The sequence below is a fragment of the Lates calcarifer genome, linkage group LG10 (genome assembly GCF_001640805.2).
Source record: "Lates calcarifer isolate ASB-BC8 linkage group LG10, TLL_Latcal_v3, whole genome shotgun sequence".
Taxonomy (NCBI): Eukaryota; Metazoa; Chordata; class Actinopteri; family Centropomidae; genus Lates; species Lates calcarifer.
Window position 1 is genome coordinate 25,357,368 of NC_066842.1, and position 142,795 is coordinate 25,500,162.

Here is a 142,795-nt window from a genome sequence, read left to right on the forward strand (position 1 = left end):
CGTTTCAGACAAACTAAGAAACATCAGTTGAACCAGTGTGTTACAGTGAATAATGGAACCATCACACACTGTTACAGAGGCTGTGTCTATTGTTTAAAAGCAGAGCACTGTTTTCTTTTTTTACACCTTACTGTGGCTGTTTCAGACTCATTCCACATTGGTGCCTGAGGGCAAAGTCAGCTTCCCACCCCCATTCTTCCCCCGCTCCTCTCTCTCCATCCAGGCTTTTACCAATGACCACAGAACTTTGGATTTGGCTGCAGAGAGCAGAGGGACAGGATATGAGTCTGGCCCATACAGGAACCAGGTGTATCCTTTTTCAGTGTTGTATTCTTTTTCTCTGAATAAATCTCATGATCAAGTCTGTCTCCCTTCTAGTTCATTCACCAAGGCCCCGGGGACAACTGTGTATCATCACTGAAACATGCAGTTGTTAGACATGCTGTTAGAGAAAACCAATCCACAGCCTCTTTAATTCACATGTCCCAAGACAATTTTCCAACCCAGTCCCTAAAAGTGTTAGAAATGAAATCATATCAGCTACTGAGCCAACACATCGATCTCCATGACAACTGCGAAACAACGTCATCCTCTGATAAAAACCATACAACATAAATTCACTTTGCATTTAATTCACTGAGTGATCAGAAGCCAACTCCTCCTCACACAATGTAGAACCTGCAGGTGTAAAGTATCATGGACCTGTTACACCACCATCTGCTGTCAGACACTCATGCACACGCCTTATGACCTGACACACAGACACCAACATGTCCCTCCCCTTCATCCTCCACCTGCTCTGATGGAGGGTGTGAGTAAAACACAGGGGGTCTTCAGTTACAATACACTGGGTTTGATTGGATTGAAATCTGGTACACTTACGTTTACATGCTGTGTCTGATGGCTGTATATGTTTATGTACTGCAAATGACTAATACCTGAAATCAGTTAGTTACTCAATCATTAGGTAGTGAGTATAGTTATGAGTATGTCTTACTCCAACACTTTCCAGAGAGAAATACTTTATATACAACTGATGATCTGATGACTGCAGCTTCTTTGTAAGTATAGTTTTACAGGCAGGATTTACATTGAGCTGACATTCCTGTGTCAGCCTCAAATAAATGTTTTACAAAACATTTCTTAAGAGGTAGTGGCAGCAAAAGTATTTATAGCATGTTCATAGGTCAAAATAGAGCCACTATACTGTTTACAAGTAACAGTCCTGTATTAGAGTTGTTGCTTCAGTAAAAGTACATAAGTATCAGCAAAATGCACTCAAGTAAACGCCATCTATTCATGTAATTAGCATTTATTTAACATTTACAATTTAAACCATTTGCTAACAATAGGTGTCAAATAAATTTAGTGAAGTAAAACTAAAATATATCCCTCTAAAAAAGTAAAAAGGGAAAATGCCTTCCAGTAAATTTATTTAGTTACAGTACACTCTAACCAGCAGTATGAAGTTATGAGTTGTTACATGCTGTGTATTAAACTGTAATGTCTTGAGCTTTCAAACAGAAATATGTTGTTAGTTGTTATTTCAAAGTTTTACATTGGTAACTTTTTGAATTCAGGATTTTATGACAGAGTATAACAACCGCCCAATGTTACACTGATTTATTAGAAACTAAAATGTCATATGGTTAAAAAAAAATCATGTATATCAATACATATAAAATTTTCATTTTTGTCATTGAAAATTAATTGACTCAGTAAAATATAATTAAAGCATTAGAAATAACATACAGTAACTGTTAAACCAGCTGGAATATATAATCTGAACTATTCAGAGAAACCTCACAGAGCTGAATCTTTTTATAGAGAATGTCTGTTTTTACAAGGCAGCACTGCCAGAAAAGACGAACCAAAGTGACAAACACACCTCAGCCATGCATCCAGGTCCTGCCCCTTGGGCACTTGGATTGCTCACAGCTGAGAATGAGTAAGGCAGGGAGCTCGAAGACTTAGACTTAGACAGACTTTATTGATCCCTTTGGGATGACTCCCTCGGGGAAATTACGTAAAGAGCGAACACCGCCTGAAGTCACTTCCATGTGCACAGAAATATGTGGTGGCACCCCTAGGCCTCCTTGCTCAAAGATTTGCCTGGTGAATATGTACCAGAGTTTTATGCAGTGCTAGAAATCACAATTCTTTCGATCTGTTTGGCATCATCACTTCCATTACTCTTAAGAACATGCTCAGGTGTAGTGGAGACAACAGGGGGGAAATCAAATAACATTATGGTGGAGTCACTTGATGGAAAAACTAAAACAGCACTTTCCACTCTGCTAGAATGTAACAACCTGCCAGATGACAGATCAGAGAGCTCACTCCTGAGATTGCACAATATTTCCCACACCTCAGGCGAGTGGCTGACAAGATTCATCTTCTTGACGCCAGTGCAAGAGGATGGACAACGGGCCCCACAACTTACCATATCCCCAGCACCTTGACTAGGCTGGGTCATTGTTGGTGAGATATGTCTGGTCAGTCAGATGATGTTAATGTCTACAGAACCCATGGTCCTCAGAATGGATGTACCTCCCTTTTAAAGCCATGCAAGGAGAGGTTAAGTGGCTCACCCCAGCTTTACTCCTCCAGGAGCACTACTTTGGATTCATGCAAAAGGTAATCAACAACCACCAGCAGAGCTGGCTCCTGAACTACAGCCAAGGCAAGAGTGCTGGTATTTGCCCATTTTTAGGACCCCTTCCTTCCTCCAGAGTTGGTTTGCTTAGAATGGAAGGTTGCATCCAAGAGGAGAACAAGAGAAACATCCACTGATCTTACCAGCTAGACATCACATTTCCTCTCTCCTAGTCCGGCACTATCATGATCAAGTAGCCCACCAAGGTCATCACTTCACAGAGGGTGCATTGCGTACCGCTGGTCTATATCCATGGCTACTCTGAGTGACCTATCTTTTGCACATGTAGGACTGAATGTATTTGGTCCATGGGCTGTGGTAACCCGCTGTACACAAGGAGGTGTGGCTGAGAGCAAAAGACCTCAAGTTTCATTAACGCCTTGAGGCGCTTTCTGACCATATGTTTTCCCATCAAAGACCTCAGGTCAGACAGAGGCACAAACTTCATTGGAGCTTGCCCCACCCATATGGGTGAAGAATGATCGGTGTGGCTTGACGAGTCCTTGATGCATTGCTGATGAAAAATGGAGAAATATGTGCCTGTGATTTAGTGCGCATAGGTGTGATTAAGCCCATGGCATCAAAATGTTACTCCAGCCAGGTACCCAAAGTTATGAGAACATCTGTATATATACAGTCTATGGTCATACCATGACCTCCACACAATGTAATTCCAGCAGTGTGTCATTAGTTTACAAATGATATGCAGACGACCATTTGTTCACTTGTGGAAAAATAGACCAGGAATGATTTGTTGATAGTCATATTGAAATCATACCACTAACATTAGGCTACATAAAACTGACACCTTTCAAAGATGGTTTACTCTCTCCCTGTCCGTGTATGTTCCTCTCTGTAGTCTAGGTGTAGAAAGCTCCGCCCTCCAGCGTTTCTTCCCCCTCCCCTCCAGCCCCACCTCTCCACCTTGAAAGAAGGACACAGAATTGAAACCAAAAACCAGTGACATCGAAAAAATATTGTAAAATCATCGTTTTTAAAAAAAAAAAAAAAACTGTCACTGAAAGCTGACAGATCGTCACTGAAAAACACTTAATAATACAAAAGATATTATAATATTATAAAGTAAGACAACATTATTGTGAGGTTGTAATTTTTTGATGTCTGTGTTTTATTTTTCAGTAAAACTTTTTTCATCAATGCCAATACTTGTTTCAATGTAAATACAACCATTAAAGATTTCAATGCAAATGTTTCCTTTTCAGTTCGGGGTTTTGTTTTCAATGCCAAATCTTATTGTCACTCTTCTAGCTCCATATCTGTCTCCATACTGGGTTGATATGTAACTTCAAATGAATAATTTTTTTTATTACTGTAACCAGCCTTTCATTTATTAATGCAGCCCAGCTGTAGGAGTATTATGTGTTGAGGAGAGGAGGACTGTGTTCAGGTGTCCAGACCAGTCTCTGTAAACTCAGCTGTGACTCAGCAGATGTAACAGAGACCCTCAGAGTCCTGTGACCTCCTCCTGTCCCGCCTGCTCCTCTACACCCCACCCTACCCCTCTTATCTCAGACCCTCAGCCCCTCTTCGGCCCGGCCCGGCCCACAGCCCCTGAGCCCCGCACCGCTGCTGGCCACGTCTCAACACTCCGCTCTGTTCACAGTGGAGTAACCGAGCAGCTGCAGAGGACGCAGCGGGGGGGGGGGGGGAGACAGGAGAGGACCGCGGGGTTCTGAGACACAGACCACCGTCTCCAGGCAGCACGACCCACAACAAAACGGAAGGTAAGATATTTCTGCTTAATATTGGTAGATGGAAAATGAACAAAGAGCTTATTATTATTATTCTCCTCTCCTCTTCAACCAGCACCGTTTTGTCTCTTCACCTTGGTGATCCGTGCCGCTAGTTTCCGCGGACGAACTGTTCATGAAAACGCATCAGTAAATTCGTCTCTTTCGTCCTCAAAGTAGCTGTTTATCTCGAGACTAAACGCAGAGGAAAGTTGTGTTTATTTAACAGTTTCGTGCCAACACGTCTCCCCCGTTAAATAAAGACACAGTGTCCTCTCTGTAACATCCCATCGGTCCCAGTTAGTCCAGGCGCTTTTAGGATTTCATCCGTGGGCTCTCACGGTAACAATATTTCATGGAGGTGTTTATGAAAAGAGCTGGCATAACAGGACTTCTCTGGATCTCGTCCTGGGGTGTCCCAGTTTGAGGCTCGGAGACTTGTAATAGTCCTTGAAAAGGAGAACACGGTCACTGAAATGTGAGGCGCTCACGTGGCTCAGCAGTGTGGTTGGATTAATAAAATAAAAGACCATTTAAAGGATTACTTATATTATATGTTTTATATTATGTGTATTAAACAGAAACTCAAATCGTTTGCGACAGGTTACAGTTCTGCCGGGTCACAGAGGCTGAGATAGAAACTTCTCATTATCAAAAACTTTAACATGATGGATGGAAGATACATATTGGTCCCCCTTTGGCATCAGGGCTTTCTTACAATTATTACCCGTGGTTCATTAGTCAGTGTTAGTTTCCTGAGTTAGCAGGTGTAAAGCAGCAGAGTCCATCTAGGAGAGACCACCAACGAATCTGCCTATTTTACCAACAGGCTGTTAGAAGCTATCCCTAATGCAGACCTTCACTAAACATTAGCATACATTCATAAAAAAAAAAAAAAAATCTATAAATATGTTTTCACTTTGTCATTATGTGTTACTGAGGATTAAAATGTTCTACAATTAAATCTATGACACATTAAAGTGTGTGAAAAGTGAGAGGGGTCTGAATACTTTCTGAAGCCTGCCTGTCATGGCTCATCTGCAACATGTACTCTACAGCATATTATTTCAAATGAGTCATCGAGGACATGTTTACTTGCCCCGTCAGGTGGTTTTGCATGTCAGTTGATTCCAGTCATTCTAAGGCTTTTACACACAGCATGTACTGATGTATGAGACACCTCACAACAATGGACAGGAGGACACACAGTTTCCTATTTTTGGCAGCTGGAGGTAATGTAACAGCATGTCATTAGTGAGGATGGGAGCTCTTTGTTGGAGGCTCACATTGTGTTTGGAGCTGGTTCAGCAGTGAAGTTCAGCAGCTCTGTGTCGTACAGCATTAATCCTGGGTTTTATGTGGTTTGTTGTTAACTTGCTCCTGTTCAGCAGACTGTTGAGCAATCCAAACCGGTCTAGATTTCAGGAAATAAAATGTTATTTAAAACTTTGCATTACATGGCTACAGTCCTGCTGAATCACAACCGCACCCACTTAAATCAATTCTCAGATGTCTCCTTGGAATGTACTGGGTTTATATGAGAGTTTAAATCCTCATTAACATCAGTAATAAAAAAGACCAGTGTCAGAATGAATTACTCTAAGAAGTGTATTGAAGTTGTTGTAATTCTGGCTGCGACTAATGCTTACATTTATTATGAATTAAAATGCCAACTAATTTCTTGATTAATTGATAATTGTTCAATCTATGAAATGAATGAAAATAGTTTAATTTCCTCTTATAATTTCCTAAAGTTCAAGGTGACAAAAATGTCAACAGTACAAAATCATAAGCTATTCAGTTTATAATGTTAACCTTTTGCACTTAAAAATTAAGATTAATTTCAAATCTATTAAAAGTTTCAGCTTTAGATGTACTCATTAAACTTGAAAGGCAGTGATTGAATTAAATAAACCACTGTGTTTCCAGGGATGTTATCGACAGGATTCACGATTCATGGAAAAGAAGAATAAAATGTAAAACAGAGGCGGATCGCTTTTTCCTGTGTGCTCCAGTAGAGTTGTTACTGTGTAACCAGTTTAGAGATGAGAGGCATGATAAGATGACAGCTTTATGATGAGCTGTAAAGGGTTTTATTCACAGACTCAAAATGAAACCTTGATAGTGATCATTGGTGTGAAAAACAGCAGCTGTAGAGAAGAACTGAGGCTGAATGATAAAGAGAGAGAAGAGTGAGGACGTCTGGTGTTTACCTTTGTATCCTGAGGGTTTGAGGGAGAGGAGTTCGTGTCAGGGCTTGTTCAATGAACACAACAGATTATGGTACGCTTGCATGGATCACCTCAGTCAGCAGTGATCCTGGTCGCCCACTGGAAACTTTGAAGGACAGTTTCTCATGACACTGTGTCTGTGTTCTCTTCTTCTCTTTTTGTTGGTGAATTCATGTAAAGGCAGGAACAGACCACTGAGTAGGTGTGGTGGGTGTCCCTGCCTATAATCTAACGCTAAAAGAATTTCTCTGTCACTGTAGAGCTTTATCCTCCCATGATGCTTGAGAGCCTTTTCTACTCTGAAACTGTAAAGCTCATGACCTGTTTGCCAGAAACTTTAACAAAAAAAAAAACCAAATCATTTAAAGCAATCACTCATCACTGAATATAGATTAATTATAGATTATTAACATTAAGGCATGAGAACATCAGAATTTGATTATTACAGTAAATTTACATACTTCCCTCCTCTCACACTTGTACTCAGCTGCATCTACACACATGCGCACACACACACACACACACACACACACTGCTTGCACATGTGGCATATGTGGTTTTAGAGACTGGTTCACTTGAGTACTTTATGTTCCCTCCAGTCTTCCAGCTTGTTCTCTCCAGCTCACATGCATGTGTTTGTTACCAGACGATTGAGTTTAAAACATTCATACGAACTGCAGGTGTACATGTTGGGTTATTTAACCATGACAGCATCAAAGGCTTTAAACAACAGAGGAGAGAGCAGAGTTCAAGTTCACACAACACAGTTTTATACTAATACACAAAATTATACAAAGAAATTTGTCTCAATAATCAAATACCTGGAATTTAAGCGTTTTTCCACAAAAAACCAATGATGAGCTCATGAGTTACCTAACCTGTACAATCTAAAGGTTTTTACTTCGCATTTTCAAAGATACCACAGCTTCATGATGACATTTCTGATTCAGTGAGGTTGTTTTTGAAAATCGCAAAAAAAGAAGAAAAAAAACTGAGACTAATCATGCAGATATTTAAAGTCTGATATGTCGTCTAAGAGTTGACTAATTAAAATTGTCATATATTAAAATAATTGTTTTCTTAATGTGATTGTTTCTTAGTTGAAGTGCAGGGTATTTGATCTTATCTAACTAAAAATCTCTGCAAGAGGAAGTCTGTCTGTCTTTTAGACAGTATTTCAATTTGACAACCACTCGTCCAATCAACTTCAAATCTGAAGAGTACGAGGAGGACCCAAGGAAGTACAATGTTGAATCTGAAATTTTTTGGTTGAGCAGTTCTCAAGAAAGTTTCAAACATTGCTTTTCTATATACTTTCTGACCCTGTACCTCCAGGGTATGTTTCTGGAACAGGTAATTTTTCATACCCAACAGACACATTTTGAACAGGCACTCCACTAATGCACTACATTTAAAATACATGCCTCAAAGTACAACAAATACAAAGTAACTCGTGGACACGACAGCTTTCTGAGATGGCCTGGATTGTTTCTAATGCAACATGGCTCCATGTGGTAAAGAGCTGCCTGAACAACCAGATTGTAAAACTTTATAAACAATGGAGTTGAAACATTCCTGCATCAGTCATAAGGAAAGACAGGAAGAGCCATGCTTGCAATAACAGGAGGAGCAGTGGCCATCCAGGGCTCTAGACTAACCTTTTCCACTAGTAACACTGGTGCTCTCACTTAAATCAACATACAACGCAATACAATCAGATTTTTCCCTTCTTAACTGTATTACTAATAAATGCTTTGGTTATAATTAGACAATTTACAGAAATAATAATGTGGTGTTGTGTTTTAAAGCATTATTAAAATCTACAATATGGGGCAAAATGTAGTAGTCTAATCGGACACAGTTTTCCCTCTGCTGCTGCTGCGATTCACTGCCTGCAGGTACTGCCTGTAAAGTTTACAATAATCTGTCAGATTTTAAGATTTTTGTCTGTCTCTGCTGGATGTCTGTGTGTCTGTCAGTCTCCTGTCATTCCCCCTCAAAGTATCAGCATTTGAAAAGCAGTATGACCGATGTAAAGTTATTGCAAAGAAGGCAAGAGAACGTCGTGCTGCTGTTTGTTCCGTGTGATTTATTCTGTGGTTCATTACATGTACGTTCTATACCACTTATTGTTGGAATAAATACATTTTGGATCTGTATATTTTCATTCTCATCCTTGAATTAGTACATAGAGCAGTTAATATTTCAATGATATCTTAAATGGTAATGCTCCATCACATGTTTTACATGTATATAGTGAATCCTGGACTGAAGCTTGACTTTCAAAAATTATATTTCAAATCACAATTGCAATATCTGTCCGAAAAATCACATTTTTTTCCCAAAATCATTCGACCCTATTTATGGCAAACCAAGATAAACCCTAGATACAAAGTACATACAGACAGCTATCCCTTGACACTCTTCGTACCATTTTGATATCAGCTTGACCAGCGTGCTGTGGTTGTGTAGAACATGTCAGGAGACTGCAGACAAAACATTTGAAAATATCACTTTTTTAAATGCTTGTTGAACAGGTGGTTTGATTAAGTTCTCTGTTTTTTTGCTTTCTGTTGGACTTACAGCAACAAGTGTAGTTGTCATCAACTCAAATTATCTTAACTTCACCTGGGTCACTGTGTCCACTGCAGCTGATCATTTTGTGTGAGCAGCTCAGCCCAGGCAGACAGGACAGAAAAGCAGCACGACAGCAAACAATGAAATAGAAAATCAATATGTGGTGGTCCGTGTTGATATTGAGGCAGGCAGCCATAAATAAATCAGTGTATGGCAAACACTGGACCCTGGTGCCAGGATCATCTGTGGAAAGTAGTGACTGATCAGACAGTGCAAAGGACATTGTATGAAGTCAACCTCTAAAGACTGCATCCAAGAGGAAAACCATTGTTCACAAAACAGCACAAAACTGCAAAAGTAAACTTTGCCAAAGAACATGAAAAGTGGATTGTGGATGATGATGTACACTGTTGTAGTGGACACAAATTCTTGCATCGGTTGCAGGCGATTTAGGAGTAATGGGACATATGTAATGGACATACAGAGACTGCATTAAATAGGTTAAAATAAAGACACTCAAAATTATGACCAGAACACAAGCTGAACAGGAAACAGAGACACCAGGAGTCTTCTCTATCTCCAGACCAGCGATTAGCACATCAAGGAGGTGTATGATCAGCTCAAAGGTCAGATTAACTTAACTGGGAACTGGCATCTCCCTATTTTTGCTTATGCCCAAAATCATATGAAATGATTGTCCAGCCATTCTGTAACCCAAATCATATTCAGCAGATATTTTGTGAAATATTTGGTGAAAATCTGAGATCTCCAAGACATTCCAATGCTAAGATATTCATTGTAATATTCAAGCCAATATTTACCATGGAACTATGTCTAATTCAACATCTTCCACGCAATGCAGTGTCATGCCTGAGTTCATTTTGATTATTATTCTTCATTTGTTAATGAAACAGCTGTTATGTACCACCATTCATTCATTAATAGTGTTAGAAACTATTTATGTTTGTTCAGTTTTGTCTTATTAATCACCTTTATTATGTTTATTATGTTTAGGCTTTGTGATTGATGTGATCCACTTTATAGTGTTTCTTTCTCATCAGTAACAGTGCTGTTCGTATGATGTCTAATGTTTTAAATGGTCATGATGAAAAGCAAATATGTGATTTGTGCACAGGAACTCTAAATCAAATAATTTAGAGTCTAATAATCAATAATAATAATAATATGTTTGATTTTATTTATATATGTATATATATTTACAAGGATCCCTTGAATGGAAAGTTACAGCTTCAGATATTAGACTGAGTGGATTTACTTTTACTGTCTTAAATTATTTTCCTGAAATGGAAAGTAGTGCCCTGAAATGACACTGCACTTCCTTAAGTAAAGAATATATTAGAATGAATTAAAACCTGTCAAGTCATGCAGTCAGGTCTAGAGTATTTCAGCACTGATTGTACAGTGAGATAAAATCACCCTTTATTAGTCCCAAAGTGGGGAAAGTGACAGTGACATCACATGGCAGAAGTGCAATCACATACATATTGTAAACGATTGTGAAAAGCTTTTCAGTGGTAGTGTTTTCTGTCTCTCAGCCAGATTGGATGACGGTCAACACAGAAGATGCTTAGTCACTTGACTCCTTCCTTCCCACACCTTCTTTCCCTCTCTTATCTATTTAGTGTTTCCTGTAAAAAGAACCCACACTGACCTGAACTGGATTTCTGAGTAGTTCCTTTTCTGCTATGATTTTGTGCGTGGCTTTGTGAATGTGTTTAGGAACGTATAACCTCTATAGGTACATAAAGGTTATAGGTTGATACATTAATGACCTCCACTGGTCAAAGAATTTAGACTTGTGTTTATCTTGTCATTGATACTGGGTTGTAGCCACAGATTGGATATAAATGTCCATGGTCTATGCTCTGTAGTTCTGAAGAATTTCCCTTATCTCTGTATCTGTCCATTCATGGCCTCCATCCATCAGATAAAGGCAGCATTGTTCTAAGTGGGAATGTGGTTCTTGCTTTGTTTGTTGCAGGTCACATACAATCTGAAGGACATTTGCATGATATTGAGCCCTTCTCAACTTTCCCCTGCTATGTCGCTGGGTGCTTTTGGAGTCTCTGTATGAATGGCAGCCTGTTGCTGTCTCAGCTGTTGAGCCTGTATGTGTGAATGGTGAACAGAAATTTTAATTTTCTGGCACCACTTCCTGTAGACATGAGACTCACCTTGATGTTGTCGGCTGTCTTAGTTTGTTAGTTGTTCTTTTGCTCTGTTTTCATCAGCTTGGCAAAGCTTGCTGTCTGCAGGTACTACATAATAAACTTAACTTACTAAAAGTGCCTCTGAAACTGTCAAGAGTTGCTGTTTCTTTTAGCTCAACAACCTTTAGTCACTGCATACATCAAAAACCGGTTTTATTATTTCTTATTTTAGTAATACTGTGTTAGGATGAAGGTGATTTGCAAGGAAAATTATATTGTGGGTAAATGCATGTTCAACATCTATTTCCATATCCATTTCCACCTTACTCCCTCACCCCTCTCTCTCTCTCTTTGGCTCTCTCTCCTTCTATTCAGGTCTTGCATCCACCCTCAGTCCTGCAGAGGCAACACACACCTCCACAGGAGACGAAAAAAGGAAAGACCCATATCAGGGATCAGACACTGACAGTGATCCGCAGCCACCATGTTCCGCTGCAGGGTGAACCTCAGCACCATGATTTTCCTGGTGATTCTGCAGGGTGCAGCGGTGGTGCTGTTCTGCGGCTGGTACGTCCAGCTCAGTCCCTGCAGCACTGCCCCCTCCAACGACAAAGTTCACGTTCTGCTGCTGTCGTCATGGCGATCAGGCTCGTCCTTCCTTGGTCAGGTGTTCAGTCAGCACCCATCTGTCTTCTACCTTATGGAGCCTGCTTGGCACGTGTGGACCAAACTGCAGAAATCTGGAGCACGGGTGCTCCGAATGGCTGTGAGGGATCTATTACGGAGTGTTTTCCAGTGCGACATCTCAGTGATGGAGGCCTACCTTCCGGAGCACCACAATGTTTCCTCCTTGTTTATGTGGAGTCACAGTCGAGCACTGTGCTCACCGCCAGCCTGTCCTCTCACACCACGCAACCACTTCAGCAACCAGACTCGCTGTTTGCAAACATGTGATGCTATGGGCCTGCAGGGGGTGCAGGAGGCCTGCAGCACTTACAGTCACGTGGTGTTAAAAGAAGTGCGTTTTTTTGAGCTGGAATCCCTCTATCCACTTTTGCAGGACCCAAACCTAGATCTCCGCATCATCCACTTGGTCAGAGACCCACGGGCTGTGGTGCGGTCTAGAGAGGAGTCAGCCAGAGCCTTTGAGAGCGACAACGCCCTTGTCTTGGAGCACAGAAACATACCAGCAGGGGAGGTGCAGTATCAAGTCATGCAGGAGATCTGTCGTAGCCATGTGCGCATAAATGAGAGGGCCGTCCTGAAGCCCCCTCCGTTTTTAAAAGGCCGCTACAAAATGGTCCGCTATGAGGATGTGGCACGCAACCCACTCGAGGAAATAACCGCCATGTATGACTTTGTAGGTCTGGAGATGACCAAACAGTTGGAGGAGTGGATCTACAGGGTGACCCATGGAAAAGGCAAAGGCTCCAGGAAAGAGGCCTTTAAAATCACCTCACGAAATGCAGCCGATGTCTCCCAGGCTTGGCGTACCATGCTGCCGCACAACAAGGTCAGACGAATCCAGGAAGTGTGTAAAGGGGCCATGTCAGCTGCTCGGGTACAGGACTGTTAACAGTGAAAAAGAACAAAAGAGGCTTGACATAGATCTGCTGGTGCCACGGGAACCGTATCAGTTCAGCTGGTTGCCAGCTAAAACAGAGCACCCAAGTAAAACTTAAAACTTGAATGACATTATCACCAAGAGGCCACAGAGAACTGGTATTACTGGCTGCATAAGTCTTTGGTGAGTGCTGTCAAAGAGTGAGTCATCAACTGAGACAACAGCGGTATGATGTTCATTGATAAAGGATTGATTTGTGATTAATGCACAACTCTCACTGTTAGTGGATAAGAGGATTCAAATGTGATTTGACAGCACAGCAGGATTGTATGATGTTGCTGTTTGTTAGATTTCGTAACGCAGTATAAACGGGCTGATGTAAGAGCTGGAAAATACTTTATCTCTGGAAAAACTGGAAAACAAGGTACCCGATTCTCTGAGATTTACTGACATGTTGTTGTTTCCTGAAGTAAGAAACAAGACTCATTTTTCAGCAGTTACTCACATTGTCTTTTAGTCCTCCCAAGTCTTCCCTAAAGATTTTACAATGGGGATGAGTTTGTGCTGCAAAGATTTGTATAATTCAATGCTCAATAATTCAGTGGGACAGATAACAGATACATTCATGGTCAGGCGCAAAGAGATTTTATTTTTAAAAAGCAGCACTGATAAATAACTTTCCACCTTCATGGTTTGTAACTAGTGAGCTCATTTTGGCCACAGAATGCACTCTTCCCTGCACAAAGTGAATCTGGTTCAGTGCAAACATTCAGTCACAACATGTTCAGCAGTGCTGTGTTGTCAGTCTGTGAAGTCTTTTGGAGAGTTGTGATATTTTGTGGACCTGCTGCCAAGCAGTCAGTGTGGACCAGAGAACTAAGGTAAATTCAGTCCATTTGAATCCACATTGTTTTCAGCTGGGCATCATGCCAGTGTGGCCTGAAGGCCTGATCTGTCCCAACAGGAGAGTGTGAACCAGTGATGACGCTCCCACAGAGGAGGAGAGGCCAGTCTGAGGCCAGTGACGTCATTTAGACTGGACATTTGTTTTTATATCTGGGAAGGTAAGGAAGCACATTTACACTGTTAGCCAGAAAACTGCAGAGGTTCGCTTATAGCTTGGTGAGCTGAATTTGAATCAGCAGAGTCATTAAAGCTGCATCAGCTGACTGAGTGGAGCTGAATTAGTAAAGTAGTAAAACATGATTGTTGACAGTGTTCAGTAGTTTAGCTGCACCCAGATGTTTACTTCACCTGGCTAACTGTAGATCTGCTTCCTGGATTTGACCATCTCTTTATTTATGTTATCTTTTACTGATTGATTAATAACTAATTACACTGACACACCAAATGGGTAGAGTTTTTGAGTAGAGTTTGTTTGATAATGATTAAAGATCAAATCATTTAGTCAGTAGTAGAACTTTAAATCATGTTGATTTTCAGCCTCTGAGCCGACTTCAACACTAACTACTGTTAGTAGTTATTATCTAGATTCTCTGAGTGTGTTTCCTGTTGATTTATCACAGCTCAAGGAATCAAAGTACAGTAGTTTCCCTAATACACCAACTGTAGTATTAATTTTTATTTCTCATGTGCATCATGTGTACCCCCCCCCCCCCCCCCCCCCCCCCCCCCGCCCCCCCCCCCCACACACACACACACACATTTTGGCAAACCTGAGATGTTCCAGTTGCACAATACTATACTAATGCTATATGGGACATTTTTGCAGTTAGTCCACAAGACATCAACACTGACTCTCTGTGAATGCTCAACAAATGTTTCAGAATGTTTAGAAAGTTAAAGTCTGCAGTAATTAATACCACATTACTTTAAATAGTGCCTTAGGCCTTTATTTAGCTCAGCTGCAGAAGTTAACAGGCCTGTATTAGAGGCAGAGCTTCACTGTGAAACATTTGCAGACATACCACATGTAATGATAGCTGGACGGGATTAAAGAATCAGATCCCACCATTGTGCCAGTTTGAACCCTGTAAAACATACCAGGTACATTTATTTAAGATACTCTCTTAAAGCAAATTGCACAACAGTAGGAGGTACCAGGAGTTTATCCACCTTTATTTGTTTGTGTTTACCACACCCTTGGCTATTATCAGAGTTTATTTGGGGAAAGTATTTTCATATTAACACTAGAACAAATGACTGTCTGGAATGTGAAATGGTTGGGTGAAATTAGACAGTTCTCCTCCGTCACAGGGCGTTTTAGCCCAGCCCACAACTATTGCGTTTTGTTTCAGTTTCACTGTCCTCATCAACCTCATTCTCAGCAACAGCTGGTTTTAGCAGAAATACTCTGATAAACCCATCGTACACGACATACCTGGCATCAAATGACGACAGTAAAAGTTAGTTACTGGCCAGTGAGTGAGTATTGGATGCTAATGTTGCTCCATATTTGTTGTATGTAGAGGCAGTTTGCTAAAGTTTGATAATATAGCAATGTTGTGTTTCGAACTGTCACAGCTGTCACCCTCAAGTGGCCAAAAATCAGTTAGTACAACAAACAAAAAGCCAAAGAGAAAGCCTAATGTTTTTCCAAGGATTTAATGCTCAGTGTTTGAACCGTCTCCATGTCGTCCTGTGTTTATTTATTCTGGTTGTGAGTAGCTCTTCTGTTTCCTTAGTGAATTAAAACACATTCTAAAACAAACTCATTTGGCACAAGTTTTCTTTATATCAAATTTATTAGTGTGAAATTTTATTTTCATAGAGATCATATGGGGTATGGAACTGGGACACAGGGCTGGTTTAGCCTCACACACCAGAGCGTATGATGCATTTGAATTACTGGTGCAGAGAACTGGAAAGAGGTTCTCTGACAGACAGAGCCACTGCCAGAGCATAAAGAAACAGGACCTCAACAGAGGCAACATCCACAATGTGACTGCATTTTTTCAAGGAACAAGAGGTGAACATTTAAAGGAAAATTCCACCATAAATCAGCAGATCCAGCGCATTAGGCCAGGGTGATTTTTTTTTTTTTTTTTTTTACAAGTAATGTTGAGATTTTGAAGTTTGTTGTGTGGCTTCATGCTCACTGTGATGACAGGTACCTGCTAATGTTACATTACAGACGAACATGTAACATAACACAGGACATTAACTGTGTTGAAAGGGTCAGTGAGAGGTAATATGGCTTAAGAGGAGGATCTGTGCTGCTTTCCTGAGATATGCAGCATGTGGAACAGAGTGTTTAGTACATTGTGTTCTGTCAGTGAGTGAGGTGGAGAGTGTGTGTGTGTGTTTTGGCGCACCATGTCTTTCTTTTTTTTTTTTTTTTTTTGCATTAATCAGTATCTTCTCAGCACCACAGTGTTGAAAACAGAGAGTTGAAGTGAACTCTCTGCTCACAGTGTTTAAACAGCAGAGAGAGTTTTCCCTTCTCCTTCCTCCATGTTCACATCATCACTAATAAATCAATTACTAATGAATCAATGTTCCAAATCTGCACTGACATCCACTGTCATTTATTGATTAGCTGATCAGTTTTTATTGACTATGGCGGAGATGATCAGTTAAAAACACTGGAGCTTCTATTAGGATAAAAAATAGATTTCACTGCTTTTAGGTTCATCCTGGTGTTTTTTAATCTCATTTAACACAAATCTCATATTTTATCAATGGAATTGTGAATTTGGTTCAGTTCTGTTGTTGATGTTATAGTGATAAACAAGGAGAGACATGAAGAATATTTTAAGTGAACTGATATCAGTTCCAAAACGTGCTTCAAAATTCACCATTAAATTGGTTTACATGGAGAGTGAGAGCTACAGAAGCTGCTAACTGTTTACTGAACAAAAAAAAAAACATTTTTTTTCCTTGGGACTGATCTGCAAAACCAATTTATTTGTCTAATTTAGATCATTTCAAGTAAATGTAACTCAGAACTTTGATTTAAATTCATCAGGGCAGTGGAGCAGAAACAGGTGATATAATTACAGATACATTTTACAGAATCCTGCAGAAATCATATTCTGTAAACTTTCATGAGGTAGAGCAAAGATTTAAAGAGAAATGATACATTTGAGATGGAGGGAATGTGGTTATGGTTAATTAAAAGTTGTCTTTAAAATAATAAGAGATAAAGCTAATAAATATAATGAAAATATATTAGGATGTTAAAAAAAAAAACGTGTAATTACAAATTCATCAGTCCACACATTTTGGGACTGTAAATTCATTATTTAATTTAATATAGAACATTAGTTATCAGCGGTATCAGAGATGAAACTGAACTTTAATCCATCAATCTGTATATTTTAAGATGTGTAACAGAAGACAGTGGGTTATTCTTCATTCATCAAATATTCAAGTAAGTGCTGGAAATCCACCTTCACTCCTCCACTGTCTCCCTACACCACTATAAAAACAGTGCTGAACATGAACATGGAAAAGAAAACAAGAGCAAATGACCTCAGTCTGAATTTATATGAGGAGAAGTTTTACAAGCACAGAGTTCATCCAAAAAGAGGCTTTTATACTTAAACCTGGTTTTGTTTTGTTGTTGTTGATGGACAGTAATGCCACCTAGCACATAACAGTTGAAGTTTCAGTTGGTGAAGGATAAAAGATGGAAGTACTTGATTATTATAAATGATGTTAGTGTATATGTTAGTGTATATTTATGTTGATATTTACTGTTTGTTTGAGTTTGTTTGTGTGGAATAAAGGCGTTTGTTGTTAAGATTGTGAGTCTCTGTTTTGTTTTGTTGATATGAGAAGTGTTTATTACACATGTTGAGAAATCTAAATAAAATCATATTTAAAAAATGATTCTGTATTTTTAAGGTAGTAAATGTTTCCCATGTATCTCAGTGTCAGAGATCATCATGTCTGTTTTTATTGTTCTGTTATATGAAGGACAGTCACTGCAGCTCTTTCACTGTTTCAGCTGCATCATCATGCAACAAGTCTGATGCTGAACTGAACTGAATGGGAAACAGTGGCCACAGTGTGTAAAATCACATCAAAACAAACAAACAAACAAACAGATTAAATGTACAATAAAATCCATGATTTGCAGTAAAGTGGTCTCAAGGTTTCAGGACTGCTCTAAGGTCACATGATGGAACGGGGAAAAAAGAAAAATAAGTTCTGCAACAAAATGTGTATTTTTGTGTTTGTTCTTTTGAAAAAGGCTGAAGTGTTACCCTTTGTTTCAGACAGAAAATCACTGTTTGGTGAAACTGTTCACAACTCATAGATATGCACCAGGCTGCAAACAAACACTGAGTCAGTTTACTCACTGATTCTGGATCTGCTGTGTGATGACATAAATACCACTGAAGGTTTGTTTGATGCTTCAGACAGGAGATAAACTGACTCTATTTTTGACGCCGTACGCTGAGAGAATTAGAGAAGGTCAAGAGAACGTGTCGCCACTGATTTCATAAAGTGTCTTAACAGTTAACATGTGGCTCTGAAACGCGTCACTATGTTTAACTATGTCTTGTCCTGTTGAGTATCGTGCCTTTCAGAGGGTTTAACTGTCAGACCTGTTGGTTTGTTCCGAATGACTGTGATGAATATTTACATGGAACCTTTCACTTTTGCTCTGCTCCTGTTAACTGAAGGCTGGTTCGAAACCCTGCTGTTTGAGAGAACACGACAAGCAGCACATAATTTAGACTTGAGCACCATCTGCTGGCTGAGGAAAGTGTCTGTACCTCTACTGACTATTCACTGTGTACTTACTCTGAATAGAAGGAGCCATCAGATTTCATTGTAACCACAAAATGTTTCTTTCCTTTACCATCATCCTGCAACAGTACTGACATGTGATTAATATTAGTCAGTGTATGGTCTTCCATGTATTGTTCTGAAAGCTGAAATGATCTCACACTGCATATGTGTTGGTGCATCATCAATAATAATCAGTGTGACAGAATAAGTGATAGAGATTGGATGCAGGAGTTTTATTTGAAGTAACTGTGATATCCCAGTTAGGTATGTTTAAAGTTAACGATCAGAATGGCCACTCTATGTGAGTATTTATCATATTACATACTGACCATGAAGTGCAGCCTCTCGGTCTTGAATCCAGCAGGGGACGTTTCCTGTCATCTTTTCACTAACAATAAATAATAAAGGTATAAAAATGCAGTAATTGGAAAAAAAAATAACAATATTTGATTCACAAACCACAGTGTAACACTGTAGTTCTGTGATAAGAATTATTATGGAGGAGGAGAAACACTGAGCCTGCAGATGTTATTGTAGAAGAGATGTGGAAAAAAGTACTGGAGGATATGAACAGACAGTATTATGAAACATGACTCCATATACACTTCTTCATTTCAAGATTTATTTGTGTTATTTGTATTTCTCAGTATAATGAAAAAAATCAACATTGTCATCTTGTCTGACCTCCTGTGTCCTCATACAGGAACATTACATTTTGGGTTTGCTGCAGCTTCTACTTCATTTTACTACACTCCCTCCTTCATTTTACTGAAAGACTTCTTGTCCTTGTTACACCTTTTTGTGCAGTCTAGTGTTAACAAAATCACAATGCACACACTAAATGTAAAAACAAGATGGAAAAAACAAAGCAAAAAACAGTTTGGTTACACTTTCATCAGTGTCGATTTAAGTTATGTTTCAGAACTTTTTAAATGCGTAAAACAAACAAAAACATTCACATGGTTGGAAAATGATCCTGCTTCCTCTTTTCTCATGAAGATGTGTCTCAGTGCAGCTGGTGAATCTGCTGCTGATGAAAACTTTGTTCTGATTGCCTTAAAAGACACCAGAGGTTTTGACAGAGCGGTGGTTTGTTTCTTTATAAATGTGGTAATACAGACACAGGTCAGGTTCACTGCTCTGATGGAAGCTGCAGACAAAAGATGCTGCAACAGGATAACACAAGAAGCCAGAGTACAACAGGAAACCAGATGAATTTACCTTCAAAATAAAAGCTATCTTTGATGATTGGTCAGTGAAGGATTAGAGACTCTTCAGTGATGTGAAACATCCTCTACTTCGTCTCCTAGACCTCTGTGGGAAGTTGGCAGTTGCACAAAGCTGATGATGAACTGACTGCAGTTCATTTTGAATATTACCACGTGATAGAATATTAATCCAGTATTTATCTGGCAAAAAATATTTCATATTAATCTTTACTTACTGTTATTTTTACTGTTTGTTTGTTGTTTTTTGCTAAAAGCCTTGTAGCTGTAGCTATTTGTATTCTACGAGCTCATGCTGGTGCTATAACTGGCTCATTGTGTAAATTTAATGCATGTACAGAAAATGCCTCTGCTGAATGCAGATGCTGAACATCTGTGACTCCTGATGAACAAGCCTCCCACTGGTTCTGTTTAACAGACAACACTGATCTAACACCTCCACCTGGGTGGAGTTGCAGTGAGACAAGAAAGTGCAGGGATCCACTATAGCTAATTGTCTGAGACAGCAGTCGATTAACATAAATAAATAAATGATTAAAAAGGTAGTATTTTGATTTGATTTTACGCCGCTGCTCAGTCGTGGCGGTTGCTGCTCAGTGAGTTCTAATTTTATGATTCCAGATTCCTCCTTAAATGACAAAACCACTCACTACAAATCACGAACTTTATATTATTACCAACTGTTTCCCAAAGCATATACCATAAACCTCCTGGAGCTGGTTGCAGTTCACTCTGGAGCACAGTGAAAAACAAATAATCCATCACAGTTTGTCCACAGTTTGTCAGCTCACAATGCAGTTTGGTCTTGAGATCACTGTGGTTGTGCATTCAAGGAAACTCCAACATCCAGGACTAGCTTGTTTGCTGCTGAAAAGCTTTGCCTTCAGGGAAACTAAACGCTGCCATTTGAGTAGGAAATCAATTTTAAAACATTTGTAATATAATAAAGCATCAAGATACCACAGGATTTGGTACAATAATGCAATGCTTATTAGATATTTGGTGTCCTAAAATATCAATAATGGAGATGAAATGAATTGAACACACAACCCAATGCCAGTGTTGTCATAATTCATTATGCAGAGGATCACCAGAAATGTATGTGGAAACATGACCTAAAAAAGTGCATACATGTGGTAATTATATCACCCAAATTATAACTTAACAAACCAATAATATATATATAGTTTGTATGTGTTGGTTAGGAGGTCTGGTGACAAATCATATCAGGTGTTTGACCTGTGTTTATAGATTCAATTAGTGAAATTAGGCTTGTTCGGGAATTACGGCTTTATTTTGAAAGGTAAATTCGGAAGTATCACTTTATTCTTTACATTATTGAAACGAGCTGAGCAAAGTGGGATACCTAAATTAACACTCATCTCCCACTTTCTATGTTCCTTTAAATCTGCAGTAGTATTTCAGTTGGATTATCAGAGGTGGTTCATGAAACTGGATCTTCCCTCCACTGTGGACCGGCAGGCGGGAGCATGATGGCAGAGCCGGGCCAGGAGGACGGTTAGCCGCTGATTGATGTTTTCCCGCAGATCCTGTCGTCTCTCTCATCTGCTGACATGGCAACAAGCATAGTCAAAGTGAACGAATTGATATAACCATGATCGGAAGTGAAGTGGATTCACTTTCAAAATAAAAGCACGTAAGGGCGATGATAACGTTAAAGAAATGCAACAGTAATAGACTTAAACAAACGTCTGCACCTCCGTAGTTTTTGATGGGGGGGGCATGGGGCATTCACAAGCTGCTTCACATACTAAGACAGTCATTCTGTGTGTGTGTGTGTGTGTGTGTGTGTGTGTGTGTGGATGGATGGGGGTGGGGGTCTTCAGAAATACACATTTGTTTTACACGTTGATGCTTCACATAGCCCTAAGGAGTTGCAACGTGTAGCTTTTTATTTTTTAAAACTCGGACCGGAAGTTCTGCGTTTACTGTGGCTAGCTTGACAGTGTTGTGATAACGAGGTGCAGCTGCGGTAGTTGAGGAGCAGTTGACGTTAAGACGCGGAGAGGCAGGAGGCATGATAGCATAAATGGCCCCGGTGCCTACAGAGTGAAGAATGGGCTCCACGGCGTCGCAGCTATGGCCAGATCCACCAACAGAAACGCCAAGGACGGGGACTCACGGGTAACCGCCCCCACGGACCGCACAGAGACGCGGGACTTGGCCGAGCCCCGGGAACTGTCTCTGGAGGAGGTGCTGAAGTCCTACGAGCAGCCCATCAACGAGGAGCAGGCATGGGCGGTGTGCTACCAGTGCTGCAGCGGGCTGAGGGTGCCCCGCCCGCCGACCGGGAGAGTGAGCCGGGTGAAGGACCCATCATCCATCCTACTGCACAGAGACGGAACCGTGTCGTTACAGCAGGAACCCCAACACAACGGTAGGATGGCTGTCCGATATTTCCCCAACTCCCCTCTGCCCTGTCATCTGTTGGTTTGTTTGTAATGGCTCTAACACAAAACTCAAGTTTGAAAAAGTAAATTCTAACAATGTGTCCATGCTGTGCAGAGTAGGTCAGCGCCTACAGTTTGACTTAACATTGTGTGTAAAATGTCAGGAGCCACTTTTCAATTCGGCGTAAAGTAATATTGACGAATCCAAACTTTCCTCTGGTAAAATCCCGAGTTTTTCAACTGGTCCGCGTCATTCCCACTATCTCCTCCTAGTAACGTACTCCGCGGTATTCGGCAGTGAGCATGGTGAACCAGTGTTTATGTTAAAAAAAATGTACTAAATTGTATCGTGCTTGGTTGACCATATCATTGCGGAATTTAAGAATACATACCAATGTTCCGTGAGAAATTTTGAATTGCGTTTTATCAAGCAGGAAACTTGAGTGAAAAACAATTGCACTTTAATTTATCCGAATTTCATACGGAGTTTGGTCCACTGGAACGTCCTGTTCATAGGGCAGAAACAGACGCATCGGTGCCATCCCGTCCCAAACAACACTACATTCCTGCTTCATCGACCTTCAAATAGATGATTTAACAGTTTTATAGAACCTTTATCTGCCCTCACACAGACAGCGAGTGTATTCTGAGCCGGACATCTGTGTCGGTATTTTATTGCACTCCCGATGCCAACAAGGATGACTTGTATTATGCCGGTAAACGTTTAATTATTCATTAAGCACAGCTTCGCCCGAGCATCCCCTATTGCAAAGACTGTTTTGGAGACTTCAAAGGGTGGCTGCAAGCCGTAGATTATTTTACGCAGTCTTCTGGTTGTTTCTATCACTGGATTTAGCCTGTACCCGCACAACATCCTGCTTAATATCCCACTGTGCGTGAAGTGTTTATGTCCATGCACTGAGGGCTGGGCCCACGAAACCTGAACTAGGAATCAGATCCAGTGCAGAGACAACTTCAGCCTTTACAGCTGAGCATAAATCCAATACACCACCACCAACTCAGCCAGGACCTCCCAGTTCATGTCATGGATTTATTTGAAAAAATGAAGGTGAAAACTTTTATTAAGTTCATGGGACGCTGTAAATCCTATTGATCTGCTCTAAATATATATTTTTATGTATAATATTTGATTTTAGAGCTAAATTCAATCATTTTTGTGATTCTTTCTCAACAACCACTCTGAGGATAATTTGAAACATGTATTCATCTAAATAGTTGCTGAATGTTTTACAGTAATCAAATAAATGTTTTTAGTCAAGCAAATTTAGTTTTCACTTAGTTTTAACTGTCTTGCGGACAAATTGATGTAATGTTAATGTTTAATGTAGTTCTGTTACATTTTATTTGGTCCTGTATAAAAAACAGAGTGCCACAGATCTTTAAAAAAGCCCACTGTTTAAGATATTTGGACTAATGTTTTATTAAAGTCTTGCTTGTAGCGTATTGCACCAAATATGCTGTAAGTCACAGACAGCCTGTCAGAGGTCGTGTTCCGTGCTACTACTGTTGTTCCTTTGCTCTAAAGCAACGTACAGACTGAGCAGCTGAATTTCTTTGTGCTCAGTCTCTGCCAAGAGGCCAGAGAAGGACAAATACGTGTTAGGAAACATTAGTGAGAAATGTGGAAAAGAGCAGGTGTGTGTCATCAAATCTCTGGAATGAAAAAGAGATGAACAAACACCTCTGTGCTGCTGTTCAGCTGTGTCTGACCTTTTTAGAAATCTTACAAGGGAAAAAATCACAGTTCACATCTCCAGGTGCAGGCAGTCATAATATTCATACTTTGCTGAACTTAAGGTTTAGACTTAAACTTTAAAATGATGCCCAGGGACCTACAGTTTTAATTCTCTGTCATATACAGTCCACATAGTTAGTAGTGAGAGATATTAATTGCCTCTGTATTCTCCTCAGTCATACAGTTATACTGACTTTCAATTGTTGCTCAGTTTGCTCAGGATCCACTGGTCCCCCCTCATGGACCACAGGGGGTACACTGGCACTTATTAAGATCCTGGTGCACTATGAAGTTCACAGCTGCAAACACTTAACTGTGATCACTAACCCTCAGCTCTCAGTGGGGACCTGTTCAGTCCTCATTAACACAGTGGTTTATACCAGCAGCCTGTGTTGGTTTATGCTCTGTTGATCCACATGTAAACACTGTGCATATCAAAGCAGTGGTGCAAATCCCTTAACCAGCATGAAGTGAGTCTGTCTCATTATTAATGCAAACTATAGTCAGCTACAGGGCCATTTCAGTTTCTCCAAATTCATCCAGAAACAACATGCTGGTTTTAGACAACTGGGCTGTAGAGGAAACCGCTTTTTCATTGATGCAGACCATTTTAATTTATTTGTTTTTATTGGTATGTACTACCTACAAATACTAATGTACAGTAGTGTCACTAAAATCTACCACTGGGCCAAATGTCACACAGATAAAACCTGAAAATGTTATCACAATAAATTATCACAATAAATGTCAAAGAATTATTTCTTTCTCTCTCCACAAGGAGACAATTGTGGTTTTAAATAGACAGGAACATTTCACCCACACAGAGCATTCAAAACAATTATAGTGAATAAATTCAGCCTAACTAATCTAAAACCTAACCTGCTGTAGTCCTGCTCACTTTTTTCTTGGTTATGATTATTATTTATCTTTATGCCTCAGTGATGTTTTCAGGTCGTCCATCTCATTCTCACGAACATGATATGTAGTTGAAATATTTGATGTGGGGCAAGTCAGAACAGGAGGAATAGTACTTCTTTACATCCTGGTGGATTTGTCATGTTCCTGTGTGTTATTGTGTGCACATGAATTTTTTTTTTTGACAATTAAAGGCTCAGTTAGTTTCATTCATAAAGATCACTGAATGGAACTACTCATCTCTAAAATAAGTCTTACTGAGTGTGTTCATGCTACTCCATCCTGGGAATGTGAATATACAGAATACTGTAACATTAGTATGCACATCAGGTAGTCTGGACAGCCTGAAATAAATTTCCTGGAAATCTAAACCTCATCAAGTTGTCTAAGAGTCTCCAGAGGAGGAGGTTAATGTGAATCTGAATATGAGCCTGGATTGAAGCTGCACTACACAGCATTTTAATGTGTGCTAGCTTATCTTATCTTGTATGTAAACACACACCTGATTTATCATCCTGAGTCTCTGAAACAGATTCACTCTGCTTACCTGATTTAATTTGGATGAAGAGTTAAAGCCTACAGTAGAGATGGCTGGACTCACCAACACTCCTGCTTACAAGTCTTCTTCTCTGGTATGAAACATGTGAGGTGGCCCTGTAAACAGGAGAGCATGTGTGCAGTCTGCAGTGACTGTCAGGCCCACTCTTCATCAGAGAGTAGAAATCTGACCACAAACTGAATCATGGTACTGGAATAAACTCATGCAAGCTAGAAAATATTATTTCCCCTCTATATAAATGGCAGAATCCAACTGCCATTTGGCACGCATTACTTCCTCAGTTAATACTGAATAATGCACAGTGTCGTGTGTAGTTTCCTGTGTTGGGGACAAATCTTGTGTGTGGCGAAATCTGTTTTTGCTGACTGCACATAAAACAAGCAAAAACCATACCTGACTCAAAGGGCATATTGAAATAGTTTGATACTGGCAAATTGTATGACATTAAATGTATGAGAAACAATCTGATCAAAGAGTAGGTGAAGGAAATGTATCTGTTGAGCCATCCATTGTTGTACAGAGACATTTCAGTCCTTGCTAAAGAAAAGTATTCATACCCAACCCACTGATGTTTTGAACTTAGACATGTTTGTTCCCATCTCGAGTGCAGATCTGTTCTTGTGTGAGTCAGGATAATTTTAATAGAACAGCACCTTCAGCCTCATTAATGGATTTAAGATGAAGTAGGTCTGATAGAAGTCATACTATGCCTCGTAAAAACTGATTGTGCTCACTGCAGCTGCAATGACTGTGTTGGCGTGAGCGGCTGAAAATCTCCTGATTTGTCATCTAATTAACTTTGGATATCTTCCTCCTGCACACGCTGTGAACAGTAAATAGAGGGGATCAGAACTGGAGGAACATCAGATCTCCAGTGATTCCTCAGTTTGAAATGAAGCAGGACAAGGCTGAAGGGCGAGATGATTCACTGGGTGTTTATTTAAAGCTGGATGTCAAAGTCCAGAGGCTTACAGCACCCAAATGTTTTTTTTTTCAGGAGCAGTTTTTAGCTCACTGATTGTGCATTGTTGAAACATGAGATTCCTGTCAATTTAATTTGCAAGGTTTTCCCAGTACACCAGCTCTCCGCCTCTCAAGAGATCATACAATATCTCTCACATAGAGACAGGCTTTGCTGCATGACAGTCAGTCCATATAACATGCAACTCTAGATCTGAATGGATATCTATACACAACATTAAAATGACCTGCCTCATATTGTGGAGGTCCCTCTCAAACTAGCTGTGACCCAACAGGGCATGGACCAGGACCTCTGTGGTGTCTGGCACCAGGGCATTGGCAGCAGATCCTTTAGGTCCTGTGGGTTGTGGAATGGGGGGCCTCTGTGGATCTGGCTTGTTCCAGATCATCCTACAGATGCTGGATCAGATTGGGATCTGGGGATTTTGGATGCCAGGTCAACTCTGTGGGCTGTTGAACCGAGAAAAACTGGGGTGCAGATCAGCTATGAGACTAAATCAGTGAATTGGCTATCCTTTGGTGGTGAGATGAGTTTAATGCAAATTAAATCCTGTATATTACTTAATGTCATTATTAATTACTTCTGACAGACAAAATTGATAAGCTGCTGCATGTACAAAATGTCCTTCACCAGTAAAACAATACATTTAACATCACGGAGTTATGTCTTGTGAGACATTGAGGTGTCAATAAATAAATGAAAAAGATAATAAATAAGGTCAAATGATTCTTAATTACAAAAGTTCTGGTCAGTCAGGAATATGTGTGGTTTTAAATATTAATAGCTGTTTACGGACTGTGTGGGTTGAAATAGACCAGAAGCCTTATCTCCTTCCTCTGGTAATTCACTACGTGTTTACAGTCGGGAGGAAAACTCATTTAAATAACCAATAATTTGGATCAGTGTATATAATGGAGTAGGGGGATTAGAATATGCCATTACATTTGGGCTTTAACAGCTAAAATCTTTCTCTGGGTGGCGTGCCCCCCCCCCCCCCCCAATTCAGTTGACTGTGTTTTCCCCCTGGCTGGCTGCTCCATATCCTTGTGGAAAGAGAGTTACAGTCTCCTCTGGTAACTGCCCTTGTTATCTTGGATACTGTCCATGAGTTAACAAAGTGGGTCATAGTACGCAGTGCTATTTCATGAAGAATTTTAAAATGAGACATAGGTCCATGTACTTCTCTAAACTTTCCATACTGGATAAATGATATCTCTCAACTATATGACAGTGTTGATATTGGAGTACTTTAACTGTTTGTTTATAGAGTGCATCTATTGTCTTTAATAGTGGAAAGTGCAATTGGGGAGCAGCTATTGAGGCAGTAGCTCAGGTGTGAGAGCAGTTTGCTGTGTCAGTAGAGTGATTAGTCCTGAACCCAAATTCTAAAAGATGTCTCACAGTGTAGTTTTAGGTCATCCACACCCCTCTGAGTGCAGAGCAGAGTTTGATTTAGCAGTGTGGGTCAGAACCCAGTCCTCCCCCAGTCCTGAAGTGTTTCTGTAACTCAGCAAGCTGATGAAATGAAACACATACTGCACAGGATGTTATAGATATTGTATAATATATATATATATATAGCTGTAGTGATATTGCTTAGATAAAACACAGGGAGAGCCATTAGGTTGGAGGAGGCATCAGGAAATCCCTCTTGTTTATTGCTCTTCTGCAATAAATACAAAGGTCAACTTTGACTTGACATCTAGGTGAAGGTGTAAGTGCTACACTCTACCTGTTGTATAATGAGTTAAAGGTCATTTCAGTTGGCAGCTGTAAATAGAAATGTTCTGTCCTGCCTTTACATTTTTCTTGTTTCTTTCCCCTCCTTTTTTATTCATTCATAACTCTTTCAATTCAGCTTCTTTGAATTACATCTCTCAGACCTTATTACCATGGCAACAGATGGCTGATAGTGTGAGTGCATGTCTGTGTATGTGTCTCCTTGTCCTTGTTTTTAGGCATGTTAGCCATGGGGGCATTGCTTAAAACGATGGCAGTTTCAGTCAGACTGAAATGTCTGCTGCTATAAGATGAATTGTAATGAAATGTAGTTAGATTATAATCATATACATTATATTATAAAGTTTTATATGGATGCTGGCCATTGTCCGCCTCACCAAGACAATGGGAGGGAAACACTGGAATTGCAGAGCTAGCTTACATAGAGTAAGAACAGGTGTTAACAAGTCAGTATGCCATTAACTAATTTTAAAGATGTTATTTCAAAGAAAACCTAGTGACATATAATGTTGCTTTAACTATAAACACAGTTCATTGAGAACTTGTAAGCAAAACTTTTTGTTGGAATTATTGAGGGCAATGTAGAGCAAATTCAATTCAATTTCAATTCAATTTTATTTATATAGCGCCGTATCACAACAACAGTCATCTCAAGGCACTTTTCATATAGAGCAGTTCTAGACCATACTCTTTAAAATAGGTATTTACAGAGAGAGACCCAACAAATCCCACCAAGAGCAAGCACTAGGCGACAGTGGCAAGGAAAAACTTCCTTTTAAGAGGCAGAAACCTCGAGCAGAACCGGACTCAGGGTGGGCGGCCATCTGCCTCGACCGGTTGGGTTAAGAAGGAGAGGGGGGGGGGGGGGGGAGAGGGGGTAGAGAATAGCGAAAGAAGAACATAGCATAACACAGGTTCCATATCAGATGTAAGATGAGGCCAGTAATACAGCAGTAGTAGTGCAAACGCTGCATGTTGAGAATTCAGTCATTCAAATATGAGAAATGGATTAAGTAAATATAGTGGACTACAGAGTTTATTTAGTGCAAATTAGCTGATGTTAGCCTGCTAACATGCTAAACTAAGAGAGTGATAGGGAACATAACACTGAGGAACAAGACATTGTGCTCCACCTTTGCTTAAACAAAGTTAAAGTCAGAAAAAATGTCAACCCAGTTTAAACATTTCACCTGCTATATATAATCATATTTGCATTTTAACTGTGTCATTACTCACATTAGCACTTAACTTAAATTCCTAACACTGTATTCATGCAGTGTCAGCAGAATGGGGAAAACAGGGAAACTTCCTGACTCTGGAGTCTTCATGCATTATTCCAAGATGGTTGATAACCTTGTACTCACATAAATTAGATATTTTTGTGCATTAAAGGTATTTTGAATGGTTCATTAACAAGTGAAACAAGTTACAGTATAGCTGCTTTTAAATTAACTAAATCCAGTGTGGTAGTGTCAATAATGGATTTAATTTAAATTAATTTTTATCTTCTGTAATTCTTTTGTGAAAGATAACATGGCTGCAGCATATAGGTACAGCCTCATGGAGATGGTAGCGTGGCTGAAAACTCTTTTTTATAGTTAGTTCACCACAGCTGCTTAAGATTTTTTATCCACTTTGGTTGTCTTCGCAATGAGCATTACAGCTTCACAGAGCAGCTAACATGGATGCAGACTTTGTCTTGCTCTCTCCTGTTGTAATATCAGACTAGCATTCTCAGAGCTCTTCTTTAAGCTGCTGAAAATTAAAGCAATTTGCTTTTATAGAGAAGAGAAAAAAATTACTACAGCACAACAGAGGAAAACTGTAACATTTCAGGAGCCCAAACATCCAGTCCATATATCCATATGGCTAACTGCTTTGTTATGTTCTGACTTTGAGGACTGTTGGAAGTGTTTTCTGTGCAGATTCCTGTCTTCTTCTGTGTTTACCGACCCATAACTGTGAGAAACTGCTGGAAGTATCATTGGTTACACTACGTGACCCTGGCCCTGCATTATTTGAACCTGTCTGACAGGTTTGGTTTCATGTTATCACTTGTGGCGAGGACATTATAATAGAGAGTTTCTTCACCCTCCTTCAGTGTCAGTTGCTACCTTTTGTTGCAGATTGAAGCAGCATCTGTGTTCACACAGTGATGCTCTGTTCGTCTGACGTTCATGTCCTGCTCTCAGCACTTTGTTGTTGACAGGAGAGGCTGCTGTGGTAGGCTGACCTCCCCCCCATCACCACATCCAGACACATGCCCCCTGCTCCTCTTATTTTTCTGCTGATCTCTCTCATCTCTCCTTTTACCTCTTACTCCGTTCTCTCTCTTCTCCCTGGTCTTTACACCGGTTCTCTCTCTCTGCCTTTGTCTCTGTCTCCTGCTTGTCTCATCTGTCCACTCTCCTGTTTCTCCGCAGTGAGAGCTGCTGATCGAGGAGTTTCGGGCCTCTCGGGTGTCATTACTGACATCTGAGCTGGGAGAAAGAGCTTTTTTGCCGTTTCTCAGACACACACACACACACACACAGACACACACACACAATCACACACACACAATCACATAGGCACGCAAACCTGGCTGCGACATTATAATACATGGCCCAGTTACCACTGTGGGACATATGGAGCAACACATTAGTTTTTATGAGTAGAAGACTGAAGACAGACAGACAGTTTTTATTATTGATATAAAGTTCACAGCCATCATGGTTAGTGGCACAAATATCAAACAACCTGTTTGAAGATTTTTGTTTAAAGCCGCCTCAGGCAGCAATTATAATTAGTATGTACAGACTTATCTACATTTATGTAGAAATTTGTCTTAAAATTAGGTGAGATCTTCATGTAAGTTACAATCATGAAAAAAAAAATTGACTAAAAACGCACAAATCACTGAATTGCTCTTGTGTTGAATACAACATCACAGCGTAGCGTGGAAAAAGTGAACCCATCGGCCAGTGACATCAGTAACAGATGTAAACAAACCTGGAGTCCAGTCAATGAAACCAGAACAGTTTGTTAGAGCTTCTTGTGACTGGTTGTTTGTCTATATGTGTTGGCCCTGATCTGTACAGGGTGTAGCCCGCCTCGCGCCCAATGACAGCTGGGATAGGCTCCAGCCCCCTGTGACCCTTCACGGATAAGCGGTATAGATAATGGATGGGTGGATGCACTGTATAAATGTTGGTAAATTGAAGAATAGGTTACAGCCTTGTTGGACTGAATAAGTGCCAGAAAACAGTGTATATTTTTGTTGCATGTCTTTGTGCCCTGACCTGATAGGCTGGTTTGAACTGAAAAGGCGAACCATTATGTTACATATTTGGGTAAGATGGAGAGTTTTTGGGCTTCCTTTTGTGAAGAGCAGCACTAGAGCGCAAAGCGGTTTTCCCCATTATGCCTTTGTTTTATGCATTATCATGGAAGGCTACAAATAAAAGCCTATTTTTCCCCGCACAACTGCTTGCATGCCTGATGTTTTCTCCCTCACCTCACCTGACGACAGTCTGATCCATAGCTCCACACTTGTTTAAGCTTATTGCTGCCAAATGAGGTTCAACCAGTTCTTAAATCCAAGGATTCACTTACTGTTTCCACCATCACTGTGAATGTTTAATGGGTGTGTTTGTCTGTTATCAGCGTAAGCACATTGTGTTTGTAGTTATGACTCAGATGAAGATCAAATCACATTTTATGACCAATTAATGCAGAAAACCAGGTCATTTCAAATGGTTCACATGCTTTCTTTTGCTACTGTAAATGTATAACTGCAAGTGCAGGAACAGACAAATCAAATTTTATATGAGGTTTTCTTAACAGAACAGCAGAGAGTACCAGCTGTTGGTTGAAAGCTTCGTTTTGGAGAGAGCATTATGAAAATCAGAGCAGAAATCAGAAGTAGCACCTGTTTTGTCTCTGTCGCTGTGACCTTCCAGAATATACACAGTCATGTCGATCTAAAAAGAATCACTGCTTGAAGAAATTAAAAGTTAAAACTGCATTGGCAGAAAAACATTGGGAGTATATTACACTGTAAGATTCAAATTCTTTAAACCAAACCCTCTGTTGAAAATATGGATTGAAGTTGTGAAAATGTTGTGTTCCATGGTTCACAGAAACTTTCTAAACCTTAGATGCAGAATTAAATTAGGATGATTTCGCCATCACAAGTAAAAATGAAAAAGAACATCTGGTAAGATTCACATCATTACTCTGCCTTAATAGAATAAGAAAATCATTTTTTCCTGAAAAAAGATGACACCTGTCAGATGAAACCAGCTCAAAATCCCAAAACATAATCTCTAAACAAATTACCTGATTTATTTTGGTCAATGATAAAAACAAGTTCTGTCACTTCATAAACTTCAGTTTTGGTTAAATAATATGAAAAATCATGCTGGTAACTGCTTGTCGTCTTTTTATATTTGATCTTTATTTTTATAATGTGTAATACAGAGATTTTCTTTACTGCTTTCAAGTTAGGATTAGGATTATTTCAGTTATCACTAATTTATATTCTGTGTATCATATATCACTTTGTTTTTATGATGAGCTATTATTGACTTTCCTTTTTGTTTGTTTGTTTAGTTTATTTCTGTGTTGTCAGGCACTGGATAAAAGTGAATTAACTCTGGAGTTTGAGCAGAAATATGACTGAGAATCTGTCATAATAAACATTTGGATGGAAAAGTAAAAAGTCAACTGAAGAACTGTCCTTTAAAGTCTCAGGTCCTGATTGTTTGTGTGTCTCCTCATTTGCAGATGAAACTGACGGACCTCCACTTCCCCCAACTGCAGAGCGTCAGGTGAGAAAACAAGAGGAGACACAAAGTGTTGAACTGTTTAAATGTATTTCACTGTAGAATTTAGTTAAAGTATCAGCAGTTTTTTCCTCAGTGACATGAACTTTATTTCAAAAATTCTGAATTTCTGTTCCACCATACAGAACTGAGCTTTTCTAAAGATGTCTCTGCATCAGCATATTGTAAATTTCATGTTAATGGTAATTGAATAGTTTTTGTCTCCATTATCTCTCATTTGATGCTGAGAGGTGATGACTGAGATCTACTGTCAGCCATACTTTATATACACAGTCCCACTGAAGTTTGATCCACATCACTTAAATTCCTTCACCACACTCTGACACATGACCTGCCCTATTTTATATGAAACTCATTTTAATGTTTTATCTCAGTGGAGTAGTTTGCTTGTTTTGCCGGATATCAACAAATCTAAAAATGTCATTGTTAAAGGACAACCTGCTGTCTTGTTGTATTTCTCCTCGTCCAGGTGGTCCAGTCTCTGGGTGTGGCCATCTACCGAGCGCTGGACTGGGGGCTGGATGACAGTGAGGAGCGGGAGCTCAGCCCGCAGCTGGAGCGCCTCATCGAGCGCATGGCTGGGGGGGAACAGAGCGGAGAGGGCGACAGCTGTGCCGGTAACGGCACAACAGATGAAGGGTACAGCGGGCAGGAAGAGGAGGAGGAGGAAGAAGAGGAGGAGCAGGGGGGGGTGATAAGGCCGGTGTGTATGTTCCGCCAGGTGATGGCGCTGTGTGCGTCTCGACTCGCCAACCCAAACCTGGCTCCAGACCATTACCAGGCTGTCTGCAGGGCTCTGTTTGTAGAGACTCTGGAGCTGCAGACCTTCCTCATCAAGATCAGAGATGCTAAGGAGGTATGTGAGATTGTCTAGTCAGTATTAACATAACCCTTGCTCATAACAATTGCCCACTTCACTTTGTAGCAGTGTAACCAAGAATAGGGGGGATAAACACAGGTGAGTGCCTCCTGCACCTCGCTGTGTGGACACTCTCTGAATCTGAAATGCTGACAGTCCTACAGCACTAATACTCATGTTTCCATGCTACAGAGCAGACAACGCATCACTGCAGTGACTCACCCTTGTTGAACTGTTGATGTACGTGAGGCAGAAAAACTGATAGTAGATGCTCTCATGTTATTTCCAGATGTGATCAGAGAATCATATGTAATTCAGTCATTGGGATCAAGCTGACTTTTAAAGATTATTCCTCTTAAATACAAATAGGGTCTTATTGTTATAGTTTTTGTCATTGCTTTTATCAGTAGTAATTCAAGATTCAAGATTCATTTTATTGGAAATTTGACACCACAAATAAAACATTCCACATACTTAAAAGACAAAGTAGGACAGCTACAGGGAACAAGAAACATGTCAAAAAACATAACAATCAACATATTAAGCAACACATACATTAAAGACAAATAAAAACTGAAATTGTTGTTAAATGAATAAAACCTCCACTGCCAGAAAGGCACTATGACTCGTATTTTATGTTCAACATGTTACCAAGTTTTTATTCAGCGTTTGAATACATCCTCTTCCTTATTAAATACTTGCAAAACCAATTATTTGACTTTTTCTACTTTACATCTCTTTTGGCTTAGAAGAAATCCAGTGGAGATTAGACAGATGATTAACGAACCCCTAGTTTAGTTTAACTGAAAGTGAAAATAAAAGTAAATGTGAAATTAGGACACAGTTCTGTTCTGTAAATATCCATCACAGTTTGCAGCCTGATCTCTAGACTCGACTTTGACCTACAGAACTTTTAGAAGTTGTGTGCACTCATGGCTTGTCTGTGGGATTATTCGTGACTCAGTTTTGATTGTATCTGTAAATTAAGTTGCATCTAATATTTAAACCTGTTGGCTTGTACAGAAACTGCCAACATTTAAAGAATATTCCAGGCCTGCCCTTTAAAAGTCCATGAGTCAATGCATCCGTTGAGAAGACCCCTGGAGCTGAATCACAAAATGTCAGTCGACTCTTTTTTTTATCTGCCTCAGAGTTCACACACACAACATTGCAGGAGTAACAGTGTGTCAGGCTGTAAACTTTACAGCCGAGTCTTGTCTTAAAATGACCGAACCACAGAACTAAAAGTGAAGGAGGTAGAGACGGTGATGGAAACGAAGGGCAGACAAAAAAATGATGATTGTAAAAAAAAAAAAAAAAAAAAAAAAAAGCGTCTTTCTCTCCTTTTGGGTACACAGATGCTGAAGAAGATCACAACAGAGGAAGCTCTGGAGGACAACTCTACAGCTGAACTGGACGCACTGAAGCACAGGGACTGGGTGAGAGGAAACGAGAGAGGGCACAGTGTGACTGGGAGGACAATACAACAGTGTTGTTTGACTGAAGAAGCCAGTGTTGTCCTGTTGACACATGCAGATGTGTGTGTTGTTGCTGTTTCCATCCCAGGCACGTCTGTGGGTGCAGCTGATGAAGGAGCTCAGGCAGGGAGTGAAGCTGAAGAAGGTGCAGGAGCAGCCGTTCAACCCGCTGCCCACCGAGTTCAGCCTCACACCCTTTGAGATGCTGATGCAGGACATACGAGCGCGCAAGTTCCAGCTACGTAAAGTCATGGTGAGAGACAGCCATTAGATACGATGTAAGATCTGTAGACTTTAGTTTGATTCTTGCATGCACACAGTCTTGAGGTGAGTAACGTAGAGCCATTCACTGAGGAGTCGAAAGGAAAGCAGAAAGTTTCCAGGAGCTTTTTAACATTTCTGAACATGTCAAAGCAGTTGAACTATAAACAGCAATTTAAAGCAATTTAAATTTCATTGTGTGCACTGTAAAATCAGTAACAGTAAAAGTCAGTTAAAGTGTCAGTCGACTTGTAGATGCTCAGAGTTGTTGAAATGTCATTAGCATCACAAATCTTGAGGAGGAAGTATCTTTCTTTCTCCTGGAAATCTTAACCCTGCTGGACATGTTTTCATCAGATGGAGGGTGTGGACAGGAAAGAGACTGTGACTTAGGTTTGTCATTAAAAGGCAGTCCACTGCTCCGTGTACTGTATAGGCTTTGATACAGTGGTATGTAGCAGGCATACATGTGGCAGAGTCACCTTGAGGCTTTGTCCACAGGCAAATACATAATTCAGACTCAGAACACAAATATTAATGAAGCCTTCTTTCTGCCTTCTGTTGCTCTGGCAGCTGTTGCTGTTAAGCACAATTTCATACAGTCAGATGCAACATTTCTAATGCTCTGTAACAGACAGGATTTCATTTTATCATGTATTATCATTAGGTTTTATTGCATATTTTATCTTATTTAAAGCTGCACTAATCAATATTTTTACATTCACAATCACCTGACTCTGCAGCGCCCCCCTCAGCTCTTTCAGCTCTTTGTTTTTGGTTCAGTCTCACAGCTCTTATCAACACTGTCTCATATCAGAGAGCTGATAAAGCACAGTCCACCACCTGCGCAGCATCAAACAGAACACAGACAGAGTTAGCAACTAGCTGGTGAACACAGTGGAGCATTTAGTAGCTGAGGAGCCAGATATTGTTTCAACAGATGGTGAAGACCAAAACTAAAGAAGCTAAAAGGGAGAGTGAATATAGGACTGGCACTGTTCAGGTGATCAGAAACATGGTCTGACTCACTGGATGTAGACTGTGAGGATAAACCTGCCATCGGCTCTGTGTCTCATGTTGCATTCTCCACTCCTTTCACTTCCTGCCTGTTGACATTTTCAAAGTCTCCTTTGCTACGATAAACAACAGCCTCTACATTAGCAACAGACTGTTTGTACCACTTCCTTCTGGAAGACGGTACAGAAACATAAAAACACGCACCACCAGACTGAAAGACAGCTTCTTCCCCAGAGCGGGGAGATCCATCTCCCCCTCTGCAGACACACACACACACACACACACACACACACATAGACCACCTGGACCCCTGCAGGCACACTCACACTCATTCACTGTGCCTTAAGACTGGAACTTGCACTGTGCTGCACTTTTCTACATTCCTCTGCTGCTAAGATCCATTGCACGTTTCATTTTATCCATTGCACATTTTATTCTGTTTATTTTATCTTATTCTATTCTTATCTTACTTTCTTTTTTAATGTACATATGTATAGTGTGTCTATAGCTGTTTTTTTCTGCCTGTATATTTTAAAGTATGGTGTCTTTGTCTTTTGCTTATGCCGAAAGCTACCAAACAAAATTTCGCTATGTGGTGCATAATGACAATAAAGAACTCTTGATTCTTGATACACACTACAAATGGCACGTTTTGACGAAGATTAAAATCTTTTTGACAATTCGACATATGTCTGTTACTTTTGCCTCCCCACGTGCTAATGTAACACCAGAACAGCTTCTCCCAGGCATTATTTTACAGTGGCGCCGTTGCTGGATTCTGGGATTAGCACTGTCCAAGATGATTATGATTGTTTTAAAGAAATACAAAGAAGCCAGAGTGTTTTTTTCCCCTATAGCAGAATGATAATATTTGCAGCCAGACTGCTGAGTCAGCACAGGCAGAGGGAGCCAGTTCTGCTCCTGGATGTGTAGATGATAAATAGACGTGTTTGCTGTATCATCTGCATCAGGTGATAAAATGTCAGTGTTGTGCTTTGTGCCAGAGAAGCAGCTTTAATATTCTGAGTGTAGTTAACTCATGACTCATGTGTGTTTTCACTCTAAAACGTTTCAAAAGCAATGAGTGTCGTCCAGTTCATCAGAGCCAGACTGAAGGCCTTCACTGCAGCCGTACTGTGATTAACAGACAGAGTGCTACAGCTGCTGTTGTGTTTTTTGTTTTTTGTCTTAACCAGGTGGATGGTGACATCCCCACCAGAGTGAAGAGAAACGCTCATGAACTGATTCTGGATTTCATCAGATCAAGACCTCCACTTAAACCAGTGAGTGGGTTTAACAGAAATTCACCACAGAAGTGTGTATTTACCCTGAAAACCACTCAGCGTGTATCATACCAGAGCAGGAGAGAATGGTGTATAATAGCCAGGCATAAATAAGTGGCTCACCTATTTCAGCCTACACCATGTCACTGCTAAGTCCTCACTACAGCAGCCTGGATTTGGATACATACAGTAACTTGTCCTTTTTTTTTTTTTTTCCTTTGTCATCTCTTTTAGGTTTCCCAGAAGTGTGAATATGTTCTAATTATTTCTCCTCATTAGGTTACAGAGCGCAGCCTCCCCCCTCCTCCCCCCCAGCAGCAGTCCCTCCATGACCGGGTCCTGGCTGAGATCAAGCAGGAGAGAAAGCTCAGGCCTGTGGTCCTGCCCAGCTCCAGACGTAAGAGGACCATCACTCACCTATTAAAGAACTAAATACAAAACATCATGAAATTGCTGATTTTAATAATGTTCCTAAAAAGATCCACAACAGGAAGTGCTTATATCTGTCTTTATTAAAGACAAAGTTTTATCTGATTAGGATAAAATACATGTTCACTGCTTTTCAGAATCATAATCAGACCTTGTTTTGTTTCCAGCAGACACACACAAGAGTACTTTTAGTAAAATGATCCAGTTTTATATTTGTCAACCCAAAAACCAGTTGGATTTACAGTGATGTTAAATGATGTAAAAGGTAAGGTGTGGTGGCTGTTGTTGACATCATACTGTGTGTTTGTATTTGTCTCTAAACTGCCTCTGCAGGACTTTCAGTGTGACCCTTGTTGTGTTCTTGCTGTGATATCCAGAGAGCAAATGTTGCAACGAAGGAGACTGGGCCACACACACACACACACACACACACACACACACACACACACACACACACTGCTAAATAATGACCTCAGGGCTGACGCTCTAGTTTGTACACTCTGTACAGTAGCCTGTGAGGGTCAATACAGTCATGCGCTGCATACGACTTTGTAAGCTGCAGTGTCTAACAGCTACAGCACATGTGGAGGTGGTATCACATTTCATAAATATTGACTTATTTACAGATGAAGGTCAGTGTAATTCAGTGTGTAGGCCGCTGATAAAGGAGGAGGGAAATCTCTTTAACAAATTGCTCTGTTTAAAGCTGCTGTCGGTAATTTATGAAAACAAGAGATCAGATCTCTGACAGTGATTATTAACAAGCAGTGTTATCATTGCAACATGTATAGCAGAGTGATTTAATGGTCAGAGCAACCGTCTCTCAACAAAAAGTACCTGAATTCAACCCAGCATTTTATACCTGCTGACACTGAATCCTCAACAGCTGGTGTGTACTCTGTGTGGTTAAAAGACATCAAAATCCTGTGGCTTACTGTCTCTGCTCACCAGGTCTTGGCGTCTTTGGCTTACTGAAGTAGATCAACTTGAATAAGGAGGTTTGTTTGTTTTGTTTTACCCATCAGTTTTTACTTATTCCACCATCTGTCATTGCTGTTTTTTGCCACTTGGGGGCAGCAGAACAAGCTGGAAAAAAAACACCAAACCAAAACAATCAGCTGAAAGATGCTAAAAAAAATCTCTTTTTTATTATGAGCAGTCTGTTTGACTTTCACATAATGATTTACTTCATTGTTATTATCGAAACATAATTAGTACAGTTTTAAGTTGTGTTTGTTCTCAAAGCACTGATTTAAGCTGTAAATCAACAGTAAATTCTGCACCTAACATGATTCAGTGACAATAACAATAAATCCAGTGGGTGTAATGTTATTTTTGGTGTTGCTGGTTTACAGTAATTACACCCATGTCTAAAAATGAGTGTAGCAGTGAATTATTGATGCGAAAACGCTGCACCCAGAACATCCTACATGTTGGATCACTGCCCTCTGATCTCAGTGCTTCTTACTTATTTGTTCTCTGACAGTGTTTTGGTTTCTCTCCCTTCAGCATTTGGCTCTTTGCCCTGCCTGGCTCAGACTTGTCCTTGTAACGTCAAATCTACTTCGTGCATCGACCTGTCCATGTCAGAGCCCGGGCCCCGGCCGCCGTCCCGCCCTCGCATCCTGCTCAAAGCCCCGACTCTGGCAGAGATGGAGGAGATGAACATATCTGAGGTGAGGCTGGGCCGGAGCTGGAAAACTGAAATCTTGGAGGGGAAAAGAAAAGGAATCATTGAATGATTGTTTGTGTCTCTGAGGGCTGACTGGTGTTTTTCACAGGAGCATGTGTTGTTGCCTGAGAGGGTAAGACTGCACAAAGGGTTGAGAGTGAAACAGTGATTGGGAATAAATTCTCAGCTGGGGAAATCATCTGCTCTGCACTTTGTCAAACATCAGAACCTGACAATGTTTTTCCCCCCTTATACTTCAGCATTTTAAAAAGTGTTGTGGAGGAGGTACAGACTGAGAGGAAAGCATGTTTACTGTTTCATTTTCACCTCAGGTTCACATTTTTATATACAGAGTCTCTCACAGGTGTTGAAGCCTCCTCTGTGGTCACCAGCAGCTTTTCACATCCAGCAGTGGTCTGTTGACCAGTCTGAAGCCACTGTCCAGCAACAGAGAAAACGAACCAGGTTAAATCAGATGAGAGTTTTAAGTTTGCGAACATTTCTGTTCTCTTTCAACTGAACAGAAAAACGAATAAAGCCTGAATGAATAAATACTGTAAGTCTGACTGAAGTTAACCATGGAACCACTACAGACCAGTTTCACTTCACGCTGAAACAACTGTTTTCCAGCTGGTTCCTCTTCACTGTGAATATAGACCAATTTTCTGTACATGTTGACATGATCACAGTTTAATATAGTCTGCTTTTATACTTCAGATCCTCTTCAGTCTGAAGTATCTGTTCAGTGTCTCTCTGAATGACTCATTCAGGCTTTGATACTTGAAGTTTATTTAATGTCATTTTGTATCTTGTTCATTGATTTCCAGATGGAGAAAAAAATCACATTATTCAAATTGAAAACTGAACCCAGTGTTTTGATGACAGCAGAGTAAAGCAACAGAGCGAGCTGAGAGAGGAGTTCAGTTCCTGGTTCATCTTTATTTGACATCAGAGTCTGAGCTCAGTGCTGGTCCACAACATGCTGCCAAAACCTCTGTTTTGTTTTTCAGTGCTAGTAGTTTTTTGTGTTTTATTATTTTATTCCTCATATGTTTAAAATGTGCTGCTCTCTGGCTGCAAACATCACAGTTTACTCGTCACATGTGAAGTGATATGGACTGTGTTGATGTCTCAGGTCATGAAAAAAAACACATCAGCTCTAATTTGGCTCCATAAAACTGGTTCACATCCCGTACATGTCCTAGATGAGATGTCTTCATGTACACATTATTATCTTGTGTTTGCCGTCTGTCCGTCGCCTCATCTTTTCTTTATTTTCTTCCTTCACCTCCAACCCCTCTTCATGTTGCCCCTTCATCCCCCTCTTCCTCTTCCTCCTCCACCTTTCCTCCCCCTCTTCACCCTCCATCCTCACCGCAGGAGGAGGAATCCCCAGAGGGCGGGGAGCTGAAGAGGACAGAGAGCTCCCCGACGCCTCTGAAAAGAGATCGCTCCTTCTCAGAACACGACCTGGCTTTGCTCCGCGGAGAGATGCTTCCTTCGCTCTCTGAGTCGGCCCAGCTGGACGGGGCGGTCAGGCTGAGGGGGGAGAGGGCACGGTCCCGGACCCTGACCAGCGGCGGGCCACCTCCTTATTACAGAGGTCAGTATGTGAATGTAGGTTTTAGATAAGCTCTGATCATAGGAGTCCTTAAACACCACAGGAAACAGCAGTTTGTTTTTTCATTTGGTTTACACTAAGCGTAGCCAAACAGTTGAGTAAGAATGAATATATTTACATTGCTTCATTGACATTCATTTATTCTATAGTTTAATGAATTCACCCCATTTATCCCAGCAGAACTCTGGTGCGGATCATTTCATTGGCCGAGTCGCCTGTTTGGCTCAAAGAAGCATCATTAATGACATCAGCTGTTGTTGTGTTAGTAATGAAAACCTGCTGACTCCTCTGTGGCGGATGATTCACACTGGCTGCACTTTTAATTGTCTTCCCACAGAGGGAGACACAGTGCCAGTTATACTACAGTACAGCCAATCTGTATATTTATCCTCATTTAAACTGAAGATTTTCATAATTGAACATATAATTGATATCAAGTGAAGGGAGAACACTTAAATAATCGATGCGTTGGCTTCCAGAAGTCTAAATACTGTCTTACAGTTTCCAGTTCTTCTGCCTTGAGGCCTGGAAGGAAAGCAGCAGTGTAGAAACCAGAAGGTCAAAACCCAACAACCACTCACATCTCCTGCTAAAAATGAAACACAAGCTCTTTCCATTTTAATTATAGAATTTCTGTTCAGTTGAAGGTAAAATGTTTTTACAGGTTTTATCTCAACCTTCAAAGCTTCAGGGCCATAAACCGATTCAGTGGTTAAGGAGACGTTGTGTCCCCACTGATTCCAGTCTATCCTCAGTTATACCTTAAGCAGAAACCTCATTCAATTACTGTTACCTCCCTGAAATAGGAACTGAATAACGTGTCAGTCCGCCGTGGTGAAATCCTCACAGCCCGTGCTGACGGGGAGTTGACAAGGATCACATCTGCTGTGAAGCTCCTGGGAAAGTTGTGATGGATTCTAATCAAATATAAAGATGTGCTGATAAAGTCAAACTGAGGGAAGGAGGGTAGGAGCTAATGGGTTTGAATTGTGCACTGCATGTGAGCCACAGGGAGGATGTTATCTGTTTGATGGCCATGATTCATGCATTAGCAGCCTCGTCATCCATATCCAGAGGTAATTGTTTGAAAAACGATCCTGACTTCAATCCACTCTGAGCCACGAGACGGCTGCAGGCCGATCCACGCTGCTGCAGCTGCAGCACGCCACAGCCCCTGGACAAACCAGAGTAATAGCTAAATGGAGATTTATTATATAGTGCAGGACTGCCAGCAGGTGACTGTGCAGCCCTAATTGTGTGAGTGTGAGGATGCGAGCCTGTAAGCCTCAGCTGTCATCGGCAGCTGATCCAAATTACATGTACCAGTGATGTTTGCCGGCCTGTTCCAGCCTTCCTCTCAGCCTGTTTACTTTCCATTAGAGCCAAATTGACACCTTCCTTTTGCAGGATCAGAGAGGCTCCCAGTTTCAGCTCTGTGTGGTCTGTCTCTAACCCCCTCCCACTGTCAGTTAACCGAGCCTTTTCTTTTCTCCTCTGGTAGACTTGCCACTGGGCAGATCTGAGTTACAGCTGTAGCAGCATGGGCCGAATCACTCTACTGAAATGTGATTAATATTACATGACAGCCTCAGAGTCGATAGACAGACACTGTGAAGGCCTGAGATCTGAGATGGGGCTAAGTGAAAGAGGCTGATGTGTAATTCATGGACTTGTGAGACTGGGATTTGTGGCTTTCTCTCATTCACTCAGTGACGCTGTCCTCATTTGATTCAGTCCTGTTTAGTTCCCCTCATTATTTCCTCTCTGTCTTCTCTCACGTCTCATCCATTTTCCCCACTCCCAGCCTCCTTCCCAGGTCACGGCTGGGTGCCGTCCTCTCCGGCCCGCCTGTCTCTGAGTTCAGTTGATGAGACCACAGAGGGCTCAGAGACCACGTCGGGCTCCAGAGCTGGAGATGAGCACCAGTGGATGGTGAGTTAGAATCACAGCAGCATGAGAGATGGCACTCTGCTTCCTGTGAAGTCACAGTGCAAAAATATTCATCTTATCAAGTCAGTTTCATCTGCAGGTGCAGTGACATCATTTCAACCTGTTTCCATTACAAATCAGAGCAGCTCTCTTAACAGTTTAAATTAAGGACTAAATCACCACTACTTGAACAGTCTAGACTGCTGAGATGGGTGACCTTTGACCCCTGACTTCAAGCGGCAAGGATTGATGGGAGGAATCATTGGTATAGAACTGGCATCACTTCTTATTGTTCAGATCCATCAAAGGGAGAACAGGTTATCTTTCAGAAAGTCTCAAGACATACATGAATTTTTTTTAGACATTTACAAACCAGGGCTTATTTTAATAATGAGATCTGTGAATAAATGTGATGCCAGTTTAATTAACATACTTATCGACATGTATAAAGATAAGGACAAATCTGTTTCGATCCATTAGACACATTCAACATATAATGTTAGACTAACATGTGAAGAGCAACTGGCAGATCATTTCCATATATTTTGGAGCATATATTGGCAGGAGGTAATATGAGCAATACTTTACATTTTTGGTGCTGGGATTGACTGCTCTCTCTCTCTACAATCTGTTTGGGGAGTGTAGCAGTTCATTTGTCTATGTGAGACAAATATCTATTAAAGATAGTAGCAGCAAGAAAGAAAGCTGTAATGCGAAAATGGTTACAGACTGAACCTCCAACAGAGACTGACCGGATAGATGTGGTGACAAATATTCACAGTATGGAGATAAACCTTTTCAGACTGATGAATTCAAAATGATTTCTGATCTGATACTAAATAAAATGACATTTATTTCCATCACTATAATGTTTGTGTGGATGCACAGATGACTAAATATTAATATTAAGTATATTAAGAATAGTAATAGAATAAACCATGAGGTCCATTTATAAAAAGCTTTATCAGCAAAAAGATTTTTCTTTGTTGCCAGAGAATTGTAGATGTTAAACTTTCCATTCTGAGCACTTCAGAGACTACTTGTTAAAGTTATTTTTGACCAAGGAAACAGCAGTCAAAAAATATCAGTATCAGTGTATTTTATTTTTATTAATAAACAAAATAACATCGGTGTTCATGATGTAGCGAAAAATCCACAATTCAGCGTTACCATGAAAAAATGAGATTAGAAAATGTGACACTGCTCAAAGAGTCACTGTTTTATTATGTAAAACTAGTGGATGGGTGGACAGATGATGGATCTCCTCTTCCTCCTGTGGTCTGTATCAGGAGGAGTTCAGCCACCCTGTGGAGAGTCTCGCCTTAACGGTGGATGAAGTCATCAATGTGCGCCGAGTGCTCGTCAAAGCAGAGATGGAGAAGTTCCTTCAGAGCAAAGAGCTCTACAACAACCTGAAGAGAGGCAAGGTAATGGAAAGGAACTTCTCTCAGTGCTGTACCTCACTGTGCTGTGTTTACAGGAAGTGGACTGACCTTGTGTGTGTGTGTGTGTGTGTGTGTGTCAGGTTTGCTGCTGCTGCAGAGTGAAGTTCCCTCTCTTCTCGTGGCCGTCCACCTGCTTACTGTGTAAAAGGTATCAAAGAAAACTTTGATCTCAAAGTTAAAAGTTTCTGAAAAGTTTAATCCTCGTCCCACATTCGTCCTTAAATGTTGCTTGATGTTTGTTCCAGGACTGTAGCCAATAAGGTCACGAGTCTCTCCAAAGCACCACCCACCTCCACCACTCATATTTTATTCATTAAGTGTGACTGTACAGGAATATATTTTCTATAAATTTGATCTCACAGCATGAAGGTCTACAGACATTTTCAAAGCCTCTATACTGACAAAAAGATGTATTCAACAATGTGCACACACACTTGGCTCACAGAGTACTATAAATACTGCTTGACATTTAAGTGTAGTTTCCCCAGGTCTACTGTAGACTCAGTGCTCTTTAGATACAATGGAGGCAAGATAGGATGAGTTGATAAAGAAGGGCCCAATGCAGCTGCATTACTTGTTGTTCTGACACAAACACAAGCAAATGGGGCAGTGTTAAAATACATAATATTTTGCATTAAATGTTGTCTGAATGTTCTAATTGAGCAAATGTTAAACAGTCATTATATTTTTATACATGTTAACTAAATGGGCTTTAAAGTTTAATCACAGTCTTAGACTCACTAAGTCATTCCTGGAATCCACTACTATAAAATCTAATGAGGCACAAAATATGATCAAACAGACGGGTTGTTAGAAAACCAACAAGTTCACCAGATTATCTAAACCACTTTTGGATGTAGAACTGAATTGGCATGTGCAACTACCAATAAATTTACTGTTTGCCCTCATTTTCTCTTTAATGTAAATTTACAACTTACAATCTGACTTTTTTTTTTTTTTATGATTTCACCACGTTCACAAATCCCAGCAGTTAACTTGATTAGTGCAGTATAATGACTACTGATGGGAGTGAGGGACAAAACTGTGAAAATAAAAACGAAGTTGTAACAAATCAAAATTTCCCTTTAAACAAGCTGTGATTTTAATTATCTCTTTGTGGAGACCAGGAAAAACAACAAGTCTCCAGCTGAGCTCACTCCTTTCTTCTCCTTAAACTCTGTTTGACGCAGGACATAAAACATTTTAACAGCTTTAATAATGGAGTACTGCAGCTAACTGTAGTCAGTACTGATCAACAGCCCGGTTAAGGTAGCAAACCTCATACTTCTTACCCATCTGCTATTCAGGAATATAGTTGTATTGATTGATTTCCGTTTGTGTTACAGGTCTGTCTGTGTCTCCTGCAGTGCAAAGGTAAAAATAAAAACACTTACAGCATTCACTCTCTGCTTCATTTTAGAAGTATGAGTCTGTGCTTACAACACAACTGAGTACACCCATATGTAATATCGCTACATCTTAAAAATGTGTAGGTGAGATAACAGAGCAGGTGTGTACATTCAGTACGAACAGAAAAGATGCTGATTAAGCTCAGCAGGTGAGGAAAACTCCAACATGATGATGATGATGATGATTCCAAACACAAATTTGAGAATAAAAATGATTTAAAACTATGAACTATGTCCTTAACTTGAATGCAATAGAATCTTTGGAGCATTTTAAAGCAGAAGGTAAAGCAACAAAACCCATCCAGTGATGAACAGCTGAATCATCTGAAGAACAGCAGAACATCTCTGCACAGATTAGTATCAGACTGGTCATCCATGCTTAAAAATACAGGCAGACGATCAAAACATTAAGATAAATAAAAGAACTGAAGGTCGTTCTGAATTTTGTTGTATATGGTGCTGAAGTATGAATCTTTCATCATCAGTCAAAGAATGAATTGGCTTCGTTCTTCCCAGGCTTTGCCTAAAAACAAATAAACTAGTATTAAATGGACATGGATGGATTTGTAATTCCTTAACATTTTAGTGATATTGGTCTGGGTTGAAGTCAGTTTTGTTGTATGCTGTATATATTTCTTTGTGGAGTAATACAAAGATTTGAATGGGATATTTTACCCTCTGTTAACATATAATTTCAGTTTGTCAGGTTCAGTGAGGCGGCTGGTATTTCTGCTGACGTCCGTTCTTCTGTTCTTTTGTTGGTTTTTATTAGTCACATCAGTCCCAGGCCATGTTGGATGTGTGGGTCTGTGCTGTGTAGGTTTGATTTTTAGGTTGTTTGTGTGTGTTTTGTTTGTGTTTTGGTTGTTTGTGTGATGTGTGTAATGTGGCTGTTTGTTGAGATGCTGTGACTCATTTGTTCTGTTAAACATTATTGTATTTTGTCTTTATTGAAATACATACCTGTGCATTTTTTGAGGTTATATGTTCATTTGTGACCGTGTGACAGTGCTGAGTAGAAATGCTCGTATGAACGTATTTTGCCTTCAAGTGTGCTGTGCCCCGTCACATCAGTTCGTTTCTTTCGACCTCTGTCTCACTGTTTCCTCCTTATTGTGTCTCCTCCTGTGCTCCAGATGAAGATTCCCTCAAAGAAGATGGCCCATATACCTGTGTACACTGTGGGCTTCCACAGCACTCCAAAGAGCCATGGGCACAAAAGCCAAGTCTATAAGTGAGTCTGTGTTTGTCTGTAAAACCACCAGAGAACCTGTTTGTGAGAATCACAAGCTAAAGTTCTGGCTAAAGGCTAAAGGTCGTGAGGTTTATTCATCACATTCATACTCATCAGAGGATACATCCTTTCCATTGTGGAATCTCCAATTATTTCAAAATGGTGCCACCCTTGTCCAAATTGAGCTTTTCAGACATCATATGTCATTATCTATGACCAGACAAATCAGCATAAAATCTGTACACTCAAGCTGCCGATGGCAAAATCTCTTTATTTCCGTGATCCTCCCTCCAGCGCCACCATCATGCCAGATCTTATATTTTTAGCTGCACATATGGTGAGACTCTAACGAGACTTAATAGCCCACAGCAGCTCCATGAGGCTATAATAAGCATTTAGGCCAAAGTACCTAACATCAGCATGCTAACATGCTAACAGTGACAATGCTAATAGGCTGATATTTTAGTGGCTGTAGTGTTTACCATGTTCACACTCTTAGTTTAGCATGTTTGCATGCTAACATTAGCTAATAGCACTAAACACAGTGTACAACCGAGGATGATGGAATTTCAGTATTTTAGTATTCTATACACTGACTATTAACTGATGCTGAAGAGGTGATTTATTATTAATTCAGCAGCTAATTTGCCTTTTTGTGTAGTAGTTCCAAAGTTCACTGAAGGTAAATTGTCCTTTAAAGCAATCACCACACCTGTTCAGTCCACGGACAAACACCCCTCAGGTTAAGAACAGGTTAAATCTGTCTAAATCTGCCCCTTCCTCAAGCCACTGACTGCTAACCTTCTCCAACCTAAGCAGAACCAGCGTTTGTGTTTACCTCAACCAATCGCAGAGTGCCTACTCAATCCAATCACCAGTGTCCACCCCCTATCACCACCCCACCCCCCCCCACCCCTTCTTGTGTTATATAATCAGCGCAGCGCCAAGGCCTCTAAGCAGCCATTATATAATAATTACCCAGCTGTCATTAATATCCTCACTCCTTGTGCCTGTGTGAAGACAGACGTGGAAGAGATGGAAAGAGGGATGAAGCAAGAGAACTAGACAGTGAGTTGGGGAGAGGGGGAGAGAGAGGGGTAGAGAGAGAGAGCGTTGGGCTGATATGCTGTCTAACACCTGTCATTACTAGCTGCAGCTATAAGGACAGAAATAGTAGCTTTAATAACAGCAAATGTTAGAGTTATTTTAATCAGAAAATCTGGCCTTAATCTTCTCGTTAGTGGCTGTGATGGTCCCACCCAACCACAGCATGTCTTTGTTACACAATTTATTATGCTGTGTTTATATTCATCACTTTGAATAAGATTAGAGAGACAAACAAGATCACGTGTAGCTTTATTTTTCCATATGCTCAGCTGGTTCACTGTGAGAAATGTGCAACACTGTGTCAGTTTATCTGTTGAACAATCAGTAATAATCTGTTTGTATTCCAGTTTAAAATGCTGCCACAACAGTGATTATAAGTGACACACACAAATCAGTGAACAAGTTAGAAAAATAAGACATGAAGAAGAAATTACAGAGTGGCTGTTTCTGACATGCCATTATTCATGTTATTGTTTTTTTGGGACCCAGCAGTGTGACTGCAACAATGATAAAGAAAATAATTAAATCAGGGTGAAGTCTAAATCCCCTGCTGATGATGATCATGATCCCAGAGCCTGTCTCACAGGATGTTTTTGTATATTTACAGAGAAGTTAAATCCTCTCTGGTCTCCACCAAGGCTGTTTCACAATAAATAAGTACAACCACTAATTTTAACCTACTGAAAACATCAGGTTAGAGTTTATCCTAACACTCAACAAAGGCTAAACTTAACTAAATGTAATGTAAGGTAACTAAGTGGGTGTAGTCAGTTTGGTTTTCTGGCAAGCGTTTCATGATATTTTTAGAAAAACAGAGAAACTTGATACATGATGCAAAATGTGTTTTGCATCATGTATCAAGTCTCTATGAGAGTTGTTGCTTATGAGAATATGTTGATTTCAGACAATCATTTATGCTTTAAATAATAATGTTTCATTTGAAGTTTTATTTTCGCAGATACTTTCTTAGATGACTCAGGCAATTTGATATTTGCAGTTAAGTGTTAGTAAATTAAATCTGAAAGACTCACAGGAGATGGACTCAAAAATTAAAAGGCCAAATTCAGTGGAGACAAAGATATCATGACTTGTAGTTTTTCCTCTCTTACACTCAGTAGCCTGGTCACAGTAAAAAGTGGCACCACAGACTTCACCTGCACTTACCTGGAAAAAGCTCAGCTGCTCCATTGCTACTCTGCAAGCTACTGTGGCTGGCAGGCTAACCGCTAACAGGAACATGCTAATGCTAGTCAGTTACGACACCCCCTTTAGCTAACTTGCTTGCAACTTGGTCACTAATAGACAGTAATGTTAACACAGTTTCACTGTGTGTTTGTGGAGCAGTTAACACTCAGAGGGTGGGTAATAAAATCTACAGCTAATACACCAGGATAACCTCCTGTGTTTTTTAGTGAGCTGTCAAATCAACTGATGTTTCTGTTTTAAAGGCAGTAATGAGCTGGTCATTAAACCCTCCCTGCCTGGTAAACACCTCTGTTGACATAAGAAGAGTTATTTTCTCAGATATAAACTGCTGAGTCAGAATCTCTGCTGTGAATTTGTGTGATCAGCTGATCAGCTGGTAGGTTTACCATCTTCCATCCCTCTGTTCGTATTCATCATATATACCATAATCCTCCCTGTACCTCTGCAGGTCCCTGCGCAGTTTATCCCGCCACTCAGTGGAGGAGGAGTTCCCCCACCTGTACGCTCACGGCTGCACGCTGCGCGACATCTGCGCCGAATGCACCAAATTCGTCGCCGACGTCATTTCCTCCAGCCGCCGGAGCCTGGACATCCTCAACAACACTCCCAAGAGGGAAGCCAAAGCTGCTGCTGCTGCTGCTGCTGCCGCCCAGAGACCACAGCTGCAACGTCAGTCCCACCTCGACATCTGCTGTCAACCCAACCCTCCCCAGCGTCACCCTCCACCTTACCCACAGTCACAGTGTCACCCCCAGCTCCCCACCCAGTCCCATCAGCAGCAGCGACTTCATGCATCATTTCCACCTTCTTCGCCGCAGCTGCACACCAAGACGATCAACAATCTGAACCAATGAGTAGATTGACACTTTATGCCTTTCTGCCTACACACACACACACACACACACACACACACACACACACACACACAACACACACACACACACAAGTTGTGCTACTGCACTACACTGCGCACACACACACACACACACAGAAAAAGAGGGTTCTTTAAGGGTTACATGGATGTCAGTAATGATGACAAAGAGCCAACTGATTGTTTTGAATGAATGAAAATTGTAAATGAGGATATATAATCCAGTGAGGATCCTTCAGAGGTCTTTGCTAGTTTGGAGTATAAATGCATTATTTAATGGTTATGCTATAAGATACTGTATAAAACTAAATAGACATTTTCTGGAGCTGTATAGAACCTTTTTAGTAAGAATCTAGCGACTCTAACCCACCACCACCTCACCCATCATCCACCTCCCAACAACATTATTCTCCATATCTCACCATCTCACCCAGCAGACATCCTCACTCACACACACACATACACAGAGCCCCCGTTCACTTTATAGGGTTTCAGTAAGAAGTGTTTGTATCTGCCTTATCTACAGCCAGACTCAACTCCCTGAAGCTCACAGCTGCTGGGGCAAACACATGGGAGCAGAGGGCAGATGAGGAAAGTACTGGTGGTTTGCAGGGGGTGGGAGTGGGGGTGGGGGTTACACACTGTGAGAGAGAGAAGGTGGAGGTGGGTTTGAGTAGGTGGTAGTTTGACGGGGATAAAAGCTGCCCAGCATTTAGTCAACATGTAACCGTAACATTTTAGCTCTCTGTGGCTGCCTTGTTTTTGTCATGAATGTAACTTAGAGAAACACAACACAGAAATATTAAATGATAAGCTCGCACACAGCGTAATAACTTATTTTTAATCATCCAAAAAGGGATTTGTAACAAGTGGCTGCTGCATTTCAGACGTGCTTTTAAAGTCCCAGGTCCAGCTGGATTGCGGCGTCATAGCGGTGACACTGTGAATGTAACGGGGCGAAGCTGCAGACTGCGTCTTTAACTGATGCAGCTCGATGATGCTGATGTGAAGCAAGCAGATGAAACTCCCGTCTCTCTCACTCCCCCATGGACGCTTGCAATCTGCTCTGGTTTTGTAAACACTAAGTAAACCTCAACTGCAATAAAATCTAATGACAAACACGACCAGTGCTGCGTCTGAGTTTTACTGTTCTCTGCTGCGCGCTGAGTTCAGCTGTTCTGCGCCACATAACAGCCTAAGTGGTCACTGAGCTGCACTTTATAAATAAATGAAACATTATGTTGTGTGTTTCAGTGAATGGATGTTTTTTTTTTTCTTTCATGAGGGTAAAATTTAATTAATTTTAATAACAGATGAACATACTGAGGCTGATTAAAAGCATTTTAAAAGCCCTGACTTAGAGACAGCTTAAGGTGACTGTGTTCAGGTTGCTGCTGAGCAGGAAAGTTCTGGGTTTTAAATCAGGTTGATTAAAAAAATCCCAGTATATGTATAATGCAGTTTCTGGCAGAGGCGTAGCTCAACAACTCTGGGCAACAGTCCGTTTGGGAACCTTCTGCCCCCGACAATCTTAAATTTAAGTCATGTCCCAGGACCTCCTCCCAGACAAGAATCATTTAGATCCCAGTTTCTGGTTCAGTACCTAACAAGTCTGAACTCATTCAGTCAGGTAGAGGTTTCCACCTCAAATACAGAGCAGTGTCAGAGTGGTTGCTGGGGGATTACAGAAATAGGTGAACAGTTTGGGGAATATGTTTTCTTTCTGAGCGTTAGATGAGTGGGTCAATACCACTCTCATGTCTGTGCATTAGAGTGCAGGAGGTAATTACCTTAGCTCAGCACAAAGACTGGAAGGAACCTGCCAGCGTCCAGAGATCAAACTGCCCTGGAGGATCCAAACACATCTGCTCAGTTTTATATCACAGCACAGTTTGACTGTATTTATTTTCTTAGTGTAGTTACTTTATGGTGGCTGGTTTATCGATATTTCATTGTTTTTTGTGAGGGTGACTAGATGTGTCATCTTTGTCATCAGTGTATCTCACATTTGTTACGTTTCTACTTTTGGTCGATCTGCTCTGCTTTATCAGATTCAGTTCTCATGTTTCTGTTTGAGAAGCTGCCTGCCTGTCTGGGCTATGTCATGGTGAACATCAGTCAGGTGCAGTGCTTTCTGAGCTGTGTTTATTACTGAGCTTTAAAGGTGTTAGCAGAGTATTTCTGAACTCTGGAGAGAGCCAGGCTACCTGTTTACCCCTGCTTCCAGTGTTAATGCTAAGCTATGCTAACTGCCTCCTGGTTCTATCTGCATACATAACATACAGACATGAGAGTGGTGTTGATTTTCTCATTTGCAAGAATGAAAAATGTTGAACTTTTCCTTTAAGAGCTGTACAGTCTTTTTAATGCAGCTAGCAAACATGTTAGGTTTGCTGTTACTCAACTTATCAGTTGGTTACACAAAATATGTTTCTCTTTTTTGGACCATAACGAGGAAACAAGTAATGTTTGACTAATTACACAGTTTATTAAACCCAAACAGCTAAAATTAACAGAGTCTAATACAGGAATACTGTGATAAATTGTGCTTTTATAAAGGCTCTAATGTTCAGTTTCTGTTGACTTTCAGGTTCAGGTTGTGCAGCTGTTGAACTGAATAGATGTACTGGAGATGTTTCTAACATGTAGAAACTCATGCAGCACTTTATTTCTTTTGAAACAGAAGGAGTTTTGTCCATCATGCAGGCTGCAGCAGCTGAGCTCCTCTCACAGAACACATATGACGGTGAACTGACCTCTTGGTAAAACGCTCACAGGTGTGATTCTGCCACAGCTCTGCTGGAGCTGAACAACAAAGGCACATGAAGTCAGAGCCCATGTTGAGGGCTCTGTGAGTGTGTGAATCTCTGCCAGTGTATAGCTTGGTGTCACTGTTAAATGTTAAAATCCATGGAGGATGTTCAAATAAAGCTGAACAGAGAAATGTATTAACAACTGTTTTCTAATGTGGACACTAATTTGTCTCGGGTAATAACAGCAGATACAGCACAGCAGCTCTACTGATGATAATGACACTGACATCCTGCAGAATATGAGACCAAAGTTTACAGTGAGCAGCAGCAGCAGTGTCCATTAATAGAGGCTCCACAGTGAGTGAACTTAAGAAGGCTTTGTGGATCTATAATGCGTCTATGGACGCCCCGCCTCTATCATCATGAATAAATAATCTACAGGTCTACATGTCGATTGGCTGTCATTCGGCTCTGAGTTCACTCTACAGACAGACAAGTCATCCTGAATGAGACTGGATGTAAGGGGAAGTTGGGCGATTTTGCTTTAAAAATAAAAGTGTGAAACTATCAAACTTGTGAGTTCATTACCATTTTAACTCTACTGATGAGTACTTCAACGTCCACCTGTGATGAATGCATTACTCTGTGTAGATTTATTTATTACCCCGGGTTCCAACACACCTTTCTCTCATACTTCAGTAAGTATTTAGGGGGTGCCTTCAAGTGAGCTCCAGTGTTTAAGCCTAAAATATTGTAATACAGTATATATATTACAATATTTTAATAGCTTTTAAGTGTCATTTCTTTACCTCTTATTTTATTTATTTATTATTTATATTTACTTATTCTTTCCTGTTGTGTTTTGTGCAGCTGAAACACAGGAATTCCCCTCGGATTCCCCTCAAAATCTTATCTTATCTCAGACTGATGCAGCTCAGTCCTGTTTCTGTCCGTCTCTAACATGAGCCCAGTGATCCAACGACAGATAGCGATAGCTAATAATATTGATAAACAATAAAATCTCACCTGTAGCAGTTTTAACTTGAGTGACATGAATTGGTATCCATCACACACCACCTCTAAAACTATGAGTGTGTACTGTAAGATATTTTCACCAGTTTTCTGAAAATTAGGGGAGAACTCACCTTTCACATTTAGTGACTGATCGGCTAAAGGAAAACCAGCCAGCCTTGGATAATGTAAGTGTATACATAAAATACGCACACATAATTTCTGGGAGATGCAATTTTTGTAGTTGTTTTTGGTTGGTCTTGAGCGTTGCATTTTATTTTGAAAGGCTTGCAGGGCTGTTGTGTTATTTAGTTGTCTCTAACTTCACAGTGGAAGTCGGGCGGCTTTAGAGCTTGAACTCAACAACAAGCCCTCTCAGGCTGGCCCATCACAGCCAGTTGTACTTTTCTGTTTCCTTTCCCTCTTTTTTTGGGACTGGTGTTTTTTTTCTCTCCCTCTCTCCTGCACTCAGTGTGGGTGGGTGTGTCGATGCGGGCCAGTGTAGCCTAGTCGCTGCTTGTGCGCACTCTGAAAAAGAGGAAAAAGTTGATGATGAGTTTAGTGTGAAAGCGGCCCGCCTCTGAGCAGGCTAACCGTCCAGGAATGGCAGTTTGGACCAGAGCGGACAAAAACGGTCAGCTGGACCTCCTGCTCCGGGACCGCTGGATCCGAGTGGCCGCCGAACTCACCCGGGAAACGCTGACTTTAACGGCCGAGGCGGAGGCGACCGGACAGGGGGGCAACCACTGGGACTACAGCAACTCTTCGGCGGGCCTGCGAAATGGCATGTCGAACGGAAACGACCCGGGATCGAGTCCGGGGAACCCCGGCCGCGGTCCATCTTCGAGTCAAGACCAACTCCAGAGCCAGAACCACGGGGTTCGGGGGCGCAGCTCCAGCCCGGGGCGCGGGGTTGGCAGCCGGGGTCAGTACGACGGCAACTACGGTTTGAACAGCCCTGGGAAAGTACCCGAATAACGGCACAAACTCTGACTTTGGAAGTCCCAGCTCGAGCTACGGTAGTCCCGGGTCCAGCTTCGGGTCGAGGCAGGGCGACTTCCCCGTTAGTCTGGACGGGTCATCGGAGGCTGTGCGGAAAGTTCGAGTTGTCAAACAGGAGTCTGGCGGGCTGGGGATCAGTATCAAGGGGGGGCGCGAGAACCGAATGCCCATCCTCATTTCCAAGATCTTCCCGGGGCTCGCCGCCGACCAGAGCCGGGCTCTCCGGGTGGGCGACGCGATCCTGTCGGTGAACGGGAACGACCTCCGAGAGGCGACGCACGACCTGGCGGTCCAGGCGCTGAAGAAGGCAGGGAAAGAAGTGACGTTGGAGGGTAAGTTGGCCAACGCGAGAGCGGGGATTTGCACAAGGCCGAGATTAGACTCCTGTGGTCTGGGTACACACCTCTGCGCACTAGCCCGTTTCCCATGGGTGTCAGTTTGTTGGAGAAGGCATGGCGCTTATTGTTCGCCACAGATCTTAGAAGTGAACGTGGAGCAGATTTTCATACAGAGACTAAATCATAAAAACACATTAAATACAATAATAGTTTAAGGTGTGTTTAAGTGTTATTCTAACAGGACAGTTCACTCACCAGCACATTGGTCCTTTTTAAATAGAGGGCCATCACAAATACTCCACACATGTTCTGCTGGTTGTAACTAAAAAAAGTATGTCTACAACACATTATGATGAAACTGACATTAAACAAACAGACTGTCAGTCCCAGTTGATCCACGGCCAGGAGGAGGATCAGGGTTTGAATAATATCAGCAGAACAGAAAGCCTTTGATTAGTGTAAACAGCAAAGTAACCACAGCTGTGGTCACAGTCAGAGTTAGACACATTATGCTCTGTGTATTTGAATCACTGTGGACTGATAAAGATAAGAGGTCACTCTAAACATGAGAAGATGAGATTTGTCTCTGTGTGACTACAGTGATACTGACCTGGACAGAGACAGAGAGAGAGAGAGAGAGAGAGAGAGAGAGAGAGAGAGAGAGAGAGAGAGGGGAAAACCATGGAAGGTGAAGTCAGTGTGAAGTGAAACCAAACCTCCACAATATCATACACATCCGTGCAGGAAGACACAACCTCCATACTTTTTTATAACTCATGTAAATCACAAAATGATCATGCAATTTAAAGTGAGGACGAGCTGTATCTGTAAATATCACACACCGCCCCTGTTTTAGCCAACTGCTGTGTTAGGCGATTCATTTGGTCCAATCATGATTGATTCATCAGGCCTGCTGTAAAGGTTAGCCTGTTTTATTTAGCTCAAGATGAATAATAAAGTAAAACATAAACATAAACAAAACTGAGTTAATGAACTGAACCCTGGCTCAAAATTAAGTTGGATTTGGCGAATCTTTACGCCCCCACTGTCAATTATTGAATTCAAAAAGATAAAAGTTTGACTCATTTTTCAAAATATGCACTGGATGAAATGTTCATGAGATTTATGTACCGACATAAAAACATTTGATTCATTTTTGAGTGTCACAAATTTAAGAAGCAATATCTGTATAATGAAAATGCAGTATAACTTTAACTGCTGATACAGGACAAACTGTGGAATTAACATTTATACGGTCTTTTAGAGTTTAATAAACCAGTTATTCATCTTGAATTGAACCTGTTTCAATAATCAGTAATTACTTCTGTATTAAAGCACTGAATCAAATGTCACTGTGTAACGTGAAAAGAGGTTGTTCACAGTGCCAGAATCAAGACAGAATTATGAGCTAACACTGCAGCTCTACTGAGCTTTTCAGCTGTTTTGGCTTTATCCTGTTATAGTTTATAGTTTTCGATTAAAGCAATAAACTGAATTTACTTACTGCAACAAAGGACCTCCCCTCCTGTCCGCTCGGTGCCAGTGTCTTTGTAGGACCTCAGGTGTATTGTCTGTTGCCAGGTGTTCTGGGGTCGGCCTCTCAGGTGTCCTTTAAAAACCGTGCGACTGATGTTGTTCTGCTCTCTTCAGATGACACGCCTGATCCATTTCCATCACCTGTTCATGATGATGGTGGCCATTTTGTTGTCTTTGCACCAGCCAAGTGGATGTAGGTTGAGGATGAAAATATTGGCAGTGTTTGTGTAGGCTCTTTGTGTGGACAGTTGAGCCGGAGACCGCTCTCTGTCATTCAGATCTGTACGTCAGGGCGGACAGGACACAGCTCTGGTACAGTCTCAGCTCTGTGTTGGTGCTGAACTGGGCTGACTTCCAGACGTTACTTAGCTTTTGTAAGGTGTATCTGGCCCTGCTGAGTCAAACTGCATTTATACACTTACAAAACACCAGCTGGTATCATCTGATATAAGAGGTAGGTCACTGACCTGGGTTTTGTCTACAAGAATGCTTATCAGTGCATCACATGTGCACACACATACAAGCTCAAAGTTTTTAGGTGTGCTGACAATCATTCCAGAAAACTATCCACAGTCAAAAGCCCTCCACACCTACTAAACTTAAGATGGAAGAACCGTACTACATACGAATGAATGCATAGTGTTGCTTGCTGTAAGTAGAACAATGTGTTAGTTAGGCGATAGCTAACAGCCTCATTATGGGACTGAGTGGAGCTCCATGGAGATGTGCTCTGATACTAAACTGTGCTGATGTAGAACTGTTCAATCTTTAGAAAAGTGGAAAAAGAGTGAATTGGGGGGAGAGCGGCCTCAGAGCCCTGGGGGTTTGGAAACTTTAGGCCAGGAACAGCTAAATGCAGTGTTTAATGGTTTGGAATGAACGCGGGATGAATACTGACGAGCAGGAATTGTAGGAACTGATCAATGTGTGACACATTTCCACTCAAGTCAGAATGAGGCCTGTTTTATTCCTCCCAAATAAAGTGGAGTGTGGATAGGTTCTTTAAGCTCTGTGTAAAAATGCCATCAACATCAGGATATGATCTGATCCAGAACATTGTGTAGTTACACTCTGCCACTGTTTTCTTCAGCTCGTTGAAGGGAATGCACAGAATTGTTTTTGTCGAACGGGGGAATAAGTATCATTTCAAAACCGCTGGTTGAATTTGGCCTTTTGTTAGTGACATCAGTATATATAAAAAAAAAAACTTCACCAGCAACCCTCACAAACAGCAGGATGTGCCGCCTCCTGCCACAGCCGCAGTCCAGACATCGGCCTCTGTTTGGAGGAATGTATCAGTTGCTTGTCACTGTTTGTCAGTTTGACAGGCAGTGAGCTGTGTTGTTTGTGGACCGGCTCTTCCTCCCAGTTTCCCTCTTGTCTCTGCTCGGCTCTCACCTGCTCCGAGAAAGAAGAGGCAGTCAGTCAGAACGAGGCCTCGGTTTCCAGACCGCTGTGCCGTGTACACAATACATAAACCCCCAGATATTCTCACAATTAGCTTAGGTGCCCCACATTCCTGACCTCCGCTTGCATGTGTGTATTTAGGGCAAAGGTCAACAGTGGCGGCTCCGTGATTCATGCTGCTCCACCGCAAACTTCCAGTGATTTTTCCTCCTGGTGCTGCATGAGGGAGGAGAGAGTAAAACAACACATCTGTGACTGTGGTGGATGTAATCGAAGGGTAGAGTCGTGTTTTTTAATAAGACTTGTGACCATTAACATCTGCCTGTGGCCTGACATCATTTGTCTTTTTTACACTGCAAATCAACTCACTGATCTCAATCATGTGTTGTTTTTAGAGCCACAAGTTATATCTTGTTTCAGGAGAATTCAGTCCTATTTGTTTTTATCCAAGATCAAGTCAAGCAACATTTGCGCAAGATTATTCAAGATATTCTGTGCATGTTGACAAGTTAGCAATGTGGGTTGGGTGTTGACACATTAATAACTAATACATATGTTAAGAGAAACTAGATGTCTTTGTGTATCACAAAGGGTTTAGAGCACAGCACTTATCTATATTTCTGTATTAATTATAGATCAAGTGACTGTGTAATGAAAGGTGTTGCATTGCACAGCTTTTTAGTTAGTTAGTCTTTCAGCTCATTGTTTTGGTTTTCTGGCCCACAGTTCTCAAATCAGTCAGTTTTTTTTTTTTTTTTTTAGTCTTTTTAAAAGATTCAGATATATTTTACAGGAGTTTTCTGGAAAGTGAAAGTGCCATTTTCTTGTATTGTGGTCATGTAGGCTGTCATCTTGATGCTCCTTGTCAGAGTTAGGGTTTGTTGCTTTATGGGGGGGGGGGGTCTCACTCTCCAATCGGCCATAGGAATAATAATAACAAATGAGCTCTTCTTAAACTGCCCCATTAACACATGACGTACATATCCCAGATGTGACACGCTGCTGGTTAATCCCCCTCCCCTCACCAGCTGACTGACAGATATAATATCCCATATGTCCAAATGATTAGTTGAAATTTGCTGCAGCGGTCCCGCGTGTCTTATCGGGTTAGCCTGCTGGTTGGTGGCGCAGGAGAGGAGGAGGAGGAGGAGGAGGAGGAGGAGGAGGAGGAGGAGAAGGAGGAGGAGGAGGAGGAGGATGAGTCCTTTGTGTGAGTAATTGGAGGAATAAAAACAGCACATACCAGACACAGAGGCTATTGATGAAACGGGGACAGGCCTGACGAAGAACAGTTCTTTTTCTTTTGTTCTGAGGCCGAAACTGGCCGAGCGTCCGTTCACTGTGTTGGTTGGTGTCCTCTCAGGGTGAGATCTGCCACGCAGCATGAGTCTGCACAGCCTGAAATAGGCCACGCCAGTTCTGTCTCAGTATGAACTCCACCACCCCTGGTATCAAGAGAATGACGAGGGAACTTCTGCAACGTCACAGAAATGTGAATTAGGTGCCTTTGCATCATATGAATAGAAGCCTCATGGCATTGACTGATGCCAGGTGAGTAGTACAGCACAGTACAGATACAGATTAGATCCTCATGAAATATCTTTTAAAGTAATCAAATAGTGTATGCGATCATCTTGTCTTAAAAATATATTTTCCCTTTTTACCTATACCTGGTAGTAAATAATGTATAATGCCCCTAAAAGCTGTTTGCTAACTGCCATTAAACAACAGAAGAAGAGGGTTAATGTGTCACTACCAGGTGCCAGTAAAATGCGTGTTACCTGTGAGACAAGACGTCACTGTACAAACAGAGGAAACATGCAAAGCCAAAGGTTACTACAGCTGTGAAAAACTTCAAGAGGTTTCATGACTCTGTACTGAGTAGAAAGCAGTCTGAGTGAAAACTGTTCACAGTGGCTTCTGTGAATCATCCAGAACCACCACAACATTATTTCTGTGCAGAGACGTTGCTGTTCAGTTTCACTGCTTTGAGAAGAATTGACCTCAACAATGTTGGGGTTGTCAGTAAAAGCAAATATCTGAACATCTCTGAAATATCTGCACAGCTTGATGTTACTGTAGATATGATTGTAATTCAGATTAACTGGGCCTTTAAAGCTGCATTCATCAGTGACTGTGTAATTTGAAAAAAGCCAGTTGCAGTAACAAAGCCACAGAGATTTATCAGTAAATCTGCAGTTCCCCTCATCTCTGTGAAGCATTTTAGCACATTTCACTTCACTGTTGTGGTTTCATGTGTTTCCACAAACTCATTGTTCATTATTTTCCCAGTACTAAACAGTTTAGAGATGGAGTCAGTAACTAACGGCGAGGTGAGGAAAGTTGAACATTTAGAAGCTAAAGAGACAGATCATGTCAGGTGGAGACCAAACCAAAGCTAAAAGGGTGAGGGTGAATGTTCTTTCTGGAAACACAACTTCAAATGAATGCTAATATTATTCAGTGTGTTTCATATGTTTGTAATGTTCAGCAGAACAATGGATTCATTCTGCTTTGAAACAGAAAATTGTTTAGTTGGTATTAACCCTCTAAAATCTATCAAATGCATGAACATACCAGAAGAACATTGTTTATGTGGCTTAAATAGTTCATACGATGTAGATGCTAATGCTAAAGATAACTAATTTGCAACCTTACATCGTAAAATAATAGAAGAAATGTATTACTTGATAAAACCTGCTCTGCTCCCTCCTGCATCGCTCCACTTGGAACAGCCTCTAAGCTGCGATTGGCCTGTTGACTCTCTATGTCAGGTCTTTTGACCCTAGTCCCAACATCCTGGAGGTTTGTCTTTTTATTTGTGTAACTGACTCACAAGACTCAGCTGCTCTGCAAATCTCCACCGCAGCAGAAAGCATCCAGCAACTGCTGCTGAACCAGCGTCAGTCTGTGCCCTCACTGCCAACATGACGGGTTGACATGTGTAATCTTTAACAGTCACTACACTACAGAATGATGAATGTGATTATTTCTGTTTCTAATCTGCTTCAAAAGTTAGCTCACATATTCAAATACGCTTTTAGGCCGTACGCTGACCTTTAAAAAACTGACTTATGTAATTTCATAAATGTTACAGTGGTGTTGCAGATGAACACACTCATGTGTTTACACTTCAGCTGCTTGATTTCCCAAAGGTTTTTTCTCTGAGCCAGGTTAGAGGACAACAAAGAGGAGGGGGCAGGTGTGACTCTGTGTTTGATGGATCGAGGGAATACTTTTTCTTGTTATGATCTGTGTGTGAGAGAGAAGGATAGTTTGTCCACAGTAGTGTAATATTCTCCAGTGACTAATTTAGAGAGCTCCAGGTCAATATTGTTGCCCTGATTCTTTCTTTGAATCAAATTGTATTAAGTAACTCTGGTATTTTTGAACCTGGGCTTTATTTCTGGGTGTAAATGATTGAGAGGGACAAATATCTTTGGAAGCAGTGCAGTATTGAGCAAGAACAGTGAGCCTGAACACTAAGAACAGCTGCTGCAGTGTAATCCAACTGTGTAACAACATTATGGATAGGATTCTTGTAGAGATAGAGCTTTTTATTGTGACTGTTTGACTGTCAGTGGTAGGAGAAGTACTGAGATCCTTAACATGCAATAACACAAACTAAGTAACAGATGGAGGTTGTGGTATTTCAGCAGCTCCTGTGTTCTGCTCGGTAAAATTCCTGTTTTTGTCAATGGAGTCTGGTAGTGATATATAGTGATGTTTCTGGTCAAACAAAAAGGATCTTACTCTTTAATAAAAAGGTCTGTCTCTGTATGTACGCTACATTTAAAGGCATCCTGTTGTGGTGCACTTCTATAAAACTATGAAATGGCTTTATAACGCGCAGTATATTCTAGACAGACAGGTAACATGGGGGCAGGGAGCAGTACGACATGACATGATACCCATCTTAACCAGTAGATCACAGGGATGTCTTTAATATATATGTGTGTGTGTGTGTGTATATATATATATATATATATGTGTGTGTGTGTGTGTGTGTGTGTGTATTATTTATTTTTTTTTTTTTTTGGGGGGGGGGGGGTTGAAAAACCATTTATAGGAAAAATAACCTAATGGAAAGTCTGTTTTTGGCTAAGCCTGTGTATTAAGTACTGGACAAATCACACTGATGTAAAAATCCTGTAAATCCAACAGAACAATAATGCAGTCCTGCTCACTAACATGCAACGCTGCCTTCAACAGCCTAATGAAACTGGAGATATTAAAGAGATAACTACCACAGCTAAGCAAAATCTCTACATGATGTATCAAGGTTTTTCCCCAAACCATAGTCTCCAGTTGTTTGATATGTGTGGATATTCAGAGAGCCTCCCATCATCTCCACTGTAACTGAAACACTGACATTCAGTCAGAGAGGAGATGAGGAAACAGAGGCATGGTTTTTAACACAGAGTGACTCTGTTCACATTGCTCACTGACTCTTACTGTCAGTTGGATTATCATTAATGGATCACGCTGTTGACTCACTGACAACACTGTGCGTTAGGAAACATTTAAATGTAATAAGTGCTGGATTTGTGTTAAACGCACCGTAGTGGGCTCCTGGTTTATATCAGTAAACCTTTCTCTATCTAAACTGGCAAAGTGTCTTATTTCACACTGACGCATTGAGCAGTCAGATACATTTTAGAAAAGGAAGGGGTGAAGGTACACACATGGTCCAGCTGCACAGGAGTCCTCTCTGGACTCAGACTGCTTTATTGACATCTCACTCTCCTGTTACCTTTAGTGCATCTATTTAGGGTGGAGCAAATGATACTCTCATTATTTTTGTATGTCCACTGAGTCAATCACATCACATCAGTTCCTCCTTCAACCAGAGTAGAGGTCTAATCAGCCAAAATGAGAGAAGCCTGTTGGGGAGTAAAGGGCCTTTATATGTAGCAGTATGAAAAATATTCAAACAAAGCCCATTTCTTTTTTGAATGAGGTGTGTGGGCACAACTGTCATACACAGGGTGTGGGATGTTTTGATATGTCGCTGTAGGAAAAGAAGAAGACCGTTGAGGTTGTGGATGTTTGTACAGAGGTTTCAGTCCTGGTTTCAGAATCATTACACCCTTGTTTAACTGTAATATCAGCTCATAGATAATGAAGAAACTGAACTATATGACAAAGTGACCTGCTATAGAAATGTTCAGATGTGTTGTTGTGAATGTATTTGGACATAGCGTAGTGGAGGGGGGAACCACTAATACACACATTTAGACGCAAACACACACACATGCTGGAGCTGCATTCTGACACATTGTTCTCATTATGTTTCTGGCAGAAACTTTCTGAGGGAAGATTTTGAGGGAAGGGGGAGAAAGAGAGGGTGAAAGAGGGAGCGCACAAGATTAAGAAGGAAAAACAGAAACTTTATGAGAGGTGTGGGAATGGGGAAAAGAGACAGATGAAGACGAGGAGGGAGCGGGGGGGACAGTAAGAGAGGGGCAGAAAGACAGAGGACTGAAGATAAAAAGATGGGGAGACAAGGATGGAGGACAAGAGTGTGAAGGAGGGATTGAGAGAAAAAAAAACTGAGTTAGGAGAGTAAGAGAGGAATGAGAGAATAGCGAGTGAGGAGAGAGGAGCGGGCCAAACCACAGGGGAATTTCTGGGCAGTTTTAGGGGAAAAATACAGAGGCCAGGGTCTGACTGCCTGACTCGCTGCTCTGTAAGCTATTATACTGTTATTTTGGCCTTGCTATAGGATGATTACTTGTGTGTGTGTGTGAGAGGAGGGTGATTTGAAGGCGGGTAGTTTTACGGGTAGCTTTGCGGCACAGCTAACGCCACAACCAAATATGTGTCAAGTCAGACTCTTCTGCCTTTTGCACTCCTCCTCCTCCTCCTCTTCCTCTTCTAAATGTTGTCCTCTTTTCCCTCCGTCCATCCTCTTCCCTGTTTTCCTTTTCCCTCGGTTGCTCCAGGCAGCGAGGTGTGAAGGGAGGCAGATGAACCAGCCTCATGGGGTGTTGGTTAGCATCTCTGGGGAATCTCCCGTACACAGATTAATGTAGATGCATACACAGAGGCAAAAATGTGTGAACATACACATTCACACACACACACACACACACACACACACACATGCTCAGAGCTGGTAGTCCTCTGTGGACAGGCCTAATTAGAAGCAGAAGTGGAGCTGAGTGACAGGCCCGACAGAGCTAATGAGTTCTTTTAACAGCACCAAATGAGAGACAGACAGATGGACAGACAGAAAAACAGACGTGCGATGCAGGCAGAAATGAAAGAGAAAACTGTTTTATCTGAGAGAGGCAGACTGTGGAGAGGAGGGGTTATTGGTTCTGGCATGAGAAACTGTGGAAAAATGACAATGAAAAAATAAAATCTGTATTATTCTAAGTGTGGGGTTGATTCGTAATTTGAAACAGGACTTTGCGTTTGAGGCAGTTGAGCAAGAAAAATACAAGACCTGCAAAACAAGCATGTTCAAAAAACACAGATTATGCCACACAACTTTGGACTGTGACCATCAAGTGCTTCAACTCAGGAGAGCACAGACGTCCAGTGTGATAATCAGCTTCTGCACAGAGAGAGCAGAACAGTCTGCAGACTGTTGACATCAGCCTGATACGTGATGACAGCTGTTTAACCAGTGTGAGCTACCTGACAGGTAGACAGACACAACAAAGAGGAGGCAGGACACTGCTCAGCTTCAGCTCTTATAATCTAAATACATCATCAACAAAGACTGAGAGCTCACTTCAGTTTTCACAGTCTCTCTTCAGTCTGTCCCTCCTGCAGATGCCTCCAAGATTATCTATGAGAAACTGTGGTCAGAGCCAACTACACATCACTAAATAAAAATGAGAACTGATTAAATTAATATGATATATTGTCCAGGCCAAGGATTAGGTATCAAACCTCAGTACATTTTTGTTACCAGTCAGAATGTCTGAGTATCAGAAACATAAAGCTGGCTCTGACTGGTCACAGTTGTCCCGTCTCAGAATAGTTTCACCATGTGTCATACAACTGGACTGCATTTATAAAGTTTGCTATCCAAAATATTTCCACGCTCTGCTCCTCAGATGCTTCGTTGTTGTGATTATCTGATCAGTATGGCTTTGCTCACTGTTATCCTCCTTCATTTTTATCAGTTAGCTTAGTTTACTGCTGGCTCAGTGGGGCATGGACGCTGGTTCTAAGAACGCCCTCCATTGTAATTTGAATATTTAATTTTCTCTCATGTTTGAATGTGGAATTAAAGGTGGTCGCCCCTACTCTCTACAGTGAACTGTAATCACTCTGATGATCCTCTGACTTTTCATCAGCTCAACGTTTAAGATCCTACCCTGACATTCCCATCAGCCTCAGCTGTACTTTGTGTTACTGCATGCCAACATGGTAGAAGATGGTGAACATGGTCAGTATGTAAGCACCGCCGTGTCTGAAGTAAAGCTTCACAGAGTCTCTTGTATGGCTGTTTGTTAAGAGATGATCACAAACTATTGTCCAGAAATTACACAGTTAGATATTTTCTTCCCATCGTTCAGCCTTATATTTTACCAACATTCAGTACCAAAACCTCAGGAATAGAAACAGCACCAGAATCACTATATTGTAAACAATATCCAGCCTTATTGTCACGTACCATCTTCAGATATAGCGTGTTTATAGTGTGCTAGTTTGAAACATTTAGAAGTCATGGGGGCCTCCTACAGTTTTATACATGAGTTAGTATATCCAAAACCAAATTGTTGACAATAGTAATGATGAGGTGAACGTGTAAGAGCACAATGGATGAAGCTGGCTGTCGTGTTTGTAGCATGTCAGCTGTTAAAAGAGGCTACATCCCATGACGATGGGTTTGATTTCTGTGGCCACATCAAAGACTGCCATCGCTCCCAGCCCTTTCATTTCAACCCAACAGGAAAACATGAATAGAAGCAGATGTACAGTGGTCCACTCTGCCAACAAATTACACAACAGAGCATTCATAAGCTTCACCACTGCAGAGGTTTTTCACAACCAGGATTCAAGAAATGTCGGTTGAGAAGATATCTGACCACAAAACCTGAAAGATGTGACAAGAAAAATTAAACACAATAAAAGATCACAGAGCCAGAGTAACAGAGAGACAGACTGATCAGCTCCATTGTCGTTCTGTGTTTGCTAAAGATGATTTTCTTATTATCACATGTGCTGGTGATTTTAGCTTGGAGTTTTCTCTTTGGTTATTTCCTATGTCTACTCGTCAGATCTCTGTTAACTAACTCACATGTAATGCTCCCAGTATGACAGCATGTTATTTATTAAAAAAGTAATTCCTCTGAAACCAGTGTATCAGGTTGAAATCCAGCCAGCGGCTCTCAGGGAGGTGGCTTGTCTACTTGTCATCAACCAATCAAACGCAAGACGTCTGTGTGACCTCTCCTCAGGCCAGAATATAGTTCAACACAAGACAACACAATGAAGTGTGATTTGATACTTGTATAATAGGCTTTTGATTTTTACAGGGTCATACCCATCATAAGATAAAAGTCTGTAGGTTTTAAGTTTGTCAAGTTTGTCCAGAGAACATGATCAGCAGCACCTTTAATCTGGCGTCACCTTGTTACTTCCAGCTTCTGTTGCTGTTCTTGGTATTGGAAGAGCTTTGTCTTCTGGTCATCATAGGTAGCCAGAGAAATACTCAGACTTTTTTATTGCTCAGTCATAATGATCATAACCTGCTAATAAGGCAGCGCTTTCACTTCCAGTTTTACAGGGAATAACCATCATTGTGAAACTGTCCTCCACTGCTGGGAAACAAACTCTCATATTTTTGTTACTCATTTAAAGGCTTGTTCTGTAAACAGTATCATGTGCAGCATTTAGTCTGACTGTATTTTTTAAAGCAGAGTGTGACACTTCATATTTACATATACCATGACTCTTTTCTCCTCCACAGGTTATAGGGTAACGAGAAGTATCGCATTCAGACATTTTGTTTTAAACCTTTTTTAATTTTTATGCAGAGCTGCTAGCCCACCTGCCATCTTTGCACATCTCAGGCCTCAGTATGTGGGGAGTTAATTTTGCTGCACTGGCGTTCCTCAGGCCACCACTCTGGGTCCTTTTATTTGAGTTTTTCTTGCTGTATCATCACTTTTTTTTTCCCTTCCTTTGACGATGATACTGAATTTCTTTCTCAGCTTTTACACTCAGGTTCAGGCATGCCTGTCTTCATGACATCTCCAGGTGGATTTCTGCCCACTGTGTGTGACTCAGGCGTGATTTACCTGGAAAATCTCACTCTGAAACAGTCAGTAATGAAAAGACCTCACTGCCTTCTGCCTGACCAGAAAATATAATCATGTTACCAGACAGACATGCAAGGCCATTTCATGATCTATGCTATAATGGTCCCATGGTCCACTGTGGACCTACTGTTCTTACTTCAAAAACTAAACTAAGATGTAATTTATTCAGATTTAACCATGTAATCATAAACTCCACCGTAGATTTAATGTCGTTGCATTTACTCGCTGTGCCTCTGCTGCCTTACTGGGATAAGAAGCTCATGTTACTACGAGACAGCTGCATTTTCAGCAAACAGCCTCATTGTCTCGCCTCAGTTCAGCTCTGCTCACAAACTGTCTCCATCGTATGAGGATAGAGTAACAATAACCTAGTGTATGGACAGGGCAGTGGGGACATGCACTGAGGCAGATGGATGGTGCATATAGACGTGATACAGACTCAGATCAGACATTTCCTCCCCTCATTTTAACAGCAATTAGAAGTTTAGCCTTAGTTCCTGTAGGTTCCTGTGCATCCTGTGGTTTCTCTGTAGGTGGGGAGAATAAACAAGTCACACCATTATTCATTAAAACCAACATATGTGTGTGTGAATGGTAGAAGCATACTAGGCTGCTGTAGGTAGTTAGAGCCATACAGAGAATAGTGGCAATTATTGTGAATAAGAAGGAACACACACCTTCAATTTCATAAACGTGGATGATGTTACACTCATAGTTTCAGTTGAATATGTCATCTATGTCCAACAAACGCAACATCCCTGTGACTAATATTTGGCTAAATATTCCTTAGAAGAAGAATCAGCTAAATTCTAACAAATAATTTCCAAAATAGAAAATACAAAACTACAAAAATTCTATCTGATTTTAGGAGTTAACATTCTTTGTTTTTTGTCAGCAGTATTCACTCCCAGCTGTGACATGATTATTTATTTTCTTCTGTAAACTGTGTCCCTTCTTTGGTCATGGTTGCGATGGTATTATTTGTAGCTTTGCCATTAGCAGTGAACTTCTGCAGGATTTCCCCTGCTATTATAAGGCTACAGTGCAGCAGCCAGGTCATTTTTGGCTCCACCTAAGCTGCATTAATGTAACTATCTAAAAGACATGCCCCAGATCTAATGGTTGTAATTGGTCTCTAGTGGACTTGCAGCTTTCAGTTTTTCTTTCAGTTTATTTATTATCTGCTCTAGCTTTTCCAAATATTTGCACACAGATATAATTATTATGATTATAATAATGGTCCAAGATTATGTGGAGTTCCATATTTTTAATTGAAAGATGTACAAATTTTCTTAGTGCAGGATCCCCACCCCACCAAATATGTTCACCTCAGTCTTCCACAAACTTAAGGAGAACACAGAGGCCTGAAGCTCAGATACTCCAGTGATAGTGAGCTGTTCTTCTGCTATTCGAAGATATAAACATGAACAACCACAGGGAGCCCCAAGTCTGTGGACGGAAAATATCTCAGCTGAACATCTCTGCGCCAAATCTGATCACTAGTCTGAGAGTGAAGCTTTGCAGCAGAGACGTCCTCCTCCATACGACCCTCAGACAGATACATGAGCAGTCAGGAAGGCCCCGCCCCCCCAAATCTCACTGCAGTTTGCAGAAATGATCCCAGACCTTGTTGGTATGGGTGGTGTGGTTAGGAGGACCGGTGAAATGAGGTTAGATTTCCTGGCTTGTTGCCTCAGCGTTACTACCAGCCCTGCCCTTTATTATGAGTCATACATAGCGTAATGTACACACAAGCATGCAGGGACTCATGCACTGTGCAGCTCCCTCTGCATCTGCGGCTTTGGCATTGTTAATTCCACAGCTCTCACTGAGCTCATTTTCGAGTCAAACACAGGCACAGGCTGGAGACTTGATCATATATTTCTCTAACTCTCCTGTGTACACACACACACACACACACACTTTCACAAAGCTATTACAGTCTACATTCAAGAATGACCTCACCTCTTGAGAGTCTCATCTCAGGTTTCATAAAGAGCAGACCGACCCAATGGTCCAAGACACACACATTCCCAGACGCTCAGTTTTTGTCTCTTTCATTTCTCATATTCACTCACAGAGAGGCTGAGAGCGCACACACTGAAGGAAACCCTGAGGAGGGGTAAAAATGGTCATGTCATGTACAAGGGAAGATAATAGTGAGAGCATGTGACTGTGTGCCAGAGATGTATGAGGCTGCGGGACCAAATTTGGAAGGTGGATTCACCACGCTGGAGCACAAGTCATTCTTTTACAAACATTTGACCTGCCAAGCTCACAGCTGCACGGCCAAGTCAACTCGTGTTTTTCTTTTATTATTATTTCATACAGGGGACCATTATGTCCTTTTAAGACATGCTGGACGATAGAAGGAACTGTGCACGTTCTAAGTTCTTGGCTGGAATATGGTCAGTGTCCTTTTCATTTGGAAAATATAGAGTTATTAGTGATTAGATATGTTTAAACTTCAGGTTGGACAAAAGCTCAATCTCTCTCCCAGACCACAGCTTTCTCCAACCATGTTTAAAAAGTCTTACCCTCACTGGGCCCACAAGTGTATTTAAAAGCAGATTAAATGCTGACTTCTCTCAGAAAACATCCCCGAGTGTTTCCTTATGGCCCCGTTTATGGCCGGCAACACCATATATCCTGAGTGACTGGATGTTATTGGGTGTTCTTCCACAGATGGTCAAATTATCAACACACCATTGGCTCCAGGTCTGTGACATTCAGCAGCTGTCTTGCTTTGGCTCAGCCTATGGTTTGCTTTAGCCTGACAAACTACAACAAACTCATGTGTTTAAAGTATCTGTGGATCTCATGTATTTGTAAAGGACTTTACTCAGTTTGGCTAGTTAAGAGGAGGATTGTTGATACTTAGGGAAATCCTAAGGGAATAATTTGTGGCCCCTTTCTCCATTTTTCTATGTGAAGACGTACATCTAGCATGGAAAAGATTATGGCACATTGCAGCTTTACAAAATTTCAGATCAACATTTAGGCAGCAGACAAATCCATGGACCAGCTAACAAACAGCACTGCAGCTCTATGGAGCATTTTAACTTTTTAATTCCTTTTTGTTTTACAGCACAATCGCTGTATGGTTCAGTCTCACAGCTGTCATCAGCCCCTGTAGGCAGCTGTGCTAACTGTACCTTCCCAACACTCAGAATCACAGACAGGCAAAATTAGTAACTACTTTATGAAGAAAGTCAAACACTTAGCAGATTAACAGCCAGATATTTCCCTCAAGAGATGGTAGAGACCAAAACAAGGTTAAAAGGAAATGTAGCTCCAAATGAATGCTAATGTTGCTGTTTGCCACACTGGATGTGTAAATAAGCTTCTGCTCACTAACACAATAATCACACACAGTTTATAAGATGATGATATGTCAGTGTTGTATTTTCAGCTCGTTCTGATTCCTCCCAAGTGGCCAGAAAATCATTTGTTGCTGCTCTAAACTTCAAGCCTCCGACAAATAAACTAGGAGCCATTTAATCCTGCCACCTTGTGTCGGATGTACGCTGGTTGATATTTATGCTCTCCTCTCTTCCTCCACAGTGAAGTACATCCGTGAGGTTTCCCCGCTCTTCAAGAAGCCGTCCCTTGTGGCCGACCTGCCCTGGGACGGTGTCCGCCCACAGTCGCCCAGCTACAGCGGCAGCGAGGACTCCGGCTCGCCCAAACACAGCAGCGCCTCCTCGTCCAAAGACAGAAAGGTCATCAGCCTGAGGATGTGCTTCATCAGCAGAAATCTCACCATGCCAGATCTGGAGAACAGGTCTGTAATGAGACTTCTCAGTGTTTTGTGTGTGTGTGTGTTTTAGGGAAATAGCTGAGTATGTGGGAGTGTAGGTGTGGTTGTGAGTGTGTTTTTTTTTTTTTCCTGTGTTCAGCTTCTGTTCATTAGATTGGAATGTTTGAGATAATGAGCGTGACAAAAATGATCTTTGTGGTTGTGGATATTAAATAGATGATGATCCAAAAGATTAAGAAAGATTAGGGAATAAATATGAAGAGCACCCAGCAACAAGTAGAGCTGTTAACAAAGCAATAGCAGGACTTCATGATAGGACATTGCAAACATTGCTACAACAGGTGTGTGGTATTAAATTGCAGTATGTCAACCTCATATACTGTGCATCTGTTGTGATCAGTGTGATCGGTTGAGATGTTATCATTGTTCCTCTTTTTTTTGTGCAGTTTGTCTGTCTGCCATGTGCTGTCACAGTTTTCCAGCAATGTTCAATAATATAGCGTGTTTTTTTTTTTTTTTCAGTACACCTCAGTTTGAACACAAGCTGCATCATAAAACACACACAGCACCATATCCTGCTATAATCATGTTTCCGTTTCCTCAGTCAAAACTCCTCAGTGATAGTTCTTCTTGTAGCTAATGCAGAATGAGTTTTCATGGTGCAGAACTGGAAACTTGTTGGTAAAATCTTTAATATATATTAATTCCATAAGAAAAGGGGAAAAAGATAGCAGTGACTAAATTAATGAAGATAAACTTTTCATTCACCTTTTTGTTACATTCACGCAACCTGTTCAGTGCCACTCACACCAAATGAAGGCATTTCTGAGTAACTTCTGAAAATAATATCTGGCAGCACTGTCATGTTCTTCACACACTTCTGAAGTTATTGTGTGAATTTGAATTTACTATGATTTTCTTTCATTGGTCAAAGACATTGTTGAAGCTCCAGGGAGATTAGATAGAAAAATGATGAGTTTGGTCCCAAACCCAGAGCTCATTCTGACCATATCACACACACTCTCTGTCATGAGGTGTTTACATCACTCTGTCTGCTCTGTTCCCTGGTCCGCTGATGAAACTGATAAATCTCCTCACTGCCGCTCAGACTGCTGGAGCTCCACTCTCCAGACGGCCAGCACACGGTGGTGCTGCGCTGTAAAGACGGCCCCACTGCCAACTCCTGGTTCACTGCCATCCACACCAACATCGCCGCTCTGCTGCCTCAGACCCTGGCTCACATCAACGCCTACCTGGGGGCCTCGTCCTCCACCTCCACACACCCCCACCTCAAACACATCGGGTGGTTGGCTGAGCAGGTATTTTCAACTTTGTTTAACAGCAGCATGCCATATTATACATGTGATACTTGGGTCTCTGGATCACATGACAAGGAAGGTAATAATTCTCTTAAAATATTCCCTAAATAAACAAAATACTAACAAACCATAATTGTGCATTGACATAAAACTGATTAATATTTCTGTAAATTAACAGAATAACTATAATTCACAATTAAAATGAGTTTGCATTGTTTTTTTTAAAAAAAAGTTCAATTGCTCAAAATAGGAATGAAAATAAGGTATAAGCCAATATCTATATCTATAGATAGAGGTAGATATAAATATAGATAGATAGAGATATAGATAGAAGCTTGCAAAATGAATGTCTGACCACAGATTTCCACAGTAAAAGAATAGCTGTGCATTCAGGAGATATGTTTATTTGTTTTCTTGAATAGATGAGAACATAGATGCCACTCTCATGTCTGTGTGCTAATTATAAAGCTAGAGCTAGCTTAGCCAAAACACTGGAGGCAGGAGGAAACAGCCAGCCAGGCTCTGTCCAAATGGAAAAAAAAAAAAACCCTGCGCACCCCAATGAACACAAGTGTCATTTGTTTAATGTGTGTGACAATTCGTTGTTTTACAGACGGTTATTTGCTGGAACTTTTTCTTGACCAGTGACTTCCTGGAGCATCTGCTGGGGACAGAGCAAGGGTAGCTGTTTCCCCTGTTCCCTATCTTTATGCTAAGCTAGGTCCCTGCTGGCTCCAGTTTATAGCATACAGACATGAGAGTGATATCAATCTTCTCTAGTTCTTATTCTTCCCAAAATGTGGAACTATTCTTTTAAAGAGACAATGGTTGCTAGTGGTAGATGAAGGAAGATGGAAATGGCATCAGTGGTTTTTCAGCTACGTTTGTTACAGTACCTGTTTCACGACTCCTATGTCACTGTGTGTACCCAGACCTCAAACACACAGGCTGGCATCTCTGCTCTAACCTCATATCTGCAGCAGCACACAGGAAGAGCGTGTTTCTTTGAACCAGCTTCAGTCCTAAATGTAAACATGTCTACTGAAAAGCAAACCAGGGCTAATCTGAGTTCACATCCTCCACTCTGATTAATCTCTTTTCACTTTGATGAAGTGTTGACTCCAGGTCGTGTTGAATGTGTGGATGTGTTGCTCTGTTTATCCTGACCAGGCTCAAACAGGAAGCACCGATGGAAATTTCCGTTGTATTAGTGTTTCCTGTAGAATCCACCTACTCACCACAGTTGCACTCACAAACACACACACTGTCTGCTTCAATGTCATCGCTTTTCACTTGAACTTCACCAGCACTCAGCCATGACTCAGACAAACACACGCTGCCCTAGTTTTTACAGTTCACAGTGCTCTCACAAATTCAGGTCAGTGTAACTCCTCTCCAGCTGCACGCGATCCAACCACATCAGTTTACCTGTACCAGTTTACCTGTACCAGCAAAGTGTCTAATTGGTCCAGAATTCAGTCTGCAACTTGACAAAGACCCTAAACATACAGCTAGAGTCCTGCAGCAGATGGTCTGACCCCCACAAAACCCTGATCTCATCATCATGGAGTCAGTCTGCGATCACATGAAGAGACAGCATGAATCCACAGAGGAACTGTGGAACAACCTACTGTACCCCGCCGAGCGTCTTGAAAAACTGAGCGTCAGGGAAACTGGATGTACAGTATGGCTGCCTTTGACCTGTGACCTCTCCTCCTGCCTCTCCTCCTTCAGGTCCAGCTGGAAGGTGGACGGCAGCAGTACAGGCCGGTGGTCATGGCGCTGACGGAGAAGGACATCCTGCTGTTTGAATCCGTGCCCTGGAGCAGAGAGTCCTGGTCCATGCCTCTGCTTACACACCCACTGCTGGCCACCAGGTAAAGACAGCACACAGGAGGATGACTCAGTCCAAGCCTTCGTCACTGGTCCATTTGTCATCATTGTAAAATGGTTTTATCATTTCTTTCTTTTTACATTAAAATGCATTTGGACGAGACATTTTAGCCAGCACACTGTTGACTCCCTGCAGAGTATCCATAAATATTTAAGTTAAGTTCTGTTCATTAACTTTTACCTGCTGCTCAGCAAACTGTAATTTATGGTAAGTACCTGGAGGTTACTCAAATTAAAGTCAAAGTGAGAAATGTATGCTGGGTTATGGTAAGGTCAGTGGTAACCTGTTAAATGTGGGAGGACAGCGGTTTAGCTCTGTTAATGTGAGAAATGAAACTGCAACTGTGAAGAGGTTCTTTTCTTTTTTATGCTGGAAACTTCAGCAGGGAACTCCCACCTGTAAAAACACAAAGAATAACAACATAAATGTCAACACCCAGTACATCCTATTTGGAAATGACACAAACTGGACCAGTAAACGTTGTGACCAGCAAAGTGTCTTCCTCTGTCCAGACTGGTTCACTCTGGCAGTGCGCGGGGATCTCCGGCCCAGGGCTCAGACCTGGCATTCGCCACTCGGACGGGCACAGGGCGGGGCATCGAGTCCCACGTCTTTCGGGTGGAGACCCACTGGGATCTGTCCTCGTGGACGCGAGCCCTCGTGCAGGGGGCTCACGCTGCCGCCGAGCTCATCAAAGAAGTCTCTATCGGTGAGTGTGGCTGTGTGTGCTACGGCTGATTAGTCTGCAGGAAGAGTTTTCATTATTATTCATTCTATAAACAGTACTGCAGACTCTAGGTTGTAGTATTGTTATACTGAATGACATAATGTTCTAATATTTTAGATATTATTATATTGATTATGGCTGAAAAATGAGCCAAATGTATCAACATTATGAAGCTCTGGCGTGACATCCAGAAGTACAAAGTAGCAAAGTACATTTACTCAAGCACTGCATCAAAATACCATTCAGCAATACAGTACTTGTACTTAATATGAATTTAATTTATGTAATTTAATGTAACCTGATACCTCTTCTCCTTTACATTTCGGAGGGAAATATTGTACTCGATCTGTAAGCTGTCGTTACTCCACCTAGCTACAATATTTAAATGCTGATTACGCACGAATGGATCAGTAATAATAAAAAAAAATGATAAAATGTTAGTATCATATTAAATATTAATGTAATAATATGACACTGACAGGATAGGGCTGCAGTTTAAAGAATACTTTCACTTTTGATGTTTTGTGCTGATGGTAGTTTGATGCTTAAATGAGATTTTAAATGCAGGCATGTTGACTTTACTTATTACTGTGTACAGAGCCATAATGAGACAAAAAATACATGTGCTGATATTAAGTCTAATAATTGACCTTGTTAGGTCATAACACCCAGCTCTTGTCCATACTTTATTATGTAGCGTAGACCAATGATCTCAGTAATACCACAGCTTTGACTTAGCACATCGATCACGTACAGCACTGGATGGATTTGGGTGACTGTGTGTGTTTTTGTTTTGTTCTTGTTTTGTTGTGGTTTTGTTCTTTTTTTACACACTGTGGGTGTGGGTTGTGTCAGTACACACAGGGTAGCAGCAGTGTGGGAGAGTGTGTAAGAAGACCATCAGTCAGAGGATGTGGGTTCACCTTGTCCATGAAAGTTTTCTAGAGAAAATATTTGTCCACAAACTAAATCTGTAACAAAACCTGTATATGGTTTGTACATGAGTATTTGTAAAGGTCTTTAAATGCCCGAGCACTGTGACTGTAACAGGAAGCTCCTGACAGTAACTGGCTCACTTGCAGGGCGCAGAAAGAGCAGCTCTGTGGAGGAAAAGCAGAAGTGGGAGCCAGCAGAGGGGAATGTTTCCACTCTGTGCAGAATAATAGTTGGCTGCTGGAACAGCACTGGAAAGCCTCTGCCTTTTTTTTTTTTTCTCCTTCCCTGTCCTGCTGCTACACAAACACACAGTTGTGCAGGAACATTCAGGCCAGTCAGGTTACAGTCATACACATGGAAATGCTCTCAGATCAAATGACATCACAGGCTGGAATTTACACAGAGGAACAGTTTAATTAAGGTGCTGTAGATGAACTTTGTCTTAGGAAGTTATTCTGATTATTGTTATATTAAGAGACATATTTGTGTTATTGTAGGAAGTTAACAACATCCCCATCAGACATTAAGAGGAACACATTTAGTCTGCTGTAAATATGTGGTACCACCTCAGGCTGATGAAAGTTAGTTTTCTGCTGATAAGTGTATGCGCTGTACACATATTACTCACCCTCTACCCACACTTGCCCTCACCCCCGCTCACCTATTCTCACGCTCTGCTCAAGCTCTGCTCTCTCACCCCCCCCCTCCTCCAGGTTGCACGTTGAACAGGCAGGATGTCCGGCTGACGCTGCACTATGAGAAGGGCTTCACTGTGACGAGAGAGCCGGCCGACCCAGCAGGTGGCGCCGTGCTCTACAGATACCCCTACGAGAAGCTCAAAATGTCCGCTGACGACGGAATACGCAACCTTTACCTTGACTTTGGGGGTCCAGAGGGAGAGATGGTAGGTTATACAGCCGTGGGAATACTGTAATACCACAGACTGCCTCAGAAGCTGTATGTTGAAACCTAACATGAGCAGCAGAGCATTCGTAGCCTCGTACTTTTGCGACGTAAACTAATTGGATGTGAAAAAAAGTGGTATAAAACCTGCTGCCTGAAGACCAATAAAGAAGATTGTTTGGGGAAAAAAGACGACAATTCAGGTTCTCCTGCATCAGTTTTGATCCTTCTGTTTTTTTAAATCATACGCGAGTCTGACAGTGTAAAGTTTTCTTGCAAACACAGTGGCTTTAAAGAGCAGCATAACCTCTTGTTTTAGCTTGAGCCATGTCCCGCTCACACATTCAAACACTGTTTTCAAATTCACAGCCCCCCTCTCTTGTAAAGTTGATGTATGTGTATATGTGTGGGGGTGTAACGATTCTGAAACTGAGACCAAAACGGTGATATAAACTTTCACAGTCTCGTATCACAACACGTCGGTTCTTGAGGCCATACTTTCTTCTTATGGACATTCACAAATCAGACCACACATTTACTAATGCTCACATTTGCATTTTTATGTAATTAATTAATTGTTTATTTGAGTGAGCTTACAAGAAACAATAATAATAATAATCCTAATTAAAGTGCACACTTCCACACATTCAGTTATAATGGATACAGAGTCCTCTGTCTTAGCTGCATATTCTATAAATCTCACCAAAACAAAGGTCTCCACTTTAAAGAAGAAAGAACTTCATTAATCCTGATTAATCCTTTTGCCTTTATATATTTCCCTACTTCAACTGTCAGTGGTTAAGTACCAGTTCTGAATTGAGACCCTTGAAGTTTCTGCAGAGTAATCATCTTTAATTTGAATATAGTTTCTAAGCTTTGGCTTTTTGTAAATTTCCTGTTTACACTTATACAGATTGAAATACATTTCACAACTTTCCACATAAATTTGCAAGTAGTATTACTGCATTAGGACCAGCACAGAATCAAAGCTCTGCACGCCTCTCAGAGCTGATGACTGTTTTCCTGTATTTTGATTGGAGGGATTTTCTCAGGTTGAAGTAATGTGACAAAAGAATGCTAAAATTTGTGGTGTTGTCTTGTGCTCCTCACAGCTGAAGTACAATGGAAACATAAATGTTTTTCAGGTCTAGAGAAAATGAACACTACAGACTGGGACCAGACTCAGCTCATAGTTTAATAAAGTGGCTGTACATGTAATTTACTAATTCAGAAAGTTAACAGATGGAAGGAATGTAACAACAGAGAAATTAAAAGAGAACAGGTGTGAGCCAACATACTGAAAATGAAGGCAGTCAGATATCTGTATCTATTCTTTTTTTACCCTTTCCTCCCTCATTTCTTCCATCCTTTCATCCTCCAGATTTTTGACCTCCATTCTGGTCCAAAGCCGGTGGTGTTTGTCCTCCACTCCTTCCTGTCAGCCAAGCTTACTCGTATGGGCCTGCTGACGTGAAGCGACGGACAGCAGCAGCAGCAGCAGTAGTGTGGATTAGAGGATGGGGCCCAGGCGCAGCGTGGAGGGGGAGGACGCCCCCTGAAGTGCTGATAGTGGGGGTTAACTTGTTATGTTTTTTATTTTTTTTCCAGTTTCTCCATTCACAGCTGAAGTTAGGCCTGAGACGGCACTGCAGGGAAGATTTAACCCAGGAGTTGTATTGTTGATTGTCTCAAAAATGTGCCTTCTCTTCCAACTTCTCCTCGGCCTCTTGCAGTCATTTGTATTGTAAGATCTGGTGAAAGGAGGTGGCACTTTGCTTGAAGTCAGTTACAATACACAAAAAATAGCTATTAACAATCTCACAACATTCCATGTGATTACTTATTAAGTTTCATTACAATTATACATTATTATGTTTTTTAAAAAGTGCACTTCAAGCAGTGTTACTAAAACTATTGAGGAAAGGAAGGATTTTTTAGACAATTAATACACAGCCAGGCACAGATTGGTAAATGCTCCCTGTTTTTACTCTATGCCTATCATTCCACGACAGCCTTCTAATGTACTTTGGGCTCTTTTTAATGTATTTGTTTGTGTTTGTGTTGACATGTGAGTGCTGTTATAGAGTCAGAATGCAGTTAATTGAGCAGAGATTGTGTGAATGAAGAAAGGTTTCTGTGTGTGTGTGTGCGTGTGTGTGTGTGAGGGAGTGTGTGTGTGTGCGTCTCTACTACATGTTTCTGTTGGCTTGATAGTGTGCCTGCTGTCTGACAGACTCACCTTTTAGCACATTATCCCAAACTACTGTTGTAATCAGGATTGCCAACTGTGCCTTTTTGCATGTAGTCAAAGACAACTCTTTGTAATTTTTCCTTTTATTTCACACAATAAGAGAATTTTAAGCTTTCAACATGCACAAGCAATAGTGTTACTCTTATAGTGTAAACGATATTACTTGGTTTTTATGTCATTTGTTTTTTTTTTTTAAGTGTATATCTCATGATAGCATGACTTCCTGACATTGAACTCTGTATCAGATGATGATAAATGACATGACCGTGTGTTACCTCCTTCACCTACACTACCATGTCGTCTCCTGTCGCAAATGTCGCTGTTATCTCACTCCACTTTTCTTGACATTACTTGTCTCCTGTTAGTATTCTATGCATCATTTCTCTGGCCAAGGACTGTTTAACTGGTTTGTTTTAAGGTGGGCCATCACATGACAGAGGTACAGAGGTGTTTTTAATAAGTGTAACAGCCAATATATCTAACATACAAAAAGAGTTAAAATAATAGGAAATTGGCTGAAATGGAAAAGAATGAAAGCCAACCTCTAGCAGGAAAGAAATTCTGCTGCATTTAGACAAGGTACGTCAGAGGAAACAGGTAAGAAGAATTTAGTTCTAGCCATATTCTCACTGTTAACATCCCTGAGAAATGCAAAAAGGAAAAAAAAGTCAAATAGAATGCACATAGTAGGCTAAAGTACCCTACTCTGGATTATACATGTTGCTTACTTATTATTTATCATGACCAATGATGTAATTCTTTCCAAATGTCTAAAAAAGGTGTTTGATCAGCTCTGTTTCTGCTCTGCAGCCAGCAAGGGACCAACATCAGGGACCTCTGGAGCTTGCTTAGATTTGAGAATATTTTAAGTCTGTTAAGTTTGCAAGTAGAAGTGACAGTGAGGGATGTTTGGTTTTATCTTTCACTTAAGTTGATTATGGATCCTGGTGTTTCCAGTGTTCATTCAGTGCTTGCTTCACCAGTGTAGTGGTCCATATTGATTTAATGTGATGACAAATAAGAAAGTTCCATCCATTGATGAGGGCAGTGAGATACAGTCAAAAGCTCTGACAAAAAGCTTGAAAATGGACCAAAAGTTAGAGGTTATTTGGTGAACTGCTTCTCCCAAAGTCTTTAATTCTGTTATTAAACCTGATTTGAACTAAAATCTCATTACAGACCTGAAGGTTTCTGTCAAAACAGCCATTCATCTGTTTCACACTCAGTTTTAGCCGCATTAGATAAAATAATTACAATCCCCCTCCCTTCAGTTCATCTGTCCAGTCCAGTGCCTGTATTGAGACTTGACTCATTAATGGGTTCAACATGACTGTGAGGGACATGTTGCTAAAGTTAGCCTTCAGTAGAGCGTCTGTTCCTTTAAACCTCTAACAATGTACCATTGTATCCTCTGACCTTGTAACACAGGAAACCCTTGAATAAGGAACACAGTCACCTGTCTGAAGGACTCTGATGTCCTTGTGATGGTCTGAAAAACTTTTTTGGTTAGCTTCATGAAAGCAGATATGTGTTATTGTGTAGCTCCTAAAGCTAGACAGCTTTTTCAGGCTGTGATTAATGAGTGGCTGTGTTGAAGGACAAGCAGACTTTGCTTCGTTTAATGTGGGAGGTTTGAGATATATTTGGCCTGAAACAAAGTCTTCTTCTTGCAACATTTGAAGCAATAGTGAAGTGTGCTGTTCCATCTTCCTAATTTCCCACACCGCTTTTTTATTTTCTATCAGTCATGTTTCTCTAACCTGCTGCACAGATGTGATTGTCTGAACTTAGTCAACCTTCAACAAACTACAGGCCGTCCCTCTTTGAGCTTGATGCACTAATCTATCAAACCCCTTTAAACCTGTGAATGTACACCTCTTCTCTTCTGAGTGATTTTTTCTTCTCTTTTCTCTTTATTTCTGAAATCGTGGCTATCCTGTCTATGCAAAGCAATGCTTCAAAGAAGGGGTTTTTGAACCAAAGGTAATATCTGTGGCAGCTTGCGTCCAACACAATCATTAAACTGAAAAGTTACAAGAGGATTAAGTGCTGCTGCAACAACCTGTCATATGCAAAGTATTTTAGACTTCCTTCCAATAAACAGTATACAATGTATAATAGCAATGTAATAATCTCATGTAAATACCCACCAATAAAACTGTTACAAACGACATCAGTACAGTTGCGTTGTTTGTTATGTTTATTCTGTAAAGAAGACAATATTTACTTGATTGCATTCATGTGGGCGAACTACTTCTAAAGCACCAATATGGCCACTAGGTGGTGACAGACATGTATCCGTGAGGCAGCTGCTATTGTTGTTATGTCAAGTTTGTCAAGTCACAAATTTTGGCCTTAGACCGGAAAATGTCAATTTATGTCTTTAAATGAAACATGTGTCGTATTCGTAATGTTATATCAATTAAAAGATTATTAAAATTTAATTAAAAGAAGATCCCATCGAAAATATATTTTTGATTAAGTTGATAAGTATGTCTACTCTGTCATTTGTAGGATAAATACGTGTAATTTGGTCTTATATTTTGAAAGTTTAAGCCGGAAGTTACCTCTGTATTAGCTAGCTTGTTGGCAGCCGCAGTGTTGCTGTGGTTTTGTTGGGTCGGTGCAAAGCTGTCGTTTTTGCTAGCTACCTAGCGTAGTGGCCGCTGTTTTGTCATGTCAACCTGTCGCCTCACAACACAGAACTGTTAACGAGCGCGTCTCTTCACATATCCACATCTGGAGAGGATAGAAATCTGGCCGGATAGCAGAAGAGTGAGATGAAATGACAACGTCAACATTACAGGTACGTTAGCGTATTAGCTAACTAGCTAGCGTTAGCTTGCTATAACTGAACATAACTTGGCATAGCTCTTACAGTAGCTTCAGTGCAAGCTAACCTGCTAGCAAAACAGCTGACGCCAAAGCCTGCTAACGTTGTCGGAAAGCCAGGGTAGTTAAGTGAGCCTGCGTACACTGCTGTCCTGAAAATACCATAGCTCTATTCATCTCATTTTACTGTATTTGCTAAGCACACAATGTAAGAATAATAATTAAAATTAATTTTGATGAGGGCCATGAGTTTGTGGGTTGCTAACTAACGTCAAACCCTTGCTATGGGATGTTTATAACGGTGTCAGACCGTTAGCTGGGCTGTGGCTCCTGCTCACAGACCGTTAACATGAAAAAACAACAACAAAGGTTCACTTTATGAAACATTTTACTGGTAATTGGCTTAAGAAACAACACCGTGAATTTTGTTGTAGAACTGATAGGATCCTAATATGTGCTATTTACATGTTTTCTGTATAAGTAATTTGTTTTGGTTGGAGCTCCAGTGTCAACATGCAGACAGATATGAGGATGACCAACACCTGTTTCCATGCCCTGCCTCTATTTCTGTGTCTCTGACAGTAATTCTTTTCATATGTTGCAGAAAGCGATTGATCTTGTGACTAAAGCCACAGAAGAAGACAAGGCAAAGAACTATGAGGAGGCCTTGCGCCTGTATCAACATGCTGTGGAATATTTCCTGCATGCCATCAAATGTGAGTACTCCTGCATGACAGGGAGTCAAACTACCTGTGCTACCTGAACCCTTACACCTTTCTGTTGATGGGTTGTACTTACACTGCTGCTTGAAATGTAATCTTTCTTTCAGATGAGGCCCACAGTGACAAGGCGAAGGAAAGCATACGAGCAAAATGCATGCAGTACCTGGACCGAGCGGAGAAACTTAAGGACTACCTAAAGAATAAAGACAAACAGGGCAAGAAGCCTGTGAAGGAGGCACAGAGCAATGACAAGTATGCTGCTCTTTTCCTGCTCTGTTAGTGAACATGTTGAAGTGTCAAACTCTGTAGTGGGCTTCACTGTATTTTCATGTTTTTGTTTGCATTGCAGGAGTGATAGTGACAGTGAGGGCGAAAACCCAGAGAAGAAAAAACTGCAGGAGCAACTTATGGGTGAGTGGGCGAGCATGGATTCAGTCACTTCTCATGGGAGGGAATTCATTCTAATATATGTTTGTGTACAAGAACATTGCAGTGTTTATTTATGTAGAGACATTAAGCTAAGCTAAATCAGTTTTGTTATATTTATGAGAAGCATTAGTGTTGGATTCAGTAAAGTTATGAGATCCTGTCAGTGACAGGTGTATGGATGCCATTAGGTGTTTCCTCTGTCTGTATTTCAAGGTTGTCATGATCTTAATCATGTTCTGTCTCTGTGTTCAGGTGCTATTGTAATGGAGAAGCCTAATGTCAGGTGGAACGATGTGGCTGGGCTGGAGGGGGCCAAAGAAGCTCTGAAGGAGGCTGTCATCCTGCCCATCAAATTCCCCCACCTCTTTACAGGTACTGCTGGATTTTCCCCTCTAATCCTGCTGACACCCACTAAGTAAAGATATGGCAGAGGTTGTTATATTATTTTAGGTGCTAAAAATGTTTGTTATTCACTGTTTGTAATGTCGTAACTTAAGGCAAATTTTGAGCTAAAATTGGCTGATCCAGAGACTGTGGGTCACAACATTTGATGTCCATTTTCACTGTTTTCTTTCATTTTATAGACTTCTTACAATAGATGTTAACAGATGGTTAACAGTTAACAGTTAAAAAGTTACTCTAGCTGTGTGGAAATATCTTTCTAGCATTACCCGTATAACCAGTGTTGTACTACTCTCTCCATCCTTCTTGTTTGACTGTTGGTTGGTACTTTAGTATCATGTTAACTTCCGTACCTGATTAGTCATCATTTGCTCTGGACTGCTTTATTGGGCTACTGGATGCTTCCTTACTTTTGTATCCTGGTGTGACCAACATCACCTCTGGGTCTCTCTGTTCTTAGGCAAGCGGACTCCATGGAGAGGCATCCTGCTGTTCGGTCCCCCAGGGACAGGGAAGTCATACCTGGCCAAGGCCGTGGCTACAGAGGCCAACAACTCCACCTTCTTCTCCGTCTCGTCCTCAGACCTCATGTCCAAGTGGCTGGGAGAGAGTGAGAAGTATGTTGTCTCTGAAATGACTGTTTTCCAAACAGGGAGAGTCAGGACATGTGATCTGTTCTCTGGGGAAGTCAGGATGAGTTGTAGTGGATGAATATAGCAGAATGTGTTTGATTCCCATGTTCATGTTATCAGAGGTTCTCAGCCTGGCCTGATGACTCATCATCCTTTTAGATAAACATCAGCAATCAGTGAGAAAATCTAAAGAAACACACTGACTGATGAACATTTATGGAAGCAGAAGCTGCTTTCACACATGCACTGCAACCTTGAACGTACATAGACATCACCTGGAGGAGCTGTACATGAGAACACACAGACAGACAACACAACAGACTTTATCCTGCAGCTTCCTGGTATAAACTCTGTGTAATGTTCAACTGAGTCGATGTGTGAATAGAGCAGGTCATTGTTTTCTGAGAATTCACAGTGAGTGAGTAGGCGTGTTGATGACATTTCTCTCCTGTCTACTGCACGCTCTACCCAGACATCACCCCTCACCTAAACCCCCCAGAGTATTTCCAGTAGGTTAAGAACACATCTGACACGGACGATCTCTGACTGCTGCATGTGTGACTCCGGAGCATGTCCAGACCCAATCATCTGGACGTCATCCAGAGTTTATATGTGAAAACGACTATACTGTACCTTTTGCAGCACTAACACTTTTGTGAGGCTCGAGGTTGTATCCTGTTGTTAATGCATCAGTCAGAGTTTAATGATTGATTAAGATGTCTCCTCCCTGTGAACTCATTTCCATCCCAGACCAGTAGCACCTCCTTTTGCCAGTCACCAGTGTAGACTGCTCCTCTGCTGTGTTCTCGCTGTCTCTGCCTGTCTCACCTTGCCCTCTATCCCCCTGTCTCCCAGGCTGGTGAAGAATCTGTTCGACCTGGCTCGCCAACACAAACCCTCAATCATCTTCATCGATGAGGTGGACTCACTGTGCGGCTCCAGGAATGAGAATGAGAGTGAGGCTGCCCGCCGCATCAAGACAGAGTTCCTGGTCCAGATGCAGGGTGAGCTACTGATGATTCGACTGTCAGACTGTGAAAAATGTGCAGTATCAAATCATCTGTTTATTATGTTCTGTATACGTGACAATAGGAAACTACAGAGTCATCTGAAATATGAAAGTACCCTGTATGAGGGAAGCAGGAAGTGCTCATGTTGACTGAAGCTGTCTGGTTTTGTAGGTGTGGGAAACAACAATGATGGTATCCTGGTGCTGGGAGCCACCAACATCCCCTGGGTGCTAGATGCTGCCATTCGCAGAAGGTTATTGTCTTCCTTTTTTATATTCTTCCCACTTTTATAGTTTCAGAGTTTATCTATAGCAATGCTCTTTGTGACTAAAAGCTGCAAGTCCACCATTTATGTTATTGTGATTTGATCTGGTGAAAGTGCTATTTAATGGATTTTTCCTCTATCATGTGGCAGATTTGAGAAGCGTATCTATATCCCTCTGCCTGAGGAGCCAGCTCGGGCTCAGATGTTTCGTCTTCATCTGGGCAACACACCACACAGCCTGAGCGAGGCTGACCTGCGGCAGCTCGCCCGCAAAACAGACGGCTACTCCGGAGCCGACATCAGCATTATCGTCCGCGACGCTCTCATGCAGCCTGTTAGGAAGGTCCAGTCTGCCACGCACTTTAAAAAGGTCAGAGCTCATTACAAAATAAACTGACTAAAAGGATCTAATCCCACATCAGTCCCATCCTGGGTGTGATTTATTATTTTTAAATCTTTTCCGTGACTTTTGAACATTCTGCAGGTTCGCGGTCCATCCCGAAGCAACAACCAGGTGATGGTGGACGACCTCCTGACCCCTTGTTCCCCTGGCGACCCTGCAGCCATAGAGATGACTTGGATGGATGTGCCTAGTGATAAGCTACTGGAGCCCATAGTCTGCATGGTGAGATACCATGATGTTGCAGCATCAAGAATTGATTTCAAGATGGTGTTCTCCTCAACTGTGAAATTTTTGAAACACAAAGATTCCTAGCACAGCTTAAAACTAAACAAGTTTCCAAAAAGGCTGATTAGATCCTACATCTACACATCCCTACACCTGTCCTCTGTGACTACTTTAAACTAATGCCAACAGGAATGTGTTTTATATTTCCTGCAAAAAAAAAAAGGAAAAATAAAAAAGTTAGGTTTTATTCCAGAAACAATAGTTTATGTTGTATATAAATACACATGTACTTTTGACTGCTTTTTAACACAATATGTGCCTTTGTGTTGATTTGGACAGAGCACTGTTACAAATCCTTGTTTCTGTCACATCTTTCCAGTATTTGAATTCTTAGATTGTTTTTATGTGTAAATGAAGTGTCTTTGTGGTCTTTTGCCACAAAGTCTGAAAAGATAAATCAATGTGAAACAGAAATGATTGGTGTCTCGCCCTCTCTCCTCTACAGTCGGACATGTTGCGCTCTCTGTCCACCACCCGGCCCACAGTCAACACTGAAGACCTGCTGAAGGTCAAGAAGTTCACAGAAGACTTTGGGATGGAGGGCTGAGAGACAGATCTCCACCCCCACCATGCTCCACCTCTCCCCAAGTCCAACAGAAGGGTCAAACTGCTCCCAACAGCTCATCTCCCCTTTAACTGCTGTACCATCCTGTAGACCTTCATCTGCCCACTGAGCATTTGGTTCATTGCCTCTCATGGGTTTAAAAGAAACCAATGGTCTGACTGAACAAAGGACAAGAAATCTTTTATTTCTTACTTCTGTTCATCCAGTCCAGTTTCTTTGAATCCCTGGAGGACGTTGACCAAACGCAACAATAGAAAATCTTGGTGTGAGTTGGTAGTTGGACAATACAGCCCATGTCTTTCCCCCATTTAAGACAATGTTCCGTTACACAGCAGCCGCTACAGCGCATTCAAAGAACTCTTCATCTAGCCTGCAATGACACAAGGAAAGATGCATTTGAACCTAAATGCATAAAGTTTGTCCCTCACTGAGCCGATTCTATCTCTGACTGAAGGACTGTACATTTTGTTGCCATCGTGCACTTTGCTTTGGATCCTGATGAAGGACAGTGACATTCGAAGAAGAAACAACAGAAGTTAGTTCTCCTGCCAGGCATGTGAGTGTGTGAATGCATCTAAGTGTTTTTATTAAACTTGTGTGTCTTAATGTGTATGTCTATATGTTGAGAGCCCTGTTATTTTGTTATTTAATGAAGAGTTAAATTAATTGCTGCCTCCATGTCCCTCTGCAGCTCTGTGCGTCTTCGTCAGGCCTGTACCTCTGTGCTAGCAGCCGTCAGAGCTTGGCGTTCATTTTCAGTATTTGTGGTAAAAGACACTGAGACCCAAAAATCTAAATTTCCTCAATCCAAAAAGATTCTGAAAAACTCAGTGGTAATCCTTCCAAGTGGTCTCACCCTCATGTCCACTTAGTGGCTGCTCTGGAGCTTTAAATCATATCACATGATCAAAGTGGATGAAAAGTCTTGAAGCATTACAACAGAAAGCTGAAAGCTCCAGAACTGCTGCTAAATTTACCTGGTGGTGAGACTCTTTTCTCAGCTGTTCATAATCCTAATAATGAGGATGAACTTTGAGCCTCATTTCCAGTTACTTCTGCTCCATTTCCCAGAATGCACTTGTTTGAATGTGAGCCTGTACTTAAATACCATGGACTATGTGTTTGTGTAGCAGTCTGGTCTGTTCAGCACTGACTGCACCAAAGCTTCAATCTCTCACCTCTCTGAACCTGGACGTTTTATTTGTTGTTTATCCCTGACATACAATGTTACACAACACTATTTATACTACTTGTTGGATCACACCTGACATGTAACTTGACTAATAGATCAGTCTGTTTACACTTGAAGTATTTCTTTCATTGCTGTTTCATGATGGAGCTCCAGTGAAAGTCTTTGTTTTGTTTTTTTTTGTTTTGGGAGGTAAATACACACACAGCTCCGCTCTGAGGCAGACACTATCATATTGTTTCATGAGTGTGTGTTCAGTGCTGATTCTCCTTCTCGATCTTCAACAGTATTTGTCCTGTTGTCAGCAAACAGACAGAAAGGCAAGAAGAAGAAGGAACACACAGCTAGTTTTAAATAATCTCTGAAATCAGACTGCTATTGGATGTTTATTCTGTACCGACTCTCTGACCTCTCACTGTCACATCAGCATCACACACTTGTCTGGCTAACTCAGTGCTAGTATCACTGTGTGTGCGGAGGTACAAACTGGTTCAGTGGGAGGTCAGTCAGTAACAGTCCTGTAAGGGGACCTAACCTGCCACTGGCCGTGTAACCATTACTACTAATTTAAGCTGAATTAATAAAAACTGACATTTCAAATGAAAGAAGAACAACCGCTGGTTTCACATTTGTCTTAATCACTGATGGTTCAAACATATTAAGAGGTTCCACAGTCACATGATCACCATCCTGTGTTCTCTACATACATGTTTGTTTCTTTATATACAGTCTATGGTTTATTTACAGTATGTTTTAGGCATTCAAGCTGAGGCTCTTAAAGGAATAGTTCAACATGCTAGCAGATAAACAAACCAAAGGCACTAAGTATGAATTGAGAGCTAGCAGTTCTTTACCTTAGCTTAGCATAAAGATTAGAGATAGGGAAACAGCTCACATGGCTCTGTACAAAGGTATCAAAACAGAAACCAACACGTGATGTAAAAGGTGTAGACAGATCATTTGGACTGAGCCAGTATGTTTCCAGTCTCTGTGCTAAGCTAACCAGCTGCTGGTTCCAGTGGTATCCCTCCCTTCTTCTACTGTTTTCCTGCATGTTAAGCATGGAACTACTTTGAAAGTATGACACTACCAAAACTCAGATGACCTACAACCTACAAGTGCATTTCCTAAACATTTTGAATTATTCCTTTAACAACTAACACTGAGCATGCAGATTCAGGGGTTCACTACTTTCCCTCAAGGACACTTTGCCAAGACACAGGTGGTCACTGACACACACTGATGGTTGTGAAGATCCAACCTGAAGTCTGAACAGAGCTCTAAACATGTTGACTGTTCTCTGATTCTTCTACTTCCAGCCTGTTTTTATCCTCCGAGATGTCTCCACACAGATCCAGTCTAACTGTGGGCAGAGCTCAGTCACACTGGTGCACTTCCTACTTGTCATGCCAAGTCATCTCAGTTTTATTGTTTTGATGTCAGGGTCAAAACTGATCACAGGACAGCTGAGACAGATGTATATGCAATTCTAAAACGTGACAAATGCTTGCCACACAGGTACACAACACCTCAGTATATTTGTCAAGGCAACCTCATGACCTCACATACACTGGTAGCAATACGAATTTTAAGACATAACCCGAACAGAAGTGTGTTGTACCTATACGCAGTTCATGAGGCTTCAAACAGCTGTATGTACACTGCAGAGTGCGGTTAAAGCCAGAAGAGTCCTGCTCTGATCTGTCACAGAGTCTGTTTGGTTCTATGTTTTTTCTACCTGAAACCGACTGGAACCAAAATCCGTTAACATTCTTCAGAGCAAATCCATGTTCCCAGTGATGTAGCGGAAACAGGAGCCAGTGCCCACACATCGTCATCGTCATCGTCATCGTCATCGTCATCGTCGTCCTGATCACACTTTGCTCCTCTTGGCGTGGCCCTCTGCCGTAGGAGCAGCCCGCTTGTTGCGGTGGTGGGGGAAGGTAGGCATCAGCTCCGGTTCACAGGCTGCACAGAGGAGCAGAGACACACGGTTAACGACAGACATCAGGGGGCACAGATTGCAGCTGGAAACATCCAGAATCTTTTCACTCACGTAGAGGTTTCTCTTTGAAGTAGGAACTCTCCAGACAGTCTTTGGCAGTAGCTCTGGATCAGGAAAGCAGAAAGAATCAGTTACTGATGGTTTTAACTGTCCTGTAGTCCAGCAGGTTGCAGCCTACAGAGACAATCAGCCTTAAAGCTGACATCATGTCTAACACAGGGTCAGATGAAGTCAGACATGCTGGTCTGAGAACTCCTCCTCCAGTGTGACTTGTTTTAAGTATCAGAGTTCCTCTCTGAAACAGTGACTCACCAGAGTCAAGTGAAGTGAATCTCAGAGCTGATCCCCCCCCCCCCTTCAACTGACAGATACGTGTTGATTGATTTCCTGACTGTTGACCTGCATAACCATGCACGCACTGATCAATGCTTGCAGAGAAAAGGCAGACGGTCAAAGGCAAGGTGTTTCCCCACTGCACTTTCAGGGGACTGACAGGCTTTGAGAGAATGTTTTCACCCCCAACATCCTGGTATGAAGACCACAACTTCAGTCCTGAGCCACAGAGAGAACAATCTCTATTTCTATTTTATAATCTCTATTTCTTTTCTATGCTACTTTATACTTGTATTCCACTACATTTCAGAGGAAAAGATTGTTTTTTAAGACTACATTTATTCCACAGCTACGGGACTCCCTGCATATTTTTGCAAAAAGATGATGAAACAAAACCTCAGCCTCTAAAATGTGATTAACTGCTCAGTCTTATCAAGTCATTTGGGTCTGGAATTAAAATCCTTAAAGTTTTATTTTCTTATAAAAAGTATAAGAATGTGTGTATTGGGAATATTTCAACCTTTGTCATAATAAATCAACTTGTTTTCCAAGTTATCTCACATCACCAACAGAGGGATTGACATGTTTATAAATCTGATGTTTTTGAAGATAAAACTTGAAGATTAAATTAAGTAGTTAAAATGCTGTTCACACATTAAAGCATTGGTGTTAATAATCTCATAATGTATATATGAGACTGGAAAAGCATAATGCGCATTAAGTTCTTTTACTTTGTGTTACTTTAAGTCCATTTTGCCGTTACATGAAGAGGCCTTTTTTTCCAGCACACACTTCGCTCCATCATCGTAGGAAAAGCTCAGGTGACAGTGAGTCAGCACACACGATAACAGGACCTAACACTCAACCATCATTAATTTGATTATTTTGTGTGTACCTGCGCTGTGGGTTGTACATGAAGAGCAGGTTGAGCAGTCTGTGTCCGGCTTCAGACAGCCAGGTGAATTTATTCTTCAGGTTGTTGTACGGCTGCTTCCTCAGACTGTACTGACTGATGAGAGGCAGCTGAGAGAAACCCTGACACACACACACACACACACACACAAATTCAGTTTGGCATAATCCACCACCATCATCATCATCAGGCATCATACACACAGGGTTTACTTAAAGCTCAAGTCTCACAGGCCAGATGTTTTCATTGGGTGTTCCCAGCAGCTGAACGATCAGGTCGACCTGTTGGATCTCTGAGGTTCCAGGGAGCAGAGGTTTGTGAGCCAACAGCTCAGCCAGGATGCAGCCCACCGCCCTGCAAAGCAAACATCACAAGAGTCTTACATGTTTAAATACAAAATAATCAAATAATAGAAGCATTTTTACTCTGGTCCCTAATGATCTAAAATATGGGTGGAAAGAGAGAGGTTATTGTTTGTCATCCTTCTGGATGGAGACTTACCACATGTCTAGGGCTGTAGTTTGGGTTTTGGTCCCCAGGAGGAGCTCTGGACTTCTGTACCTGCAGAGAGACAACAGGAGGGAACACGTACCGTGACACAGACTCAGCCAGCCTGAGCTAATGGAGATAATAACGGAGGATTACTGAGGAGGGATTAAAAGGAAGAGTTTCCACTGAGGCTGCACTGGCACAGAGTAAGCACAGGTTATCTACAGAGGACTCCACACACACACACCACACACACACACACACCACACACACACAACACACACACACACACACACACACACACAGAGACAGAATTAGACTAAAGGGTCATTCGCGATAAACTAACCGCACAGAAAATAAACACTCACCACAGGGTCACCACTCTGGGGGTCATGGGCTGCTGGGGGATACCGTACATCCTGGCCAACCCAAAATCAGCTGAATACAGGTGGAGCAGAGGGACAAAACACACACCTGTTCTCATAATGTACACCTATGTACCAACACTACAACAAACAGTTATTTTCATTATCAATTCATCTTCTTTCAATTAATCAATTAATCACTGTCAAGAGCCCAAAGTGACACATGAACATTTATCATTCTGACTCAATGATACAAAACAGAGAAAAACCAGTGAATATTTGTCATTTTTACTTAATAAATAACAATTAGTCAATTATGAAAATGCTTGTGATTAATTTTCTGTCAGCTGAGATGTTGAGGAGATCGTGCACTTAGGGGTGGAGGTGGAGGAAGTATGATGTATCAGAGGGATACTCTGTGTCATAGATCTCCACTGTTGTCCAAAAACCATTAAAAACACACACACACAATGTCGTCCTGCTGTAAAGTATTATGTGGATTAATCCTACACTGACAAAACTACAGAGTCCAGCTGCTTTAGGAAATTTAAAAAGTAAAACTTTATTTAGTAAGAGGTTTTTAGAGGGTTACATCTTGGAGCTGAGAGTCCAGACAGAGGAGGGAGATCAGAACGATTCCTTCTTGATGTTTTTTTGTTTTAAGGAGAGAGGGTGTTGTACACTGTACATACTGTAAATCCCTGGTGAAAAGGTTGTATTTACACATTGAGCAGTTATATATACTGGCAGAAAGAGGTCAAAGGTCAGTGATGGCAGAGTGTGGCCTATATATCAGTGCAGTTATGATGTGATTATAGTGATAGCATGGTACCAGAGTTATGGTAACAGTGATGACTCACCAATCTTAACGCAGCCCTTGTCTGTCATCAGCAGATTAGACACCTTCAGGTCCCTGATAACAAGATTGAAGAGGACAGTGAGCCAGTTAGACACAGTCTTCTACCTCGTCCACTTCTCCTGCAACTGTGCAGATGATTTAAACTGATTTAAACCTTTTCACTTACAGCTTTAACCTACACTTTAAGCTTTCCCATACTGTTTCTGTGTGGTGAAAAACGGCTGCTGTTTGTGGAGAAAACTCCTTTTCATCAGAGCTGTGATAAACTGTGACAGAGCTGAGCTGTTGGAGATTTTAACAATCATGTTAATGTCGAATTAAATAACATGAAGAGACAAGAGCTGTGCTTTTACTTCATCTTCTATCTTAACTGCAAATATGGTACATTTTAAGAATATCTAGATTTATAGTTATCTATAGTAAAATGGAAGAGAGGTGACCTACATTTATATATTCCTGCATCATGAACAGTTGATCTGCTGTGACATTTTTCTTTATCCTTTTCCCTGCTGGGTAAGAACAAGTCTATATCTCTCTCCTTAGCTCCTGTAATTACCTTTGCATTGCAGCATTACATGTTGCTGTAGCTCTGGAAACCAGATCAGCCCACTTAATTAATCCAACTGTCTTAATGACGACAGAACAGGACAAGAAGAAAAGAAGAGAACTGAAAGGCTCTGTGTGCCAAACACTGTCTACGTCAGTAACCCATTTTTAACTTTAAACAGGCTCAATAGTAGAGGCCTGAACGTGCTGCATTCAGCTGTGGATTACACACAGTACCATCACAAGACACAGAGAGAGTACACTGTGATGGGCCTGTACTCGTGCTGTGTCTCTGCCTGTTTTATACTGATCTCTCCCTCTGTGACTCAGCATCAGCTCTGACTGAACGCCCTGCTGTCTCCCAACCCTGACATCAAACATTAATACTTTATATAGTTCAATAAACAATCTGGAAAATCTGACATTATGTCCTGTGTCTACTCAAAAAAGTATATATATTATATATCAGGACGGTATAAATAGAAATAGTTAGTACATCTTTGCAGTGTCAGAAATTAGCAAGAGCTACACATGTAATAATCCCAAATATAGAATACTTACCAATACTATCAAGTCTGCTGATCCAAAAAACAAAATGTACTTTAAAGCCAATTTAGCTAACATGAGCAACCTGTTAGCTAGTAACCAATGCTAACATGCAACAACTACCTACTAATGTTAGCTTCTGCTTGGTGTGTTTTGTAGAAATGTAAACAGACAGTTAGCAGGACAGATACTAATAAGATAACATTTTATTAACACAGATTTGTTAAGATTTATTAGTTGGTTCCTGGCACTGTTCAGATATCAGTCTCCATGTTTGACAAATGGCAGAATTTGTGTCATTCTCAAAAACATTTATATAAAAAGCTGGTGTCACAGCTTTTTTTTTTTTTTTTTTTTTAAATAGCAGACTGAGCACAGAAAATCTGGAGAGTTACTTGTTGGGTTTCCAGTGAAATGTGTGGGACTGACCTGTGTATGATGAAGTTGTGGTGGAGATACTCTAAACCTCTGAGCAACTGAAGGACAATACACTTCACCTGGAAAAGACAGAAGAAAAGAAAAACAAACCAGTTATTAAAGGCTCGTGCCTCGTTCAGAGGATGTATGGTTACAGCTGGCTGAGGAGAATTTTTAGAATTCTCTGTCACATACTACAGATTCATCCAGTTTAGATATATCCAACACATATCACTTAACAGCACCCAACAACACAGGTCCTGGCATCAAAGTGGAAACCAAATGTGAGCAGTTAACAAAAGAGCTTGTTCTCCTCCTCAGATTGTTTAATTTGACAGATTTTTAGAGGCAAGAAAATGTGAAAATGCTCTGTATCTCACAAGGAGAAAGAACTATTTAGAGAAAAAAAAATCCATATCCCTTAACAGGAACCAGTGGTGAAGTTTTTGTGCATTGTTTTGGGAGTCAAAACCAAAACCTTACTAAACAGGAGTGTGTGAGTCTCGTAGAGACAAATGAAGACAGAAGAATTACATTCAGTAAGTATGAATATGAGTTCGGCCTTCAGTCCGTCCTACCTGAGCCTCAGAGAACGGCGTCTGCATGTTTTCTAACAGACTGGCCAGGTCCTGTTCACAGTAACTCATCACCAGAAACAGACTGAAGAGGAAACACATGATTCAGGTTGTGATGACTAATGTTACAAAAACCAACGGTCAGGTGCTAACTGAGAACAAGGAGGAGTAATGTCTGCAGTGTGGAGGTATTTCAAAGTGGATGATGGTGACAAAAGTAAAGCGGACTGCAAATTATGCTCTGCAAAGATGTCAGGAGGGACGAAAGCGAGTACTTTGAACACAAGCAATCTGATAAAACATCTAAAAAACCAACACGACGCAGAGTTCAAAGAAGGTTAGGGTCAGTCACAGCAATTTCTTACAGCCAGAGAATGAAACAATATCTGATGAAAATAAAACATGTTTTCAAGTAAATGTACAAAGTGTAATGGCATTAATCAGTACTCATATTGCTACTTGGTATCAGCAAGTACTCAAATGTAAGTACTTGTACTTGTAATTGGATTGAAAAAATGTGGTATCGGTGCATCCCTAACATATAAGATAAGACATGGGCTCTTACAGTCCAGATGTAGACTAATGCGTATCTGTCACAGACACAAATTGTGGTGATGGTGTGTTTGTGTTTGTGTTTGTGTGTTTGTTACCTCTCCAGTTGGCTGCCTACAACCACTTCCTTTAGCTCCACTATGTTGGGATGTCTGAGCCTCAGCAGCAGGGTGATCTCTCTGAGGCTGCTGATGGGGATTCCTGCCAGACAGAAAACAAAGCATCAACAACTGTTACAAGTTATTTAACGACTGAACTACTGAGACTGTAAGAAAACCAGGATAAGAACTGTTCAAGGCCTTCGTCCAATGCTTCGGTCCACAGCAAAATATTTTTACTGATGATATTCATGGTCACCAGGGCCCGTTTTTTCAAAAGTAATCCGCTCGGATTTTGGATAACGGATTGGATCAAATCTTGAAAATGGGTTTTTCAAAAGAAAAAATGGATTACGTAATCGGATTAGATCACGTAATCCAATCTTGGTTTTGATCCGGTTCAAACCTTTAGTTTGGGTTTTTTAGAACTTTTTAGTAGGATTGGGATCACTTTGATCCAAAAACTCTGGATTATACTGATCCTATCAGAAGGGTGGATTCAGTGTGGATTTCAGGCCCAAAATATAATGAAACTTTAAAATTGTATCAAATAATACTATATTTGGATCACGCAGTATAGCCAGCGCAGAAAGATATCCTATTCATTCATAAGGTTTTAATTTGTTCATCCATCAGGCTACAGTGATTAGGTAGGCTATAATGTATTCAGCCTTTCAGTATAGGCCTACAGCAAAGTAGAAAGAGTTTGGCATCATAAAATAATCTCCCAAACAGCTGTCAATATTGACCACAAATAATATATTGAATTCTGTCATCAATTAATGTGTATTCATCACAATCAAAGATATTTTTGTTTTGTTTTTAGATTATTTTTTAGTGATGCATGCAATGATAAAACAGAATAAAAAAGCAATGGCATCACTGGTTTTTGAAATCCAAAACAAATCCAAATCAGAAACAGTGTCTAACTATTGTGTCCCTTGTTGCACGTCCTGTTTGCTCGTTCTGGCAGAATGCAGGAGGTTGGTCGGGGTCTCCAAGGGGCTCAGGTGCATCATTGTCAGAGAGACATGGTAGCGATGTTGTGCAGGACAATACAGGCAAGGGTTATGTTGCAGGCTTTCTGTGGTTCCTACATTGTGATTTCCTAGTGCTGGTTATCCAGATTTGGTGATCCTGAAAAGTTTCTATCTGGATCAGATTGATCCAATCCGATGTTGCTTTGAAAAACGGCTCAAAAGTAAAATGGATTACGTGATCATGGATAGCAAAAAAAAAAGGATTACCAAATCCGGATCAATTTTATCCGGATTAAACCTTTTGAAAAACCGGGCTGGGGGATTAACATCCATAATAATTTTGATGGCACCAGGGCTGATTCCCTGTAAATATAAATCAGGGTTAAAGAGGTGGATCTCACCATCTTTCTCTTTGTCCATCCGGACCTTCTTCAATGCTACAATCTCATCTGACCTGGTGTCTCGGGCTCGGTCTATGGTGAGAAAAGGAAACAGTTTATTTACTGACCAGTTAAACTGATGTTACAGTCACCAACATGAATGACTTACACACAATGCCGTAAGTTCCTTCTCCGATTCGGTTGAGTTTCTCAAACTCTCTGACGCTTCTGCAGCTCCCAAACTGAAAGAGAATAAAAAGATGGTGGTAAAGAGGTTCTCTTTACTTCAGTGAACTCTGTGCATCATGCTCATCTCCAACAGTGGTTAAAAGAAAGTTTTCGTAGTCTTCTTAGTGGACAGACAGTTTCTCTGGACAGCTCCATGTAGCACATGACTGATTGACCTGGGTGGACATTCAGTGAAGGTGAAATGAAATGATAAACAAGAAATCAGTAACAGGTTCTGAAGGGGATTAAGGAGAACCACTGAGGAGAACTGACTCTCAGGGGAATCTGCCGTTACCAAAATGGAAAATAACACTTAGAGCCAATTCACTTTAAGACAACCAATCTGTGACTGTTAGTGTCACAGGACTGTGATTACTCTTCCAGTAAAGTTGTCCTGAAAAAGGGTTTAGTGAAGTTAAGGAGGGCACGGTGAGGACTGGCCAAGGCCTCTGTACCTGACAGGGACAGTGTGGTGCTTTAACAGCCAGGCTTATGTGGGGGTGGAGGACACTAATGAGCTTGGCTGCTGATAAAGACACTAACTGAAGCAGTGAAGTGTACAGACCTAAACTTTACTTTGAAAGTTAAGTAACTCACACAGCAGAGGCGCCTCATCAACAAATAACTTACACACAATGTGCACACAGAAGCACAGGCTGTTTATTACCTTACAGGCTGACTCTCTGAGATGGAGAGGGTACCAAACATTAAAAATGTAACATTGCCTTTGTCAAAATACAAGTCGGATTTCAAATTGGTCACCTGGACGTGAAAACTGGTTTTCTGTGAGGCAAATTATCGACGCTGATATTCGGGGTCTTATTTCCCTTACCCTGTCATTTTGAGGCACAGTGAACGTTTTATTGTTCTTGATGGATTTCAGCTTTATGAGGTCCGGTTCGTCTTCTCCTACGGTGTCCATTCTTTCAAACGTTGTCAACAAGAGTATCGTCGGTTGTGGCTTCAGCTCGACAGGGAGCAGCTGAGTCTGGTGGGCGCCGCCATTGTGTTTTGGTTTGAGCCACGAGCAGAACAACAAAGAGCTTTCCCGGAGTTAATTCAGACATGAGCTCGGTGTGTCAAACACATCGCCTCTGCAGCTGAGAGGTATTAGTAAAGTCCATTTTGAATTCCTTCCGGAAAACTGTAATAAAAAGAAAAATATTCAAGTGTAAGTTGTTTTTTTTTTTTTTTTTTTTAACATATCCGCTTTCCTCTTAATGATACGACATAACACACCGAATAACGTGCAATATTATGTTAGCTATAATCACTGTTACAGTTAATCAGAGTGTGGAGAGCATGGATGCAGTAGCAGTAGGATATTTAAAGCTCCTGAAAACTTGGTTTTAAATTGAATTATTTCTCTCATATTAAATATTCCAGCAACAAACAATCAAAGTTTAAGATTTGGGTATTATTGATGTAAACAAAAACTCAGTCTGTGGCCTGGCAACATCACCCAAACCTGTCAGCTTTTCTTGTCTGAGCACTGCCCACATAAAACCAGTGAGGAGTGAGAAGACAAAAAACAACAACAACAAAAAAAAACAACAAACAAACAAACAAACAAAAAAACACTCAAATATTGAAATACCTGTGTGAAATAAGGCTGTTGTCAAAGTGGGACTCCATAACTCCATAAGCAGTCTTTAACAAGGTACAACAACAATTTAGTATTGCACTTAAAGACTCCTTTCACCATGGTTTATAGTGGATATAGATATGATCTTACTGATTCTCAGTGTGTCTTATGTGGCAGGACATTTTGAGTCACTGTCGGCCCGCTAGTTTCTTCCCCACTACAAAGGGTGTGGAAGACGGCCTCCGTTCTTTGTTGGCATCAGCTATTGTTATGGTAGAAGGAGATGCATGAATGTCTTCTCGTGATGGAGCTGTGATGAGGATGGCAGGTAGACGTGAAGAAGAGTCAGATGACTCAGATGATTCAGTGCTGGACTGTGATGAGGGAGGGCTCTCTGTAACTGAGAGGGAGAAAATGACTCAGACATATCAGACTTGTAAACTGACTCACACCAAATATTGGTGAGGTATACATAATCATCCTTAGTCCACATACTGAAATTTTGTACAGAGCAGACTGAAACAGCTTCTTTCCACAAAGACTGTAAATTTATGAAGGATGTTCTCTGCCTACACCCCGGCTTCTCCAGCCTCTATTTTAATTCCTGAGCTCTAAATTTAGTCGTCACAGATATCAGAGTTAACATTGGACAGGGACTGACCTGTAGGTCAGATGAGTTAAACCTGCTGACTAGAGGATTTCCAGCAGAGTGTGTGTGTGTGATCATAGTATTTGTGTTTAGTATGAAGAGCAACAGCACCTTTTAAATTGGATTGTGCTAATTTCTTAAGAGCGTTAGAGCTGTGTCTCCATCATATTAGTCCTCCACTGAGGAACAATAATTATCATTAATGATGATCAGCAACAATTACACATCTTAACATATTTAACCGTTTCACTAAAAAAGGCACCAGACGTTTTTACACAACTGTCTTTGTAGATGAGAGAGCAAAGTAAAGTAAGAGTAAAGTAAGTATGAGCAAAGTAAAACTGTACAAACTAACTCCATCATAATGAGAGCTTAGAGCACTGATAATTGTGTAGCTGCTTTGTTGGCATGTTTTACACTAACACTGATCAGCAATAACAAAGACAAGAGGTCACCTGCAGCTTCATCTCAGAGGACACGTGCTGATAACAGACATTATCTATTAAATGAAATCTAAATGTAATGTCAGGACTGTGTTGCCACATTAGAATTATTAGCATATGTTTTACTAATGAAAGTGTTACTCTATGGCTGATTGCAAACAAAATTACAAACTTGGGGATGCTGGGTCAGTATAAACAGTCCATGTATAGATGTATCTCCAGATGTATCAGAGCAGAATATAGTGAAGAATCCAGGAAAAATGTATCATCTGTTTCTAAAGCAGCGATCCTTAAATCCAAACTCTGTCTGTTTGTAAAGTTTTCCAATCATCTGACGTCCTGTGGAGTTCATCCCTACCTGAATCTTCTTTCTGGCTTGCTCCAACCCCCATTAGGCTTCAGTCAGCTGTGGTACAGGCCTTCATACATGGTGCTCACATCATCAGTCAGTCTTTGCCACAGAACATTGACAGGCTGTATTTAAGAGCCTGTGATGTGTCTGAGGTCTTCCCCCTCCCTGTGTCTGTCACTTCCTCCCTGCCTCTGTCATGTGCTCTGTCTGGCTGACAGACTTTAATCCTCTGTGCCTGCTCATAGCAGCAGTAAGACATGCTGGATTTAAAGGGCAAGTAAGGACAACCACTACAAACCAGCTTTCAGTGTTACACTGAATAAGAGCCACTGAATCAGTCGTGTAGCTGACACAAAAAATACGCAACAAAAGGTACAGATGAATATTAGAGTCAGAGACAAATCCTGTGAGAATTTAACCTTCATGAAATACACTGCATTACATTAAGTGCTTTCACTGATTTGCTCCTTTTCTCAGACACTTTTCTGTAGAGAGAAAAAAAATGTTCATACAACCATAAAACACACCTGAACCATAACCTGGAATTACTGCCTGTTTATTCCAGCCTGCACTTTCCTTTTCTCTTTTAAATGCCAGTTTAAGAGAGACTGTTTGCCCAGCGCCGCAGATACTCTAAATCAGCCTCAACCTCATCCTCATCCTCCTCAGTCTTGGCTTTAGGGAAAAAAAATAAAAAAACTGTAGTTAGCATAAATTAACAAAAACTGCAGCAAACTGCATCATGTTTTATATCATACTCTCAGCTAACATAAAGTCATCAGCTGCCACATTAGTGCGACTCAACACAAACTTGTCATCTGCTACAGCTGACTTCATGTTGACTTGACCAAGGATCTTTAGATCTGTAGATGGTTCTTACCTGGCTGAGACAGTGATGCAGTGGACAACACTTTGGGACATGAGACTTTCTCGTCTACTCCATCCTTCTCAAAGAAGCTCTCATCCAGATTCTTCTCCAGCCTCTCAAGCTCTGCCAGCAACTCGTCCTAATGGAAACACACAGCAACTTACGCTCAAATATAAAATAGTATATCATAAAGACTCTTCGGTGCAAAGAACAAGTCCATGCATGTATCACAAAAGGCATCAAAAGTTTACCTCATCAAACTCCACTCCAGAGCTCAAAGATGTGTAGACAGTGTTTGACATATCTCCAGTCACGTCCTGCTCCTCTGTACCGTCTCTGATCAGGTCGTTCACCTTATTGACGATATCTCTGCAACCAGCAGCACAAAGTTCCCAATGTTAGTGTACTGTATACACTAACAAAGATCCAAGCATTGATGCATAATGTAAACAGATGAGAAACATTCACTCAGCATAAAAATGCAACACTACGGCCATTTTGTTTTTATTCTGCTCAAATGACCCTATACAGACATCTGTCTCCTTACATGTGTTCATGGAGGGACATCATGGCTGTAACAGCACAGTCAATGTACTTTAGGTGTTTCTCGTACCACTTCTTTCTTCTCAGCGCCTGCAGAGCCACTGTGAAGAGAGCACGGTGAGATACAGTTTAAGAGTATGAAAGAGTGAGAGGAAAAACAGAATCAGTGTCACAGTGATCACACAGATAATCGATGAGCAATGTTATCTTATGGGCAGCTCTATTAGTTACTGTGTATAATTTAGTTTTCCCAGAGGAATGTGTGAAAATACAGTGGCCTAAATAATAACAATTCTATTAAGATCTTCCTGTAAGCTACTCTATTGATTAAAGAGGTGGTTTACAAATGCAGTAAATTGATATGAATTATTCAGCTGTCAGACACATTTTTCCACACTTCGTATACTCTTCTATGTTTCCCTTTAATACTGTATCTCTCAGTGTATTTAATCGATGCTAATTAAGAGTACTGATTTCAAAGGCTAAAAAGTTACATTTATTCATCATCATGTAAAAACATGGAAATTACAACCAGCACTGATGAACCAAAATAAAGGAAATACATGTCCAAAAAATAAAAGCAGTCTTTAAAAACAATACATTCAAAAAACACACAAAAAAATTATAATTCAGAAGTTAACAATTAAAATCAGTCCCAGTTTACAGTGTTGTGGTTATACTACCATATTCCATATGTGTGACAGTCTTTACCTGCCACTGTGATTTGTCAGGTACTTAAATTTTCTGGATTAGCCAAAAGCAGACACTACAGTCTGACTGTTTCTGAATTGATTATCCAGAGGATGTAATATATCATGAATACTTTATATTGATATCATGATATAGTGATTTATTTTTCCTTATTTTTCCTACTGATATGTCAAAGGTCTGTTGGCACACAGACTGAAACTTCACATCTGTCCTTTGGCCTTTTCACCAAAAGAGGAGCTCTGATGCTCTTTAATAATAATAATTTTTATTATCACTATTCTATTAACATTTTTGTTGTACCCTTTTCACCATCATTTTCCATTTCCACAGCTCAATTTTTATGACAATTTAAAGTCATACACTTCATGTGTTGATGTGACTATTAAATTCACCTCTTTTTATGCAGGTCTGGGTTACATAGGTCATTACCATAGCAACTGCTAGCTCATGAGCTATCTTAGGTTAGCTTAGCTAGGTACATCTTGGCTGTTTGTATTCATGTTTGTTAACCAATTACCTATGGCGTTTATCAACTTCCATTAAAATATCTCACCTCTTCTGTTTTTTCTACTGTTCCTCTTGGCTAACAGAAGTTCCTGGTCAATCTTTTTCTTCAGGTATTCTTTCTTTTTCATCAGTAACTCCTCTTTCCCTTGAGGTTTCTCAGTCTGCTCTGGCTGACATGGCTTCTTTCTCACCTTCTCTCCTCCGCCGAACATCTTAACAAACAGAGACATCTCTGACTTTGTCCGTGATGTTGGCTGAAACACAAACTTGACAGTTTAACTGACAGGGTTCAGACTCCAGTGACCTGAATGAACACAGCTGCCTGTAACTTGGGACCACTTTCAAAAGATAATAATACCAGAGGTAATGCTGTCGAATATCATCCAGAAAAAGTACATTTAGTGGAAAGTTTGAATTGAAAGGTATGGATGGCTCAGCAAAGTGTTTGAACTACTTTAACGCTTCCCCCAAAAAAAAAAAACAAAAAAAAAAAAACTAGCCTTGCCTTAAGGTGAACGAGAATGTTATTACTATAATTAATATTGACAAAAACAATACATTTTTTTTTAAATAAAGCAATTATGTCACAGTTAGATGGCGCCATCGCACCTGAGTGAGATTCAACAAACGAACAAGAGACAAGGAAGAACAGATCACGTGATTAGTCTCAGACCCGGAAGTGTGGTGTCAGTTACTCGGTAAAATCAAAACAAGTAAGGACTAGCCTCTCTAGAAGCTGAAAATTAATTTTCCTGTGATCACCTGAAGTCATATTCGTCTTGACATGGATGGTATGTCATGTTTCAACAGCTGACGCATCTATCTTGATAGATTCTGACTTTGTTTTAGCTATGTCATCAAAATAAGGAGGGATAGCCAACATTAGCTTGTTAGCTTAGGTGGGTGGCTAGCTAGGTTACCCGTCAGACCTGTTCATATTTCCAAATTAATAGTCGTCAGAGCGACTATTAATTTGGCTTTCGGTTTGATTTAACATTTTGTCTTGTCTTCCTGCCACTGAATCTTTTCTTAGCTCATGACTGTCACATCAGGAATGTTACACTCCATTCAGAATTGGATTGGTGTGGCTTCGTCAAACGTAGACACATTAGGACACTTCCTTAGACTAACACTTCTACAAAAACAGGGTGTGAAATCAGGTCATTTTTTCAGTGCGTGTTTATTTTCACCATTTGTTGTATTTCAGTGACATTTTAATCGACCTAATTTACAGTAAATAGTGCTTCGCCGTTTTTCCATCACTGGACAACTGTAACTATAGTTAAGTTGTTTCATATTTTATTGATGTGTAGCATTTTCCCTTTTATAATTTCATAGAACAGTAATTTCTTCTTTTCAAGCTGTGTGTGATTGTTCCCACTGACACCTAAAAAGTTAGACAATGAATATAATATGTACATTACAGGCCCAAGTTATATATTTCCAAGTGGGAACTGCCTGTGTCATGTTGTAGCAGAGACATGAGAAAAGTTGATTATTGGGCTAATGAGGAGTTGGTCAGAACTAAAGGGGACTTTACTCTTTCACTCTGTTTGTGCTCACCTTCAAGCAAAGAATAGACAGATAATAAAGCTTCTCAGCCTCCAGTAGTTTCAGAGAATAAAAATCCAGTTTCACCAATGAATGTAGAGTTAGTATATTACTATTCAATGTTCATTGTGACAGTTTATATGATATACACTCCATACCCCTATCTGTCTCTCTCTTTTGCTCCACAGAAACACTCTTCCAGCTAAAGGTATGTATCTGTGTAGTCTGTATTAGCTTGATAGAGCTTTAATGAATTATTTATTACTTTAATATATATCTTTCTCTCTGTGGTCCACAGTTTACTTCCAAGCAGCTTGAGAGGCTGGCCAAGAAGGCAGAGAAGGAATCTGAAAAAGAGCAGGCCAAGGTCAAGAAGGTAAGTAAACTGACCCAAGCCTAAAACCACACCACTGGCACAGGGACGTTGTATCGACTGTGATCAGGATGTTCTATTCTGTCTTTGTTCCATGTGCATTTATTGTTGCATGTCAAAAAAGGCCAAGTCACAGTTGGTGAAAAAATTAGCACAGAGAAAATGTGAATTGTTAGCAGCAGTGTTTGGTTTAATGTATTTAAAGGAGTCTAACCAGCAGTATTTTATCTGGTTCAGTAAGTGTTTATTTTTAGCTCAAGTGAACAATGTAAAACATCTAGACTGTTATCTATCTACATGCCAGCCATCTCTCTGTCATCTTTTTTTTTTCTATCTTCTGTTTCTTTAACAGGTTAATTAAACATTTGCCTGTTTATTTTGTCCTGTTTTCCTGGGGAGTGTGATGATAATGTTCTGGTGTGGCTGCGTTGTGTCTGTAACTCTTTTTCCAGATTATTTTATATGGAGCGTCAAAACTGGCAAAAGGCAGGAACATAGACAAGTTAAAATGGCTCTTATGAATGAATGAATTAAAATGGAGTGTAAATATAAAGTTCATTACTTTTCCTTGTATTTCCAGTCAGTTAAAAAAGTTAAATAAAATGTGTTGTTTTTTCTGTAACCCCCAGAAAGTTGATAGAATATTATAGAAAATGTCAAATTAATGTTAGATAGCTAACATTGTCAGCATTAAATCTGAGGATAAGTTTATACCATGAAACCACAACAAGCAATATGAATCAGTCAATATGACTTTATTGAATATGAATGATCAACATTTCCTCTAATGGTGTGACTGTATGAAAACAGGTAGCTTCAACTAGGTGGCTAACTGAAAAGGCAGGTGCACAGTATATTTAGCAACCAGTGTTCTCAGTTAGGTTAACCACATAGTCCCCTTGGTCTAAGCACACAGACGCAGTCACGCTGCTGCCTTGAAAAGTAAAGACTTGAAATAAAATAAGTTAATGAAAGATAAATGAAAGAATAAAATGACAACATTTTAATGTATTTACTTAATTTAAGACAGGGTGGAAAACATGAAAAAGCTTTCCCCTTTTTTAAAACAAATGATTGGAGATAGAATATAACAATACACACAACGTAAAAACAGAAAGATTTTTATTTATTTCTACTCTCCTTTCTTTAACCATATAACTAATAGTAGTATTTATTGATGTATTCATTTACTTTTACTGCTTTTTGTCAGTGTTGGGGCTTCAGAATTCGAACTAGGTAATAAAAAGATGATCTATGCACATTCTTCTGGTTGAATAACAGAGAGTGACACACATCAGTCAGCAGGGGGCAGTATAGCATTCATAATGCCTTGGTTCTGTAAAATTGATGTGTCACTATTTCCTCAATGGCTACTTGTTAGAGTTTTCATATTGCTGCTACATGGTCATTGGGAATCTCTGTTCTAAAAATGAGTGTTTGATTTAGAAACGACAGAAGAGAGATCCAGATAACTTCTCTCAGTGGAGCAACAGAGACATTACATGGCTGATCCTTTGTTTTCTCACTGGCCAGAGATGTTTCTTTGTTGAGTCACGATAACTCTTCACTTGTCACATGAGAGTAAATTAGGAGCTGTCACTGCAGCTTTATATGAGCTACACTTAGAAAGCAATAGAAATATTAGACATGAATTAAAAAGATATAAAAAGAAATCTAAGAGTGTATATAACATTGACACTGAAGTTTAATCAGTCTTTGTGTGTGTCAGTCTTAACATGTACATGTACATATGTGTACACACATGGGAGGTCACAGGTGTTTTGTCACTGTCTGTGTCACCAGGCTTTGCAACAGAAAAATGTGGAATGTGCCAGAGTTTATGCAGAGAACGCCATCCGCAAAAAAAATGAAGGTCTTAATTGGCTGCGCATGGCGTCACGCGTCGACGCGGTGGCCTCTAAAGTCCAGACTGCTGTCACCATGAAAGGAGTAAGTTACTATGTTCAGTCAACTCATTTATACATGCTACATTACATTATTTACTTTGTCTACTCATTAGAAATACAAGACTTTTTCATATTACCACATCATGTTATTTCTTCTACTCTGATAAGCTTGGGAGGGGAGAGGATGAGATTTATTGAGGTGAATACATTATTAATGTATGTAATGTTTTTTTTTAGGTGACCAAAAACATGGGCCAGGTGACCAAGGCCCTAGACAAAGCTCTGAGCTCCATGGACCTCCAGAAGGTGTCTGCAGTCATGGACAAGTTTGAAAGTCAAGTACAGAACCTTGACGTCCACACCTCAGTGAGTGGCTGCAGACTGTCTGCATCTGTGCTTGCAGTACATATATTTTCAAATGGAGAGTTTTCCTACCCCTACTTGAGCCATCCATCCCTCTCTTCTCTACACCAGGTGATGGAGGACTCCATGAGCTCGGCAATGACACTGACCACGCCTCAGGAGCAGGTGGATGACCTGATCCATCAAATAGCAGAGGAGAGTGGCCTGGAGGTGATGGACCAGCTCAACCAGTTGCCAGCAGGAGGAACCTCAGTGGGTGCAGAGAGCTCACGGAACCAAGAGAAGGAGGACCAGCTGTCTCGACGGTAAGGACCAGTGTCTGTACTTTACAGCTACTGAGGTACAGGTTAGAGGCACCATATGTGTGTGTGTGTTTCTTGCTCTTGTTTCCTTTGACAAGACAGTAAACCTTCTTCACCTGGTAAAAGTGTTTTCGTGCTCTGGCAGCAGGATAACAAGTCACACATGACCCTCAGTTAGTTAGATTAGAGCATGAGAAGGGGGAATTAAGATTGCACAGCACATTGATATCCAAACACACAGAGAACGCTGTTGTGGTTGCAAAGTCACGAGTTGTCAGAATGATATGCTATGTTCAGCTCAAATGGAGAAACTCAAAGACAGAAGGAAGATGCTGCACTGTACAGAAGTATGACTCATTAGAAGAGTCAAATGAACGGTGGTTTGGAAAGTAGACTGCAGTTTCTCGTATTTTGAAAAAAGCTAACTTGTAAGTAACAGTAGAGATACCTTGAACAGAAGGAACAGTATAGATGCAGCTGCTCTTCTCTGTTTTATATCTCTTTAAAATAAATATGTTATGGTTTTTGAATGTTGGTTGGGCAAAACAAGAAGCTTGAAGATGTCACTGTGAGCTCTGGAAAATGTGACAGGCCTTTTTTTATTTTGCAGTTTTCTTACATTTACATACCAACTGATTCATCAAATAATGAGCAAACACATGAATCAAAGTAATTATTTTCACATTATTTTCCCATGGAAAATCTGCTGGGCTTTGTAGTGCTTTTAATCTTTAGTTATATCTTAGGGTGTTTCTAGAAAAAGCTGTCATTAAAATGTGTACATCTATATATATGTGCGCATATAGTGTATATATCAGCAGAAAGCTAATATCACTGCTTACCTTATGTAATTAGATATATATTATTATAAAGTTAGTTTACTGATATCAATGAAGAAAGTGGGTGTAACCCTGGAAACAAGTTTCACAAAATAGTCCTAACTCTCAGTGTCCACTTAAAAGCTTTAAGATGATCTAATGAAAAAAATGGTTAAAGTCTATGGGGAAAGCTGCTAGGTAAACCTTGAGCTTGGATTATCTTGTTAACTGAGTGAAGTACATTTTCCAATAGATACTGACAGGATGTGTGTGTAGAGCATTCATTTATAGCTTGGCATATGACATCAAGTCCAAGTCCAAAACACTGACTATTAGAGATGTAATTCAGTGCACTGCACCTTTAAAGCTTGTATCTCATTTCACAAAAGCTCCAAGTAATTAAAGTATATTTTTCACACCTTGCAGATTGGCTGCTCTACGGAACTGAGGCTCCTCCAGGACCGGTGACGAGGCTCACCACTGCGTGGGAGCAGACGTGCTTAATGATGGCGACAGGAGCTCTGTGTGTTTCGATTGAACTGTTCCTACCGGGAGGACTTTATGAGGCTATTGATTACCACTCCCCTGCTCTATAAATACACACACTCACACACGCACACACACACACACACACACACACACACACACACACACACACACACACACACACACACAGACACAGACATATACACACATTGGCTAGAAACACCACCCAAGGAGGCATGAATCTCTCTGGTTCACCTTCCCATTTCGATCCATCTCTACTCCCATTTCTATTCTCCCCTCTAATTCCCCACTGGGATCTCATTTTTCCTTTTTTTTCCCTCCTTTTTCTCCACTCCTGTTGCTAAACTCGCCATTTATCCAAATCACACACTTTGGATGTATGCTTTGTATAAAAAGAAAATCATTTTACAAATTGTATAATGTACAATGATGACAATGAAAAAAGAGTTTTAATAAGCAGTTATAGTAATTATAATGAGGGTGTCCCTGGCTGTCGTAAGGTGCAGGGTGGGTCGATGATGTGTGTACACATTGTTTTTCCGTTTTTTTGGGATCTGTCCGTCAGAAATGGTTTAAATGGACAAATCTGATTGGAGGAAGGAGACGAGATCAGAGAGATTCAGTTTACAATGGTGACATGTTGGCAACACTAACAGGCGCAGTCTCCTTCCCCTCATCAGGTTTAGTAATAACCTTCCTGACATCATTATAAGACTATAAAAGTAAGGACAGCCCTCCCACATTTTGTTTCTCACTGTCAGAATGGATTATATTCGTTTTCTTTTTTGTTCTTTTTCAGTTTTGTTGTTGATTATTTCTCATAACCTATTTTGCTTTGAACGCCTTATTTGGGATGCAGGTGCTTGCATAGGCGCTTCCCCCACCAGTGCCTGAAAGACAGCAGTTTAGAGATTTGTCTTTAACTCTGTAGCATGAAGCTGCCTGATCTCTCTTTGGTTTTGGGTGTTTGATCTAAGGTGTTGACGCCCCCACCCCCCACCCCAGCAACATTGAAACCTCATTCAGATATTTTTAGAAGCTTGTCTGTCTCAAAATAACCTGATCGTCCTCAACCTGTCTCAGTTTCATCCCCGGACTGTTTGAGGAGAAGCCGGCAGTTGCTGAAACGTTTTTTATTGACAATTACTTGCTATTCCAAATTGGCCTTGTAAACCACACATTTACTTGAAAAGTTAATTCGTAATGTTTCGGGAAAATGCTGGAGATGTGCTGGAAGATGTTTTGCATCGAGAGCAGGACGTATTTAAAGACAGGAATAAAATGTAGACTAGCATGAGAATGTGTTTGAGTTAACTGAAGACTGGCTCCTTTTTCTTTGTTGTTTGAGGTCGTAGCTCTGTACTGAGTTGCCTGTTAAGTGCTTTGACTGGTTTTGATGCTTCTGTCTTTGTGCGTCCAGTGTAGACCTCTACCTGTGACAGAGCAGCTTCACCCTCTGGATAAGTTCCCTCAGTTTTTTGTCCATTTTAACACAGGGAGGGTTTATTTATACTCAAAGTTCAGCAGACTTTATGGCACTTTTATTTTGTATATCTATCTTGTGAAAATAAAATCTTGCCCTCTGATACAGTCTTTCATCTGACTTTTATAATACTGCAAATAAGACAAACGACATTCAACACATAGCGTACCAATAAACCATCATAAGAAGATGCAAAATAACAAAATTCACATAAAACAAAAAGCAAGAAACAACATTACAGTCATAACAACAGGTGCAAAAGGTTTAGTTTTCAAAAGTCAAATAACCTCAGGTACGTACCATTGATTCAGGAAATATGAATAAATAAATCTGTTATCAGCCACATGACCAAAGCTGGTTTATTTAGGGTACAACCGCAGACATGCAATGTCACGCAACACAATAGAAACATATTACACAGCCACATATTTTAGGTGAAAGGTGAGTATGTCAGTAGAGGGAGGAGTTCAGAGTCCTGGCTTCTGTGGGAATAAAGCTGTGGAGGTCTGACATGAGAAATAATCAGACTGACATAAATAGAAATAAAAAGAAATAAAATTGAGGTGAAATTTTGCTCGGTGAAGCACCACTCCTCAGATCTCCTCACCAGGTCGTCCTCCCCTCCCCAGGTGCAGTCATTCACAGCAACCAGCCAGTCACATAACGTGCTTTTTAAATGGAAAGATAGAAAATTCTTAACGTGTGTTGAACCTGAACATGATGCAGATTTCTCTCTTGTGTTCTTCACTTGAATTCGACAGCTGGAGTGTTGTTGCAGTTCATTTTGTGTGAATCTTTTCCTGGGTTTGTGTTTCCCAGACATTTTCTCACATCCTCTCCTGTCTTTGCATCACTTCTAAAATGTGTCTCGTGTTCAGTGTGAACACACCTTTAAGCAGGTGGGATTTCACCAGGAGACTCATGTGACTAGCTGTTACCGAGCCAGAATACCAGTTATGTGTAGACCTGGTACTAAACTGGCTTTTCAGGACAATTCTTTTGGATTAGTCATCATGGCAACACAACACAAGGCAGATCATAACCACTGCTCTCAGATGGTTCATGAATATTCACACAGAATAATAAATACAGGCTGCTGTGTTCCCTGGGTAAACAGCTCAACTGCAGCACCAGCAGCAAATACTCCTGTAATGTTTCCCTGAGGAAAGTGTTAAGTTGGGCGGTGGTGAAATGCATCCCTCACTCTGTCTCTCTCCTTCACCGCTTGTGAAATAAGTCATGAGGTAAATTATCATTCCATTGGTAAATAATTAGACAGCCCAGGGGGAGGGGGACAGCACAGGAACTATGCATACCTGACAGCTCCACACCAACTGGCTGTCGTGCCACGAAATGTCAGAGAAGAGGCTGGAGCGATCACCCCAGCAGGTTGTCTTGGCAAGCTGAGCATTTCCACCGAGGACTCCCCCGCCTTTTTCTTTTTCTGGAAGCCTTGACTTAGCCATAGTGACAGAAGGAGGACGCACAACTCATGAAAACACAATAGATGATGAATAAGCTGTCCCAGGACTGACTTTAACACAGCGAGCAGTGACAGTTAATATCTGAGATAAACCTGGGGTGGCGTTCTCACTGGAAAACACTGACCCAGTGACCTCAGTGACCGTCCACTGAGGAAGAAAACTGGAGGTTATGAATGGAAAATGGCTTTTAAATAAGTTAGTGACTCCGAACAGGAGCCAGTTACTATAAAAAGGGAAGCTCACAGAAGGTATGCTGACATAATGGGAGTTCCCCTTTAATGCCACATACCCAAGATGGGCAGCAGTGTCAGGTTTCCCAGTGTTGTCTGCTGTTTGTGTATGACAAATAAGCAATAGCCTACTTGGCTGCAGGTTTGTAACTGGAAACTGCTCAGGGAGTGAGACTGTGTTGATTCTCATCCATGCAGCATAATGGATCAGTGTCAGGACACTACGGGAATCAGTGGTCAGGAAACAGAAACTGACAGAGAAAATCTGGATTAAGTGGGCAATAAAGAGGGGTCATTTATCCTCCATGTTTGCAAAAAGCAACAAGAAAGACCATGTGAGTTTGAGGTGAGCTGGAGGCAGTATCAACAAGAGCACCACACCCCACACTGCCTGTTGTTTTATCTGCTCAATTATCATTTCATTACTATGTTTTCAGTTTCTTCCCATTCTGCCATTTTACTGTGGTTAGAAAATGAAATACACGTCCCCCTGCTATGTATGATGGATAATCCCTGGCTGCCACCCCACCCCCCGAGTGGATACTAATCACGGTGTTCCCTTTCCCATGTGACCGCCCCTGCTCATTGGCTGAGGAGAGTTGACGCTTTGGGCCGCTACAACAGGATTAATGAAAGGTCCTGTAAAGGTAGACAGAGTTATCAAGAGAGAGACAGGAAGTGGTCAGGTTTTTCTTTAAAAAAATAAAAGCATACAAGTCGTCATAAGGAATAAGTGTAAAAAAAAAAATTGGTAAGAAGACATTAATATCAATTGTGTAAAGTCAATGACATGATAGGCGGCCCAGGGAGAAAATGAATTACAGGGTCCTCACTCACCCCACTCATCCACCTCTGTGTACAATGTGTACAGCAGGGGCAGGGGTGGATCTATGAGTTGACAAGGCCCAGGGTTAAGTCTCAAAACCCCTGAGCCAGGGCCAATTTCTTTGGATGATTCACATGTGCAGAATTTAATTTTACAGCAATGTGTGATTACGTCAATGGTTAGTAGTAGTAGTAATGATTTATTACAGTCAGGGTGCACACAGAAAAGAATAAATAACAGCGAGGTATTAAATCAAAATGCATCACTCAGTAACAGTGCTTCAGCTGAAACGTCTTCAGAAATTTCACTCTTAACAATTAAGATTATTATATAACTGTGTGTGTTTTTTAATAGATCCGGCTTTTGAGAGAACATTCAGGCCCAGAAGTCGCCCTTAGTGCCTCCCTGGTGCACAGGTTTTCCATGCTAGAACAGCCACCACCTGGCACTATAGGTTTGTTGTGTGGTAAATAAACATGTGAACTACAAACTACAAAAGCGTTTTTTTTTTTTTTTTTTTTTTTGGTTGTTGTTTTTTTTACCCAGAGTTCTTCTTCACGACAGGGCCTCGGGATCTGTAAGTGTTTTCCTTCTTTACTGACTGTGTGTGTGTGTCTGTTAGTATGAGTGTTTAACTGCTGCATATTGTACACTGATAAATCAAACTGTATTGAACAGAACTGAATTGATTTAGCAGGATCCAAACTATGGACCTTATCACATTAGTTGATGATAAACAAGCACAAATCTGTAAACACACTGGAGCCTTTAGGACTCAAAGTTTGAGTTTGATAAAAACCCACATAGGGTGCACTATGGGGGGGGGGGGGGGGGTTTACCTTACCTTACCTTCTGTACCATGTGTATAACTCTGTACTCCTATGTTGGAATAACATTAATCTGAGTTAATTTGTGCTCAATTAATTAAACAAGACATTACTTAGAAAGTTTAATGATGTGAGCATGATTCAAAATATGACAAGCTTGTAAAAACAAATGTTCACACAGGACTATAGACTCTCCTTATACTTAAGTTTACAGTTAATTAAATGACCAAACGTAGCAGATATACTGTTAAAACTAAGACTTCAGGGACCTCCAGGAAGCTGGGCCATTTCTCACCAGAGTTCCTTAATAAAATAAAGGGCTTTTATCTTTGCATTTCATGACCGGAAGTCCGCCTTTTCCTCGAGCTAGTTTTACAGAAACAGCTCTGAGCTGCAAACCGTAGCTGAGCTACGATGCTCCCTGTTCTCATCCACCGGGGAAACGAAAAAAACAGAGGCGAAGCTTCGTGTTGTCGGGACGGACGTCGTAACACCGAGCAGACAAAGACGAGCCTGGTGAGAGACCTGTGTGAGTGTTTCCTGTAAGCCGGGGGCCGCTGCCGGAGAGCTGGGCTCCGACAGGGCGGGGTGATGTTTAGGTTCCGGTATAAAGGCAGCGAGAAAATGGGAACCAGACGAGATGTGGAACCGGTCGCCGACGCTGTCGTTTTATATCGGAGACTAGAATGAGAAGTTTACTGTCGTGGTGTAACAGGGCGGCGGTGTAACCGTCTGGGGAGGCCGCTGGCGGGTGGGGGGAGAAGCGTGTCTCTGCGGCGTCCCACCACCTCCCTGTCCGTCAATAACATGAGGACGCTATTTACACTCTGTTGTCTCTTCCTCATCACCGGCGGAGCGGACCGGGCGTGGGCCACCGGAAACCTCACAGTCGACAGCAGCGACCAGAGCAACCTGACGGCCGACAGCGGCACCAGGTACATCAGAATTGGGGACGGATCGTCGCAGGAATTTGAGTTTCCTGAAAACACCAACGGCGTGATTGTAATTTCCAGCCAGTACCGGAGCGCCGCGGCCAACAGGAAGGGCCGCCAGAGCTGGAAGCAGACGGTCAAAGTCCGCTCCCTGGACCCGGAGGTTCTCTCCATCCTTAATGTCACGGACAGCGGCCACACAGGTCCGGCCAAGAGCTACATTATCAGCATCCGCTCCGGGTTCCCCGGCAGGGCTCAGCTGCAGATCCAGCTACTGGACCTGGACCAGGACTCGGTGCCGGTTCTGATCGAAGAGAGGACGGATTATTCCATCAGAGTGGCGCCTGGTAACGATGACCCGGCCACCCGGCTCATCCAGTCGGGTGGCCTGTCCCATTTCTCTGAGAACCCCTGTGCTGTTTGCCTTGCTGCCCCTCATCTTCGTCAACAAGTGTGCCTTCGGCTGCAAGGTGGAGGTGGAGGTCCTGCGGGGTCTGCTGAAGAGCCCCGTGCCTCTGCTCCTAGGAGTGCTGGGCCAGTTCCTGGTGATGCCGCTGTACGCTTACTGTGTGTCCCGGCTGGCGTCACTGCCCAAACCGCTTTCTCTGGGCCTGGTCATCACCTGCTCTGCTCCAGGTGGTGGGGGCGGCTACCTGTACAGCCTGCTGCTGGGTGGGGATGTCACCCTGGCTATCTCCATGACCCTGGTCTCCACAGTGGTGGCAGCAGCAGCCATGCCTCTGTCATCAGCTCTGTATGGCCGGTTGCTAGGGGTGCACGCCGCCCTCCATGTGCCGTTCGTGAAGATCCTCGGCACCCTCCTGTTCATCGCCATTCCCATCTCTCTGGGCATGCTGGTGAAGCTGCGCCTACCCGCTCTCACGCGCGTCCTGCTCGCACTCATACGACCCTTCAGCTTCGTGCTCATCATAGGTGGCATCTTCATGGCCTACCAAATGGGTGCGTCCATCCTGGCCAACGTCAGGCCCCAGATTGTGGCGGTGGGAGTGACGGTGCCTTTGCTGGGGCTGGTGGTCGGGGCCGTGCTGGCAAAGCTGGCGGGTCTGGCCCCACCGCAGAGGAAGACGGTCAGTATCGAGGTGGGCGTCCAGAACAGCCTGCTGGCCCTCGCCGTCATGCAGCTGTCTTTTCGCCGGGCAGAGGCCGACTTCGCATCCCAGGCCCCTTCATCGTGGCCCTCAGCAGCACCTCAGAGATGCTGCTCATCGTTCTGGGATACTTTGCCCAGAGAAGGTTGTGTGGTTCTGCCGTCCCCAGGAGTGACGCCTGATTGTAGCTGCAGTTTTTTGCTCTGAACTTTTTGAAGAATGAACTCTTTCAAACCTGTGGAAATGTGGTGTCCCCACTGTCTTGGCTATAAGATGCCCAACAATCACCAATCCAGTCATCACTGTTGTTGTACACAGGACTTTTTGTGATTTTTTTTTTTTTTTTTTTTTTTGGTCGTCGTTTTGGTATTTTTCATGAAAACCAAAGGCCTTTTACCCCTCTGAGACCTTTTTGTGTTTATTTTACACTATGTACTTTTTAAAATCAGATTATACTGTGAGGTACTAAATGTAAATATTCCTAAAAAGAGAAATACCTATAAAAGAAAAGATATTTTTCTACCAGATTACTTTTTGTAATCAAAAAAGAAAAAAAAATTGATTTGTATCATGTTTACAAGAGGTCCATGTGTCTTAGCCCGGGGGAGGATTGTGTGAATCAGACGGGAACATGATGATGTTTTGAAAGTACTTGCTACTGATTGTGTTTCCTGGATTTGCAAATCCATGTACTTGAATATTACAGAGAGGAAATGAAGAAAAAGTCAATAAAAACATTGTCAAAGCAGAATTCAGTTTGTCAAGAACATGTCTGACAGGTCAGTGCTGCTGCAGAGCTGACAGGCTGAGACCAGGCTCAGTGACTGTTGACTTTCACTTTTACATGGCGACAGCGGGGCTCATTGGTGTCGAGTGTTTTGCATATTTAAAGAACAGAGTCACAGTGTGTGTTGAAGTTCTTGTGTAGGGCATTTTGTCTTATCAAACAACTGATATTTTTGGATTAACGCCTCTGCTTTATTTGTATATTCAGGTCATTGTTTCTCTTTTAGCCTCAGAAACTGTATTCACACGTTCATAAGAAACAAAACTCTCCACTGAAACTGAAACATCACACACACGTGCCGTCGTACATAACTAAGTGGAATTAAATGTTGCATTTACTGCCTCTCACAGCCAACATGTAGTGTATTGATTGACAATACTGAGAGGGTCACATTTAAAGGACCAGTTCATCCAAAGAATAATAAAAAAAAGTTGTATCTAAACATCTGGGAAAGGTAGTTGGTGGTTTTATGTGCTGAGCTTTGAAGTATTTTTCTCTGAAACCTTTACTGAGTATTAATCCACAGAACACACCGTCAACGGTTCTCCATGGGACTGCTTCTTTGGTACAAAGTGCTCTCAGTATAGTGTGGATTGTTCAGTGTACTGGTCTCTGGAAAAACATGTAGAGTTTTTGAAATGTGTTTTTTTGTTTTGAGATGTGTTCGTTTTTGTGAGTTTACACGGGGCTTTACAGTAGGGGGGGGGGTCAGAAAAGTGCTGAGGCAGGATTCTATGTATGGTGGAAATATTTAGAAAACAAACTATGTAAAAGGTCAGTATAGGCGGGATATCTGTAACTTGGCTTCAGTTTAGTAACCTATTGTACCCGAGGACAAGGTCCAGTTTTTATCAGCTTCCTCTTGTTGAACAGCACTGTGCAAATTTATAGAGAGCGAAGTGAACAGCTTTGTGTTTCAAGAAAACTCAGGATATGTGCTCAGAGTTCACTAACAACACACCAACCTTCCTCTTACTGAGAAACGGCTCCCGCAGTGAAGGGAGGGGTTTCACATGTGGGTAGTTCTGTGTAAAAACTGCATTTCCTGTTTACTCATACGGAGCGGCAGACTTTAATGTACTTTCATTAACACGTTTTCTGAGGGGGTTTAGTGGAGGGAAACCAGAGAGTTCAGACCTGCTGTTTTGGCCCAGCAGGTTTGACTGAGCTCTCAGGAATGTAACACAGCTGTAAAGCCTCCAGGCTGAGCTGAGGTTGTTAGGTATAAGAGTCTCACTCAGTTCTGGTGTGTTTCAACTCCTGTGGCCTCCTCATAGAGGAGGGGAAGTTCAGCTCTGCACTCGATAAGGAAACAATGATTTTCAAGAGAGCAGCATGATCCCTCTGAGTCACAGCCCTCACATGTTAAAACATTTCTTCTGTCTGGAGGATTACTATTGATTTTTGTCACCAGAGGCATGTGTCATGGACAGAAATGTTCCTGCCCTACATGACTGTATTCAAGCAGTCATCCATTATCTATACTGCTTATCCTCTGCAGGTCATGGAGGCTGGAGCCAATATCAGCTGATGCTGGTTCAGAGGTGGGGTACACCCTGGACAGGTCACCAGTCTATCACAGGGCTGACAAACAACCATCCATACTCACATTCGCACCTATGGACAATTTAGAGTCACCAGTTAACCTGCACACACAGAAAAGCCCCGGGTGAACCAGGGTTTGAACCCACTGCACCTCTGTGCTGCCATTCATTCATGCAATAAATGGAAACTGAGGAGATTTTTCATGAGGACAAGGTCAGTTTCCTTTTTAAATCTCTAATTTATTTGTTATTTTATTTTTTTAATTTACTGAACACTGAATTATTCTTGCAGTTCTTTATTCAGTTTTGTAATTTAAAGGTGCAGGAAAAGATACAAATCCTAATCCCACAACCAGAATACATTCATTTTTTAATCCAGTGTGAAGAAGTCAGTGATTGTTGCAGGAGCAGCAGCTGAATCATGTTTGTTCCAGGCTTTTTTGTTCTTTACAAACATGAAATGTATTCTGTGTGTTTGAGCTAATCAGCTATTGAATCTGGTAAGTTTTCATGCTGTGATAGTGACATCATGCTGACAGCATGTGTCCCCCCCCCCACACACACACACAGGCACACACACACACACACAAAGGAAATCCTGCTGAGATCCAGACCCAGTCAGTCCTTAATCAAAACTTCGCTTACCGACTCAGACCTCCTGTGACAGTCGCTCCCTTATGAATCAGACAAGAGCTGCCACTGCAGCTGAAAGTGCGTGTGTGTGTGTGTGTGTGTGTGTGTGTCATTAGGTGTCAGTGTGTGTTGTTCCTCAGTGGTGCTGACAGCTGATGATGCTCTGCCTTGCTGGTAGATTTGCACTCAGCCCTGTACATCAGCACTCCTGTTTATATTTCTATCCTGCACATTAGTGGCACAATAGGAAGAGAGAGGCCTTAAAAATTCATGAGGACACATTGCATTAAGTTTTCATGAGTTCCTTTCACTGGCTCCCATGAGATGGTTTTCCTACTGCCTGCTGCAATAAAGCTGGGAAGTCCAGAAAATACACAGGTGGCTGAGGGGAAGGAGCACTCACACACTCAGAGGAATAATCTTCATTCCAACACATCAAGGGCAAGATGGAGCCTGCTGCTGTTCAGACATGGTCACTCAGAGGGAGTGGTGGTGTGCACCATGCAACACCTGGGGTGTGTCCAGATATTATTTGTTCAAGGGTAGATGGATCTCTTTAAAATGTTATTTTTCAGCACTTTAATAGCTTGATGGTTTACATTTAGAGAAAACATGAAGTCACTGTACAATAAAACTCTTCTACAGGCTTTAAAATCAGATCAGGTCTGTTTTATGAAAAGGGGGAAACTAACATCGTGGTCACACCTGTCCTTACATGCCCCACGTCCTGATTACTGTGCATACCAATGTTGTGTGCATTAGTCTGTGGGATACTCACATTGGAAAATTACGAAATAAAGCAGCAGCATACTTTTAAATGCCTCAGTGAGCAGAGGAGCTGCTGACAAACTGTGGAGAGAAGGGCACAGTAACACAAAGTAATACATCCTTACTTATTTTCAAGTTTTATGAAATGAACCCCATCATTTACAGACACTTTATACAAAGGTCAGAGCTGCTGAGCATCTGGATCAAAATATTAATAACAACTGCTTATCATTTATGATCAGCCACATGCTGCAGGAAAAAAAACCCCAAACACAGCACAGGCATATTATCACACTTTAAGTTGATACGGCTGAGCTTGTTAGTAACTGATCATTAACACCTGCAGTAGATACACTCCATCTGGAGCAACGTTCCTGGCCTCTTGGTGAATGTAATGTCAATATTCATTCTACTTTTATCTCTGTTTTTGGTCTCCACTGACTCCTACGACAAATATCTCACTTATTATCTGATAAATGATGAACATCTTGTTGCTAACTTTATTTGTGCTCTGCTTGGTTCTGGGTAGATAATATACAGTGTTTCCTCAGAGCTTTTTCCACAGCAAACAGTCACCTGCTGCAGCTCAGGCGACGCTATGAGTGTAATGAGAGTGACACAAAAAGCTGGAGGCTGGAAAACCAAAGGAAGACAATGATGAACGGTCCACAGATCTACAGTTAGTGACAGTACTTCATATAAAAATACAGATTAAAGCTGCTTTAATCAATTATTATCCCACTTTATTATCTCTGATATTTTACATACAAACTGTATTATAGATGAAACAACCCATCAACATATAAAATAGTTAAGAAGATCTCCATCTCGATTAGAAATAATAAAAATAATAAATATAATAATGAATGATGATGATAATTATGCAGTGTTGTATAGTTATGTCACACTGACAGACGACCTTGTGGAATAAAGGTCTCTTCATTGTGATGTAGTATATTTACTTTGTGCTATTGTTACTTTTACTCATGTAAAGCATGTAAGTCAGACAACTTTAAACTAATGATGTTTTAAAAGCCTTCATGATGCTCTGCTGCTGCTGTGTGGTTAACCTTGAGTAGGCTATAGATTTGCGATTAAAATTTGAGATTAAAAACTGCACAGTCACAAGTCAGTGAAAACAACAACATTATAATATCATGTCTGGAAAAACTGCCAAACGATTCAAATGTAATAATATTTTTGAGGATCTCACTTCTCCTTTAGCAGTTACAAATCAGCAGAGCGCACATGCTCTGTTACAGAAAAACCTTGTTATTTAAACTGAAGAACGAGAGTAGACATGTACAGTGCAGAATAATAAACAGTGATATAATACACAGAGGTGTTGTCATGACAGAACAGGGAACAGTAAACTGATGCCCCTATTCATTTTAGTGACGTTTCAAAGGAGGGGAAAGAAAACAAAAGTTCAGGTTAGGTTTCCACAGTGTTCTTTCTTCATTGTCTCCTCTGATAATGTTGTTCAGCAGGTTCAAATGGAGCTGACTTTTATTTCCTGAGCCCCACAGGAATAACCTACTGTCTGAACTCACTGCCTCTGAAACAAGGCATGAAATAAACATACAAATAAAATAATTATTGACACACAAAAAACAAGAACTTTTGATTCACAGGTTTACACATAATATTCCAAATACACAACACAGAGTGATCCCTGAGGGAACAAAGTGTGCCTGAAGTTGCCGAAGACACTACTGGGAAAATCTTTTCTAGGAGTGGTGAAGCTAAGAACATGGCTCTTATGTCCAGAGCTGCTCTGGAGCTGGTCCAGGTAAACTGATTTCTGCCACCTGCTGGCTGACCTACACCCACTCTCTCTCACACACTGCAGCCAGGGTCAGCAGTTCTGCTACCAGCCACCATTTTCTATTTCTTTTGTCAGTTTTTGTTTACTTTCTTTGTAATAAACGCTGCTGTACAACTCCTCTATGTTCAAACCAGCCTCATCCCAGTGGTGAAGCAGGGTGGAGGGAGCATCATGGTCTGGGTTTTTGCTGTGTCTGGGTCTGAACAGCTCATCATCACTGAGGGGAAACTGAATTCTAGAGTTTCCCAGTGTATCTTCCAGGATAATGTCAGGGTTTCTGAACCACCAGCTGAAGATCAGCAGGACAATGAGCCTGAATATCACAGTAAATCTGCTACAGACCTTCTGTCGTCAGAGTCCAGACCTGAACCTTACAGAGCTGCTGTGAGCTCAGAGAGAGATTTGATCCACGGAGAGGGGAAGAGCTGGACTGAGTTTACTGCTGCCAAAGTGTTATTGTCTTAAGCACATTGTGTTTGTTTATACGTGTGACTTAGATGAAGATCAGGTCACATTTGATGACCATTTAAAGCAGAAACCAGGTCGTTACTTCTCCTTGTCCCAGTATGTCACTGTCAGCAACAAAATGTAGAGAAAGTATTGAAGTAAAAGTACTGCTTTGGTCCCTCTGACTGATATATTATTATATCTGACATCATCAGATGATTAATAGTGAAGCGTCAGTGTGTAGCAGCATGTTACTGTTGTAGCTGCTGGAGGTGGAGCAGATAAATCTGACAATTCATGGGAACATTTCTTGAAATTAAACATCTGACGTGTGACCCTGACTTCTCTGGATGTGGTTTAATCTTTAACAATGTGTTGTACTTTAAAGCATGCAATATTATCTACTGTGTAACGTTTTCATCTGAAAAGTAAATATATGTGTCAAATAAATGTAGTGGAGTAGAAAGTGCCATATTTGTCTGAGGTGTAAACAGCATAAAATTGAAAAACTCAAGTAAAGTACAAGAACCTATAAAGTGTAGTTAATGTGACTTCCTCCGGGATAGTTTATGTTTGACCCATGGCGGCATGGTCTATTCTGATTGGCTGCAGAACGGACCAATAACAGAGAAGAGCGCGAGGAGAACCAAGGAGGTGAACCAAAAACAGTCCTGGACTGAGCACAGTTATTTAGCGAAGTTAAACCTCGGAAACACTGTGAATGTTTTAATTTTAAAATGCTGAGCGGCGTTTTTTTAAAACATTCAGCCGAAGTAAAATGTCGGTGAGTGCATCGTGTGAGTCGGTCTCTCGGGAGAGGACTGTGTCGAGCCTCCTCGGTGAGTTTGACAGCTGGACAAAGCTAACTGTATTATTGATGAAGCCTCATTTTAAACAATATATGGAAGCAGCCTGAACTCATATTTCTGTCAGACTAATACATTATCACCTAGCTTAATTTATTGTGACTGATCTTAAGTGCTAAGATTGATTCACAGACATATTGTGACTGATGTTTAGCTGATGTCAAATTAACCACCTTCGGCCATTAGAGTAGAAATATTAAATTGTCGTCTTTTTGAGTGGAGTTTGGAGTGAACCTTAATATGATACGTTATATGAGCTTTTGAAACTATTACGCATTACATGTTTTTCCTGTTGTACCCTCAGCTAGTCGTGTGGTGAAGAGGCCGAGGCAGGAAGATGCTGAGCGGCTGCAGGAGGCAGCGATCCAGCTGTTGGAGCAGCAGCAGAACCTCAGCAGTCTGTTCAGGGAGGTCCAAGTGAGTCACCCCAACATTAACCCCTCATAATCACATTTTATACTAATCTGTGCACCGAGAAGGTGTAAAATCATGAAAAGTTGTTAACAACTGACAATGATAAAACTGTTAGATTATATAATAATTTCAAGTTGGCAAAACATCTGCAGCGTTTACTGGTTCGTTTTGGTGGGAAATACAGTATTGTGCATCACACTGTGTCTAAGAAAATGGTTGTTAGAGCACAAAACACCAAAAAAGGAAAGTAAAATAAATGCTTCTGGGTGAATTATACATGTCTGATTCACAGAAGAATGGATTTTGAAGAATAAGAAAAGCAGCGTTAGACCTGTGCTACTTGGGCTAGGAGTTAGCCTAAACCCATAGTGAAGTGTTATGAACAACATTCAACATTTGCTGACCTTTCGCTTGTATGCTATTAATATATCTTTACTATGTGTTTCACACTTTTTGTAGAATCCAGATCCGTGCAACATTGTCTGCTCTCAGAAACCAGCAGTGCCTGAAACGATCTCATCTGCCATTACAGGGTCACTGCTGGGTGAGTGTTTCATAATAGCCTCTGTTTCAAAGTGGCCAAAGATGAGTTGGCAGGTCATGTGACACACTTTGGTCCAGAGCCACCTGCTGCTATGTACGTTCATTTCAAAACAGAGAGATGTAAAACTATGAAGAAAGAAAAGTGTGATACTGCAGTCACAGGAAAGCATGTTTGAAATCCATCAGTGTTTGTTGTGTGCTAGAGCTCTAACATCTAATATTGAGTCAGCTGTAGAACAGCAGACATGAAGTTTACATAACAGTGTCCTTGGTTTTATACACCACAAAGGAGACTCGTCAGACTCCCTGCTCAGAGCAGGAGATGACAACCTAACTTTGACATGAGGTAAATGCTATGACCTGCAGCGTGTGTTGTGTTACCTGTGGACAGTGTGTGAGCTGAGGCGCCAGGCCAGGCAGCTGGGCGTCCCGGTGGCCGTGCTGTCAGTGAAGATGATACTTGAGAGACTGATGGAGATCACTGGAACTGAAGAGGAGGAGCAGGAGGACGAGAAGAGAGAGCTGCTCACCTCCTCTCAGAGAGTGAGTATCTGACAAGAGGATTTAATGTGACATTTCTTTGTGGCATAATCCAAGGTGAGCATTCAGTCAGTTCTCTAATGCAAATGTGAAAAAATAACAATTATTACACACAAATTGTTGACAGTGGACCATCTGAACTTTTACCAGTCCACCTTACATATAACATGTTCCCTGTAGTTACTTCCACCTAAAGATGAAACACAGTGTCCAAACCTACTAATTGCACACTAATTCTAAGCAGGGTTTTAGTATCTAGTGTGTTTGAAGTACGAGGAATACTGACACCAGACAACATGTGTACTGAATACAGATAATTTTTTCGGTGGGCTGCTGATGAACATTCTTCCTCCACAATGCAAATCACAGAGGAAACAGAGGAGCTGCTCACAGCTGCAAAAAATTCAAATAAATAGTGGTTTGTGGTGAAATGGCGCCAGAAAGATCACGGAAGAAAAATTTTAATTTAGTGTTTAGAAAGACATTTTACTTTCTCTCTGGGAAGTTTAATTCGCAGCAGCTTTGCGAAGGTTGCAGGTTTATTGACGTATGCATGTGTGATATAATTTCCTGTTGGTTTAGAATAGTGAAGTATGTAAATGTTTTAATGTATACTAACTGCTAACTAACAGTATGCTCTGTTGGTCTATTGGTATGTAGTGCACGCTGTATAGAATTACTGCGTCTGGTTTTGGGATAAGTCGAATACTGACTCACAGATAAATGACTTGGTGTTTCCTGGATAACTTCCCCGGCAACACAACGCTGCTGATTCACCAGTTGAAATTAGAAGCTGCAGATCTGTTGGCAGATTGTTACGTCTGTGGTTTAAAGTTGTTCAGCTACAGTGGCAGAAGTCTCCACCCTGAGTTTGTTTTTCTTTATTGCAGGATTCTTGTTCAGAGTACAGAGAGTCTGTTATATGTGAAATCCCCATGAGTCTTATTCTGGTTCTGTCCAGGTCCAGCTGTGTGTCCTGCTGGAGTCCAGCCAAAACCTGCTGTCAGAGGGAGCCCTCTGCCCGAAACTGCTCTGGCATGAGTACAGGAGAGAGCAGGTGTGTGTGCGCGTGTGTGCGCGCTATCATAGCACATTCATACACTGTATATGAGACCTAAAAAAGGCATTTACCATACTTTACTTTATACAATTTGAAATTCCATCAAGTTCAGAATAGGAAGAAGAAAAATAGGAATTTTTCCTCAGCATTATCTGTCTGTTGTTACTCAGATTAAAAAAAAATATAATTATGATAATGTAATAAAAAACAAAACACATATGTACTAGAAACCTCATGTGCAAAAATATAGTTTCTGTGTGTAATATACATGTGCTGCTCTGTACAGTCAGAATTTTAATATATATTTTTTTAGGTTTTTTATTCATTGTTATTGTCATTCATTATTCAGCTTGGTGCTCTGGATGGAGTGAATGTAATATCTTCTTCTGTGGTGTTTTTACAGAGGCTACCCAGGCTGGAGGTGGTGTACCATCTTCACCTCTACAGCATCCTCACTCTGAAGCACATTTTAGAGAGGTAGGAAATATTCATTATTTTTATCCAGCTTCAGGCAGACGGTGCCCTCTTGCTGAGCATCAGGGTCAGTGTTTTTATGGAAACCTTCAGGATTTCTGAAAACATAACTGATCTGAAGTTTACCCACCTTAACATGAAATGTTAAAATTTAAATCCTGCTAAATTTATGGCTTTGAGATATTTTACTTTGACATACAACTATCTGAATTTTATTTTGGTTGAGGTACAAGTTAGTTAAACAAGATTTCAAGTTTCAGTTTTTGTGTTTAACAGTGTATGATAAAATACATTTTAAGAATTTCTGATGAAAATTTTCAATTTATGTGAATCTATAAAATATACACCCCATAAATGATAAAGTTGGGCTTTTAAAGTGAAATCATTCAGTCGTGTTGAATGTTAAGTATTCTCAGTAGTGATTAAAGTTCAGGTCAGTAACTTTATTCTTTGCTGCATAGCGCCCCTCTGTGGACGGAGTAGGAGCCATCTTTAAATTGTTCACTGACTCAGTCAGAGTTCAGGAAAGGTCCAAGCACGGCTGTCACCTCTCTGCAGGAAATAAACCGTAACCCCTCATTCACCTCTCCTCTCAGTGATGAAGACCTGAGGGTTTGGTTGGTGTCCCAGTTGAAGGCTCTGAGCAGCTGGACTCCTCCTCGGGGAGAAGATGAGACCAAACAAGTTCAGCAGAAAGTGTTGTCAAGTAAGGACCAGATTTCTGTCACATGTCTGGTTGTAGTTTTGCAAGACCTTCCTCACAACAGCTGCTTTTTCACCCTGGAAAAGAATTTCATAACAAAATCGCAGTCGGACCGATTACAGTTCCCTGTCACAGCAGGAGAAGTCTGATCTTGGTGTTCTGTATCTTTTCTTCCTTTTTTTCTCCTATAAAACGTCTCAACTCAGTTCAGTTCAGGCTCTTTGTCGTCCCACTTAAGGAAATTATTTTGCACATGGTATGAATGAAAACTTAAACCTGCTGCATTTAATTTTTGGAGGACTGTATCTGTATCTGAGGACATCAAATTCCTCAAAGAGAAGATGGTTGGGCTTTGTTCTGATGCTCACCAGTGAGTTATCCACCTCCTTATTAATACTGCCCAGTTAGTTAAGTACTGGGCTTTAGCCAGCAGCTGGTTAGCTTAACTTAGCATCATGACTTGACATGACATCTGGGTCTGTCCAGAGGTAACAAAATACTCCAAGAGTTCAGATGTTTTAACTGTAACCATCCACTCTACAAACAGAAATACACTCCTGTACACCTGATAAAATATTAACCAAATGACCTGTGTGAAGTTAATTCTGGTGGTGTGATCCCTGCTGAGGATAAAGCTAAGAAAGATCTCCTGTGTTTCAGTGGTCGTCGGAGTCTTGGTGGGATCTGGTTTTGAGCAGAGTCGTGAAGCAGCAGCTCCGGACAGGAGGATCTCCCTGCTCTGCTGCGCAGTACTTGATGAAATGCTCTTCTGTGAGTCTACATGTCCCTGTCCCACTTCCCCTGTCCTGTGTTGATTAAATATTTAGTAAAGTACTCTGATTCACACCTCAGGTCCCTGAAAGCTATTTTCTACATGTCTAATTTTAGTGCTTTCCTTTCTTGTCTTTCTTTTTAACATTTGTTTGTCTCTCTTTCGTCTTCAGGGCTTCTGGACACTGTGGACAAGACTCTGACATTACAGTCTGCTGGAGCAGGAGCTGAGCTTTGGTTCTTTGTTTTTTATTTGTCTTATTAACCTTTATGTAATCAGTCTTGAGGCCTCAGTTTGAGATAGAGACCCATGGTAATCTCCATGGTGCTTGTCTGATCCTGAAATGCTGAGACAATGATCAGACCGCATTTAAATCAGTTCTGGTCCTCTCAGCTCAGTCTTCATGCTTCACACACTGAGTCACACTTGAATCTGTCTGCAGCATCAAGCTGTTCATTTAAATATGGAGGTGGGCCAAGGAAACATACATATAACACTGAACTGACTGTGGAATTTACCTCCTATAGTTAAACACAAGACACTGTGGTCAGCAGCATGAAAATGAACTAAATAATTCATAATTAAATACAGATATTAATGAAGGATTTCAACATTGATTGCCTCAGCACTGAGAAAATGTCTGACATTAGATGTCTCTCTGCCCTGTGTCTTGTGCAGGATTCAAATATTTGATGCATCATTATGTGGAGTTTCAGCATCAGCAGAAGCCCTTCAGCGTTTCTTCACACACTCCCTCACACAGACGCTCACCTACAAGCCTCGACTGACAGGTAAAGATAAGTTAGAGACCATTTTAACAGCCTGCTGCGGTTTTGATTGATAATATCGATACTTAAACATTCATCTAATATGAAGTGAGAAAATTCAGATTTGGACTTTGAAATAAGTATCTTGATACACAGTACATGCTGCTCTGGTAATAATAACAAAAATAACCTTATGTTGTCAGTATCAGATGCCATTACTCTGCAGAACGAGTGGACCTTTGCAAAAGCCAGCCGGTTGTTGACCTCTCTTTTCCGTAAGGTAAATGTTTTATGTAGTCGATGTGAGAGGGTGTACGTACGTTAAACTGTCTTCTTGCTTCTTAAAAAACATCCTCTCTCAGTCTTTAGTGTTTAGATTTCACATCCATCTGCAGATTTCTGGCAAACGTTAGAACATTAAACTGAAGTGAAACTAATCATCACATTAGCATCAACAAGCCTCAGTCTCCTGCTGCTTCCAAAGTCAGCGTCATTCCCGTGTTTTAATCTATAGACAAACACAACAGCAGTCACATGACAAGGGGCTTTTCTGTTTGGTTTCGCAGATGTAAAACTTGTGTGGCAGGCTCTGTCAGTGACTCATCTGTGTTGTTGCTGTGTTTGTGTAAAAGCTGGCTGTGATCTTCAGTGTGGAGCTGCTGCTGCGTCACCTGCAGCAGGTTTTGGAAACCCACGAGGTGAACTGGAAACACGTCCTGTGCTTCCTGTCCACTCTGCTGGTTTACAACCCCTGTGCTCAGTCCAGCCTCAGAGGTAAACACAGACACCTGTAATATTGGATTCAAGTTTCACAACCAGTATTACCACTAGCAGTACTATTATTGACCATCATAAACTTTTCACATTTTTAATCAAAGCTCAAACTCAGTTTTAAACCTCTGGTTAAAATTCACTTTTATCTTACAGCTGATTGTATGATGAGTTGAGCTGATGAGTATTTCATCTTATTTTATGTTTTCAATTTTATTACTTTTATTCTTGTATAGCACATTCTAACTAAAGTTATTATTATTTATTTATTTATTTAGACTGGTATTTAAACACAGGGAAACACAAATGAATCAGATTCTCTGTTTTTTCCTTTTTAACCCGACAGTCATCAAAAAGACTTGACTCCAGTGTTTAAAGACTTGTTGTGTTGTTCTGTCAGACCTCCTGTCCAGACTGCTGACCTCTGCATTTGAAGGTTACGACTTGGAGAACATGATAACCGCCTTTTTGTTGGCTCGACAGGCGGCGCTGGAGGGAACCGCCATCTTCTCCTCCTACAGCGACTGGTTCAAGGTGTCGTATCAGTTTTTCAACGACAGGGTTAAAAAACTCAAAGAGGATCATAAAGGATAATAAGGATGATGTTATTCTATTTATTTTAATGTCAACAAATTGCATGACAAGAACAACAGTGTGTTTAACTGTCTGACTTCCCTGCTCTGTGTGTGGCTCTCTGCCCTAAACTCATTGACTCCTAGTAAAGATGTAAATCTTCAGGTCACAGATACATAGTTTCATTTTCAGTCGCAGATTAAAACATGTTTAAAACAATGACGATCTAATATTCCAGCTTGAAGTGCCTTGTTCTGCCTTTAGATGTCCTTTGGTGGTGGCAGTGGCTATCATGCAACAAGTAAGAAGTCTCTGGTGTTCCTGCTCAAGTTCCTCTCTGACCTGGTTCCTTTTGAACCCCCACAGTACCTCAAGGTGACATTACTGATATCCTCACTGTGCTAGATACTGTATTACAAACATGGTACACTGCTTTTCTCATAATCTCTATGAGAAAACATTAATATGACACAGAGCAATGTATATAAACAGGAAAAAATGCATATTATACTGTATCTCTATGTGAGAGAAGACTTATAATAAACAACACTCTTGCTGTATTTGCAGTGTACTGACAGTTTACCCTGCTCTGATGACTCGCTTAATCTTCCTGTCATTTTCACCTGGCAGGTTCATATCCTCCACCCTCCATATATACCTGTGAAACATCGCAACCTCCTGATGGAGTACATCTCTCTGGCCAAGACCAGGCTGGCCGACCTCAAGGTAAGAGCATGGGTGAAAAATAAGATGATTCCATGGAGGAATTTGTCTTCAGTACAGCAGGACTGTACTAATGCAGTGCCTATGTCTATTTTTATCCACAATGGTGTGTGTGTCTGTGTGTGTGTGTACATATGCAGGAGTCAGTGGAGGACATGGGTTTATATGAAGATATTTCTGGTGCAGGTGGAGAAACCAGTCCAGGTAACAGTGACACCCAGCGGTTAGGTTAGAGTTCTACTGATGAAGTTCTACTCAAGCTTCTTACAGCTGTGATCATTTTGTGCATTAAAATCTGTTGTGTTTCACCATTAAAAGTTTAAAAATTCTGGTGTTGGTGCGACTCTGGAGTTACCAAATAAGGAAAGGAACATTACTCAAAAGAATGTAAACCTGTTTTCTACACAGCTCAGTGTTTCATTCAACAAAAGAAGCCAAAGTTCTTTATCGTTAAATGTTGTCTAATTACAAGCAGTTCTACAAGAACGCTGCCAAAACAAACTGCCTAAAAGAGGCTGAATTTGAATTGGACCGCACATTTGATGCCAACTTTGAGCACCAAGCCGTTTCCAAAACCAAATGCTACAGTACCAAAAAAAAACTATTGCTGTCTTAGCTGCAAATTTGACACTTTCTTTAAGTATTTTTGCCGTCTGTTTTAGGGTCATATGTCTTTGTTAAATGTTCAAAGTAATGCAGTGTGTGAGATGGGATTCTTCTGAGGGTCTGGTCAGTGAACGGTGTGTTTGTAACCGTATAATAATATCTGTGTGTGCAGCCGCAGTGCCAGGCTGCTCAGGATGTGGAGAAGGCAGTGTCTCTGTTTGAGAGCACAGGAAGAATCTCTGCCACAGTCATGGAGGCCAGGTATACACTTATTTCACATAGATATGAAAATGAAATGGAAGACAGAGACATGGAGAAGTTATTGACACCTGTGTCCTCTCACAGTATTTTCCGGAGGCCGTATTTCCTGACCCGGTTTCTTCCTGCTCTGCTGACGCCGAGAGTGGTGAGCACTTTTAGTCTACATTCCTTAACTAACCAATGGGGAGGGTGCCAAATAAGAAATGTCACAATTCTATAAATCTTCACATCACATGCATAAATTCAAGTTCACTTGTGTTTGAATTCCAGCTTCCTGTGAAAGCTGATGCTCGGATGAATTTCATAGAAGCTTTGAAAAAGTGAGTTACTATCAGAGGCCGGTGTATTAGAACTCTGTCAGTGTTAACACGTCTTTATGCACTGATTTCATAGATGTGAGTCTATGTATCTTTATCCTTTTTACTCCATTTATTATCACCAGTGTTTAACCAATTCTCTCCAAGAAAATCACTGCTTATCAATACCAGTAATGATTATCTGTGATGATTTGGTTTTGACAGTTGTTTTTCTGTATTTAGAGCAGACAAGATCCCTGCTGCCCAGTATTCATCTTATGAGGAGTCCTGTCAGAGACAGAGACAGCAGGACAGTGGGTATCCTTTATGACGCTCATTTGTTGTGTAATTGAAAACCAACCACATCAGTACAGTTCAGTACAAGAAGTTTAGCAGGTGTACAGTGAAGAGTAAATGTTGTTTTTGAACAGACCTCCTGACCTTGTCATGTTTGAATTCACCCTGTGATTTTTCTGATTTTATCATGACAAAGGTAGACATGATGTTGAACATGTTTGACATGTTTGAGTCATAGATGACTACATTTACACATACGTTGTGTTTTCAGGGAGTTCTGTATGTTTGGACACTGGTGATGATCCTCTGGAGGTCCTGAAAGTCCAGCTGCAGGACTTCACACAGCTGGCTGTCGATGGAAATGATGGAGGTAGGCAGATACAGAGAAAGAAATTACAGTAACTCACATACAAACACATGCACATGCTTTTTATTTTATAGTCAGGGTAAAGACTTCATGGTGTAGTGTTTGCTGGTGGTGGGGCAATCAGACTCCGGTGTTGTACTTCAACATCAGCCGTAGTAGAAAAAAAGAAAAAAATTTTGGCAGTTGCAGAGTCTTAGCTGTTACTTACAGTTTTCAGGTGATTTACCATGTTTCCTTTGACACATCTGGCACTTGACTTTTTGAGCAACATCATCTCAAATTTGGAAGTTACTCCAGATGCTTGGCTTTTCCACATGCAGTGATTTTTTTTCAGTTTTCCCAAACCCAGCTGGTCAAGAGCAGTGTTTGGGTCTTTTAAGACACCACAAATCTATGAATATGTTGGATGTTGAGTTTCTTTCCTGGGTCTGTCCAGTTGTGTACCACATCACCAGCCTCTCTGTCTCAGTCTCTGTGAATCCCTCATGATTAAACCAGTCGTGTTGGTCATGTATCCTCAGACAATGTTGGCCCAGCTGTCCAGGATCTCACACACACTGAGTGTCATCTTCCCTGACCGTCCTGATGAGCTTATCGGACAAAACAGTCATCAAAGTTCACATAGACGCTCCTCTGTCCCTTGAGCTCCACCTCAAAGTATGCACTGATCAAATACATCGCCTTCTTTGTTTTAATGCTGTATCAGTTTGCTGTATGTATCTCAGTATGTGTATGTATTTGTTCGTACTCTCAGGTCATCAACATGATCCTGAGAAACTTCTGCCAGTGCATGTTAGATGCTTCCCGAGCAAACCCTCCTAATAAGTGAGTAGGACCAATTGTACAAATTTACAGATAATATAGGATGAATTTAATTATTTACATGAGTGATATTTAGTGGCCAAACACATCTGCAAAGCTACAAACACCAGATGTTTTTTGTCACTGCAGACAAAGCCCATGGGCCTCCAGATTTGTCACTGTGCTGCTCGGTAACATACAGCTGCTCTCCAGCCTCATACACAGACTCTGGGACCTATTTCATAACCAGGTACATAAATCCATATTCATAAACACATCTGTATTTTTCTTTCACCTTGAGTCTGTTACATCTTTTGCTTGGATTGTTTCATAAAAGATTATTAGACAATATTAAAATCACTTCTCTTTATTCGTCCATATCACTGAATTCAGTGCTTTGATTCTTCAGTTTTACAAACGTCTTCTGTCCAAAGGGGTCGTCTCTGAGTGCCGCCCACGTACTCGGTCTGGCAGCGTTTGCGGTCCACCTCAATGCCTCCATGTGTGAGAGTCCTCTGATTCAACTGGTGCCCCCCATCCTGCCCAAACCAGTACCTGTTGGAGAAGCTCTCAGCTCAGCGCTGGTCTGCAGCACACACACTAACATGCTCTTCTCTGTTAGGTGAGATGGCTCGTACGGTTTGAAGATTTTTACAGGCTGATGTGAATATTGATGATACGTGATAACAGCCTCTGGCCTGACTCACAGTCAGTTTTTTCCTGTCTAGGTTGTGTGTGTCAGCTGTGTGTTATGGGATCTGCAGAGGGGACTCACTGCCTCAACCAGAGCAGCAGGACTACATCCTTAGCAGCCTCTATAAGAAGGTATCACTTCATCTTACTTTGCATAATGTTGTTACGTTTGCATGAGTTGTTTAAAAATGTCATAAGACTCATGTCATGAAAGAACTGGGGGGAAATATAAAGCCTTGATAAAGCAAAAATATAAAAATGCTGATGTGTTGCTCAATGGTTTAATATGCAAGATTATCCAAAAAAACAATGTATAGACTCAAAAACGATCCCTCTAAATCATCATATATGACCCGCTGTGTGTATTTAGCTGCAGAGGTTCTGCCCTCTGCCTAGATTATCTTATTTTCTTCTTATTTTACTGTTCAGGATGTTTCAGGGCCGTAACATTTGGGCAGAATCAGGCAGCGTGGCTGCTGACAGCTAAACATGCTAATACACCATTTCCCAATCCATACTGCAAACCAGCCTTCCACCCTCACTGATCAGTAAATAAAGAGACGAGACCAAACAGCTGGAGATGTCAATCGATCAGAGAGTGTTTACAAGTTTCTACCATCTTACCTGTGTCCTAGACCTTATTGGATAACTGAAAGACTACATGTAACTGTGTGTCTGCGTTTAGCTTCTGTACCTCATCCCACGACTGTTGCCTGAAGCCAGGAGGACTCCTCTCACTGCTGATGGTCCAGTGGAGAAGAACCTTCCTGAGCTGTGGAGCAGTGCCACAGACACCAACAGCACCTGGAGGAAGACTGCCTGGTGTCTGTGGAGACACGCCGCTTTCCACCAGCTACAACACACACCACAGTATCAGGTAAGATGGAGTCCACTAAGACGATCATTTGTTCGAATGAAGCCTCGGCTCAGTGAGCGCTGAATTAATTGATCTTGTTGACAAAAACAAATCATCCACCTTTGTTATATTTGTCCAGTTGTCATTCTCAGAGTGGCTGGCTACTGAGCTCAGAGTCCAGAGAGGTGAAGACGCCCTGTCTGATCCAGAACGGTAAACACACACACACTCTCACAGCTTCCATTAGACATACAACAGAAATAATGTGAATGAATGTGTGTGTGTGTGTGTGTGTGTGTAGTCAGGAGTACCAGCAGTGGGCGTGCCTGGAGCTTTACTGGTCTCGTCCAGAGCAGCAGGGAGGCTGTGGAGGAGACATGAAGAGCCTCTGTTCTCATCTCCTCAGTGTCATCATGGACCAGCAGTTAAGGTGGACGTACATGTTCATGAAAACGCTATCTTATAGTGCTTTTAATGGACATATACAAACTAAGACACCAAATTGTAATAGTTTACATGTGAAAGTTTGTGTCAGGTCTTTTCAATAAGTCAGCATGAATGACACCTGAAGCATATGCAGCTGATTGTTAAGTGTACAAGGTGTACTAACTGTACAGTGGTTTTAAAAGTCTTTGCTCATTACATATAAAAAATATCTATATAAAGTGTGAGTATATTGTCACAGTCTCTAGTGTTGAGACTGTGTCATACATGGATTACAGGGTTGGTGGTTCAGTCCCTGGCTCCACTTGTTCACATGTGAAAGTGTTCCTGGGCAAGACACTGAACACCACATTGCTCCGATTTGTTTCTTTGCTGTGTTTTGAGGTTGTCCGCCTGATGTTCAGTAACACCTTGAGGGAATTTCCTCAAATTTGGTTCAAATGTTTACTTGGACTCAAAGATGAGCTGATTAGAGTTTGGTGGTCAAAGGTCAAGGTAACGGTGACGTCTTGTTAATGTGATATAACAGGAGCGCCTGGAGGGAATTTCAATGCATCAGGAAGTTATTAGAATCTGTGAATCATGTAGTTTAAAAGCAAAAGAAGCTTAAAAAACAGTAAAAATGCCAACACACACACACACACAGAGGAAGGCTAAAGCCTGAAATCTCTGTGTTTATTAAAAAGAAAAATGACTTCTCTCTTTAAGACAAAGGCAACAAGCAGAAGCTATCCCCTCCTGTATTTAACTACTATAATAAAAGTAATAAATGTACATTACATTATTTCCACCTTTAGTGAAAATGTAACTCTTCTGCACATGTTCTGTCAACAGTGAGCAGAGCCTGGACAAGTTACATCACCGAGTGTCAGACACAGGGACCTGTCTGCCAGACATCCTGTCCAGACTACAGGTGTGTGTACACTGTATGCGTGTGTTTAAGTTCAGCCGACACAAGTGAAAACAGTTTGTGAGATGACTGAAAATTATTCAGTGTGATGATGTTTAATCAGAATCTAAACAATCATGTGTAGGAGCTTGTCTATGAGATGGAAGTGAGCGACCTCTGTGGCAGAGCTGAGCTGTGTGACTTCCTGTTTGAGTTTATGTCTCAGGAGATGCTCCTCTGCAGTGAGCTCAGTCTCACCTGGTGTAAGCTCCGAGCTCAGCCTGCAACACACACTGAGCGTGTGGAACAGGTACACACACAAACACACAATGTGGATCGTCTCTTTTTGTGTACGGCCACTGAAACCTTCCTGTGCATGTGTGTGTGTGTCTCAGAGTACTGCTGGCTCTCCCAGCAGTGCTGTTCGTTAAGGTAAAGACTGAGGGAGGGAGGACGACTCTGGACTGTAACAAGCTGATAGAACATGTTAACCAGCATCAGGTGAGCTGCTGAACTGTTTTTAATCAGATTCTGATACACTTCCCTCCCAGATCTGATCAGCTGTTTGGAAAAGCTCAGTGATGGTCTGTTTTTGCTTCTGTGTATCAGAGGAAGGTGTGCTCTCCAGCCGGCCTGATGTCCTGCCATGTGACGGCACACTTCCTGAGAGTGAGAATTACTTCACTGAAATCTAAAGAATAAAATCTATGATACATTTCTTCACTGTTTTTCACAGAGCTGACTGTGTTTCCTTTCCAGGGTGTGTTATATGCCAGTGTACGCTGCAGATGTCCCAGAGAAGAAGTCAACAAAGCCTGGTCTCAGATCAGTCTGCACTGTCCTCTGCTGCTGACCTCCACAGTGGTACTTACTGTTCTCCATTTAAACTGAATTAAGTCAAGTCAAGTCAAGTCAAGTCAAATTTTATTTATATAGCGCCAATTCACAACAGAAGTTATCTCGAGGCACTGTACATACAGAGCAGGTCCAGACCGTACTCTTTATCTTATATAATTTACAGAGAGAAACCCAACAGATCCCATCATGAGCAGCACGACTGACTAGACTAGACGACTGAGGCAAGGAAAAACTTCCTTTTAAGAGGCAGAAACCTCGAGCAGAACCAGACTCAGGGTGGGCGGTTGTCTGCCTCGACAGGTTGGGTTTAGACAGAGAGAGGGGGGTGGGGTGGGGGGGTGAGAGAAAGACAATATTGCAGATACACAGACTAAGTCAAAATGTAGATATTAGTAATAATAATAATAATAATAATAATAATTATTATTATTATAGCTAAAGGAATAATAGTGAAACATTCCATTCTCCCTTTGAGTCATTCATTGGATTCAACCAGTAAATACTAATACTGATGTCTTTGCATGGAGGACATTTGGACATGTATCTGACTATAAAATTAACCAACAGCTGATTTCTATTAAGCTGCTTCAGTTTCAGACCCAGGGTTGATAGTAACACCTGAGCTTTTTTATTTCTCCTAAGTCAAAATATCAACCTGTATTTGTGACTCTTAGCCAGCACTTGAGCACAAAAGTGTTAAACAGTTAAGAATACTGTATTAGTGATTAATCTTGTATTTAGTGAGTTAGGTTTGACAGAATAATTTTCTTATTTTTGGTAAAAGGTTGTAGTACAATGCAAATATTGTCCACTGAAGTTATTGTGTCACTGTCCCACTTTGGAAACCATTGTTTTTCATGGAGTCTGTGAAATCTGCCAGTTAAGTGTAATTTTTCCACTTGTTTCATGTTTTTTTAAGGCTTTCCTTAAATCAAACATCACCCTTTTATTAGATTTTTTTTTAAAGTAAACCTTGAGAGTTCAATATACAACTAAAATGACTTGGTAAGACCGAATGTAACAGATAAAAATGAAAGTTCCTGCTGTGTTATTTTTGGGAAAAAAACAAAATCCCTCAAAAGGAAATCAGGAAATCAGACCTACAGACGCCATATGTGTGTTTATGTTTTTAACGATGATTGTGTGTGTGTAGCACTGGTGGGAGTGTCTGTTTCCAGTGCTGGTGTCACTCTGGAGTCGACTGTGTGGTGGAGAGCCTCTGTCAGAGCAGATGCAGCTCCTCTCTGACTGTCAGCACTGGGCCCACAGGTTAAACCTCTGATCCACCTCACTCTATGTTACCGTTGAAACATTTCACTGTCAGTGTGCAGGATGAAAAAAATCTTACTGTAGTTCACTTGGCTCACAGTGAGTTGACTTTTAATTCTGTCTGGTTTTCAGTCCATCATCACTGCCACTGCCTCCAGCTCCAGCTCTGTTGTTGGCCTCCAGTCTGCACTGTGCCTGCAGAAGTCATGGGGGGGGCAGCCAGGGCCTCAGTGCTGCCCTGAATGCGCTGCAGCCAGAGAGGGGCACACAGTACAGACAGGTGAGAGTTAAAAACTTACTTATACTCAGGTCATTTCACCACCTTAAAACCAAAACCAAACAGTGTATTTGTAAATTTTTTTCCATTCAAAATTTTCATTTACAATAAATGACAGTTAGTATAATGCTAAGAATGATCTTTTCAGTTTTTCATAGAAAGTTGTGTCTGATCAGGGGCTGCTTTCTGTGTGTTTTCCACTGTTTATATATTTATCTGCTGCTGTCTCATCTCTTCCTTCAGGTGCTGGTTTTTCTGCTCTTCCTGTCTGTAAATGACTGTCTGTCAGCGCTCCTGTATCCTCAGGTATCTGACCACGTACAGCCCCAAACCATATCCACCAACACCAACAGGTTATGTTCTGGTTTATGTGGGGCAGTTAGAGAGACAGGTCTGGGGATGAATAAACACATCTCTCTGATTCATCTGTTCATCCACAATCCTCTTTATTACACATCAGCACACAACATATACACACACAACATTAGTCAAGGAAGGACATGCTCAGTATGAAAATAATGGATAAATGACAGAGAAACTCAAGCCTTCTCTACAGCTGACCTCATGTTTCTCTGTCTTCAAGTGGCTTCATTGTTAAAGGAGCAGTTTGAGATTTTGGGAAACACACTTATTTGTTTTCTTGCTGAGATTTAGATGACAAACCACTTATCTGTCTGATAAACATATAGTTACAGCCAGGAGACGGTTAGCTTGGCTATAATGTGTCTGTTTGTTAACTTCAGAGGTGCTAAGAGAAGGACTTTATTACATTTGGACAGAGCCAGGATAGCTCTGTTTTCACTTTTTATGCTAAGCTAAGCTAACCAGCATCATAATTAGTGTATAAATCTAACTTTCATCAAAGAAAGCAAATAACCATATTTCCTAAAATGTTCAAAGTTTTCACACCTTTATTTACACAGTCCACACTCTGTCAGGTCAAAAAAACAAACAAACAAACAAAAAAAAACACAGCAACTATATAACACAAATAAACTCAAGACATGGTTTGTAAATGATGTGTTCACTGTCTGTGAAAATGAGAATAATGTGCAGTCACTGTTGTGTCTGTAGGAGAGAAACAATCAAAAAGCCTGGAGTTTATGCTCAGAGCTTCTGTCTGTGGTGGTGGACTCTGCTGACTGGCTGCTCATCTTTAAATCTAATGGTATAGTCAGTCTCTTCACACCACTCCACATTAACACTCAGCTGGCAGAGAACATCAGATTACCTGTCAGATGAAACCTAATGTTAGCACTGACATTAAATGATTTTGTGTTGTGTAGATTTATACATTGTAAAACTGATGTGCTTTTTCCTGACTCCAGAACAAAGTGTTTATCAGTCTGTTACCATGGTGACATCAGATGAGTTCACTCGACTGATGCCCTGGGCTTTCTACAGGTGAGTTTTCTCAGTGTCGCTGATTCAGGTGAAGACGTTTTCAAGAACATTTAAAATGAATGGAAAAGAGAAGATTTCCAGCTTTAGACTCATTTTATATCTCTCCCTCTAATAATGCTCACACGTCATAATTCAACCAATAAAAGTAAAGTTGATCTTTATTTGATGTTTGCAGAAATCTTAAACATTTAGCTGAACTGCAGCAGGTTACAGCATTTTATAACTTTTTATAACCTTTTATAACATTTTCTTTTTTTAGATGTAGCACTCACCACCTTTTTGTTGCAGCTATACTTACTTATAAACTTGTATAAATGACTGTTTGTGTGTGTGTGTTCAGCCTGCTGCTCCAGCAGAGTCCTGACCTGCTGCAGAGAGCTGTGCGATGTCCAGGGTTCCTTCACACTGCCGTCCTCTGCTACATCAGTCTGCTGCAGCTGTTCCTGGAGGGACACACACCTACATCCACCGCTGAACCCTCTGAAAAACAGGTGACTGTGCCTCAGGTGATGGTGTGTACTGTCTTTTCACACTGGACTGCACTTAACCCCGTGACACTGAACACTGAATTCAAATACTTGTATTGTCAGTTGGAGCCTTCCCAGATTCTGAGCGATGCCAAACAGTTTCTTCTGAGAGTGATCTCACAGACGTCTCCCACTGCTCTGTCCTCCAGCCAACGCAGACAGGTAACCAACGCACACAAACACACCTGCATTTCCCCTCATTGTCAAAAAACATTCACTCACCTCTGTCCACCTTCTGTCTTAATCACTTGTCCCTGTCCGGTCTCTGTCTGTGGGTGTCCCGGTCCAGTTGGAGTCCCAGTGTGCAGACCTTGACCCAGAGGTGGCAGCAGCTCTGTCTGTGCACCTCGGCCCTCAGAGTCTCAGCCCAGAGATGGACTTCCTCTGAGCAGCTGAGGAGAAACTGGCTAAAGACACTGTCCCCTCCCCTCAGCTTCAACAGTAACTGACTGTACAGTATGTTCTCTGTTTGTTCTAATGTAACTTTGCATTTAACAGAAACATGTTCCTTTCTAATATTTATTAAAGAACACTTCATTGTTCACATTCCACCTGTGAAGTGTGAAGAACTGGTGATAATCAGTTTTGTAAAAAGGTCTACAATTTATTTTTTTGTACATACTGCACACACAACTTTACACATGTACATCTGAAGCCCTTTTGTTCTTTACAATACAGAGATACACTCCTTAGCACTGTAATAACTTAACAACAATGACCTAAGAAAACAGAACTACATGTTCTTGGGAATCATTTTGCACAGCTGTTTGCACTGTGACGAGCTTACACAGCACATGGATCTGGAAAACAAGAACATTACAAGTTGTTAATAAGTGGCTGCTAATGTGTACTTTAGCTATGGATTAAAAACATCTGTAAAACTCCAAATAGTCCATAGACAGTTAAAGATAATGTTTCCATCAGATCAGATGTGTAACAGAGGCACCTGAAGTGGTTGTTTCTTTTCAAATTATAAGCCTCGAGATTTTCATGAAATCAAACCCCCTCTGTAATTGTTGGTAACATAGTCTACCTACCTATGAACATGGGACTGACAGAGTTACTGCTTGTAATTTGATTCAGTTGATGTTCAGCTCTCAGCCTTCAAACTGTCAGAGCTGTGTTAAGTTACTGCTAATACAAACCCAACACTTCTGTTAGTCGTGCTTCACATTAAAAGCATTCAACAGTGGAAACACAGCTTGGGTTTTACTGTGTAGCAGTCACATGAAACATATACTGCAGTGGTTGATGATGACCTATGACACAGGTAATTTAGTTCATTTTCTGGACAGCAGATTGACTTTAAAAACAGCATGGGGTAAAAGTATCTTACTGTCACAAAGTCAGTGCAGTGTGCCTTTGGTTGTTTTTCTGAAGACGACCCTCAGCAGTCTGTGTGGTAACAACGTGTCCCACCTGTTCACTCAGGTTAAACTGCAGCACATGAAGGAAAAACTGCTGCTTCTTCTAAAACAAGCTAAAACCTAAACTTGCATTCTGACAATGACACAGATTCATTTTGGAATGAGAATCAATTTAGGAATTTATAAAGAGCTGAGAGCTGGGTGTGTTGGTCTCTATCCACTGAAAAGAAACTTCATGTTTTGTTCCTATGACACAAAAACTTGGTTGGTGTAAAAAATCAAACACATCTGTCTTGTGTTGGTCAGTGAAGCCACACAACAGGTCCCGTCTCAGTCCAGGTACAGAGCTGGTCCCTGACCCACAGCTTTTGTACCCCTGCAGCACACCTGGACCTGGACTCGTCATCTGTCCTGGTCTTGCTGAACCACCTCTCCGGTCAGAGTGATGGTGTGCAGGTCAGAGTATGTTGGCTGCTGCTGCTGCTGCTGCTGCTGCTGGCTGCTGCCTCTCTGAGCCTCAGCCTGAGTCAGAGGGTGGACCATGGACATGTGGACGTTCAGGTTGTGGGCCTTCTCAAAACGTTTACCGCACATCAGGCAGGCGAACTCCAGGTCAGCCTCGGCCTTGTGTTTGGTCATGTGGTATTTTAGTGACGCTCGCTGGCGGCACTGGAAACCACACACCTCACACCTGCAGGGAAGACATTTAAAATCTAATAAGTCACCTGTGTTTGATTTGTTTGACTTTATATGTGAAGTTTAGTTTGCTCTTCTACTCGTCCTGTTTGGAGGAGCTTTGTCAAATCGGAGAGAATCACAGCTCACAGATGATTATGTCACCTAGTTTAAATAAAACAGTTGAAGTTTTACGATGGCTGTACTTACTGCAGCGGCTTTGCTCCTGAATGCCTCATCTGGTGAACTGACAGGTGTTTCCTCTGTTTGAAGGTCTGACCACACTGGTCACAGA

The 142,795-nt window shown here is 41.2% G+C and overlaps 10 protein-coding genes across 10 annotated transcripts in view; 7 read left to right on the forward strand and 3 right to left on the reverse strand.

Moving 5' to 3' along the window:
- The first annotated feature begins 3,780 nt into the window (after positions 1–3,780).
- chst6 (carbohydrate sulfotransferase 6) lies at positions 3,781–13,527 on the forward strand. The gene is given in 3 exon segments (XM_018703627.2): positions 3,781–4,401; positions 11,762–12,935; positions 12,937–13,527. Coding segments are annotated over 2 exon segments (1,197 nt in total). The 5' UTR covers positions 3,781–4,401; positions 11,762–11,870; the 3' UTR covers positions 13,069–13,527.
- An 8,234-nt stretch (positions 13,528–21,761) lies between these two features.
- On the forward strand, positions 21,762–52,013 carry spire2 (spire-type actin nucleation factor 2). Its single transcript, XM_018703634.2, has 15 exons — positions 21,762–22,277; positions 33,010–33,053; positions 33,538–33,924; positions 35,286–35,366; positions 35,494–35,658; positions 37,880–37,966; positions 38,246–38,363; positions 39,905–40,071; positions 41,448–41,670; positions 43,493–43,620; positions 44,907–45,044; positions 45,143–45,210; positions 46,409–46,436; positions 47,608–47,705; positions 50,467–52,013. The coding sequence occupies exons 1-15, from the start codon at positions 21,980–21,982 to the stop codon at positions 50,870–50,872; spliced, it is 2,436 nt and encodes an 811-aa protein (XP_018559150.1). The 5' UTR covers positions 21,762–21,979; the 3' UTR covers positions 50,873–52,013.
- A 2,958-nt stretch (positions 52,014–54,971) lies between these two features.
- Positions 54,972–82,181, forward strand: sntb2 (syntrophin, beta 2). Its single transcript, XM_018703628.2, is given in 8 exon segments — positions 54,972–55,613; positions 55,615–55,987; positions 71,785–72,004; positions 73,089–73,299; positions 75,034–75,176; positions 75,706–75,902; positions 77,570–77,760; positions 79,141–82,181. Coding segments are annotated over 8 exon segments (1,785 nt in total). The 5' UTR covers positions 54,972–55,256; the 3' UTR covers positions 79,234–82,181.
- A 414-nt stretch (positions 82,182–82,595) lies between these two features.
- vps4a (vacuolar protein sorting 4 homolog A) lies at positions 82,596–89,358 on the forward strand. Its single transcript, XM_018703621.2, has 11 exons — positions 82,596–82,816; positions 83,447–83,558; positions 83,672–83,816; positions 83,914–83,975; positions 84,246–84,365; positions 84,856–85,012; positions 85,883–86,031; positions 86,209–86,290; positions 86,453–86,672; positions 86,787–86,927; positions 87,436–89,358. The coding sequence occupies exons 1-11, from the start codon at positions 82,796–82,798 to the stop codon at positions 87,535–87,537; spliced, it is 1,311 nt and encodes a 436-aa protein (XP_018559137.1). The 5' UTR covers positions 82,596–82,795; the 3' UTR covers positions 87,538–89,358.
- A 784-nt stretch (positions 89,359–90,142) lies between these two features.
- Positions 90,143–101,207, reverse strand: cdk10 (cyclin-dependent kinase 10). Its single transcript, XM_018703622.2, has 15 exons — positions 101,066–101,207; positions 99,766–100,015; positions 98,863–99,174; positions 97,972–98,044; positions 97,824–97,895; positions 96,443–96,545; positions 95,796–95,877; positions 95,230–95,297; positions 93,710–93,762; positions 92,853–92,922; positions 92,497–92,556; positions 92,226–92,349; positions 91,978–92,117; positions 90,801–90,853; positions 90,143–90,712 (listed from the first exon to the last, which is right to left on the reverse strand). The coding sequence occupies exons 3-15, from the start codon at positions 98,950–98,952 to the stop codon at positions 90,618–90,620; spliced, it is 1,083 nt and encodes a 360-aa protein (XP_018559138.1). The 5' UTR covers positions 98,953–99,174; positions 99,766–100,015; positions 101,066–101,207; the 3' UTR covers positions 90,143–90,617.
- Positions 101,208–101,599: 392 nt separating this feature from the next.
- Positions 101,600–104,035, reverse strand: LOC108901941 (charged multivesicular body protein 4c). The gene is made up of 6 exons (XM_051073636.1): positions 103,993–104,035; positions 103,735–103,900; positions 102,475–102,571; positions 102,179–102,296; positions 101,940–102,066; positions 101,600–101,734 (listed from the first exon to the last, which is right to left on the reverse strand). Exons 2-6 carry the CDS (start codon positions 103,898–103,900, stop codon positions 101,658–101,660), a joined length of 585 nt encoding a protein of 194 aa, XP_050929593.1. The 5' UTR covers positions 103,993–104,035; the 3' UTR covers positions 101,600–101,657.
- Positions 104,036–104,322: 287 nt separating this feature from the next.
- Positions 104,323–111,095, forward strand: chmp1a (charged multivesicular body protein 1A). Its single transcript, XM_018703623.2, has 7 exons — positions 104,323–104,479; positions 105,428–105,447; positions 105,538–105,615; positions 107,416–107,562; positions 107,757–107,885; positions 107,994–108,187; positions 109,429–111,095. The coding sequence occupies exons 1-7, from the start codon at positions 104,473–104,475 to the stop codon at positions 109,448–109,450; spliced, it is 597 nt and encodes a 198-aa protein (XP_018559139.1). The 5' UTR covers positions 104,323–104,472; the 3' UTR covers positions 109,451–111,095.
- Positions 111,096–114,712: 3,617 nt separating this feature from the next.
- On the forward strand, positions 114,713–117,151 carry slc10a3 (solute carrier family 10 member 3). The gene is given in 3 exon segments (XM_018703633.2): positions 114,713–115,700; positions 115,702–116,470; positions 116,473–117,151. Coding segments are annotated over 3 exon segments (1,413 nt in total). The 5' UTR covers positions 114,713–115,166; the 3' UTR covers positions 116,583–117,151.
- A 5,891-nt stretch (positions 117,152–123,042) lies between these two features.
- Positions 123,043–141,009, forward strand: LOC108901936 (FA complementation group A). The gene is given in 44 exon segments (XM_051073351.1): positions 123,043–123,246; positions 123,578–123,690; positions 124,147–124,231; positions 124,622–124,773; positions 125,732–125,827; positions 126,234–126,307; positions 126,901–127,010; positions 127,668–127,778; positions 127,952–128,015; positions 128,458–128,570; positions 128,750–128,826; positions 129,179–129,320; positions 129,718–129,851; positions 130,155–130,265; positions 130,521–130,616; positions 130,754–130,799; positions 131,045–131,052; positions 131,392–131,480; positions 131,565–131,625; positions 131,751–131,800; positions 132,020–132,090; positions 132,345–132,443; positions 132,962–132,966; positions 133,195–133,265; positions 133,392–133,491; positions 133,676–133,863; positions 133,970–134,066; positions 134,620–134,811; positions 134,930–135,003; positions 135,092–135,220; positions 136,069–136,147; positions 136,269–136,349; positions 136,351–136,433; positions 136,519–136,624; positions 136,733–136,792; positions 136,883–136,987; positions 138,135–138,250; positions 138,383–138,530; positions 138,771–138,833; positions 139,602–139,695; positions 139,856–139,931; positions 140,272–140,422; positions 140,522–140,620; positions 140,748–141,009. Coding segments are annotated over 44 exon segments (4,179 nt in total). The 5' UTR covers positions 123,043–123,185; the 3' UTR covers positions 140,847–141,009.
- Positions 141,010–141,041: 32 nt separating this feature from the next.
- Positions 141,042–142,795, reverse strand: part of znf276 (zinc finger protein 276) — a 6,275-nt gene continuing 4,521 nt past the window's right edge. The window contains exons 11-12 of the mRNA XM_018703632.2: positions 142,711–142,795; positions 141,042–142,516 (exon numbers count right to left, since the gene is read on the reverse strand). The exon at positions 142,711–142,795 is cut by the window's right edge and continues 15 nt beyond it. Coding sequence (XP_018559148.1) covers positions 142,228–142,516; positions 142,711–142,795 — 374 coding nt within the window. The 3' untranslated portion in view covers positions 141,042–142,227. The remainder of the gene's footprint in view (positions 142,517–142,710) is intronic.

What these genes read in the sequence shown, in the direction of transcription:
- spire2 (XM_018703634.2), top strand. Translation starts at nt 21,980, where the DNA reads ATGGCCAGATCCACCAACAGAAACGCCAAGGACGGGGACTCACGGGTA. An exon ending in GCCACCTCCTTATTACAGAG is followed by an intron (nt 41,671 to 43,492) that starts GTCAGTATGTGA and finishes CCCCACTCCCAG; the next exon opens with CCTCCTTCCCAGGTCACGGC. An exon ending in ACCTGCTTACTGTGTAAAAG is followed by an intron (nt 45,211 to 46,408) that starts GTATCAAAGAAA and finishes TTTGTGTTACAG; the next exon opens with GTCTGTCTGTGTCTCCTGCA.
- LOC108901941 (XM_051073636.1), bottom strand. Translation starts at nt 103,900, where the DNA reads ATGTTCGGCGGAGGAGAGAAGGTGAGAAAGAAGCCATGTCAGCCAGAG. An exon ending in ATGTCCCTCCATGAACACAT is followed by an intron (nt 102,297 to 102,474) that starts GTAAGGAGACAG and finishes TGCTGGTTGCAG; the next exon opens with AGATATCGTCAATAAGGTGA. An exon ending in TGCATCACTGTCTCAGCCAG is followed by an intron (nt 101,735 to 101,939) that starts GTAAGAACCATC and finishes TTTTCCCTAAAG; the next exon opens with CCAAGACTGAGGAGGATGAG.
- chmp1a (XM_018703623.2), top strand. An exon ending in AAACACTCTTCCAGCTAAAG is followed by an intron (nt 105,448 to 105,537) that starts GTATGTATCTGT and finishes TGTGGTCCACAG; the next exon opens with TTTACTTCCAAGCAGCTTGA. An exon ending in GAGGACCAGCTGTCTCGACG is followed by an intron (nt 108,188 to 109,428) that starts GTAAGGACCAGT and finishes CACACCTTGCAG; the next exon opens with ATTGGCTGCTCTACGGAACT.
- cdk10 (XM_018703622.2), bottom strand. Translation starts at nt 98,952, where the DNA reads ATGGACACCGTAGGAGAAGACGAACCGGACCTCATAAAGCTGAAATCC. An exon ending in ACTACAGCCCTAGACATGTG is followed by an intron (nt 92,350 to 92,496) that starts GTAAGTCTCCAT and finishes TTTGCTTTGCAG; the next exon opens with GGCGGTGGGCTGCATCCTGG. An exon ending in ATGTACAACCCACAGCGCAG is followed by an intron (nt 90,854 to 91,977) that starts GTACACACAAAA and finishes TTCCTGATCCAG; the next exon opens with AGCTACTGCCAAAGACTGTC.
- vps4a (XM_018703621.2), top strand. Translation starts at nt 82,796, where the DNA reads ATGACAACGTCAACATTACAG. An exon ending in ACTGCAGGAGCAACTTATGG is followed by an intron (nt 83,976 to 84,245) that starts GTGAGTGGGCGA and finishes CTCTGTGTTCAG; the next exon opens with GTGCTATTGTAATGGAGAAG. An exon ending in GTTCCTGGTCCAGATGCAGG is followed by an intron (nt 86,032 to 86,208) that starts GTGAGCTACTGA and finishes CTGGTTTTGTAG; the next exon opens with GTGTGGGAAACAACAATGAT.